The 126,264-nt window shown below is 40.0% G+C and overlaps 4 protein-coding genes across 8 annotated transcripts; 3 read left to right on the plus strand and 1 right to left on the minus strand.

Annotated features, from left to right (window-relative positions):
• The first annotated feature begins 27,930 nt into the window (after positions 1–27,930).
• On the plus strand, positions 27,931–34,029 carry atp5mc1 (ATP synthase membrane subunit c locus 1). The gene is made up of 5 exons (XM_054607010.1): positions 27,931–28,038; positions 29,518–29,565; positions 30,874–30,954; positions 31,925–32,103; positions 33,589–34,029. The coding sequence occupies exons 2-5, from the start codon at positions 29,527–29,529 to the stop codon at positions 33,701–33,703; spliced, it is 414 nt and encodes a 137-aa protein (XP_054462985.1). The 5' UTR covers positions 27,931–28,038; positions 29,518–29,526; the 3' UTR covers positions 33,704–34,029.
• Positions 34,030–36,277: 2,248 nt separating this feature from the next.
• Positions 36,278–49,862, plus strand: ube2z (ubiquitin-conjugating enzyme E2Z). Of its 2 annotated transcripts, XM_054608086.1 has the most exons (8): positions 36,278–36,617; positions 36,705–37,151; positions 37,874–37,946; positions 40,795–40,982; positions 41,160–41,271; positions 43,679–43,791; positions 43,956–44,046; positions 46,736–49,862. In XM_054608086.1, the coding sequence occupies exons 2-8, from the start codon at positions 36,715–36,717 to the stop codon at positions 46,916–46,918; spliced, it is 1,197 nt and encodes a 398-aa protein (XP_054464061.1). In that variant the 5' UTR covers positions 36,278–36,617; positions 36,705–36,714; the 3' UTR covers positions 46,919–49,862. The 2 variants fall into 2 exon arrangements, with proteins under 2 accessions (XP_054464061.1, XP_054464060.1); XM_054608085.1 differs by having other exon boundaries at positions 36,278–37,151.
• Positions 49,863–51,565: 1,703 nt separating this feature from the next.
• On the plus strand, positions 51,566–70,473 carry LOC129097961 (oxysterol-binding protein-related protein 7-like). 4 transcript variants are annotated; one of them, XM_054606879.1, is made up of 23 exons: positions 51,566–51,700; positions 58,433–58,656; positions 59,009–59,152; positions 59,341–59,394; positions 59,518–59,631; positions 59,903–60,070; positions 61,141–61,291; positions 61,437–61,555; positions 61,810–61,899; positions 61,999–62,155; positions 62,514–62,647; positions 64,169–64,261; positions 65,063–65,243; positions 65,329–65,403; positions 65,987–66,201; positions 66,285–66,422; positions 66,515–66,578; positions 66,670–66,748; positions 67,889–68,033; positions 68,175–68,325; positions 68,572–68,698; positions 68,817–68,939; positions 69,391–70,473. In XM_054606879.1, the coding sequence occupies exons 2-23, from the start codon at positions 58,489–58,491 to the stop codon at positions 69,497–69,499; spliced, it is 2,799 nt and encodes a 932-aa protein (XP_054462854.1). In that variant the 5' UTR covers positions 51,566–51,700; positions 58,433–58,488; the 3' UTR covers positions 69,500–70,473. The 4 variants fall into 4 exon arrangements, with proteins under 4 accessions (XP_054462854.1, XP_054462855.1, XP_054462856.1 ...); XM_054606880.1 differs by having other exon boundaries at positions 61,141–61,282; XM_054606881.1 differs by lacking the exon at positions 64,169–64,261.
• Positions 70,474–74,059: 3,586 nt separating this feature from the next.
• Positions 74,060–87,541, minus strand: LOC129099076 (TANK-binding kinase 1-binding protein 1-like). The gene is made up of 12 exons (XM_054608242.1): positions 87,308–87,541; positions 87,058–87,189; positions 85,033–85,137; positions 84,789–84,939; positions 83,014–83,207; positions 81,313–81,377; positions 81,123–81,229; positions 79,619–79,809; positions 79,251–79,526; positions 77,200–77,280; positions 76,883–77,110; positions 74,060–74,188 (listed from the first exon to the last, which is right to left on the minus strand). Exons 1-12 carry the CDS (start codon positions 87,539–87,541, stop codon positions 74,060–74,062), a joined length of 1,893 nt encoding a protein of 630 aa, XP_054464217.1.
• Between the last annotated feature and the right edge of the window lie 38,723 nt (positions 87,542–126,264).

Genomic DNA, 126,264 nt, shown 5'->3' on the forward strand with positions numbered 1-126,264 from the left:
ACAATAATTGTGGGGTGCTTTTGTTGCTGTTACCCATTACCTCCACACAATAATTCAGATACTGTAATACCGATGAAAAATACACGGTGTGCAATGTTTTATGAGCAAGAATGTGTCTTGTTTTTCACAGAACTGTTGCTGCTAAGAATATTATCAGACTTTGGACAAAGCAAGGCTAGCGGTCCCCCCCTCTTTCCAGTCTTTATGCTAAGCTAGGCTAACCACATCCCAATTCCAGCTACTTCTCATCTCGCCCTCTGAATGAACATTGATAAGCATATTTCCCCAAATGTTTTTACAATCTCTGGTTGTTGACTATAGACAACAACATGGAAGATGTTCTGCATTTGTATCTGTAATGTCTTTTACCTCTGTGTCATGCTCACTGTAAAATAATCCTGATATGTGACTGGTCATAAGAACAATTTTTAGAAATAATATGTCTGTTGTTTGCTGAGCTTTGCTCGGACACCAAAAACGGTTGATGTCATTTGGGGACTTGACCATAGAAATTGTACATGTATCACTTTTACATTTTTTATGAGTTCATCAACACAACTGAAATATGACTGAATTATCTAATATATTAAAAACTAATAAATGAAGTGCAAATAAAGCAATATAAATATTAATATGTGTGATATGTAAGCCTTTACACACACATTTTCACAGTTTTACTGTAATTGTATCATTATGAATATTAATTTAACACAGTTATTCTTGAATCCATGAGAGGGAAACAATACTCACAAAAAGGCAACAATTCATAACTCAAACAAAAGAGCAATAAAAAATGCACCTTTATTCTTTACAATTACAATTCCTCTTGTGTCACAAAGAGCCCACAAAGAAATAACTGATTAAGAGCAACATATAAATAGATTATTTTAGTTTTTTGTTACAATGCACATTGATCACAACGCTGTGAATATGTTTAATTTTCAATTGTCCATACAGGCAAGATGTTTAGTTCGTCATTATAACAGCAATCAAACACACAATATGTTAAACAAATAATGAGAAAATTACTTGTACGGATTGCTTATAAGCTAGTTATAAGACAGAAGATGGATTTAATATTGTTTAAGCTTCAGAATTCTTGCTTAAATATCTACCTACACGCCTACTATAATGTGTCATCCTGTGGATCGACCATTTGGGATTTTGTTTGGACTGGTTATCTAGATTTGCTTTGATTCGTGGTTGATTGGTCTGCACTGTGACAGAATTCACATCGGCCTACACTAACACAAAAAATAATAATAAAGTTTTTTTAATAACTAGACGTCATCTAACATACTGCCATCCGCTTTGTCACCTGTTCCCCTTTCAACACTCATCACTGTAGCCTGTACTCTTTGGTCAACTGTCATAACGCCATACCGCAGATTAATTCACTGGTATCAGTTCATCTATAAAACTATCATTGTTAAAACCCCCTAATATCGCCGCTGACTACTCATCATCTCCAACAGTAACCACAATTTACGCTCTAGTAATTTCATCAACATGGTTATTCCAAAATCCGCACTGCTTTCGGCTGTTCGTCATTCCAGCTTGTTGCTCCAAGTGACTGGAATGAGTTGCAAAATAAGCTAAAACTCCACACCCTCATTCTGTTATCCTCCTTTAATAACTCCTTACAAACGATAGTCTCTAATCAGCACCTGCTTCTGATTTTGCTTCTCAGGGAACTCTGGATTTTTATTTTTTTTATATTGTACATATTATGATGTTGTGTTTTTTGTATTAGATTGTCTGAGATTTGTTTCTATGCTTTATTTTTTGTAATGACTTGCCTCCTGTTACTGCCATTTTGGCCAGGTCGTCATTGTAAATGAGAACTGGTTCTCAATTGACTTATCTGGTTAAATAAAGGTAAAACGAAAAGCAGGTTACATGTGAAAGTTAAGTTGCCATTCGAGGTGGAGGCTCCTTGACATTTGAGGGGAATTTAACAATTAACTATCACCTCATTCACCTACACACATACGAAATACATAGTATAAGTTAACTTAAGCTCTTGATGTCAAAAGGCTTTCTGGAAAATGAAGGAAATCATTGACATGATGTGGTCTCTAGCTGTAGAAGATAAAAATATCCTGATACCACTTCTTCTGCTGCTGCTGTGGTTTGGCATGTGTTTATACTGGCCAGCTCGGTACTGTTGCTCTTCAGAATGCAACCAAGTTGCCAGAAAATGTTTAACCATTGTACATTTCTGCAAACCATGGGATACATTGAATGTCAGCACATCTGAACCAAAACTTTGTTTCAGTTCAGGCAACAGAACTACTTGGTTGGTTAGAAAAAAAGATCATGGTTTGAGTCAAAATAATTGAATAACAATCTTATGTAACAAGGTACCGTAACAATACAACGTAACAAGGTAACGTAGAAACATAGTATAATAGCTTAAAATTGTAACAACGTAGCGCAACAACGTATAGCGTAGCGCAAAAACGGAGCTACCCTAAATTAGGAACTTGAGTGAACACTAATTTATATTAACAGTAGGAAAGTTGCTACCAGACTTTAAATAAGACTGACACTGACTATTGTTCAAACAGCATTTCTAGTTTATTGATTCCACAGAGAGTTTAGATGTTTGTTTTTTCTGTATATATTTTCTAATTTTAAATGCAATGTTTTCTCAATGGGTATATACACATTAGCTCAAAGTTGGCCTCTAAAGAAAACAATACCTTGCAACTTTGCTAATTTTGTATCTTTTCTGTTTCCATTTACTTAAATGTATGGTAACATAATGTAATAATGCACTTCGATCGATATCTAGTTAAAGAGGCAGAATTAAACATACCTTTAAATGTCACTTTTATAACAAAACTGCCATGTTCACACAGTGAAATAAAATATCTTCTCTGACCTGATCCATATTAGTGTGATACCACTGATTAATTATAGTAGTTCTCTGTGGTCTGACGAAGTTTTACAGTCAAACACAACCTCCCACCCTCCCCATGCAATAAACTGATAAAAAAAATGAAATGTGTGTGTGTGTGAGTGTGTGAGTGAGTGTGTGTGTGTGTGTGTGTGTGGGGGGAAAGAAAGAAAGCGAAAATAGACAGAGGTGAGAAGTAAAAATGTGTGCATTCATGAATTTCTGTTTTAAGGACAAACAATATTGCGATAAATAATGATATTGCATATTATCATATATTTTATTTTCTCTGTGATATGAATTGTTAATTATTTTTTTAAATAAAGATTTCTACCCTCGCAGGGAATAAGGAAAATGTTGTTACACTTTCTCTTGCACTTTGAGAGTAAAATTAGGAGGCTATATAAACAATTTGTGATCTTGGAAACAATTTTGTGCTCTTTTAAACAATTTAATCATACACACTGATTGTATGGATGTGAATCATGGTGAAAAAAGGCATAGTAAACAAGACTGAGTTTGTGTGTCAAGACTGGTTGGATGGGTTGCGATTGTAGCTCTGAACAGAGTTTGGTCACCCCATGAATAACTGACAAAAAATTAGGTCAAGGAAGTAAAAGACTCCAATCAATAAAATGGCTACTGCCAGATTATATATCCTTGTTGTAAGCCCCCGCCAACCAGTCATGATGCGGTTTACAATATTCAAAAAAAGTCAAATATGTCGGTCCAAAATGTTGGTCCAAAATGTCATCATTTCATCATTTTATCCTATCAGACATTTGCATGAATTGTCATAATTAGCATTGGAATTCTTGAGTTATGGCCAAAAACATGTTTAGTGAGGTCACAGTGACCTTTGATCACCAAATTTGCATTTCTGAGATGTCACATTCACCAGTATGGGACAGACTTGAGGCCTCAGTGATCTCGACCTTTGACCTCTGACCTCTTACCACCAAGATGGAATCAGTTCATCCTTGAGTACAGGTGGATGTTTGTGCCAAAGTTGAAGAAATTCCCTCCAGGCGTCCCTGAGATATCGCATTCAGGATAATGCCATACCAATGTTTTTATGCTTCCAGCCACGACTGGGTTCAATCTAAAGGGCCTGCAGTGAAAGTCTGCCTGAGACTCAAACAAAATTGCATTTTTATTTCATTTTTTCCAATACTATTGTTTTTTGACCAAATCCCTAATGAAATTCCCACAGCCTGCAGCTTTCTTGTGATAATTAGCTAAACGTCAGCATGTTGGCATTGTCATTGTGAGCATGTTAGCATGCTGATGTTAGCATGTAGCTCAAATCAGGAGACTCTTAGTCTTTTCGATTGGGAGGGACTATTTTTATGTTTATTCTATTTATAGCAGAGTGTCCAATTTTAAATAATTTGCCATTGTATTATAGATGCATTAAAAATACGTTGTTTCTCATACACCTGCAGATTAAATGGCAACAAGAACAAGCCATTTTTCCACTGTGGTCTATCCTGGCTTGTTGTAAGATATAATCCAAAGCAAATAAAACAACACTTCAGTTTTCTAACAAATCAAATGCTTTACTATGCTGCTTGACAGCAGTGGATTGGATATACCGGGCCCATACCATATTTATTTTATAGTCTACAACTCAGCCCACAAAAACTGCATGAGAACACTGATGCACATTTCAAAGACGGACCTTAAAGTTTACGGTTGGAAAAGTCGTGGTATGAAACAAATAAGAATATGAATAATAAAACTGTGTTCATTGTGAGGGCTTTTACAGTGCATCAGTTATGCTTCACTGACAAATCAATACGAGGTTTACAGAATCAAAACAAAGCAGTAACCGAAGCATATGATCTCCTCCGAGGTTTTGTGAGGTAATCCATATCGTTTAGCAGAATGAATTCCAGATCAAGCTGGCGGTGGTGACACTGCTGTGAATACTGTTCAGACAATGTGGCAACCCTGTGCTTTCACGCTGATTCCAGGCCAGCAGACCTCAGACACGCTGTGCTGATTTCCCACTCACCTGGACAGGTGTTCAACACAACAGCCATACTTGAGAACCAGAAGCGGCTCTATGTGGGCTGTGTGTAATAATGTAGGACAATAAACAGAAGGGTTAATTACAGGTGAGCGCGTTTGAACAGAGATTAACATGGCGGGACACACTGAGGGTACTGCAAGGATAATAATGTGGTATAATCATATGAGGGCATAAGTAGAGGGGGAAGACAGGCTGGCCTGTCTGAACTGGCTCATGTGAGAGGTGGGGTGGTAAATACTGAATAAAGGGCTTTCATGTGACATAATATACTGCCTGTTGGCAATATTGGATGTCCTCAGCTCTACTTGCGTCCGTCTCAACAGAGTTGACGGGACTGTTTCTGTCTAAGAACTAAATAATGTCACTGCTAAATATCAATATCTTGTTGTTAAAGGAATAACAGTTGAGGAAATACATTATTTACTTGCTTGACGAGATGTGAAAATGGATGCCACTCTGATGTCTGCATGGGGAAAAAAACGTAGAACATCATTGGTACCCATATACAAAGCATTAGTGATATTAGTGAGGTGAGGTGCCTGCGCAGCTACAAAGGATAATGAAAGACCAAACCAACCACAAGATATACAGAAGTATCCACTGTAGCACCACCAGACTAGAGAGCAGTTTCTGCTGTAATACTTCTTAAATCAACCATTAATAAATAACACTTTCTGTTATGCTGGTTTTGTACAATACCACTTCTATCATTCCTTCTATAAACTGTGGTCCAGCTTTGTATATATCTAATAAGTAACTGTATATATTGTTTTGTTTTATTTCATTTTATTCTGCTCTTATTTAGATATGTGTACAAATGTTCAATGTGTGTTTCATTTTGCAACCCCTGTGTTGTGAAATTACAAATTAATGAACCGTGTAACCTTGTAATATGTTGCTTGAGCCAGTTAGCCCGTTTAAACCAGTTAGCTTAGGTTAGCACAACGACTAGGGAAATAGTCAGCACAGCTCTGTCCAAAGTTAAAAATAAATCGACCAGCACTAGAGGTGGGAATTGTTTTAAAAAATGATGATGCCATTACCAAAATCAGTACCCTTAAAATAAAAAAACGAGTACTTTATTCAATACTCATCAACTGACTAGCTAATCAGATTCGAGGAGTCGAGGAATTAACTGGTTCCAGTCTCTTTGTTAAGCCAAGCTAACACACAGCATGAAAATGAATAAGCATATTGCCAAAAATATCTATTTCTTTAACACACGCAACACATTTGCTAAAAGTGTTGCATGTATACAACACACATCAAGTTAAACTGGCTGAGCGCTGCGCTAGTTCTCTATAAAACAACAAGGAGCCACATTGGCCTTGCATGTAATTTTGTATAATTAACAGACTGGTACAAATAATCAGCCATGTAACATTTACCCTTGTGCATGTTCAGGGGTGGCTCTGCCATTAGCATAAATTAGCTGAGCAAATCAGTTTCTCCTTCAGTTTAATGAGCTTGTTAGATGTGAAACCAAACCAGCTTTACAGAGTGACGGAGGGGAATGTCAGAGAAGACCTGGTTACAGGTTAGTGATCCGCATCGGTCGCTCAGAGAAACACTGACTCAAGAATACCGCCAGCTGTCTACCAGGAGGTTTAATGATTTGATCCCGACAGCAGCCATAATTCACCAATCTATGAGCAACACATCATTTGAAGCTGATATCGTTTTTGTCATTTTGTCTCATTTCTTCATTCCGCCTGGCAATTAGCGGAATTTTTATCTTTTTTGCAGAGCGGTAGCTCCAATACTTTTGCAAAAGGGTAAGACTGGGCATGTTAGCATGCTGGTGTTAGCATTTAGCTTCAAGTCACTGCTGTGTCTAGTTCAGCCTCAAAGGGCAGCTAGCATTAATGCAAAAACGGAGGAGCCAAAACCATCAAATGAGTGTTTGATGCATTCATATTCCATTTCACCAGGAGAGATAAGACGAGAGGAAGTTAGCATAATGAAAAGCATAGAGTCTCATTTAAGAGAAAACATGTTGTACAAACTACTTCCTAGAATAACCAACCATTATCCGAAACCACATTGTAGGGTTGACATGCCCAACTGATTTGTAGTGCCTTCATGCCTCTACACGTGACTCCTCCAGATTTGTTGTTGCAGTTCTGCAATGCATTTGCATTCTTTCAGTAAACAGCCTCACATTGATCCATAATGTGGCCACTTGTGGTGTTAAACGCAAAATGTTAGGACATAGTTTCTTCTCAGATGATTTCATATTTGATTATTGACGGGAAAGATTGTAGACGACTGTCGGGAGTAAACAGGAGGTGAACAGCTCTCCAACATGTCACAGTCATGCACTTCTACTGAGGGCGATTTTTGAATTGTTGTTGTCATGTTTCTGGTAAGGACAGTGTCAATTAGGGAAACACTTCGATTTTTGTAATTAAAAGTGTATGTTGGCTCATCTTATAACCTGGATAAAAAATAGAATACTGCAGTAGGCCTCAACCAGGTAATGATTGACTCTATGAAATGGCCCAGACTAATCTTTCTGAAAAAATAAAACAAAGATATACTTTCTGAGTATGTTTTGTTTTTTCAAAAACACATTTAGGGTTTAGAGAGGATTGGCAGCTTGTATTTAGCATGCTTTATTGAGCCAGCGATGTGCGGTCAACACTCAATTACACACCAGATCTAACGGTTTAACTATCGCTGGGAGGAAAGAGAGGAAATATGTGGTTGAGCTCTTGAGGTTTTGACATTGTGGGGAATTCTGTCCAAAGTGCTACACTACAATAAAGTATACACTTCCAGGGGGTTTGGGGCAATTCCTAACCAACTCTGCTCTACTACCAAGAAACTGAACAATTAAAGTTTCAATAAATGTCACAAAATGTTGCTGAAGGAGCGGACAATAGTTAAAAGAACTGTTAAATGTGTTACATCTGGAGTCATAGAATATTTAAGATTTTGCAGACAGCAAGTAAATCCAAACCTGCCTTGTACACTTTATGGAAGTGTGGTTGTCCCCATGCAGGCAACAACCCTACTTTATAATAGCTCTAAGACAATAATTAGAGGAAGGCCCAAAAATGGTGCATTGCTTCCACAGTGGGGATCACATCAGCTGTTATGGCTGTAGGTGAACACATCTTTCCAATGGAAACCCCGTCAGTGACACTTTTTAGTCTAATACAACCTCATGCACAATATGTTTTCATGTGTGCCCCATGCATGCAGCTCAAGCTAGAAACCCTTGTATTTAAACAGCCGGGAAACAAATGGCCATGTGCGTTTCTGCAAACCACCGAAAAGTTGAATGTGGACGTTTAAGTACTCAGTCAGAGCAAGTGATGTAGTGTATAGAGCGAATGTTATTGAAAGTTATGTGGTATGAGTCAAACAAACACAGGACTATCACCCAGGAGGCCTTTATCTGTGTCCCGTATGAAACCAAAAGTAAACGTAGACTTTGTTGTTATGTTACATTGTTAGGTTATTTTTTAAACACAAACCGTTAACAAAACGTTGTTGCGCTTGTCACATAACGTTATGTACAAAAAAATTGTCTAAGAATGGTTGTTGCTTATTTATAGTAGTTATGTTGTTATGTTATTATTTTAACTCAGACCGTTAACAAAATGTTTTCTGCACTTGTTCCGTAACGTTACATACAAAAAGTCAGCTCAGGGTTGTTGTTATTTATCCAAGCTAGTTATATTATTATGTTACATTGTTACGTTATAAATTGAACACAAACCTTTAACAAAATATTGTTGCGTTGTTAGATAACGTTGAATACAAAAAGTCTGCTAAGGGCGTTTAGTATTTATTTGCGAAAGTAACAGGATTATTTTAACACCGTTTAACCTTGTGGCATTGTTCGTTTTTTCAAAGCTTGAAACAAGTTCAACAGTAGCACCTGATTTTCAGAAATGTACAATGAAAAGATTTTTTCTGCCGACTGGGTTGTTTCAAAAACAAGTGATATTACTGCCGCTGTGTGGGATCTGAAATAAATCCTGGGAGGAATAACCAGCTTCAATGCAAAGTCTTCATCCAGCCACTGATCAGTTAAGCTGACCGTACTGGTGGGGTTAACATCAGACGTCCATTGGTCGGTTGTAAAGCTGATGATTGTGATTTTGTAGTTAATGTTTTTGAAGAGGGATCCCTCCTCTGTTACTATCCCAGAATTTTGCATCTCAATTGAGAGTCTAAGGCAGAGGGTGTCGTATTCTGGATTTGCCCGTCTGCACCTTCTTCTTCACTTGTTTGTGCTAATGCTAACGGTTCATGTTCCTTAGATACACTGTCCGCAATGTAGTGTCATGCTGTACTGCTGTACAGATGATCTGCAGCAAATGTGAGGCTGTAACATGTGTCTGAATGAACTGCACCACTATGTACACTCATGATATGAGTACAGCCAAACTGCCCGCCAGACAACTAGAGCTCTGTCTCCATTGGAGCAGGACACATTGTGAGAGAAGTCCCTCATTCAACCAATGAGGACACTCCCTTTCATCCCCTGGCAACAAACATATGGCCTAATCCCAAACTCAACACTCACTGACTTTCAGTCTGTTAGGGTTTAGGGCTGTCCTAATGCCGAATCGTTGACCGTTCTTAATATTATTTGAGGGCTCTCTTGCAGACATTTTGAGCCAAGAATTATCCACAATTCATAGTAATGTGACGTTGAACTCGGGGTTAGCAGTCGAAGCCGGAATGTTAAAAAAAAGGGTAAACAAAGAGGACAGCACATGTTCAATTTACCCCGAAACATGAAGAAATAAAGATGGTATATTATAACACATGAAAGCAAAAGGTTGTTAGCAGAGACTATATTACACAGCTGGTTTAGTCATCAAATAATGGTAAATTGATTATTTGACAATTAATCTCTCATTTCGTGAGGCGAGAGCCTGGAGGATCTTCAAATCAGGGAGTAGAAAGTGTAAAAAAACAAAACACAATTGAACATAACGTGTTATGACATTGTCATGGTAACGTGATATGTTACAGCAAAGTGCCATTTGTATTTACACCATTTCAAGCCCATGCTGCCCCTCACACTCAAACATTTACTAGGTGATATCAGTTTAATCCCTGAGGTTTCAGGGTTTGAGGCTTTAGGGGGACTTTGGGATCGGCCTGTCCTCCCACATAGCCTACATACAAATTGCTGTGGGTTCCAACATATCTGTACTGCCACCGGTTGGTTGCTAGGCTGTACTGCACCCAGTCACTGCTCACTTTTCATGCTTTGACACTTTAAATGCATTCAATGACCACATCTTTCAAAATTCAAAACTGTTTTCTCACACAAATTCAACCAATTACACATTGCACATATAAACACACTATTTTAAAAACTATTACATTTATATTCAAGACAAAAAACTAAATGTCTGTACATGGTTTTATTAAAAATAAAAAATAAAAGTAAAAGCTATTCTAAAGTCACTTGTGATTAGAGAGTATGAACTATAGAGAATTGATAGTTACTGATTCTTTGAATGGAAATAATATTTTCTACATAGTGGTTGTATGGAAGCAAATAAAAATAAGTGTTTGAATTTGAACCACTGTATACTTCATTTTGACATTTAAACACTACTGAATTCATAGAATTGAAATATGTTACTTTATAAATAGTGTATCTGAATGTATTTGTTCTCATTTCAAAAAAGGAAAATGTAAATGTTCACAAAAAGTAAAAAATAAAGTGTCTCTTAGCAACATTCACTTTACCCAGGACAGGATAGGCAATCAAGCCTGAATGCAATCAGAAGCTAGTTTTGGCCTATCAAAAAATGATATTCAAAGTCAGCTTTTGAAATTGCAATTCAAAAAAGAGGGGAATTCTGAACAAATAAATTAAGATAAACAGTTTCCAAAGTGAAACGTCTACATCGTTTTCAAAATAAAATATTTCAATGCAATAAGAAAACACTGTATACCTAAAAATATTAAGTATACATTGGCTTATAAAAGCGGAATACTCCTGCCTCTAATTGGCCTCAATACATTGTTCTTGTTTTCTTTGAATTCTGTTGTTAATGAACTCTTATTGGACAGTCTTACACAAATTGTGATACCTTTGGTGGGAATGTATTCATAGTAGCTGCACAGCCTCGTCCGATGAACCTTGCTCACAGTCACACCCATTCTACACCCAGAAAACAAGATTTTTTACTTCCTTTAACTTTTGCACTGCAGTACAGCTTGATTTTAGAGAATGTGTCGGTGCTAATTGCTGAGCAATGAAGGTCAAATGAAGCAAGGAAGATAATTTTTTATAGGAACTGTAGCGTGATAGAGAATCGCTGCAAACCACGAAGCCACATGAAGGTCCTGTAAACACACACACACACACACACACACACACACACACACACACACACACACACACACACACACACACACACACACACACACACACATAAACCTCACACACAGCCGACACATAGCACATATGTTTGTTTTAACTAATAAAACCGCTTAATGAAAGATTAGAAGGATAAGTAAACAACAGGACTTGTGCTGAATGGAAATCCAGTTTAACATACACAACAGTATATGAAAAAGTGTACTGCTGTTGTGTATGGTGGAAAAAGCAGACAAAATAATAAATAAATAGAAAATAAAAGAGACACACAAATATTATTTTTGGTACATTTAATGGCATTTTAATGTATTTATCAAGTCACTTATTTATTCATCTTTAATTTGGCAGATTCCAACCTCCATTGTGGTGTTCCATGGTAAAGAATCATATCTCAAAAATCTGTTTTAGTGGATGCCACAAAGTTAATGTTAAAATATCCTTTTTTGTGATTCGGAAGAATTGACAAGGATAACAATATACAACATAACCGACCCGTTTCCTTTTGTAGATAGATATTGTAAAAGATTTACAGTGAATTAAACCATGATATGTAGCTTACATGTGAAGTAGTGCATTCACTGACTAGAATGTGCTTAAAAAGGAATTCTTACTGTCAATCATTTCATATACTTACTTCAATAGTAAGAGTCAGATTATTTGTATTACTTTTAAGGAAATGCCCATTATATACTAAATTTTATTATCGTTTGACATCACTATTGTCCAATGACTGTTCTATTTTTCAATGCAACAGTGATTACAGCTCAACGATGGACATGTGCAACGTTGTTATGCTCTGATAAACCTGACACATGATGCATTTTCTCCCAAAGTTTTCATTCTGCAAGAGATTTGAAGCCCTAAATTACGGGTGCAGTTTGTGTTATAAGCCACAATTATTGTAAAAAGAAAAATTAAGCAAAAGCAGTCTAAAATCATCTGAACATTACTGCCATTCTGACACAGTACTTTCAATTTAAAGTCTGCAATTTGGAAAATAATATAGTTCATATAGTGGCTAATGTGACTACTTTTCGTAAAATATATAATTCATTATTCAAATCTGTGATTCACTACTAAAAACTACTGAGAATTTAGAATATAGAATATACCTGCTCATCTTTAATGCGTTGTAGAGACATTTAAGGTTCACTTGAAATGTGTCTTGGAATACATTTTTTAGTGGCGGTGTGTCTTTTGGATATCTTCCGTTATGGTCTGATTCACTTTTGTGTCTTTTTTTCTCGTGCATGAGTGAACAAACCAGTTTATATCTGTCTGCAGCACTAATCTATCTCAGCACAGACAACGTTAAATAGAAAAATAACACTGCACATCCAACTATCAATTACACCTTTTAGGAAAAGGATGACAAATAATCCCTGAACAAGAGATAGTTTTAACTTGGAGACAATTGCTTCTATCTTAATTTGTACGTTGTCAGTTTTACTTTTTAACTTTCATGGTTTAGTTCACAGGACTTTCTCAGAATACGTCTCTTCACTTTACAACCAGAGTTGATGGAATTAGTCCTCAACCAATTATGTTGTTGACGCTTGTGTTTTGCAGAGGAATGCATTTATTTAACCTACAGAATGTGAGTTCTTCTCCCTGAATGGATAGTTACAGTGATTATTATTTGAGGGACTATGACGCTGACACTAGACTTTAGCTTTGGATAATCCACACTGCTTTTTCATGGGGGCTAATTCTCTGGTTGAAGGTAACCGTTAACAGTAAGGTCCAGGCTGTAACAAACCACTGCGTTAAAATTGACCCGGACGCAATAATGGGTTAACTTTAGCGGTGGGTAGAAAACCATCCAGGACAAGGGGTAGTTCTGATCCAATGATCCAACACTCTTTTAAATATAACATCATTGGTTTGTTGTACCAGTTTTGTGTTGGTGCCATATTAACCCCCACACTGTGACTTGTAGTTTGTAACAATTATTTTCATTATCACTAAACTGATGATTATTTTTTCTCTCCAAAAATACAAAAACAAATATCTCTCAGAGCCCGAGGACAGGTCTTCATACAACTTGATTAGTCCAAAACCAAATGATATACAATTTAAAATCATATGAGAAAAGCACAAAATATTTTTTTGTGTAATGGGTACTTCAGACAGTACAGCTAGGGTTGGTAATCTTGAGAAACTTGTAAGAGTGCTAATATAATCCAACTGAAAACCCCAGCTCAGTGTTGCTGACTCTTTTCCAATGAAAGTAGCTAGCAGGAAAGGAAGGAAGGAAGCTAGGTAGTGAGCAAGTCGCAAAGTCGGCAACACTGACCACCCGTCCCTTCAGGCCTCCCTCCAAAGCCACTCCCCGAAATAAACATTATGAACGTAAATATATTATAATGAACGTGAACAAGGACCATGGCTATTGTTAATACTCACAGCTGTTCAGATACCACATTTTTTTCTTTCTTTTTGCTGGTGATTTATTGATTTCTGTCAGGGTGACAATATCAACAAATAGAAAAAACAAAAAAGAAAATGTATTCATTGATTTTCAGAATTGTTCATGATTTTATTTTATCTTTATCAGAACAAATGTGATACTGTTTTCTTGAAAGACATGTAAAATTTTGTTTGTAATGACATGTTCCAGTGTTGTGAGAACCAAAAGTAAAATTCCACTCACCTCCAGAGTGAGATGGATGTCTCAATTTGTTGAAAAAAATCCCCCAAACTATCTGCCTTTCTTCACATCACAGGAGCTCAGACCCCATCTACAATTAAACTAATGTCTGTGTCTCCCCCTCCCCCCACCCACCCCACCCTCACTGCAGCTTCCCCATAAACTGAGCCGGAGAGAACTCAATACCAAACCACCCGGCCCGTATCATTCACATGGCGCTTATTGGAACGGTGTGTGTGTGTGTGTGTGTGTGTGTGTGTGTGTGTGTGTGTGTGTGTGTGTGTGTGTGTGTGTGTGTGTGTGTGTGTGTGTGTGTGTGTGTGTGTGTGTTCTGCTCCTTCTTCGCTGTGGTAGGGTAGTAAAAGTAGGTGTGCACCACACAAAGCAGTAAAGAGATTGCTTGTAAAGCTCCCTCACAGCCACCACACACACACACACACACACACACACACACACACACACACACATACACACACATACACGCACACATACAGAGGCAGTGTAATAAGCACCACATGAACACACACAATCATGTACACACACACAGACACAACCAGACACAGGCCCTAGCAATGTTAATGCGTTGTTACAGAAAGACTGGGTAGCTATGACAAGACCTCAAACCCTTTATTATTATTTTTATTTTTTTGCTACAGACCAAACAAATGAAATATTTTAGGATCAATCATCATCAATCCAATCACATCAACTGGTGTCTCTTGAAGGTGTATGTTCACAATGTTTTTCTTCTGTCTTAAAACAACAGTCAGGTGTCTTTGTGAGCATTGAAACATGCTTTACTTGCTGTAATCGTCCCTCCTCTTCATTCTGGTTGTTTAAAGATCCCTTCTTTCATAATGGAAGTGATGGGGGACAAAATCCTCATTCTTGGTGAAAATACACTCGAAAAATGCATCTGAAGCTATTCTTAATTAGTCTAGGTAAGACAGATCCAAGTAGATATCTTCCAAAGTGACACTGGTTTTAGTATGCAGTTCCCTTTTTCTGTAACTATCTCTGTGACTCCTCCTGAGCTGAAGAACTTCCTGGCATCTGATACGCTTTTTCCAACAAAATTTGTACATATATGCATATATATTTTTTTTTATTAAAAATAGGCGACCATTGCCAGTAGACGAGTCAGCTTTTTCCCTAGTGTGATACGTTCAACATCGCAAACACGCCGAACAAGAGGTTTTGGAAACAGTAAAAAGTAAATCTGTTACTTATTCTGCAACGTTTGATATTCATCGCAGTGGGTATCAATTAAACTGTGACATTGCGCTGTATAAAGTTGAATATTGGCCCCGGTATTGAAAACGATATCCAGCCTCAGGCAAAGCACATTAACATTTAATGTTGGCTCTGTTCCATTTGCATGCTCCACTAAGCCAACAGTGGAGTGTCTCACTGGGACTGTCTTGTTTCCTGCAAACAAAAACGTATTCCATCAAAGTAATTTGAAATCCTTGTCTGTAAGCGTGCCAGTACGCATTACATCACAACAGCAGCCAATCCCTTTCAGCCGTTGGATAGCTGAAAATGAATCTCAGACAGTCAGGGTTTGTGTGTCCGACACATAGATATATAAGAGGGGGACGTGGTCATCGTGACGTCACCCATTTGTTTGTGGACTGCTGTTATGAAGCCTTGAGTTCAGTGATTTATCCGTCACCATCTTGGATTATGGCCGACGCCAATTTTTCTTTGGCAACCAATGAACAGAAGTTACCATATTTGCAGTGGCGGGCCGTCAGGGCCAGCAGGGCCTTCTCTGCTGGCCTAAACATCAACAGAATATAAATTATATATTTTTTCCACAAATATGTATTAGATTATTCCCCATAGTCTATTCTCTTCATTTCATAGCTTTTCTTTTGGTTGCGCTGCTTCCAGCCTCAGGTCGAGATCGGAGGGCTGGCCTTTACGTTAGAGCTTTTATCCAATCATATTTCAGCCATCATGTGTTGCTAGGGTCCAATAAATCTGCCCTTAGGCCTTCAGAATCAACAGTGCGGGCGCCTGTAGCTTAAAGTGAACAAAAACGAAACTGTGGTGTTAACCAATCAGATTTCGAGTTGGCGACACCGGGGCCAGCATGCAGGCGTACAATGACGTCAGCACGGTCACGTCTTTTGATTGGATGCGCAATAGTGAGAGGCGGAGCTATGTAGAGCTAGCAGAGTGAACCTGAACGAGCTAATTCGTGTAGATCTACAAGCTGTTTTTTTTTTCAACCCACAATGTCTGATGGAGGAGAAGAGATCGATTTGGTCGCAGATATACTTACAACTCATACTTACAACTTATACTTACAACGCCATTTTCAAGACGGACTGTTCAAGAAAAGCTAGACATTGTGAGAAGAGGTCGGCCAACCCTGATGCTAGCGAGGATGCTAGGATGGATTTTGTGTTCAAATAAGCAGGTGTTTTGGGGAATAATCAGAGTTCAAAGCATTTATTTATTTTTTCAGTGAATAGTTTGTGTCTTTATCATCACGTTTCTTAAATGAAACAATGCGCTGTTTAGTGAACACACTTGTTAAAGCTCACATACTGTAAAACTTCTCAGACTAATCCCTTAAAAGCGCCTTTTGTTTTAACGTTTTGACAGTATCCAAGCGATCTTAAAGCTGGTAGTTTAACACTCCTTATTGTAAATGCAGATTTATTGATTTTAAATGCTTCGGAAATATTAATATAACTCTGTTGTACTCGACTATGTTAAGGTGATGCAACACCCAGTTATAATGCGTTTCTGTCTAAATGTATAGTTTATAGAGCCATGGCGTCATAATGATGGTATTAAGAGGTGGATTAATTCAGGTAGGACTGTGCAGGACATCACTGAAGGCCTAGGTGTGAAATGCACGGCCCCGCTACTGCATATTTGTAATGTGGAGGAGTGACGTAGAGACACGGTATACGTCTCTGGTAGCAGCAGCGACCTGTCAATCACAGTAAGCCTGCCCTAAAACATACCCTGCTTTATTTGACTCTAAATGGACCTTAATTTACTAAATGAACATCGTGCTGTATTGAAGAAAACTTGAAACTATAGATTGAGACCATAAACTCATGTTTACAATGTTTACTGCGGGAATAAATCAAGATAGAAGTAGAGTCATTTTCGCATAGACTTCTATACAACCAGAGGAGTCGCCCTCTGATGGACAGTAGAGAGAATGCAAGTTTTAGGAAACTTCTGTATTGGCTTCAATCAGCAGAGCCTAAGGTTGCCGCCTGGTCCTGATGTGACTAAAACCAGTCTCTCTGCTCCAGATCTTAATTACATCATGCTACCTCGTAAGTTTATCAGGAGATCAGAAGATTCCATTTACATGGCAATTTTTCATTCACAGGTTTCCCTATGAATTAATCCGATATATTGGATTAATAGGAATATTCAGAGTCCAGGGTTTCTGGCCTGGTGATGAGACCATTTGGGTGTGTCTTATTAGCTCTCTTTATTAGCCGCTGATGTTCTGTTTCGTAGCCTCTGGTGGCATCAGAGTCAGACAGCCACCCAACAAAGACTTTATTAGAACCCATCCCACTGTTCGCTACCCACATTACCCACACAGACACACACACACACACACACACACACACACACACACACACACACACACACACACACACACACACACACACACACACACACACACACACACACACACACACACACACACACACACACTGTAGAGAGAAGACATGCATGTATACGGATAGGGCTCCATGAACTTCTCATAGTTCATGGAGCCTTTAATGGAATGAAAGTAACTCTGCATTAAATACTTATACATTACCTGTTAAAAGTTCATTTTAAGGTTAACTCTTGTGAATCCCTTTTAAAAAAGTTGCTCCTTAGAGGAAAGAAATGTCTAACCCATCAAAAAACTGCCATTAAATTACATATTCCTATTTCATTTATGTCATTGTCATTTAGTAAACTGTTTTAACCAACTTTTGTCCTGATCATAATTACCAAATGTTCATTTAAATTATTTTCTGCATGCTTTCGATAGGGGGAATTTTTTTTTTAACATTCTGGGATATGTCATTGATTAGCCATAACATTGGTTTTGATGCATTATTTTCCAAAATGTCAAACTATTAAACTATGTAAAGTCAGTGAAAGGTTGTGGTCTTGGTTTAATCTTGTGACGTAAGCGTGAGGCCTGATGTATTTACTCTATTAACATCCAACAAAATCTGCGACCTTTCAATCAATTTTACCAAATTACATTTGTTGCCTAGAATCTAACCATACGGTGGCTCAGGAGGGACATTTTCACAGCTGGACACGGAAAAAACCTCCCTATATGATGCTTCAAGGAGTTACATTTCCTTCAAGACCTAGCTAAACAAATAAGTCTTACAGAAGAACTTATTAAGTCACATGGTTGGGTAGGACAGACAATAGTAGTTTCTGACTGTGACAAATAAGACTTTAGGTGACAATAGGGAACAAGTAAAAACATGCACATTGTATCCTTTAAAAAATGCACATTTTTCTCCAATCATGTAGTTCTCATATAGCCTTTGTAGCTATACCTATGAAAATGAATTCACTGTTATTTCATATACAGTGGGTAAAATAAGTATTGAACACGTCACCATTTTTCTCAGTAAATATATTTCTAAAGGTGCTATTGACATGAAATGTTCACCAGATGTCGGTAACAACCCAAGTAATCCATACATACAAAGAAAACAAAACAAATAAGTTCAGAAACTAAGTTATGTTTAATAAAATGGAATGACACAGGGAAAAAGTATTGAACACGCTTACTGAAATTTATTTAATACTTTGTACAAAAGCCTTTGTTGGTAATGACAGCTTCAAGACGCCTCCTGTATGGAGAAACTAGTCGCATGCATTGCTCAGGTGTGATTTTGGCCCATTCTTCCACACAAACAGTCTTCAAATCTTGAAGGTTCCTGGGCCTCTTCTATGAACTCTGATCTTTAGTTCTTTCCATAGATTCTCTATTGGATTCAAGTCAGGTGATTGGCTGGGCCATTCTAGCTGCTTTATTTTCTTTCTCTGAAACCAATTGAGAGTTTCCTTGGCTGTGTGTTTGGGATCATTGTCTTGCTGAAATGTCCACCCTCGTTTCATCTTCATCATCCTGGTAGATGGCAGCAGATTTTTATCAAGAATGTCTCGGTACATTTTTCCATTTATCCTTCCTTCAATTATATGAAGTTTGCCAGTGCCGTATGCTGAAAAACAACCCCACACCATGATGTTCCCACCTCCAAACTTCACTGTTGGTATGGTGTTTTTGGGGTGATGTGCAGTGCCATTTGACCTCCAAACATGGTGTGTATTATGGCATCCAAAGAGTTTGGTCTCATCTGACCAGACTATATTCTCCCAGTATTTCACAGGCTTGTCTAAATGTTGGGCAGCAAACTTTAAACGAGCTTCAACATGCTTTTTCTTCAAAAAAGGCAGTGGAGTCTTGCGTGGTGAGCGGGCATACAGGCCACGGCGGTTGAGTGCATTACTTATTGTTTTCTTTGAAACAATTGTACCTACTAATTCCAGGTTCTTCTGAAGCTCTCCACAAGTGGCCCTTGGCTCTTGGACAACTCTTCTGATAATTCTTTTCACTCCTCTGTCAGAAATCTTGCGAGGAGGACCTGGTCGTGGCCGGTTTATGGTGAAATTATGTTCTTTCCACCTCCGGATTATGGCCCCAACAGTGCTCACTGGAACATTTAGAAGTTTAGAAATCCTTCTGTAACCAATGCCATCAGTATGTTTTGCAACAATAAGGTTGCGAAGGTCTTGAGAGAGCTCTTTGCTTTTACCCATCATGAGATGTTTCTTGTGTGACACCTTGGTAATGAGACACCTTTTTATAGGCCATCAGTTGGGACTGAACCAGCTGATATTAATTTGCACTGACAAGGGGCAGGATTGCTTTCTAATTACTGATAGATTTCAGCTGGTGTCTTGGCTTTCCATGCCTTTTTGCACCTCCCTTTCTTCATGTGTTCAATATACTTTTTCCCTGTGTCATTCCATTTTATTACACATAACTTAATTTCTGAATTTATTTGTTTGATTTCCTTTGTATGTATGGATTACTTGGGTTGTTACTGAAATCTGGTGAAAATTTCATGTCAATAGCACCTTTAGAAATATATTTACTGAGAAAAATGGTGACGTGTTCAATACTTATTTTACCCGCTGTATATCCCACTGTATCAAGTATCCAGAGAATCATGAAACACGAGTTTAAAAACGCAGAAATGGTAACAAAAAATGTTCTTTCACCCAGGAGGCCGCTGTTTGAATCCCGTATGAAACGAGTTGATTTTCTTTGTCAAATATCTTCTAAACTTTAGTATGGTGATTTTGCCCTTGGAATACGGCCGTCTCCATGTTGTTTTTTTCGCAACCAATGAACAGAAGAAACTTTATTTGGAATGCGGAGGATCGATGTAGATATACCGTATACTGCTCTGGTATCGGCAGAGACCTGTCAATCACAGTAAGCCCGACATTTAGAAGAATTGAAACTGCTGGTCAGTAGAGAGAATGCAAGTTTTAAGGCACTTCTACCTCCGCTTCACTCAGCAGAACGGCCTGGAAAAAACCCACGAAAAATGAAGAGTACGTTTTCGTAAGCTATCATAAGAACCATTGATGATAGGTACCGACTTGCGATGACTATAATAAATCTAGCTTGAACCTCTCATGCCCATCCAAGCTGCAGAAGCACTGATCGTTGAAGCGCATTGTCTGTGAGAGAAAAGAACAGTGGGAATACATCTGCTGCCACTTCTAAACTCTACTGACAGGAGCAATCAGGGGTCTGTACTCTGTGGTGGAGTGAGACCGCTGAACACCTCTCTGTTTGGAGAGGTAGGGAGGGACGAGTCTGGCATTTCCTCACATGTCCTGTGTCTTCCACCTCCTGAGGACATGCAGCTTAGACGAACTAGACACTCTACAGTGACGACCATGTCCACACTCCAGAGTACCACATGCTTCTCAGCCATTGCATGCTGGGATATGCTCCAGAACCCCGTCACCATAAAAAGGAGAAGCGGTGCAATAGATCTTCCTCAAACACACACACACACACAGCTATCAGTCTTGTAAAAGCATTATTAATTGCAGTGTGGATGGAGCTATCCATCTCCCTGAGCTCAGACCAGACCAGCATGGTGAAGATCTGAATGTGTGTGTATGTGTGTGTGTGTGTGTGTGTGTGTGTGTGTGTGTGTGTGTGTGTGTGTGTGTGTGTGTGTGTGTGTGTGTGTGTGTGTGTGCGTGCGTGCGTGTGTGCGTGCGTGTGCGCTAACCAGGCTCATCTGTCTCCAGTCTATTGATCCCACTGAGGTTGGTCATTATTACTAGGCTACTGTGGAGTGGAATGCTGAGGTGTGTGTGTGTGTGTGTGTGTGTGTGTGTGTGTGTGTGTGTGTGTGTGTGTGTGTGTGTGTGTGTGTGTGTGTGTGTGTGTGTGTGTGTGTGTGTGTGTGTGTGTATACATGTCTGCTTCCCCTCTGCCTGCCAATAAATCCAGGGGCCACATTGGCACTCAGCACTAATGAAGATGGCAGTCTCTCTCTCTGTGTTTGTGTGTGTGTGTGTGGGTTTGTGTGTTTGATTTATTTTTGTGCAGTGACAGCGCATACATACATTAGTCTATGTAAGCCGTCGGTACTGGAATTTGATTGGTCTAATATCTGTGTGGGTGTGTGCTCAAAGGAGCTATCATTTCGGACTGACTCCCAGATGTAGCTTATTAAAGCTGCAGTTTATAACTTTTATGAAAAACTACTTTTTGTCATATCTGCTGAAACTGTCACTATATCCTTACAGTAGTACATGAGGCAGATGATCTGTGAAAAAATCTGGTTCCTTTGCCTCATTTTAGTGCTAAAATGATATTCAGCTTGATGATATTCACAGCTGGCAATCACTGCTGGTTAAGCTTGTGAACTCCAATCAAAACTTTCAAAATCAGCATTCAATCCATCTTGTGTTACTTGCGTGCCTTAAATTTTTCAGAAAAATATTCTAGTTACTGTTTAGCTGTAAAATGAGAAATTCAGCTCCAGCCAGTTGGCGGTGACGTTTTGTCTCCGCTGTTTTCAAAATGGCGACCGGGTCACAAACTTTCTCATTGCCGAAATAGAATTCAGTATCTCCTAATTCCCAGTAAGACTGAAGCTGCTGAATGACCTGGGCTATGCTGCCAGTTTTATTTGTTTTATTTGTTTAATACTGCCAAAATAAATTAAAAAGAAATAATACAATTTTGTCATTTTGCAAGTCAGTTGTGTTTTAGGTTGGTGGGCTTGGGAATAGGTCTACTGCATGTTTCATGAAATATTGTAATATATTGTAGTAATTATGCAGCTTTGGCCATCTGAAGGTGAGCACACTAGAAATGTATCAAACCCGTCATTGCACAGGAAAGCTGTTATCACGACTCATTTTGGTTAATTATTTTACTGTTCACCTTTGCTTTCTCTTCTGATACGTGTGACCATTCTATGGATTGGTTTTCTTTTCTTTCTTTTTTTTTTCCTTTTTTAAAAAAATGTATTATTATTTCAAAGAAAACTTAACAAATTTTAGTGTTGATAAGTGAAATTAAATGATGAATTATGTTCATATACTGTATGTTTCTGAATTCCCCCAACATTAAACAATCTCATAAAGAAATTATAATTATAAAAATGTATTTTTCCATACCGGGATCCCTCACTCAGTCCTTCATCAAAATAAATGCTCAAGGTCCATCCAGACTTTTTGTGTGTAAATACAATTTTAAAAAGCCTGCATTCAGGTGTTATCTGCCGAGCCCAGTGACTGTGGTGATAGTCAGCTCCAGTCCATGTTTAGGAGGACATCTGGTGGACGGCCAGAGGAGCGTTTGAAGGAGGCATGGGGGCAAAAGTCAGAGCCATCATGGACAAACCACATTATCCTGTCTGCAGATGGACTTTGATTAGACAATGATTAGAACATTTTTCAGTGGACAAGTAATCGCTTTCAATTCCTGGTCCGCTGTACAAAATAACTTTGAATAACTTTGAAATAACTGTTAATTAAAACACAAAAATGTTTGGTTGCTGTTTTTTTTTATTTTTTAAGCCCTTGTGTCATCTCGGATTTAGTAATTTGATTCATTCCAGATGTATTCTTAAAAAAAATTCTTTATGCCCCGATGCGTCACAAAATATTCTGTTATAATAGAAAACAGGAGCCGAGTTTGCATGATGACAGACTGATGGCCACTAGGAGGAGGGATCTCCTGTGTGGTTCAGGGCATGGCTTTGTGCTATCGATGAGTTATAGAAAGTTCCCCTGGTCCAGGAAGCCATGGAGTAGGTGGCAGGTGTAGTCCTTGATGCTGTGTGGCTTGATGAGTGTCCTCCGGTCTGACAAATACAAGAGAATCAAATCCCACCCATAGACTGTATATCAGAAGTCACTGGGATGTCACCCATTGGTTTGTGGACTGCAGATTTAAATTCTTGAGTTTGGCATTTTGGCCGTCGCCATTTTGTTTTTTGTTGCAGTCAATTAGTTTTTTTGTCGTCGGCATTCTAGGTTTTTGGCAGTCGCTATCTTGGTTTTTGGTTGTTGCCATTTGGTTTCTTGTCAGCACCATTTTGGTTTGTTGCCGTTGCCATCTTGGTTTTTTGTCATCGCCATTATAACTACAACCCAATGACAAAATATTTTTGGCCATCAAACGTTACAGTTAACTTTTCATGAACCAAAAACAAACTTTAAAGGGTTTAAGTTCTGAGAGGAAAACGTGCCATGGTAGCAACTTCTCAATCACAAGGTAGCCCCGCCCAATAGCATACCCTGCTTCATTGTCGATTTGACTCTAAATAGACCACCATTTATTTAATCATGCTGTATTGAAGAGGACCTGAAACTAGAGATTGAGACCATAAATTCATGTTTACAATGTTTACTGAGGTGATAAATCAAGTTAGAAGTAGGGTCAGTTTCTCATAGACTTCTATATAATCAGAGGAGTCGCCCCCTGCTGGTCAGTAGAGAGAATGCCGTTTTAAGACACTTCCATATTGTTTTCTCCTTTCAAATCCAAAGGTCGCCACCTGATTCCACCCAAGGACGGAGCCAAGCAGCTCTCTTCCGAATGACATCCAGCATAGAAAAGGACACTGGACAGTAGGACTGGATTGCACAAACAAGTATTACTTTATAAACCAGATTGAATCAAGGTTTTCCTTAAAATTTTACTCTAAACCTAGATTAGATCAAATTATGTTTCACCAAAACATTAAACTCCAATTTAAAATATAATCAAGTATTAACTTAAACTCACACTTGAGGAGGTTTACATTTTGAAATGTCTCGCTTTTTGAGATGAATTGAGCAAGATAAACTAGTTCTTTGAAGAAAGTTGAGTGACAGACTCAACCAAACTACTGAATTTCTCTCAAGATGTTGGTTGAGCATGGAAACTGTTATGGGGCTGAAAAGGAAAATTCTCTTGTTTTCTTACCGTGAAAACACGTTTTCGTGCTGTTGTCCGTTGCTTTATCTTCTATTATTTGCTCCACTAATTCCAGCAATAAATGTCTCCCCATCGAGGAGAAATTCAAGCTGCTCTTCTGAGCCATTTTGAGTAACTAACATACTTTTTTTTTATGTCTCCGGTGGCAGGCCACAGCTCATTTCATTATGTTTTAAACTTAGATTTATTAAACAGATATGAGTTTTTAAATCATGAAACAGGGGTTTTGCTTAATCTTAACTTTGTATATATTCATGTTAAACCCGGTTTTCTTAAACTCTGGTTAGAGCTAATCTTAGATTAGATGTATCTATCAGTGTAATAAGTCAGAATCAAAGAGAAAACCATGAGCACACTTTGTATAGGTCTACTTTTTCTTCACTGTACATGCTTTTAGTTTTTGTGCGACGCAGTTTCTACTTTTTTGAACTTTAGAGGTTGCACATGCAGCAGTCATGTGCTGTGATTTTGTCCTGTAGGTTACTTTGACATAAAACAAAATCATACGTTACGTCTTATCTTCTGGCACTATCTTCTGCTGTGGAGTGTTAATAAATGAGCACTATGTCTCACCTCTGTCCGTGTGTCTCTCACTGAGTCTCTATAGAGGAATCTATAATTCTTTAACAGGATTTAATGAATATTCATGAGCGGGACTTTCGTCTCGGATCAGCCAATCAGCTGGCAGCGCGTCAACATAAATCAGCTGACAGCTTGCCTCCTCTGTTCAGTGGTGGCAGTAAATGGCACTGAATTATTCACATTTACATTTTCAACATTTAGCTGACGTTTTCATCTGGAGGAAGTTAGAATGGGTGGAGTGAGCTGCTGTGTGTAGTCGGATAACATGGTGCAAGGGTCAGAGGTCACAGGGAGGGAGACTATGGAAGTATATGGCTGCCAATAATTAAATAAAATTGTTTGAGGATTCAAAGGGTAATTGGTCAAATAACATAATATCATGCGTAGTAAAATGCATTGAAGCACGAGCCAAAGGTTAATAATAATAATAATTGTTGTAAAAATAATGATAAACTATATTGGTATAGCACCTTTGTAGCACAAATAAACATGTAATGAACATTATAACAAGGCAAGAATGCCATAATTCATGTAAAATAAGATGAAACACAAAACTAAATTGATTAAAAAGAAGTAAGAAAATTTAGATGAAGAAAAACGCGGAACATATTGAAATGCAGCCCCCTCAATAGTAATGATAAAATAAATAAAAATATCAAGATCAGTACCCATATTTACGGCATGCACATATACATCAGCAAGCTGCACTCATCCAGCATTTGTAGCAATATCTACCAAAAACAATGCGCCTCAATTCGTAGATATCCCAGGATTTTTTTTGTATGTTATCCACATTAACGTGAAAGAGGACTTATAAAAAACGTAAAATCACACACCGGGTGGACAGAAGGGCAGGTACATGATTCCAACAAGCAGCCATCTTCAGCCAGGAGGCCGTTCGTTCCTCGTGGGAAATCAGAAGTCCACGTTGATTTATTTGTCACTGCTGTTGTCTTGTAACTTGTTCCCCAGTTATTTAAACCGAAACAACAATCTTTTCCTAAACCTAACCAAGCAGTTTTGTTGCATAAAGCTAACTGAGTTTCCTTTGAAGACAGAAGTTTATTTTGAACCATGTGCATGTTACAAGCGGAAATTGATGCATGTTGCTGAGTTTTGTAGGAAAACACACAAAAAATGAGGAGTAACCTTTCATAGGATATAATAGGATACGTTGACATCAGCAACATCAAAAGGTTTCCATTCTCCTCTGTTCTTATCTTTTCTACATAATCAGTGGAGATTTTATTTTTTATTTGTCGGTTGCGCTAAAGGATTAAAATTGAATTAGCAATGTGCAGGGGCATTGCAAAGTTTTCAATGAAGACAGTCAAGTTGAAATAAAATGTTCTGTTTGTGCCAGACAAAAAATTATATTTTTTGATTTCTTGTATTTCGGGTTTTATTTTAGCATAGGCTGCTCATATGAATAACGCTGCCATGGTGATGCAGGCAGTCTGCAGGCAAACAAAGGGCAGATGGACTTTTGCCTGTGAATTATGTTCTGGTGTCAGTTAATTTCTAATGAAATGGAAATTGCCTATTTAATGGCCCTTAAATGGTCAATTTCATGGTTGATCACGAAATATTTCCCAATATAAACCTGCTATTATGAAATTTTATTTATATACATTTTTCTAATTCAATATTAACATGATGTAATAAATGATGTGCACACAAATGTAAAATAAAATGTTAATTGAATTATTTCCTTTTAATGTTGTCAGCTGTAGACTTCCATAGAAGAGATAAGGGAAAGGACATATTTTTAAAGCATCCATATTAAACTTTTCTCCTTAAGACAGGAGGTATAGTGTGTCTTCCTCTAAGGCTGTCAACATGTTCAAGTTAAAGAAAAAGGTCAAACTTTATCAATCCCAGTTGTTAGAACATGAAGATACACCATATCAAATGTTAGTAAAAGTAAACATTTGTTTCACCTCTTAACAGAAGGTGCATGCTGGGTGACTCTCTGATGACAGCAGCAGTGGAAAGTTTTGAGGAACTTGTATTTTCATTGTCTGTTTATTTATAAATCTACCTCATTAAATCTCAGAAGAAATCTGAGATCTATCTCACCGAAATCGAACCCATCTTCCTTCTGGCCTACATCTGTCCCTCTGTCTCTGGGTTTACTGTAATCAGCCACCACTCACTGTAATGACATAACATTGCTATACATATTTATTACGTACCTTCATCCTTCCTTCCACAACCGTATCTTCATTATAACTATCTGCGGCAGGGGGATCATGTCACTGATCATGAATGACTGAGTGTGTGACTGAGTGAACACCTGTGTCTTTGTCTGTCTGGGTCTGTCACCTGTGTCCGCTAATCTCACATCCTGCTCTGTAATATTTTGGGTGCCCAGTTATGGCTGTGGATGTATAGGTTGGTTAAATACTATTTCTTACAACAAAATAATTTTAGAAACAAAACAATGTTTTATTAATGAGTTACATAACTGTGAAGATAGTGTCCAATACAAAACCATTTCTGACTTCAAGGAAACACTTTATGCGTATAACTTCTGACAATGTGAGGACCAAATAAAAAGGCAGGACTTCCCACTGACCAACCAATCCTTACATAGGACACTGGATGTGCTTTGAGAGGTCACTCCATGGTTGCTCTGTAGCTGCTCACCCCCTTGTAAACTCGTCATTCCCGGCAACACCGTCCAATAGAATTAATGAAAATGATTTTAGTCCCGCCCTTATGAATCTCCTGACCAATCAAAGGCATTGTTCTTAAATAACGCTCTATCCGGTTGGCTAGAGTGACGGACGACATATGGGGATAAGCCAATCATGTAAGAGGGAGGGTTGACTTTAACCAATGGGCGTTTAGGACGTAGCCACTGATCTTATAAAGTACAAGGTGACAGTTCTACCCATCCTACACTCATTGACTGCAGCTGTGTGCGAAAGCCGCTAATCCCGGACCCTCCGAAAGCCGTAACAAACCGGTAATATTTGCATTTCATATCTCCTACACTTCACACACACTCACTTCGGTCCGTGTTTTAAATGCTTTCCCGTCTCGCATTCGAACTTCACCGTGTGAGACATGCAGCAGTGAAGCTAGCTGTCATTGCTATCGTTTTGTAGCTAGCATGCTAGGTCGGCCATTCAATGAATTGGTTTCCCTTTGAATGACTTCTGAGTCCGTTAGTGTGTGAGCTCTTGGGTTTACCCATGCGAAAGGTAATGGAGCTGTAGTAACGCGAGGAGTGCCTCCAGGCCAGCCTGGTCGTTGTAGCGTTACTGCCGGTGCAGGCAGCGGGTCATGTACCGAGCACAGCGCGGCCGAGCTGCGTTGAGCAGACGCCTGAATGTAAAATGTCTGACACTGTGGGCCTACCGTGATCTGAACCAATCCACCGCTACAAGGACATCCACCGTGGGAAGCCCATGGTGACGTGTCGGCCCTTGTCATTGCACGACAGCACGGGTAAGGTTAACTGTAAAAGGGGAGTGCGCCGTGTCAGCTTTCCAGACTCAATGTGACCGTCTGTGGCTCTTTTTTTTTGACCTTCAAGTCTGCAGACTGGTTAGCTTAGCAGCTTAGCTTAGCTCCTGCGCTAGCCCCCGCCCTCTCCTAACGGGACTGTCAACCCAAACTCTCGTACGAAAAGGTGACCCACACATGCGAACTAGCCTTTAAAATGTTAGTGAATTGAATCTCATTGTCGTGTTCGAGAAATGCTGATGTTTGCTGACCCCCCCACATGTTGCACCACGACTTACCAGCAGAAATGCCCTCGAGGTTTCAGCTAATGGCGTCTTACATTTGTGGGAGTGTTAAAGCCATTCATTCTGCAGCATGTGTGGATATTTAGCGGTTTATCTACAGTTGATCCCTTTTCAGTAGTCGATGCGTTTGGATTAGCTGAGCTGACCAGGACCATCAGACCAGGATTGCTCCTCTCGATCTACTTGTTGCCAGACTTGACCTTTGCAAAGATATTTCCTCCAGTGATTGGGTTTTTTTATTTTATATCCTGCAGAGGATTTATTTCACATAGAAGACTTACATGCGTTGGTAAATAAACCATATGAGTGTGTGTGACCCTGAGCTAAGGTATCTTAAAGTGTCATAACTGCAGGTCAGTGAAGAGCAAACCATAGCACAGAGATGCAGCAGACTATTGCTAGGCTATTGCTAAATCCCGGGAAAGTCACCTGAGTTCTAGCAAACTACAAATCCCTATTATTGCTCACATCTTGACATTAAGATGACTCTTACCAAGAATGGTAGACTATCAATTCCAGCACCTAAGATGTCAATACAAATTGTCTGTCCCCTTACTGCTTGATGGCTTTCGGTGGCTCAGCATTTGCACGGTCCTGAAACTACCCTTTAACAAGTCTGTCTGAATCTGCTACTTGATCAACTGCACATTAGAACACTGACTCCTAATGTAAACTGTTCCTTCTCTCTCCAGCTCCCAGCCATGTATGCCTGCGCCAAGTTCGTCACTTCTCCTGCTGTGGTACGTCGGCTGTAATCCTTTTTTTGGCAGTAATATACTTAAATATATGTAAAAACACTGAGCATCGGCAATTGCAGCTACATATGGTTCTCTTGTAAAGGCACACTTCGTTTACATGACTGCAGATCACTATAGCACATTCAGTTCCACGGCTACAGGAGCTTTTGGCATCCTCGTTTTGTCTTCAAGGACACAATAGTTAGGAGTCGCAGTCATGTTTGGCCCATGCTCTTTATAACTGTCGCACAGTTGGTGGCATTTCAATGTCAGCTGACCCCTCCATGACTGAGATGTAGGTCATCTCAGTCATGGAGGTGTTGTGGAGGACAAAGTTCCACGTTTGCACACTGTTCAGCAGAACAGACAGATCCTCTACAGTGTGAGTTGAGTAGCCATAGTATAGTTTTAATGTTGAGCTAAGTGGATACTGAAATGCTTTCAGTCCGTCTGTCTCACTGCGTTGCACAGTTCCCTGCTACGAGCCAATTAAAACCAGAGAGATTAAAGGTGCCACGGTAGAAATGGTAAAATCTCCACAGATTGTCAGATCACTGTCCACTCTGTGTGTGTGAGTGTATATGTAGCTGCATTGCCCCGCTATACCAATATCTAAAGCTACCTGTGTGAAACTTAAAAAATGTGATATTGCAACGCTGAATATTTTACCATAATTTGAATTTTATTGATCATGTGTAATAGTTTTCTCACATTTTAAGTACCTTTTTTTTTTTTTATTCTGCTCTTCATCATTTTAACAGAATCCATTGTGTTAAAGCTCTTATGTGTCATACGTTTCCACTGAAATTATGCTGTTATTTTATTTTTAAATTTCTTAGTTTGTTACCCACCAATCCTAGTCCTAGGAAACAGTTCTCTTAATGCTTTTCACTCATATCAGTTGACATCTTATAATTCAAGGATCATTTTTTGTCATTATGCAACACAGGGATGCACAACAAACACATGACCAACAGAACAAACAGTAGTACATTCCTGTGGTGCATTTTTTGACTTCATCTTGTATTATTGACTGACGAAAGGCTGCAGTTCTGAATATGTTGACGCGTATCAGCAGAATTGCTATATATATATTTTTTTATTATTATTTTTTTAAGCCCATAACGTACCTTACATTGCAGCTGATCTTTTCCCGAAATTCCCATAATTGAATGCAATTCTACTAGTTTCAGTTAAAAGTGAAAAGCTAGATGGTTAGTATTGGTCTTTGTATTTTGGTCTTTGCAGCAGAAAATGTTTAATAGTAACACATTGTTGAAGCGGTGCTAATACGTTTTTGTCTGCCTGCAGCTGCGTGGGGGGTCCAGAGTCCTCGCCCGGCCAGTCTCCGTCTCCCTCTTCAACAGACCTGAAGCCACAGCGGAGCAGCAGGTCAGTCCTTTGACCTTCAATCACCCTGCACCCAATTTTTGAATGGCATTGGCCACCCTCTCATTACCTGACAAATACTGTGGTGTTTGTATGGATGGCTCATATTGATCATATCTGCTGTAGTTTATCACTTGTATTGAAATGTTGCTACAGTACTGTTTTTGGCCTCTTACATGGATAGCTACCTCAGTATATATTTATAGAGAAACACCTCACTGGATATTGTATAATCATTTCATCAATCTGAGATAACGTTGCACATAACAGATTCTGGCTCAACATCTGCAAAAATAGTACTACACAAGTGTGGTTCAACACTCATCTGACAGCATAACTGTGTGGGTATTGTAGTCCCATCTTCGCCCTTGTCCATTTGCCAGAAGATGCTACCAAAACATGCCTGTGGGCAGCACAGTCCTGCTAGATTAAATACTTGAGCTAACATTGACAGAGGTTACATTATGCTGCGTTCAAGCTCTATTCAGTTAAAATGAGTATTACGCGAAGGTACATTTATAACCTGTTCAAATGTAATTTTTAAAAATCTAGTTTTTGTGAGAAACTTGAATCCAGTTTTTTAAAGGTGATGATTTCACAGCAATATAAAATGGATATTCGATAGGAAGTATTGACCCATTTAACTTCCTAACACTAGCTCGAAACAGCTTATAGTGAATATTATAATTATTTAAAGACAAATGCAATGATTTATTTCCTAATCATTTGAATATTGCCACCATAGATGATAATGACAAAGTAAAAAGATGAGATTTGCAATTTGACGGTTGACTTTGGGATGGTCGAAATTTGGTTTAAATTCATGTCTATCGCTTTTCAGTGACCAGCTACTTTAACAAAAAGACAAAAAATGATCATTATTGGCCGATCTGGCTCATTAGCAAACTGTATCGCTGCAAAAATGTTATTGTGGCATTGACCGTAGCTGTTTGTCCTCTCCCGTCTCTCCCAGGCCCTGCTGCCAGTCAGCCAGTCTGCAGTCCTGAGCCGGTCCTTCCAGACCAGCGCCGTCTCCCGAGACATCGACACCGCTGCCAAGTTCATCGGCGCCGGTGCTGCCACAGTGGGTGTGGCCGGCTCAGGAGCCGGAATCGGAACAGTGTTCGGCAGCCTCATCATCGGCTATGCCAGGTAAAGTTGTAACCCATTAGCCATGTGGGTGGTTTTATCCACAGCACCCTGAAATGTTGCTCGGTGGTTACAGCTGTGGTAATCTTTTGTCACTGTCATTTATGTTCAGAACGGTTGTTTTAGAGGCACTCCCTGACGGATACTTTATTTTTTATTTTTTTTTATTTTTTTTAAAATCAACGTAGAAGTAAACATACCAAATTTTCCAAAGATTCCTTTAAGCCATACAGATGAGAACTGTTTTGTTTTTAAATCCACCTGAAAATGCTGGCTGTGAAAACTGTCTCCAAAACTAAAACCACATTTTTAAAATAAATTTTGATGCAGCATCCATCACGAATGTGTAACTTGTTTTGAGGAAAAATGGAAAATGCATGGTTAGATTCAAATGTCACACTATAAACGCTTGTCTCAACTAGATACTGAAAACAATGTCATTGGTTTCGTTGCTGAAACAACTTGACAATCTAGAGTTTAAATATACCGGTGCAGAAGTCATGTGCTTGAAACACTGTTGGACCAGAAACGCATGCACAGAGTGTTGTTACAGCGGCTCTGCTAACGTGCTAACACATGGACGGTTCACTCGCTGTTGCTGCTCTTCAAAGTTTAAGAAATATAACTAATCCTTCACCAGTAAATGCTCCAGAATGTGACTAACGGATGCAGGTTTGATTCCTCCAGAATCTCAGGCCCTCTCACGCAGGCTGTTAACGGCATGTTATCCCCACTCATGTAGACAGCATACAGACTGGAAACTGCTAGCCTGGCTCTATCCAAATGTGGAGAAATCAGCCTACCAAGACCTCTAAAGGTCACTTAACTAACATTTATCTTGGCTGAACAATGTTTATGTGAAGCTAACATAACTGGCTGCCGGCTCTAGACACACATTTACCTTACAGATAAGATCTTATCAAACTGTAAACATGAGAGGGACAAGAAAGCAATATTGTATGTGTTCCCCTAGAAAGTCAAACGGTTCCTATCATTTTAAATAAGATGTTTCAGGCCACTTTGTTCAGAAACAAAACCAAAAAAATCGATATTTCAGTTTAAATTCCTATCGGGATCTGATCCAAGAGCAGACGCACAGAAAACCTGAATGTATAAAAATCCAAAATGGAGAGAATGCCAACACTGATGTGGCCACAGTTGAAAACTGGTGCAATGCGTGACCTTTTCCCTGCATGTCACAGTTCACCTGCCATCTTGCCTCAAGACGCATTAATGTGTCAATGCCTGTGTATTAATCCCATGGTTAACTTTGAGTTCCAGCATAAGACATCTAAAACACCTAGAGTGATTTCACTGAGCTTTCAGTGCATACAAACCTCTCACTCTGACATTTTTGGGGATAATTTTGTGTCCTACCCTGCAAGACTGTTTTATAGATGCCTGTTTTTTTTGTGGTGGGGGGGGGGTTATTGTAGTGAAGTTGGCCTTTTAATCAGTTGCATGTCTGACCGTGCACCTCCTCCACAGGAACCCCTCCCTGAAGCAGCAGCTCTTCTCCTACGCCATCCTGGGTTTCGCTCTGTCTGAGGCCATGGGTCTCTTCTGTCTGATGGTGGCGTTCCTCATCCTCTTCGCCATGTAAAACCCGGAAAACACACCGACAGTTAACTTACCCCCTTCCTCCATGTCTCCTTTCCTTCTCCCTGCCTCTCTTCCTCCCATCTGGAGAAGTGAGGGGGGGGTTCCAGAATGGTAACTCGGAATGAGCTGATGGGCCATTCCAAAAGGAAATATATATAAATGGAACAAATATTCACATCTGAGGTTAACAAACCTGCAATTGTACGTTTTTATGTTCCTACGCTTATTTTTGTTTTTCAAAAGTTTTATGTAAGACCTCACTTCGGTTGAAATCTGTCCAAAATAAATGGTTGGGATAACTAAAACAAAACAAAAAAAAGTCTGCAGTGTTTTTAATCTTTTTCATTGCTAAGAAAATGAACTGTTCCTTGTCTTGTAAATGTATTATGATCTAAAAGAATATAGGCCTATCCTGAATGAATTGAACATTACTTTAGAACTGATATTTACATGTGAGTATTATCGAAACCGTCAAGAGGACTGAGAGCAGGTGGGTTTAAAAGGAACATCTGTGAATTTGGGGTTAAAACATTATTTTATTTAACTACACATGTATGAAATTTAACTCAACACATACAGAATTACAAATTTGCCTATGAAATCTATAAATGGTGCACTAAAATACAGATGACACTAAATGGCTTCACTCCTTTACATCCACACCACACTTTTTTTATTTTATTTAGCTAGCATAGATAAGCATACACTAATTGTCTAACAATATAACATAAACTATACAAACCGGTGAACTATCAACTTTTATCATGTGTTTTCATTCCAATGGACCATACTATGCAACTATTGATAATACAGGTGGTCTGATTAACACTATTTTAAATTAAAGTAATGTGGAAGCATCTATAACAATTAAACTTCAATGTTAACACTTGAGTATACCATAAACCGTAATTGTATCTTCTGGAAATAAACTCATGTTTTTTGCAATTTATTTTGAGATCAGCAGGCGTACATCACTCATGTGCTTCGATAACTCAATATTGACAAATTGTATTGACTAACTTATGTTACAAGCTGCTTCATTGGAAGAAAAGTCACAGCAAAAACGATCATTTAGGTTTTTGTTTTTATATAAATCTGAAGTGGTACCTGGGCTTATGTTATACATTGGCTTAACAACACTGAAACAGTTGAGCGTTTCACATGAGCGCAGCGCTGGAAGACCAGTCATCTAAATGTAAATCAAATCAACAGTCTGGTTCGGAATGTACTTTTGTCTTTACCTGTGGTCATTTTGAAAGGCCCCACTTGTGTTTTAAAAAACGAATTACAGTTGGGTTAAGCTTTCCTTTCCTTCCGTATGCCATGAAAAAAACATTTGTGGAGTCATGAAAATTGACTGGCACTTAAGGGTTTTAACTATATACACTACTAGGCCAATCAAACTACAGTAATGGTGGGTTTAACATATTCTGTCTCATTAATTTAGGACTTAATATTTTGCAGGTCTTTATTGTGACTGTGAATAAGTTATTGGTCTGGATGTCACATCACACTAGATTCATTTTTGTATTAAAGATCACTGGTTTTGACCCCTCACGGCCTAAATAAGAAATACAGAAAAAGGTTCTTAGGCCTGCTGATAAACAAAGTTACCACACAGTGCAGCAACTAACGCATAAGAAAACTGGTCTGGCATCAGCTGGACTGGGGCTTAGTTTGTTGATCTCAGCTCAGCCTTCAACACCATCTCCCCCATGAAACTGATTGGTAAATTTAGCACTCTGCACTTGAGTACCTCACTCTGTAACTGGCTAATAGACTTCCTCACAAGCAGACCCCAGCACCTCCTCCACTCTAGTGTTAAATACCGAAGCCCCTCAGGTCTGTGTACTCAGCCCCCTCCTGTTCACGCTGTCCCCTCACGTCTACTACCCCAAACATGAAGAACTCTGTTGTGAGGTTTACAGTAGACGCTGCCGCCATTGGCAGGATTACAAACAACAATGATACTTCATATAGAGAGGAAATCAACAACCTCCAGAGTGGTGCTCGGAGAACAACCTGCTGCTCAACTTCAGTAGCTGATGGTTGTATTTTAGAAAAAGGAGGCGAAGACACACAACCATGTCTACATAAATTGGTGAGAAGAGGAGCCTGCGTTAAGCTAAGACAATATTAAAGGACAAAACCCACCCCAGCCCAAACCTGTTCACCCTGCTGCCCTTTAGAAAGAGGAGAAACAGATACAGCGTTATCAGCTGCAGAACCACCAGACCTAAAAAAAGCTTTTTTCCTCTGGCTATGAAAATCCTTAATTCAACGTACACCCTCCATATATAATATAGTTTTTTTGTTTTGTTTTGTTTCCTATGTAGCAAATTGGGACTACATTCTAAATGTGTTGTGCCACCCTGTTTTAAAATGACAAATAAAAACCTTGTAACCTTGTGGAATTAATTGTATAAAATATAATTTTGATTGATTCAAAGTTTTTTCACCTATAAATACTTTGGTTTAATAACTAAATGCTTAATTGTCACTATCCACTTTCAAAAGCGTAGAGGACTTTTACTTTGAAGGTCCCACCGGATGTCCCGTTTTGTGTCATGTTTGCGCAGCTTAACTGGTGAGAAACCAGATCCTGAAGTTGCGTTGTGGTAATGGAGTGGTGGGGATGCGGTTCAAAACCCAAATAATCTGACACCGTATTCATTTAAACCGATAACAACCGGACAGTGAGTACGCTTTATAAGCCGTAGGAAGGTGGACCAGGTCATTTTACCGACGACTTCATACTTTTTGGAGGCCTCGGGGAAAACGCACAACGTTAAGCTAACGATAAGTAGCCATCATGTCGTGGGAAGAAATGCCTTGTTTTCTGGCCTCGGCTCTGAGCTCGCCTCAACCCCGCGCGTCCGTTCTCTGATCCCGCTGGTCGACAACAACAAGCAGAGGTAACTTCGCACTCAATTGCCCAATGCAGCTAACAGCTAGCATTATAAATTAGTCAGCACCGACGGTTTTCACTCTACGCTTGTTAGCTTGCGAGCCATGGCGGACAGCTTCGGAGAGCAGTCCAGCGGCAGTGCCCATGGCATAGGCGGTACCGGACAGGGCAGCGGAGCTTCGCTGCTGCCGACTTTGGCCAACTCTCTACCGGTGGGACACACCAGCTCCAACCCGACCTCCCCTCCTCCTGCCGCGGCCGCGCAGAGTGGCCTAAGCGCTCTGGTGGCCCCCATGTCCGCTGTCACCGCGACCACAGCCGGCTTTGGCAACACGTTCACCCCGGGCTCCTCGCCACCGGTCGTGGCCGTGTCTCCGTCCCTACACGCCTCCTCGCATCTCCCCGGTGTCGGGCTGGGGCTTGGCGGGGTGGCAGGAGCGGACCTTCTGTCACACATCCACGCCACATCCTGGGACCCGACCCTGAGTACGGACTGGGACAACGAGAAGGCTTCCCAGCAGTGCATTCTGAGGATAAAGAGGTGGGCCTCATCAGAGCATGTATTGTCACAGTAGTAGGTTCCCAGTAGTAAAATCGAAAGTGAAAGTTTTGCACAAAGTTTCTGCCATCACTGGAAACATTTTGTGTCCAAACAAGTGACGGGAAACTAAAGTAACTGTAATTAAGAGAATAATATACAGAACACCTGATTGAGAAAGATGTCAGGATCATCACTTGAGTTTGGTGAACAGTAGGAACACATTTTAATATTTTTATTTAACATTTTTCAAAGTTGCAATATTCCTGTTACCCCTTGTGGTGTTAAGTCAAGTAAATAGTTTGGAGTTTCCCTGGTACAAAAGATAATACTCTGAGTTCATTGGAACTACTTGTTTTGAGGACCACCAAACAGTTAAAGTGAAAAGTAACTGCAGAATGTCCTCTCAGCAGAGTCAGAAACAAGAAGAAAGTCCCCATAAAAAATATTTATAGCAAGGTTGTTTGTTGTCTGCTATTTTCTCGATTTTATTTTTAAAATTGCACCTTGTTCTTTTCTTTATAATTTCATCATTACTTGACACTTTGGCAATACTGTCCTTATAACGACCCAAACGTGCTTTATTCATGCCAATAAAGCATATTGAATTGAATTGAATTATCTCTACTGTATGTACGATTCTCTCCGTCTCTAGAGTCCTTTCGGGAACCTCATCTGTCTCCCTCTGTCTGTCTGTCTGTCTGTCTGTCTGTCTGTCTCTGCAGGGATATTATGTCCATCTACAAGGAACCTCCACCAGGGATGTTTGTCGTCCCCGATCCTCAAGACATGACCAAGGTAAAAAAAGGCCAGGTTCCCTGTGACAAGGCTGTGACCACGTTTACACTTGTAGTTTCAATTGTCTCGTATCTGGATTAAAATCTAGATGAGATTTAACACACTGAGCCACATACAGACGTCCCTGTGGACGAAATCTGATTAGTTTTCCTTTCATATAAATTAGAGTCTGCTCTACTTCAGTCCAGAAGGTGCTAATGTACTAGAAGCTGTTTGGTATCAGCCATAGACTGTATATAAGAAATGGACGTAGTCCTCGTGACGTCACCATTGGTTTGTGGACTGTTGTTTTGAAGCCTCAAGTTCGGATATTTTCCCATCCCCATTTTGGATTTTTTTTTTTTGCAACTGAAAGAGTCACCCCTTGATGGTCAGTAGAGAGAATCAAATTTCTAAGACACTTCAGAATCGACTTCACTCGGTTGAACCAGAGGTTAACGCCTGGTAACAGCCAAAAAAAAGACACCAGAAGAAGAATAACTTATAATAACTTTGCTACAACATGTAGCGATGAAGTAACTCAAACGCATGGATGACTATGCAAGGCAAACATTTTCCATCGCCTTCGCAGGCTCTCGTTCAAGCGGCTCCCTCATTCATTTAGTGGTTGATCTGATCAGAGATGAGATGAACACTACAACAGCTCGGTAAGCCTCTGTCACTTTCTACCTGTTGATTAGTGAGGCACTTCTATCTATTTGTACAGCCCAAAAATCACCAAGTTGTCTCAGAAAGCTTCATGATCCGTACAGTAAACGACATCCTCTGTCCTTTGACCCTCAAAAAAAAGAAAGGAGAAAACCTCAGGGAGAGCAACCGAGGAGGGAACCCTCTCCTAAAATGGACAGGGTTTGCAATTTGTCATCTTGGACGCATTTACACGTAGCTTTTTTTCATTATCTTATGGCTGTCCTATCTGTGCGGAGATGATCATTTGATTAACATATCGTTCTATTGGACGATTCAATTCTAAGGAGCCTGATTGGACTACGAATCTCACAGTCGAAATGTCGCAGTGGTGGAATAATGTGGTTATGAAACAAAGGATCATTCCATTTGGGCTACATGGGGTTTGCTGAAAGTCTGATTTAACACATTACATTACATTACATTACAGTCATTTAGCAGATGCTTTTATCCAAAGCGACTTACAGGAAGTGTATTCAACATAGGTATTCAAGAGAACTACTAGTCACCAGAAGTCATAAGTGCATCTCCTTTCTTAAACAAGCATCAGAGCAAAAAGCATAAACCAGACAATAAAAAGTATAGTGCAGAAGCAAATTACTACGAAAACAATAATTGCAACAGACTAATACGAATATAATAAGTGCTACAAACTAATACGAATAGGATAAGTGCAACGAACTGATACGAATACAATAAGTGCAACAAACTAATACGAATGCAATAAATGCTATGAGGAATGCTCAGGGTAGTAACACAGAATTTCTTGTTTTGTTTCTCAAATAAATAATGATTTATTGCCTAGTTTGGTTTAAATATCAGCCTATTAATAATACTGTTAATACAATTTGAAATCATATAAATCTCCATGCAGACTTATTTGCACGTTGACCATCGGAGCGTTGCTACCGTTTCTAAATCGAAGAACACATTTATAAATCGGAGCACTAATTATTTTAGAAATTTATGAAAGATTAAATCCCGACTCCATTTCAGTACTCTGGATAGCACCACACTGGAAACACATACACAACAGAGAGAACAAACACAGCGGTCAATTATTCTGAAACAACAGCTAAGTGAATCATTGTGTTGTCTTTACTATTTTCTATTCAAAGCTTAAACAGAGGATCAGTCAGAACAAAAGAAAAAAAAATCTGATTGGATAAAGGCTAAACCAATCATATTCGACTTTGTAAATTCTTAGCTGCCGATACCCACGCTTTTTTCCACGGGCTCCACTCTGCATCTGCAAAGGTACATTCAGAGAGTTTTATATTTTTATTTCTAAAAAATATTTGCGTCAATATTTCAGTCATATTTTTAATTGCATCTCAGAAAGGACACACATCTCTTTAAGTGAACATCATAAACTACAAATAAAATAAAAATGGCAACATTATGTAAGTCTGTTCTCCTGATAATTCCTGTATGCCTATTTTTTAAAATCTGGATCTATTTTTCACTTCTCATATGATAGCGAGCTAGACAGCTTTTTCTATTCACTTTTTATGATATTCACAATTATCCCGATAATGGAAATTCACCCCAATCAACTTATTGAGAGTTATTCTTTTTTATCGGAATCGGGAAATAGAATCCTATAAACTATCATTCTGGTTTATTACATCTAAGGTTAGGGTTGGGCATGGTCTGTTTATCTAAGACTTGAATTGGGAAAAAGACGCGTGTAACTCAGATGATTATTTATTTTTTGTTGAATCAACTCTCTACAAACAAATGAGTAGCCTTTATTTAAATCATTAGGGTCCTAAAAGTTGTTTTATGAAAGCTTAGTTGTCACAGTTAGAGTCTGTGACAACTCTAACTGCCATGTGACGTTTGACACCAGCAAGAAGAACAGATGGAGTGTCTTGTTCAGACTGCCAGCTCAAATTCATTTTTTGAGCATATTCAGATCATAGACTGTATATAAGAAGTGGACTGAGTCATCGTAAGCGGACAGCGACTTTGAAGCCTCAAGTTCGGCATTTTGGTCGTCGCCATCTTGGTTCTTGGTCCATATTTTGTGACCATATTTGGACAGCGAAGGATTGACGCCATAAAATGTACATGAATTATAATGGCCCAAACAAGGTTGAGACCCCCTGCTCTAAACTGTCTCCTCAACTGTCTCCTTTTGTCCTCATTTCCTGCACAGATCCACGCCCTGATTACGGGGCCGTTCGACACGCCGTACGAGGGCGGCTTCTTCCTCTTCCTGTTCCGCTGCCCCCCCGACTACCCCATCCACCCGCCGCGGGTCAAGCTCATCACCACCGGACACAACACCGTCCGCTTCAACCCCAACTTCTACCGCAACGGCAAAGTCTGCCTTAGCATCCTGGGGTGAGTGGGGGTCACGCCTCTAGTGGTTTGTATTCGTCTACACAGGGATCTGTTTATGAAGGGTCAGGGTGGGAGACGGTTAGTGTGTTAGTTGTGTGTTCTGTCTTAGAACGTGGAGTTATAAACTACTATATGGTGCTATAACCTGTGTGTGTGTGTGTGTGTGTGTGTGTGTAGGACATGGACAGGCCCAGCATGGAGCCCAGCCCAGAGTATTTCATCTGTCCTCATCTCCATCCAGTCTCTGATGACGGAGAACCCCTATCACAATGAACCTGGATTTGAACAGGTACCAAGTCTTTCGGTGTACTTGTACTTGTTTTACTCAGACAGTTAATGAACCAAAGTACTTTTCATGTCGGCTCAATGAGAAGAAATCTACAGTGTTTGTATTGATTCATTTATTTTATTTCCCATGTAGTGAGGGATGGGAATCTGAGCTCGCAATCACTGTAAATATGGTCAATAAGTACAAAACACATATATACAGTGGGATATATTTGTGTCTATGCGGATTACACTTTACCAAACGTAACAGAAATATACTTGAAGCATAAAAAAGGCTGTGGCTCTCAGTCAGACCCTTATCAGTGCGGATTGATACGTTTAATATAAGCTTTCAGTTTGGATTGGATAATGTTCAGGTAAGGTTTAGGCATTTAGTTGGGATGGTTAATACTCTGCTCTTGCTTTGTACTTGTAAGCAGGTAAGAAACATTAAAAAGATGGCCTTACAAACTGCCCATATACATATACATGAATATAAAATCATAATTTGGCATATCGCCATCATGCAATAAAAATAAAAACTAGCCATTATCATGAGGTTTTGCCTGAATAGGTAGGGTCTAAGCTAATTTTAACATTGATCTTAATTGAGAAATGCTAATTGCGATTAGCATCTATAACGGCACAATTGTTCAACTAAAACAGCAAATATACATAAATACTTACAGATTTGGACATTCAAATACCACCAAACAGTTAAAGTGAAAAGTAACTGCAGAATGTCCTCTCAGCAGAGTCAGAAACAAAGAGGAACTAACTACGGTAAGAGAAGAGGGATAAATATAAGAACAACAATTCAGTTACGTTCTACACCACTAGGTGTCTCCTATGTAAGATGTAAAAATGTGGGGCAGAACAGTTACAGACAGGGTAACTGGCCAGGGCATGCATTACATTTGTATCCTCACAAAGATAGAAGCACAAGATTGTGTGTAGTTTGGCCGAGTACTGACGGGGACGGTACAGAGAAAGCAGCCTCAAAAGACCTTTTAATGTATATCTACACTCGCAGACACACAGAGGGCACTTCAAACCCCCCTCCCTTCACCACCGCCGGTCACAGCCCGAGTCTCTTCACCATAGCAGCTACAGGGTAGATCACACAGGAGAGGGTGAACAAGTGTCACAGGGCTGTTACAGTTTATTGTGAAAGGCCTGCACCCATTCTCAACAGTGGAGTCAAAGGGATTTAGATAACAAGTCAGTGTGTATGGAGTTGTTGGTGGAGTGATGTGTTATTTGCTCTAGCTAACACTGGAAACGGCTGCTTATGGGATGAGATAAGATAAAATAGAACTTTATTAATCTCAAAGGAAATTCTTGTGCCAGAGTTTCATTAACGATTACAAAAAAGAATAGCAAAGAACCATAGAATAAAATTATAAACAAATAGGATCAATAGAATAACAATTATTAAGTGTGAAATAAATATTACTGAAACCATTGCAAAGTAAAATACAGTAGCAATAAGAGTGTGGTAAATAAATAAAGTTTAAAAAAACCCAACTAAAATAGAAAAATTTAAATATGATTAAATATAGTACAAAGTGTATAATTGATACTAACAGCAGTGCCTAATGTAAACTAAAATAGAAAAGTAATATTAAGATAAGGATGGATGTCCTGGGGGACACTTTGACTTGATCTGTCTATCCACAGCCAACAAAAAACCACACAAATTCCCTCACATGGAAACACTTGAACTGCGTTTTATGAAAGCTTAGTAGAGTCTGTGACAACTCTAACTGCCATGTGACGTTTGACACCAGCAAGAAGAACAGATGGAGCGTCTTGTTCAGACTGCCAGCTCAAATTCATTTATTTTTAACATATTCAGATCATAGACTGTATATAAGAAGTGGACTCAGTCATCATTAGCGGACAGCGGCTTTGAAGCCTCATGTTCGGCATTTTGGACGTCGCCATCTTGGTTCTTGGTCCATATTTTGTGACCATATTTGGACAGCGAAGGATTGACACCATAAGAGGGACACTGTATATGGTCCCTTTTACTCTGAATGGACCGTGATTTACTAAATGAACATCATGCTGTATTAAAGAAAACTTGATACCATGCACGTTTTTAGAGACTTCCACATTGGCTTCACTTGGCCGAACCAGGGGTTGCTGCCTGGTCTGGACATAATATGATCACTTACAGTCCCGACAGTCTGTCTTGAAGATCTGATTTGAGAAACATATTGGATTTGCCTTCATTCTGAACGTAGCCTCTGTCACACATGGTTTGCACTGATTTAAATGAAGTAATTTAATTCAGATGATTTCAGTTGATTAATGTCAATAATGAAGTCCTTTTGATCTTTGTGTTGTTTTTAAATACACTGTATTAAATAGTTTCAATATAAAGCTGTGGTCTGTGTGTTTGTGTGTGTGTGTGTGTCTTTCAGGAGCGCCACCCAGGGGACAGTAAGAACTACAACGAGTGCATCCGCCATGAGACCATGAGGGTGGCTGTGTGCGACATGCTGGAGGGTAAAGTCCCCTGTCCTGAAGCTCTTTGGTGAGACCCAACGTAGCTGCGGAACTGAGCCTTGTATTTCTTTCTCCATCTGTCTGACATCTTTTCCTCTCTGCGTTCTGATCCTGTCCTCTTCATTCTCTCTTCTCTACTGTCTGCACATCAGCTGATTGGTGTGTGTGGGGGGTGTGTGTGTGTGTTTTCAGGAGTGTGATGGAAAAGTCCTTCCTAGAGTACTACGATTTCTACGAGGGAGTCTGCAAGGAGAGACTGCATCTACAGGGACAGAACATGCAGGTGACTATATATCTTATTATTTCATATTTAATCCATGCACATCTACATTTTTAATATCCAATTGTCAGGATATTTTTTGTGACAATGGAAGGAAATTCTTCTCGAGAACCGTTCATACAACACTAACTAACCATGGATTTATTATAATGTTATGGTATAAAAACTTTTGAATTATTTACTATTCTAACTCATTATACTTCAAAATAACTTATAAAAGGCCTTTGAAGCCGTAAATATGCAACTCAGCTGTAAACTACTTACTGTGTACTTCTACTCCCGAGGACAACGTTGCATTAATACATTTACCTGACGGAGAAATATTACTGGTTATGTTGCAGATTTAGTATTGTTATTCACTATCCAGCATTATAAATTGAAAGTTCCAACCTGTTTTGACATTAAGTACATTTATGTACATTCTGATGATGATGATGCTTCTCTTTCACTCTTTACTTGAAGTAAAAAATTGAATGCAGGACTTTCACTGTGTGGTAAAAGCACATTTTTCTCTCCGTGGCCTTGATGTTCACTGCAATATATACGTCCAGCTTTTTGCAGTATAACACAGGTACTATGCCATAAATCTTAAAATGGAAAAAAAAAAACGGAAGTTGAATTTCTTTGATATTTTGTTTTACAAAAATGTCTTCAAGGACCAACCAAAAGATGACAATCTAACAATTATCACAGTTTTTACAGCTTTGCCTATGATAAACAGAGTAGTTTTGGCGTTTGTTTAAAGAAACATTTTCCATCCTGCCGGAGGAATTTGGGGTTCCAGAGGTTAATATGTCACTTAATTAAGTTTCAATGCAAGAAAGTAACCGTTTGAATTCTCAATATGTGGTGAGTTTATCAAAGCAACGTTTTGTTGTTTGGATGAGATAAACCGGACTGATGAGATACTGAAACCTGTTGGCACCTTGGTGACTGGACCGTATACAGGAAACGGACAACCTCACTTAGGGACTGTCTCGAAAGTGCTTGCAAAATGAGTTTTGTCAGTACCTTTTTAATAGACATTTCATCAGACCTCCTATTATTGCATGCTAAACCTGATTTATTTAAATTATGCCCAGTTAGCAAGTAATAGCCTTTTATTTTTTTACTTTTACATTTATGTTGGCCTCCTACAGCTTTTATTTTGAGTTGGGGTTCAAATACAAATACAGCAGAAATAGCTTGTATAGAATCACGTCTGTCAAAGTCAAATCGATCACTATAAGTAAATGAGTATTGTAACCGAATTCTTTTTCTTTATTTGTCATGCAGGTTACCATTTAATTGACATAACTGTTTTGATTACATGAATAGAGACTCTTTTATTTCCTTCCTGTCACGAGGCACCAGCCTCAGGTAGCCAGACGGAGAGTTAAAATCATCATGAGGCAAAGTATCTAGGGAGATTAACACAAATGTAATTAATGTTAACCTACCATAGTTTTAACATGTTTTTCCATATTTTGTCTGTATGAAAAGACCCAAAATGAACACTGATGGTGGATTACTCTCTCACGCTAGGGGAACTATGTAAACAGCCTTGGTTTGATGATTCTGTTCCAAGCTCTTTGATCACTATAAGTGGTTGATCACTGTAATTTTAGTACTTGATTCATTTAAATGCATGGTTCAATGCCTTTTAATTTCATAAGGCGAATACCACATTCCCACAGTGCACTGGTTCAGTTCCATCTTGGGTCTTTAGGGTTACTCCCTCTGTCCTATTATTCCTTTTCTGTCTCCATTCTGTCCAATAATGGCACAATTGCCAGAAAGGTCTCTTCAATAAAAAACAAAGATGATTAAAAATGTTATAGTTCCGTGGGTGAAATGTGTAAAAAAAAAAATGTATTCTGTGGGCAACATGTATTGCAGTATAAGGCCCTGTCATGGGTACAGATATTATTTTTAAACAGATATTTTCCTCTTCGTTTTGGTCCCTCGACGACTAAAACAGAACTTTAGGTCACTCAACGGATATTTTTGAAAACGCCTTATATGGTGTAGATTTTTTTAAAACTGGGGTTTCTTTTTTATCTGTGTGTACATTTAAAGGGAGCCAGTGAGGATCAGTCAAAGCGACCTGAATTAATCCCAGTTGTTCCTTCACCACCGCTCACGGAGCTCAAAGCAGAGCAACACCACTCTGCTGTGTCCACTACGGTTTTGAGCTTGAGAAAACGCACTGCACCTTCTCAGAGTCTTCCTTGTCAGGAATCTGTTCCTGAAGGAATACTGCGACATCTAAATATTTAGTATAACAGGACTCCCAATCAACCTTTTCTTGGGCTTTTCTTCTGTTTTATTTTGTAAAGTGACGCTAAGCAGCAACTCGTTGTCCGTGCACATATGAGCCAAATAAAGTTTTTGCCATAGCACCAAATATCAAGCCATACCGCCAAAAGGAAAAGGCGTTTTAGTGTGGACAGAGATATTTTGTTAAACAAAGTTGGTGTGGACAGAATTTTAGTTTCAAATGTTGAGGAACATATCTGTTTAAAGTAATACCTGCACGCCTATAAAACAGCTCAATACAGATATAGATATGAATCTTATCCTGACACCCTCTACTGTAGCCAACTCATCAGTAAACAGTAAACATTCCTTTTAAAGCTCTGTCTCTGAGCCATACACATGCCCAGGCTCAGCTCACCTCTCTTGGTTATCTACTCTTTCCTCCTCTGCTCAGGACCCATTCGGCGAGAAGCGCGGCCGCTTCGACTACCAGGGCCTGCTGGCCCGCCTCAGCGCCACCCACAGGCGGGTACGCGAGAAGAGCCTGGCCGAGGACGAGCGCAACGAAGAGGATTCAGACTCTGACACCAGCTCCACGGGGACCGACCCCGACAGCCAGGGCAGCTCCCAGCCATGACTCCCCCACGGACAGTACCGGACTCAGAGCCGGGGCCAAGAATTTAAGGACAAAGGGACCTTTTTTTCTTTACTTTAGTTTTGTGTGCAGTGGAGGAGCAAAAATCACAGAGGAGAAGTTTAGCGGGTGGGAATCAAGCTTCTGTTGTATGGACGAGAGAGAGAGAAGAATATGTAGTCCTCTCTTGACTATGAAAATTAAATCATCTGCTAGTGAAATGCTCGGTGAATCTGGCCTGGAGCAGCGTATTTGGGCTATTTCTGTAGCTAACCAGCTGTAATGTCCATGTCCTGTTTGATTCTTAAAAATGCCTGATAGATGTTGAGATTAACCGGCCATCGTGCATATAAAAGGTTAGTTTCGTGGCTCAAGCCGATTATTGCAGTCAGTTTTCTTTTATACTCCATACTTGGTAAAGACTGTCTGATGGGGTTAGGGGTGGAGCCAGGTTCGGGGCCAGAGGAAGGGACCATATACTGGGAAAGTAGCCCCGTCTTCTTTGAATTCAAAGAAGGACCTTTTAACAAGCAGAATGTAGTTGGACAAAGTGCAGAGGACTCCTTAATCAGGCCACTTTTAAAAACATCAGCAGCTTGCGAGTTCCCTGTGTATTATACAAAAAGTTCTGCTCAGCTTTCAGTTCTAATTGTGCTGTTGAGTCGACAGTAAATCAGTTTACCAGATATGAAGGCGTTGGAGAGAAATGTCACCTCTCATTGACATCCACCTTTATACCCTCTTTGTTATGCTGTTTTCTCATTGTTGTGCTGAAACTAATGCTTCATTTTTGCAGTGTGTAGGGTGCGTTGTTTATTTGGAAAACCCTGCTGTTCTTTGGGTCGCTGGCTCTTGTGATTCCGGACCATCCCTGCACTTCAGCTGTGTCCACTCCGGGGCTCGGGGGAGAGCTCATGGAGGCAAACAAAAGGAACTTCCCATGTGGTCACACTGCAAGTCGCACTGTCCCAATGAGGGTCCATTCTAAGGATTTGTACACGTATACACAAAAGGCCAATCAAGCCTTTTTAGTATCGGTTTCTACATCATCTAATTTAATACTTTGAGATTTTGTTCAAAAGAAACCTGATACTCCAGTAATTTGTATACCTACAGAGAGCTGCAGGAATGACTTATTAAAACCCAGAAATGAATCAGCATTTCTCCACTTCCTGTTCCCTCCTCTCAAAGTCTAAATAAGGCCTGTGAGATTTTTATAAAATACATCAGTAACCCCCCCAACACCCTTTTCACGTTTCATGTATCAAAAATCCTTGTTCCTTGTTCCTTGTTCATTTTGTCCCCGAAAAAAATGTGTAAGCAACATAAACATATGTTTGCCTCTGAACTTATTTTCTGCATTTATCCAGATCCAATGGAAAAATCCATATTTTTTTTTGTCGAGCAAACAAGCACAATAGCTAACTTCCCATTCTACAAATATACTTTAATCACTGTTTTGCATTCTATATTAATTTGTCATTTCGCAGTGCGTGCTTTTTCATTGCTAACAGTTTGCTAGCGGCCCAGCACATGCCAGCGAGAGAACAGCTTTGTTTGCAGTGTGATCACAGAGGGAGCAGAGTTCGTAGGGCTTCCTGAGCGGAGAGGAGAAAACACTCCAAAGAAATGGGTTTTATGATAAATTTCCATCCAAGTACATCTTGATAGACTAGGCTCATGCCTTATGTGCGTTGAATGTGTTATTGGTTGTTGTAATTATTCCACCTGTTCACACTGGCTGTGAAAAGACCCATTTCTAGCATGACTCAGTGGAAAGAATAAATATGTACTAAATAGACGAAACCTACTCGGACTGCTGGAGCCTCATATAGGCTTTGCAAATATTTTTGCACTGAACATAAAGAAGACGTGTGCTGACGGCCAGTACGAACAGGAGGAACTATATACCCAGTAACCAGCAGCAGTAACTCTTCTAAAGCACATACAGGACAAAGCATATTATTGAGATAGAATTGGGGGAAAAAATCAAAACCGATTCTTCAAAGGAATGGTTCAACATTTTGGAAAAAATACGCTTATTCACTTTCTTGCCAAGAGTTGGATAAGATTGATACCACTCCTTCTGTCTGAAGGGTTAGCTTAGCATAAAGACTGTAAACCGTGGGGGGAGGGGGTACCGATGGCCTCTCTCCATAACAACAACAAAGTGTTAACATTACATTTGACAGGGGATTATGCACCGGAAAAATTGCCAATATACAACCCACTGATGGATATCACACCATCAGCATTAGAGGTGCTGTGAGAAGGACATTGTTACCTTTTAGACAGTGTCAGGCTAAGCTAGCCGATGTGTGAGCGCTATCAATCTTAATGCTAAACTCTGCACGAGAAACGGGAATAGAAATATTTCCAAAAATGTTGAACTTAGTCCGAATGCAGACTCTTTAACTTCCACATAACACCATTCTTGTACGTTTTTGGACCAGCTTCTCAACAAGGGGGTCGGACAAATATTGTCTTGTGTTGTTGTATTTGCCATTTGCTTTCTGCTTTCCATTGTCCTCCAGTGTCTGCCTTCAGCTCTCCACAGAGCTCCATGTTGATGGAGAGAGGAGCGGTTTGCTTCAGCTGTCAAACCTCGGTCCGCCTGGCAGAGGTTTACGTTCTAATGGGATTAACTAATGTAGGGGCATTCCTTTTTATTTGTTTTATTATGTTTCTAGAATGGTTATACAGAGAAGCAGCTCCCAGCAGAATATATGTGATTGCCAAAACCTCAATTTGCAACAAACTTCCCCGACGTGGAAGGGAAGAGATCATATCCCTGTTTTGGTTTGTGTTGTGTTTGTGCTTAAAGCAGGGTTCTTCTGTGGCTTTATAAAAAGCCTGGGTTACTGACAGAAGTGATCAATTCCAGGTCTTCAAAAAATGTTGGTATTGTACAGACGATCTGGAAAAGTACAGAATAAAATGTTGTTCAGTCCTGATACATGTGACGAATTCTTTTGTTCTTGAATATGTACAATCTCTGTCAATCCAGATATAATTTAGCCGGCACTAGCTTTTAGTATTTTTCCACAGTTCATTTTAATTCTCATCTTTAAAAGCTGAAGCAGGATAGTGGGGATCTAACATCAGTGAGACTCCCTCCTTGAGTTCGTGGGAGCCCACAGTGGAACACTGGTCAGTGTGCCGGCATGTGGAAGAAATGGATGTGGTATCAGGCGGCAACCTGCTGTTCTGAAAAGTGCAGCCAATGTAGAAGTGCCTTAAAGGAACAGTTCATCCCAAATGTACTCTTACCTGTAGTTTGAGCTACGTGTGTATTTAAAGATTAGAGTTGTACAAAGGTATGTAACTGTAAGTAATGTCCTGAGGATGTAAGTGTCCGAGTCAATGGCGGTCCCAGGCTCGGGTGGGGCCATATGGTATTCCTGCTGTGGTGCTTGAAGCGCCAAAAGATAAAACCATATGAAAAACGTAACAGCAATGTCTCTACAGAAACCATAACCCGGTTACTCAAGATAATCCAAGGACCTAGTGTGAGCACCTTCATGTAGGAAAAATGTTCTTTCAAACATGGTTCCTTTATATATAATAATGTAAAAAATCTAATAACATAAATATATATATTTATTTGTATGTATTTATGTACATTTATTTATTTGTATTCTATATTTGTATAAATATATATTTAAATGTACTAGCGCAACTAAACTAAACAATAAATATGTAACTGATGTATACTACAATGTATAGCAACATTGCAAATAATAATGCAGAACATTGCATCTATGAGAGAGCAGTAAAAATGCAAGAAAAGTATGAAAAAAATGTATTACTTTAAATGTACAGAATTAAATAATATATATATATTCTGAAGATGAATTATTGAACAAAATTGTTGTCCTGTGAAGTCAGTATTGCAATGTTGAAACTATAAATGATGGGGTAATAGCTGATGATGGAGAAATGTATATGTATATATATACATAAATATATATATGGCCACTGAGTTTATAAGTATTTGCTTACACACCCTAATAGTGTTTGCATAAAGCAATAAATAACAAAAGTCAAAAGCATGGTGTTCAGTGATTATAATGGGCTACTTGTCCTTACAGCTATACAGGAAGGCCTTGTCTGCACATTAAATGGCCTATGCCATGCAAATTCAATCCAACAGCCTTTATTTACTTTACATGGCATTGTCACAGATCTTTAACCAACGTAGCACATTTCTTTGGGACCAAAAGTATTGAAATTGTGGATAACTTTGTTTATTAGCTTTCCGATAATCAGAGCAATGATAAGTATATTTTTGAAGATAGGCCCATGTGTCTTTAGAAGATGAAGATGGGTCAGTTTTTTAATGGTTGGTCATTCTGGTTTGTCATCATTTTAACACTCTCATATGGGTCAACGTGGTTAACATGTAGGACCAAGGGAAGAGCTTTCTGTGAGGTCAGAAGGTGAAATATATCTGATGGAATGCAAATTAATATAGACAGAATGTCAAAATATAATTCTCAGCCTGATTTCAGCTTATTTTAACCGGCAGAAAGTGTTTTCTTTTCGACAGTGCGATAGTTCCCCGGTTGTAAATGTACATTCAAAAATGTTGTGTTAAAGGGACGAAGATACGAAGAAGAAAAAGAAAAAAGTGTTCCCATGATGCACCTGTCCCACCGGTGAGCCCGTGGATGTAGGGTGTGTGCCACGAGCACTCAGAGCTAGCGAGAAGGAGTCGAGGGCGGCTGCAACAGAAGTCTGAAGACGGGCCCTCATCAGCTCAGCCGGTGGTTTCCAGTCGAGCAGGTGAGTCCAGGAAAAAAAAAAAACCCGAACTATTGTATCGTCTCACACTTGACTCTAAAACGAAATGTTTGATACAGTTTTAGTTTTTTAAATTGGAAGCAAACTGTTGAGAAATAATTTTGTGGTTCGTTTGGTAAGGGGCCCTTCGCGTCGTAACGGTGCGTTTCGTATGCAAGGTGAATTAAGATGGCGAATGTTTTTTAACTTTCTGCTTTCATCTCTTTTAAAATATATATATTATTATTAATTGTGCCAAAGAACGAGTTTTGGCGTGTAACGTTATATATTTGTTTTCTCCCGTGTGAAACAAGCCAAATACTAAAAATACTAGAAAAATCTAAAGCTTCCTTGTCAAACGTATGAGATGTGTCACATAAGTGTTTCTCAAGCTGTTCCTATGGCGGTGGTTGGGGTGTTCACTTGAAACAAACCTGTTTATTAAGCCTCCCTCCTACCACACACACACACACACACACACACACACACACACACACACACACACACACACACACACACACACACACACACACACACACAGAGATAGAGAGACCTCCTCACACACCCTCCCTCACAGGGTGACTGATCACAACAGAAGCCAGTTGGGTGTGTTTACTTGTTTGGTAAATTTCCATATTGCTGTTTGCTGCAAATGCAGTTTTTATTGTGGTTAAAAACACTTTTCACTGATGTGGAGAGATTTTCAGAAACCTAAAAGTCTCTTCCAATCACTTGGCCTAAAAAAAAAGTCTGTCTGTTGCATGTAAATAAATAATTTTAACTAGTTTTCTGATCTGTGTTTCCTAATCCAAGGTGGATAGAAAATTAAACACTTTTACAATTTTTTCAAATTACAAAGTATTTAGGCTACATGTTGTTTTTGTATGATTTTATTTTTTGTTATCTTGGCTAGAAACCTAAATATATCAATACAACTGTGTTCACGTTGCACAAATTGGGTAAGTAGGGTGTGGACTTTATGGCTGCCATCTTTGTTTCGATTAGGTAAGAGAGGTAAGAAAAGGGTCAAAAATTGTCTTCACAGGGTGACTGATGGAATTTTTTTTTTTTTTTTCTTTTAAATCATGTTGGATATTTTTGTGTTTTGGACTGTTGGTCAGACAAAACAAGGCATTTGAACACATCACCATGGGCTCTCTTGTCATGAGCACTTTTACTAAACCATAATTCACTCATTGAAAAAATAGCTGTGAGATTGATTGATAATGGTAATAATAGTACCCAAAAGTTTTTATCGCTTAGACTTGTGTCAGTCTGTACCAAAACAGATCCTAAATTGAGGTTTGAAACCACACTCTAATGGCTGCCAATTGATAAAGTAAAACTATGAATCAGACTTTTTGTTTTCATTTCATGGCATTTAATTAAAGCCATGGTGTGGTATTGGAAGCATTTCGCTAAGAGGAAACTTGGCTTAATAAATTAACTTAATTTACAGTAGCTTAGACCAACCCGTAATTTACCTCAGACAGACTGCTAGATGTTGCTTTTGGTCAATAGATCCCTGTAATATTTGGAAGCTAATATTAAACATTTTCCTGTCGTTAACCAGGCACACCCCCTGTATGTAAAGGCATTTAGAATGCCTTAAGAACTTGACTTATCCTTATGTTCAATATATTGGGGCCCAAACTGCACCCACAAATGCAGCATTTGGTTGTGAACACTGTTGTTAACCTAAAAGAAGAGCTCCCATCAGTCACATATGGCCAAACAGCCTTGAACGTTGCTCTGGCACATTCCTGGAAAGAGGGAGGGAGTGAGAGATGGAGGATGGAGTGGAGCGAGAGAACCAGTCTGGGCAGGTCTCGGCTCGGTCTGTGGTGACATTGCATAGACATGAATGTGAAAGTACAGATTGTTCCGGACAGCACTTCCCCTAAAAAACACAACGATACAGTATGCACCTGTTTAAAAATTTGGCTAGACATCGTATCTTATGACTGCAGTGCCACGTGGCAGCTGAAGGGCAGAGCTCCGTTGTCAAAACCATCACTTCAGCACGAGAATGCATCAGATCACTATACGCCATTTTAACACCCATTAAATTACATTAAAACCCTGAACTGAAGTCACTCATACATAAACCAGTGCGGACATGTGATGATAGTTACTAAAAATGGACTGAAATCAGTTGACTCCTGGAAGGTTGGTAAAACATATTTCAATATTGCAGTAGCACTTCTGTGATTTGGGAATTGGTGTCAGTCATCAAAGTTATTTGCGATATGAAAAAAATAAATAAAATAAGCTACCTTAATTTTGGTAATGTATCAATCTGATGCACTTTAAGCAACATTATGTGGATAGATAACTTTGTGCCCTTGTAAACATCATAAACGCATTCGTTGTAAACCCTGGATTAGTCATGAAAAATTAAATCTGTGCGTTTTCCTTTGTTTCAAGCTAGTATTACGAATGTGCCTACAATGTTGCTAATGTAACTATATATATCAGCCTTACTTAAAACTCGATCTTTGCTCGAACTGGCGAGCTTGTTTGTGACAGCACCATGGAACCTGCAGTGAGCTACGGGTTCAGATAATTCAAACACCAAACTACTGACACATGGCCTCATTTCCTGCTCCAGGCAGGTCTAGAGTTGTTACAGTTTAACATCTCCTCTGAGGGCTGTTCCTCAGCCCCTGCTTTCTCTCCGGTTTACTGGTCAGACTGCATACCTCTCATGGTTGTTCTAAACGTCTTAGATAACGACTCAACATTTTACTGTCATACCTGGGCTGTGACATCAGATGAAGGACAGCTGGAATGAAATGGGCACCCGTCAGAAACAGGGTAAAGGTCGTCTATTGCAGGTACAAGTTTCAGGTCACCTGCCACCATCCGATATTACATTATTATAATAAACAAAAATCCTTGTCTTTATGGATTATAGTGTACATGATGCATACCATATTTATATTGTCTGGTACCTCCTACTTAGTGTTTACAAAACAGAAGCTGTCTACATTGATTTCAGAAGGGTCAGACAAAAAAAAGGCCTGGAGGACAGTTGGGGGGGCCTTGTATACAAGTGACAGCCTGGTGGAAGAAGTTGTTACTTAACCTTAATGTGTGAGAGAGGTTGTTTCTGAGTCTATTGCCAAATAGCAGGAGACTACAGCAGTCATTCTTTGGGACATTTTTATTTCTAGACAACAGCCGTGGGGATATCACTAAATTGCTTTTGCATTGTCGTATTTATTTCTTAACATCATTAGATGTAAAACTTCCTGCCCACTTCAAGCGCAACCAATAACACTTCTCATTTTTAATTGAAATGTTTGTCACTGTTAACGGCCGTCACCCCTTCCTGCCCTCCTAAAATAAATAAAATAGCATGAGTTGGGGCCTCTGTCCACAAAGTGTCTTTTTCTGGCAGAAAAGGGCGTTTCTATGACAACAATATCTCACATGTCCCCATTTTAACCACCGTTGTATGAAAGACTTGCATCGCTCCTTTGCTTTTTGTTTATTTTGGCTACTATCTATATATTTAGTGTAGTTTGACCTCGTACTTTGAATGGCTGAACTTCTTGTCACCGCTCAATCCGACAGCCATAACATAAGAGCCATGAGTACGATCCTATTGGAGAGGAGGCGTGCAGCGGTAAAAGTATAACAATTACCAGCAACATTCAGTGTCCGCCCAGCCGATCTGATCCCACTAATGGACTTTTTGGTTATGAAAGTGTGTTGTCTGATAGATAAAGCTCAGGATAGACTAACGCGGCCAAAACAAGCTTCTCCATTTTCTACGGTGACGTCACCAGCACTTTTCTGTAAATTCAGAGATTTTCAACCTTAAGCACTCGAGAGGCTGCTTACCAAAAAGTTGGAGGCCTCATTTAAAAAAAAAAGAGGCTGGGTTCAGCACTTTTTTTATAAGCATTATTGGTATTATTAAACTTTGATGAATAACGACAGAGACAGGACTGTACAAAAGCCTGTTTGCAAGTTCCCAAATTAGAGGTGTGAACGCAAAGTGAGAAAATCTAGGAGCGAATGGAGGCACACTTTTTAAAGGAAAACATCTTTTAAACTATTTATCAGGAAAAACACCAGCGCTGATGTGCATTTATACATGGCCTCACAGATTTTACAGTAAGCAAATTTTGGATTGCACTGGTCTGGTCTTGGAGTTAAATTGTTCTCAACCCTTCAAAGTCTTGGTCTTGTCTAAATATACTTTGATGTTGGTCCTGGATCCTTGGAGATACCTTTAATAGCCTATCCTAACCTCTCCTCAATGCTCTGTGCTCAGCAGCCTACAGTTCATTCGAAGTTTGACAGACTTTTTGTCACGTGACTGTTGGTCTCGGACGAATCAATCATGGCTTCCTAGTTGCGCTGAGAGCGCATCATTTTAATGTTTTTCACAGTATCTGGTTAAAGCAGAAAGACTTATCACAATTTTGAGCTTCATTTTGGTTGCTTTTGCCGACAAGCGTGTGTGTGTGTGATGTTAAATTCCTTTTAAAAAATAGTACCTTATATGGGTGTACCAGGACAATACCAGAACACTTGTCACTCTGTGTTTGGAACGTTCTATACCGTGAGTCTGTAACCAACCAAGATGTAATCGCACGATGATGTGTAGTGCAAAGAATGCAGGGAATGTTTTGGCCCTCGCTCTTTCTGGTCCTTCTCGTTCTTCTTTGGTTCCAACAGGATGGAAAACTTCCAAGAACCAAACAATATACTGCATGTTTTGCTACTAAGAAGTTATTGCTAGGTGGTGCTGCTTCTTGTACTGGGGGGGGGGGGATACAACTATATCAAGCAAGCAAACTATGACTTAAAGCTGCACCACCAGACTTAACCTTTTGTTCTTTGGATGCAACGTCCTTAAGAAAAGCAGCTAGCCCCGCCCCCTTCCTTTCTTGACATTTGACTTGCGACAAATAAACAAACATTGAAGTGTGCATATTGGGTCTACATTTCATAAATCAGCCTGGTTGTCTTTAGATTGAGAACTGGATTATAATTAGTAAAAAAATGAATAGTTTAAATAAAATTCTGTGAACTAATTTTTCTAAAGCAGCAACAGCAAAGTCACAATATATTATCTCACCGGAAACAAAATCTATCAATCTTTATCAAATCGCTGCCCGTTTAAAACATGGCGTAGGAGGATTAAAGACTGTGAACAGAGCAAATTGTTATATCGCTCTTCATTAACCCAGATCATTATTCTTGGAACAAAGTCTATTGATTATACTTATTAGTAATGTCTAATAATTCTGATAAATTTCATGCTCGTTTTGCATGCACAACAATAACGAGGAATAAATAGGTTTTTTTATTCCTCCTTATTGTTATCCTATGACGTCAAAATCATGGGGCGTGATTGCATTTTGATTTGTCTAAGGCTGCTGTGTTTAGGCCATTATCTCAGGCATACAGTATATGGTATTTATTGCAAAATAATGAGCGTCTGCCTGAATTTTGAGCTCTTATGTTTCTAGTGTCGACTACATCTGCTGACTGCAAATCTGTTGCAGATCTTGTGATGACAGAGCCGGCAGGCCTGTTCAGTCAGGTCGAGAGTGTGTCGCTCTTGCTTTCAGCCCCGCCCAGATACCTATCAGCTTTGATATGCACCAGTCGGACGAGCGCGCCACCAGTCAGGTGTGACCATGCTCTAGTATAACACAGTTGTTCAGAGGATTTTGATGCTGGAGGATTGTTCCTTGGAACATTGCTTTCTTTTGGTGTGGTTTTTCAGGAACTTTTTAGGGGAATTCTTACCGCTCTACAATTAATCTCGAGGGGAAAGTTAAAGGAATTTCCTCTGGACTATTTGGGGAGCAGGCCAACACAGGTGTGTTTTATTTGTTATTATGTCACCAAGGCTTTTCTGACTTTAACTGTTGTGTTGCATCGCCTCATTATGTTTTTGTTTTGATTTGCCACCTTGTCATCAGTAATACCACTAACTGTAGTTGTGCAGGTTTTCATTTAGAGTGCGGGGGGAGAAGAAATTATCTGATTTTCTTTGAACACACCATCATGTGATAATGGCTGCCAGCCATCAGCAGCAAGCTGCCACCAAGATCTGGTCAGGCTTCTAGAAACATTCGACCGCACTTCCTCTTCCTGGCTGTTTTCACCTGCTGAATGTGAAAAGGGGAAGTGTGAGTGTGTGCGCATACGTGTGTGCGCATGCGTGTGTGTGCGCGTGTGTGTGTGTGCGCGCGTGTGTTTGGTTTTATTCTTCCAGAGGATCTGGAAGAGCTTCTGAATATTCAATGGGCCATCTATTGACTGTGGTTTCAACCTAATTATGCATTTCATTGTGTGTTTGACCTAATGATCTGGTGACTTATAAGATTTCCTACATCACCACTCATATCAGATGAAGGTAGTTTTAAATGCTCTTGTATAAATGTGTGTACTGCTCATATGTGAAGGGTCCATCCTGATGTTATTAAACATCAACATAACTGGCCTTCCTGTTTAATGTCCCTTTGTATTCATTTTATAAGCTAATACAAGACAACCCAGGTTTATAAATATAGTTTACTTAATGAACACCTTCACATATAGTGAGTCCATCTATCAAGGCATCTTATATAGGAGTTGAGAAGACCAATACTTTTTGAATAGCTGGTATTTACATCTTACTTTGATTACTGTACAATTACATTTCTTGACGTCTTTTATGAGTGTTTTGTCACCATGCGATTTACATTTTTTCGTTGATCTCCTCAGTGTCGAGCACTCTGTCATGAGACACAGTTTGTCTTGAAGGCCCGCCCTTTCGCTCCATGCAACGCTTTCCTCACCACATCGCATCGATGGACCCCCAGGTGTGTCCCCTGCCTCTGAACAGCAGCCAGTCGGTGATCAGCGGCCTGGACAAATCCCCGGCCTCCACATTCAAACCGGGCCACTCACGGAACAGCAGCACCGGCTCCTCCAAACACTCAAAGCAGGTAACAAGACCCACGGGTAGGAGTGGAAGTTATAGAAAGTACACCAGTATGGATTAGACTGTACCGCGCAGTAGAGTCTATATATGCACCGAGTGATCTGCTGCCAGAAACCAGCCGGATTTCAGCTGATCGGTTTCAGATTTTTATGTTTATATTTATGTATACAAAAGGCTTACAATTCTGTTAAACAATATGTTTTGATGATACATTTTATTTATTTTCTTTTTTTACACTTTTCAAACCAGTTTTTCATATTTGGGAGATTAAATTCTATCTCCACCAAACGACCTAACATCTTATTTAAGTCTTTTGGTTTATTTTGTAATGATGAACATGTTTTGTCTCTTGTCAGTCTCGTCACTGGGAGGTGATGGACGACTTGCAGCAACGGGATATGTACTCGGTCCCCGGCTCCTCTGGGGACCTCAGCATCCCTGGGATCTGTGAGGGCTACTTGATGAAGAGGAGGAAGTACCCGCTCAAAGGCTGGCACAAGGTAAACACTGATTGTGCAGCTGATCTTTTCCGCTCGGTTTAACCCCGGTTTCCAACATCATTGCATTAAATCATTGTCATGATGGTTTGACCCGCTTTACCAGTCAGCATAATGCATGAGTAGTAAAGAGGTGCTCCTTGGATCGGGTTTGTTTTCTTACAAACACTTCACTGTGATTGCTTTTTCAGAGATACTTCTTGTTGGAGAAAGGAATTCTCAAGTACTCAAAGACACAGCAAGATGTAAGTCATGAAGAAAAAATGCAGCTGTTTCACAATACACTGTCAGTCACACAGAGCTTCACTCTGTTGACTACCGTGTGCTCCTAACGCCTCTGTTTTATCAATTTCAATTTTGTGTCTTAGATTCAGAGAGGGAAGCTCCACGGCTCTCTGGACGTCAGCCTTGCTGTCATGTCCGTCAACAAGAAGACCAAAGGCTTAGACCTGGACGCTGGGGACAACATCTACCACCTCAAGGTAACCCACACAGCAGAGTTCAGAGAGCTTCCAGGAATCCTTATTGACAAACATCATTGCCTTCTGAGAAAACTTACCTCCAGGAGAAAATAGTAACTCATAAGTCAAATCTAAAGGGTTAAAATTAAGTTTACAAACAGACCTGTGGATATTCTTTAGCCTGCAGTGACCTAAACATGTTTTTTTTTTTCTCTCTCTCTCTCTCTCTCTCTCTCTCTCTCTCTCTCTCTCTCTCTCTCTCTCCTCTCCTCTCCTCTCCTCTCCTTGTTAGGCAAAGAGCCATGACATCTTCTACATCTGGCTGACCAAACTGTGTGCCCATCGTGTGTTCAGGAAAAACGAGGCTATGAGTGTCCATCATGGCGTCCTTCACGCTCTCTCCTTGAGCCCAGGCACCCTGCCAGGCGTGGCCAATATGGCCCAGAGCAGCAGAGCAACGGTAAGTAGTGAGAATCCGTCTGATGTTAATGTCACACATTTCATAACAGGCCGCGGTCACACTCGTCTTCACTCTTCAGTGTGTCATCCGATCGTGACAGGATGCATTGACTATCTACTCTGTACGCTCAGACAGACTTGCTCTCACTGTGGTCCGATCACTCAGACCTCATGCTGAGGTGGTCCGGCTCACGTTGAGTTCTGAACTCAGTGAGGTGTGGACACAATCTCTACAAATGTAGGTCTCCTGTTAAGTTACTGCTGATAGAAAAACCCAACATTACATAATTTGGCTGCTACAAATAAAAGCTTTATTGTGAAAAAAATATATAGGAACATGTGTTTATTACTGAATTAGCGGAGCTATCTTAACTGCTATTATTCAATACAAAATTTTACTAATACTGTAGGGGGAGGAAAGTTTATGGGAAATAAAATTTGCTGTTCCACCGTTTTACTTACCCTTCTTTGACCACTGCATCCAATCTCTTTACACCAAAGTTCAATTGAAGGACAAGTGTAATCATAAAGTTGTTTAAAACGACAACACACATGCCACTCCTCCACTGACTGGGCTGGTTTCAGAGAATGTTCCCTGACTGGCTTATATTGTTGTGGTAACAACCACAAAGCACAAATCACTGTGTGATCCGCCTGATTGTGTCATGGCATCCGCTCTATACTAAATCTTTGTTTGTACATTGTATGCTTACCCATACAACCAAAGTATTCACACTAACCCTCTACATACGAAGCTCTTATCCGTATGAGCAACTTGTAAATGGCTTTTATGCGTAGAATTCACAAGAAATCAGTTAGGCTTTTAAATAGCTGGTCCTTTTTTTAATTGTTTATCAACTCAATTATGACTTCTGATTCTGATGTAGTCGTTTGGTATTTTTTAATTATTGTCAAAATTGTCATTGATTAATTTTATGTCGCTTGATTGACAAACCATTTCAGTATTGACCACAGCGGCAGATGTTTCAAAGAAAAACAGAAGGAAATGAGTCATTTTTTTTCTCATTTGTTTCAATTCTGACTTTAACTGTGATGTGTCTGATGATCCAGCCCGCTCACTATGCCAGCTTAGCGTCAGTGTACCATCAAGAGATGGAAAGCCCCGCCCCCGCCGTCTCCTCTCACCCAGGGGTGACCAGCAAGGTGTCAGCGTGGCTGCAGCAGACCCACGACATCGACGGGACCTCCAGCGGTGAGAGAGGTCTTGATCCTATTTTAACATACAAAAAAATAAACGTGTTAACTTGAAAGTGATATTTTTAACAGTCTTGATAGGAACGGTCGCAAAACCTTTTCGTGTGTTCTCTTAATCAACTAAATTGACCTCTTGACCCCCTGTTTGTCAGACCTGGCTCGCTGTCAGGCGGAGCTGGCGGAACTGGCCCAGCTCATCCAGCGTCTCCATTGGCTGGAGGGAGGCCTGCCCATCACTAACACAGACCTGGAGATGCGAATCAGCATGCAGGTGAGCACTCCTGTAACAACTGTGAACGTGTGTGATCCTTCAAATCACAATCGACCAATCGACGGGAAAATCTCTTTTATTTATGAGACAACTGACATAACTTAGGGGCCGATCAAAGACGGATGCATTCTTTATTTTTAATACCTATAGAAAATATTAAATCAAATATCATTCTACAAATACTGTTGGAAATTTGTATGAAATTTTTTTTGCGAGAGAGAGAAAAACTATAACCCTGTTGGTCTCTGTTCTAGAATCTGTCCCTGGAGAAACCCAAGAGGAAGCCGGGGAAAGGATTCGGTCACGCCCGGACTTTGTCCCGCGTTGAAGCCATGGGGGGAATGGTAGGACTGACATATGCGTTGTATAGTTATTGGTTGCGTCCTCCGAAAAACAAGTTGAATCTCGCAGCTTGATATTATACCGTGTCTCTTCTCCTCCAGTTCACTTCCAGCCACCTGAGCACCAACAGCAGTTCTGGTGTGGGGTCGTCCGTTAAGTCCATCCCCGACTACGTCTACTCTCAGCTGTCCAACCCTCAGGTCACCTCGCCGGAGGCCAAGAAGCTCCACCAGGACATCTACACTTCTTCTCAGAGGGGTGCGGCCCTCCCACCTAATAGCTGTGTTTCTGTGAATGGGTTTTAATGGAGCTGATTTTAAATGTCAGCTGTCATTTTTCAGACAGGACTGATGGTGATAAAATAAAAAAAATCCTCATCGTGGCTTTAATGAATTATAGCTTTGATTGTTTGAAAAAAAAAAAGAGCTATTTCACGTTTTTAGGTTTTAATAAAAATAACTTTCTGAGATTTTATAAACCAGAATTAATTTGAAAGTTTAAATCCCTAACATAACACCCAGTACTCTCTGCTGCATGTGTCTTTATTACAGATCATCACATATTCATGAACTTTTTCTTTGTAATTCCTAAAGTTTCTGCGCGCTGTGTTTTACAGTTCATGCGTCTCTCAAGTCCATTCATGAGGTTTTGACCTTGGAGAGAGAGCGACTGAGGCAGGCCTGGACCGGCCCGGACCTGAGGCACAACACGTCCCAGCAGCTCGCTACGCTCTGCAACACAATGACTGAGGTAACACGCGCACCCTTGCGCATGCTTTTTCACACACTAGGAGCAAAGCTTGGCTATGCAGAAACAAAACCCAAAACGATCCTCATTCTTCCTGAAGCCGACAATCGGACGACAACAAAGCCTGTGACTGACATGAGTTTACTAGTATTATCATCCCTCTTTAACCCCTCCACACACACACACACACACACACACACACCCTTTGCCACCATAGTCCCAGATTTAAAACACAGATTGTTGATTGGCCCAAAATATTAGTTTCATGCTGTACAAAGACAATAGAGGCCTAGCCCTCACAGCCTGTTGGTGAGGTCCTGTGTGAAACTCTGAAGCAGGTTTGGGCTGTTTCTAGGCAGGACAGTTACAAGTGATCACAGGGAACACACCTCAAGTATTTTCTCTCCCCATTTCCGCACACTCAAAGACACACTGAAACCAAACAGTCTCGTCAGTCGAGTAGCTCGTTAATTCCTGCTGTCAAACCGACAGCGCTCAGAAAAGCCTTTTTCCGTTTGGTGTTGCATGAGGTTTCTTCTTAACCACCTGCTTGTTTTCTGTCCATGGTGCATGTGACCGGGGCTATATGTTGTTGGTTGCCTGGCAGTTGGGTTGTCCCTCTACGTTCTCGCTGTGAGCAACACACACAATAGTCATTAAGTCAGTTAATTCCGGATAATTACTCCTGTAATGAAAAGAGGGTAGGGATCAAAATCTCTGGTATGATAATGATAACTATGGAACCTGTTGATAGGATTTATTATAAAGAGGAACTCAGATCAGTTTGCTGCTCATGATCAGCACTACTCAGCTTGTATTCTATGGCTCTATGTCTGAGGAAGTGACCCTGATGATGTCAGCGGCTGTGGTGTAGTGGAGAGCAAGGTAGTTCTCCAATCAGAGGGTCGGTGGTTCGATACCCGGCTTTGGCAGTCGATGTGTCCTTGGGCAAGACACTTAACCCCAAGTTGCTCCCGAAGGCTTGCCATCGGTGTGGACTGGATGTTGCATGAATGTTAGTTAGAGTCTGATGGTGGCACCTTGCATGGTAGCCTGTCATCAGTGTCTGAATGGGTGAATGATATGTAATATACTACTGACTGTAAGTCGCTTTGGATAAAAGCGTCTGCTAAATGACATGTAATGTAATGTCATCATGGTTATGTCTGCCTTGGCTCGAAGACGACAAATGTATAACAGAAAGCCTGAATTAAAATATTGGAAAGCAGAGTTTAAAAGATTCAGATGATATAATAATTATTGTGATAGGCCTGCACATTTTGATCCCCTAATATCTGTTGATAACAATACTTTTTCCTCTGGCCTTGCCAACAGTTGAACAATAGAGCGACACATTGATTAACACCACAGTCTGCATGACTTATTTTTTGACCATCTATTTTTCTGCTCTGTTTTTCCACTTCTTGTGTCTTGCATGGCGTGTGTGTGTGTGCGTGTGTGTGTGTGTGTCTGTGTGTATATATTTATTTATGAATGTGTGCACGTTCATGCATGTGTGTTCAGCTTGACATACAGTCTCGTCTGACCAAAGTCCATTCGCTTTCCCTGTCCTCTGACTCTTCTGAGGAATCCTTCTGCACCGTCCGTCCTGACCAGGTGTGTACCGTTTGTAATCCGTTTAGCGTTCGTTATTTGGTTGCTCAGTTTCAAAACCAACTCGGAGGAACAGAAAACTGTCCCTGCCCCCCACCCCAAGGTGATCCTCCCCCCAGGCAGGTTGTTCAGCCGCATACAACCTGTTGAGAAGTGTAAAAATATTGTAGGTTCAGATTGAGGCTGAAGTGACCCCATGCATTCTAACTGCAGTATCTGTCCATGTCCCAACCCAAGCTGTGTTCTGCTTCCCTTTTATTTCTGGTCAATGAGAAAACAAACCACGGCTTCTTGTTTTATCAATTTTTTTTATTTTATTTATACATTTTTCTATGTTTTTTTTAACTAAATATGGCTCAGTTTCTTTTGTTTTTACGATTTGTTTTTGAAATGGAAAATCCAAAGAACTATCAATACACGGATTGTTTGTGTGTGTGAAGAAGTCAATTCCATTATGGCGCTGTCGCTCATTAGTATTCATTTTCATCTTGCATTTGGAATTTGTTAGAAATCGCAGAGAAAATGTTGACATAACTCCCACCTGAGGCTACCATAACATCTCTGCTAGATCCGACAAAAAAATCCAAATGAATGACCGCGTTGTAATGACGTTAATGTGGCTCAGGTCGGTCACTTCATGCTGTTCAGACAGAGCAGAAAAAAGGGTGTAGACATTTTGTGTGGTTGGGTGAGAGTTGCATGTTTCTTGCAATACGTCCGACACTCCACACGCACGCTTGACAGCGGCCTAGCTCCAACTCTTTTAATCCAATCTGTTCATTTCTTCTCCGTCATCTCTCACAGAGGACACCCTCCATGGGCCGTCCGTGTCAACGTGCGCCCTCCGTGGCGGAATCCATGGTAGAGTATTTTGACGCTAGCGAGGTGATTGTGTGCGAGAGCTCGTCGGAGGCCGAGGCGTCTGACGAGTCGGGCCTGAGCGACATCACCACCACCAGCAACTCTGAGCCGGAGGAGGGACACGGTGAGTGTGTACTAAGATTTACAGGCCACACGGCTCCAACCGCCCACTCCTTAGATGAACTGACATTCTCCTCTCTCCTCCTCAGCCACTGCCACCCTCAACTATCGCGCCAGTCTGAACAACGTTCCTGACAAAGCCAGCCCAGTGCCCCCCAATACTGGTAACGCCACCATTGTGTTGTCTCATTTATACTGTTAGAGTGCAGTGAGGTTTACCGTGTACTGCTGGGTCATCAGTCTAGGCTCTACTGATTTTAGACCAGAGATACAAGACGCTGCCTCCTGAGGGCTCAGTGAGAGGACCGGCTCAGCAGTGAAAGCTTTTCCTCACAGAGCAAATCTAACAGTCAGCCATACTAACAGAAACATTTCGACCCCTTAGCTATGTTTTGTTTTAGGCTGACTTTGCTTTAAATTATTGTAATACGATCTTTGTAATGCAAATGCTCACATAGAAAGCCCACTAGAAACCAGGTTGAACCAGACGGCTACCCCCCGGGTTCTACCAAGTGAAGCCAATGTGGAAGTGTCTTAAAGCTTGCATTCTCCTTACTGACCAGCAGGGGGCGACTCCTCCGGTCGTAAAGAAGTCTATGAGAAAATGACTCTACTAATCTCTTGATTTATTACCTCAGTAAACATTATGAACATGGTCTCAGTCACTAGTTTCAAGTCTTCTTCAATGATGTTGATTTAGTAAATGATGGTCCATCAGAGGCATTGATTTGTGTCGCTGTGTTCCAGGTCGTCGCACTGTCCTCCCCGCCTCCGGAACAGACAACAGCCACATTGGTATTATGTCCATCCTGTACAACAACATCGGCAAGGACCTGTCCAGAATCTCCATGCCGGTCGCTCTCAACGAGCCACTGTCTCTGCTGCAGAGACTCAGCGAAGAGCTGGAGTACTCAGAGCTGCTAGACATCGCTAACCGCACCGACGATCCATACGAGAGAATGGTGAGTTTGGTTTGCTGAGACACAGTTGAGTTCAGGTGCAAGTCCTTTGATTTAAAAAAACAAAACAATATGCATGTTTCCAGGTTTACGTGGCGGCGTTCTCCATCTCTGGATATGCCTGGGCGTCCTGGAGGAATCGCTACAAACCCTTCAACCCTGTTCTGGGAGAAACATACGAGAGTCACAGAGAAGACCGAGGCTTCCACTACATCAGCGAGCAGGTAACCAGCAGAGAAGGATTTAGAAACGCGCTGAAATCTGCATATGAGTTTTCGATCATACTGTAATGCTGCGTCATGTGCTTTGCATTCAGGTCAGCCATCACCCACCCGTCTCTGCCTGCCACGCAGAATCCGAAAACTTCACTTTCTGGCAAGGTAGGAGCTGCATGCTTAGAAATGAGTACTGGATCCACCTGTACTGTATAAGAGGACTTAAACCTAATGCTCCTTTGTCTGTCTGTCTCAGATCAGAGATGGAAGAACAAGTTCTGGGGGAAGTCTATGGAGATGCTCTCTTCTGGACTGGTCAACGTTGCACTTCCCAAGTGAGCCACTGCTTCATTTACCACCAGTTGCACAATGTAGACGATAACAGCTAGATGTACAACGGTCGTATAAACTACAAACTTCTAGTTGAATTGAGTCATACGGTAGTACAACTACTCTTACAATACAGAAACAAGCAGCAACTTCCAGGTCTGAAAAATGAAGCCAAAGGAAGTGCCAGAATCTGCAATTCCCCAAATGTCAATTTAAGGTTGGCTCCTAAAAGACAGTCAATCCACATAAAGTCCCCATGTTAACATGAACAGTTTTAAAGCTAAAATAAACATGTTTACAGTCTGGTACAAAAAAAACGTTTTGTTTCACGTTCGTGACAACTGTACAGGGGGTGAATTTTGATATAACTCACCAGTTAAAATAAAAAATAAGGCTTAAAGTAAAGCTATTTCTTTTTTTTTAGCCATTTAAAAAAAAAAAAAAATAGCATCCCAATCAAAATCACAGTTAACCCGAATGACGGATGTACCTCGCTAACCTAGCTAGCACAAGCGTCAGAACTTTGATATCTTTCAGTACTCTTCTTTTGGAAGAATTACCACAGAACAAATCTGTTCCTTGGGGCAGTTCTTGCATGAGGCCCATTGTTGAATTGTTTTCATAGATCATTGGTCTGTGGACTGCCGTTATGAAGCCTTAAGTTCTGCGTTTTAGCCGTTAGGGACTATATTGGTACTGTGGGAGCGTGGCGTAGAGACACGTATGCTGCTGTGGAAGCGAACTGTAGCCTCGCCCCAAAGCATACCCTGCGTTATGGTCTATTTTCCTCTAAAAGGACCATCATTTCTGAAATGAGTCATTTTTTTTCATAAACTTCTTTTACAATCTGACTTCTACCAGAGGAGTCGCCCCCTGCTGATCAGTAGACAGAATGCAGGTTTTAAGACACTTCTGCATCAGCTTCACATAACTGGAGTTAGCTGCCTGGTTGTTTTGGACAGGTTTTTGTAATCCACTATGGCCATCTGCTGGAGATGTTCAGTACTGCGTTCATCAACCCACAGCCTGGTGCCCACACTGTAGACATGTAGAGGGAGAGATGAGCTCAGCTCTGAACTTATTACAACTTAAATAACAAGTCTGGAAACAGGCAGAAATGCACAAACTAAACTTTTTGTGTGTAGGTACGGTGACCACTATGAGTGGAACAAGGCAGTGACATGTATCCACAACGTGCTGAGTCAGGAGCGCTGGTTGGAGCACTACGGTGAGGTGGTCATCAAAAACACAAAGAGCGACGACTGCACCTGCAAGATCACCTTTGTCAAGGTCATTACACATGTACACACACACACATTCACTCACTCATGTCCCCATGTAACCAGTCTGAAAAGTTAGAAAAAAATGCACATAGGCCTTTTCTTGTCCCGTTCAACCACACTGACCTATTCCTCCCCCCACCTATTCCAGTCCCGCTACTGGAGCTCAGACAGCAGTAAGAACGAGGTGCAGGGTGTGGTCCTGGACCGGGCCGGAGAGGTGGTTCATCGTTTCGGAGGCCTCTGGCATGAGGGCATTTTCTGTGATACCCTGTCCACACCAAAGTGCATCTGGAAGCCCAGTGAGTAGCATCCTTTCCAGTCTGAGACCCCAAAAGGGCCTCATCTATGGTGTCATATTGTGAGTAAATGAACACTGATTTTCCGCCTGAGCCAGCACTGACAGCACGTAGCATTTATAAATGTAGTTGACTTTCAATTCCGAAATACACGACATGCAAATGGGAAAGTCGTCTAAGAGGAATCCCAGTTTTTCCAATTGGCCAAATTTCTCAGTCTTGATATGCATGATGTCATTTCCTGTTTAGACGTGCAGCCTGATGACTACGTCCAGTTCTACGGCTTCTCACAATACGCCAGAGAACTAAACGAGCTGACTCCAGAACTGAAGCCTCTCTTCCCGCTTACAGACACTCGCTTCAGACCAGACCAGAGGTACCAACCTGATTTTAAACTGAAGCATTTCATCAAATCTTTATTTATTTTTTTCCCACTCTAGTTGTAGCACCATCTTCCATGATGATCAGTTGTTTAATCCCTTTCTCTCCGTCAGGCTCCTGGAGGAGGGGAAGGTAGCAGAAGCAGATAAAAAGAAAGACGAGGTGGAGGAGAAACAGAGGGAGAGGAGGAAGGAGATGGCCAAGACAGGGGAGGAGCACATGCCCAGGTTCTTCAGGTGAGGAAGATTTAAAAACGCACATTTATACACAACCACATCCCCTTATTGTGCTTGACACACGTTTGTAAATTCTTGAGTGCATTTAAAGAAATAATAAATAATCAACTAGCTTTGTAAATTACCAAAAATTATATTTAATTTAATGGTTAAGAATAGTTTGCTTAAATGAGATATAATTGATTTTGTTACCTTTTTGATCAGAGCCATGCTAGCTGGTTCCTGCCTTTTATGCAAAGTTAACCGGCTGGTGGTGGTGAATGTTTTATAGTTAGCATTACAGACATGAGAGTGGTATCCATCTGCTAATCTAACTCTCAGCAAATAAGTCTTTATTTCAAAATGTCAAACTTTGATGTCGCAAATTTTAATTTAAAAATATTGGTAATAGAAACAACATTTTTCAGATGATTGCTTGGCAGCAATAGTTTTCTCTTGTTCATTAATTTAGGAAATCTTTGGATGAGGCTGGTAGAGAGGTGTGGCTGAGCAACAGAACCTACTGGAAGCTCCGCAAAGACCCGGGCTTCTCCAAGACTGAAAACCTGGACCTGTGGTAGAACACAGCATTATGCGGAACGGAACTAGCCAAGCGCTATAAACATTGTAATATAATGAAGAGGAATAATACGCCCCTCAAATAGTAAACATTATTAATTGTTCTCATGTTAGTCCAGTAACTTATGCCTGAATATGCTGTCGTGACTTATCAACAAAGGTCTGCTGCTACCGTCAGGCACAGATGAACCTCTCATTGGGTCTTTGTGCCACGTCGAGGTGAGGTGCCACTATGGAACAAATGAAGACTGATTAAGATGAAGCCGGATGTCCTTCCAGCCTTTGGCTGTACTATGATGGAGACCTTAAATATGATCAATCATCATTCAAAAGCAAATCTCAACTAAACGCAGTCTTTGACGCGGCCCTCGAGAAAATCGTCTGTCAGGATTCAGTCCCCTCTGAATGTAAAGTGTTCTGTATCATATTGGTGGGTTTCAGATAATGTTATACTTTTTGTTAGTTTAAAACATGTCAATATTACTATTTTTTTTGTAAGGTTCATTTTTATGAAATCAGAAACGAATCTAGTTTCAGAAGCTTGCTTCCTGCAGAGGGATCCAGAGCACAGAGGGCTAATCCGGGCCTCGAGGGGTCAAGTCCAGGTGAACCGGTGCTGTCCTGCTTTCTTTGTCAGCGGGTCCTAGTGTGTAAGCTTGTGCTCATTTGTAAAATGGATGCGTGTTTTTATGATCTGCATTTAATATGGACACATTGGTGATGCATTGTTTTTTTATATGGCTAGCAGTACTGTTAGCCTAGCCTTCTTGCTCCCTCACCCGTGTGATTTTTGGTAAATGAGCCCGTGGACGAGGATTGCTCCTCTCGAACCTCTGCGCTCTCAGTCGATGCAGTGAAGTATAGTTATTGATGTTTTTTAACAATGGATTTTAATAAGGAAAAGAGACTACTGTTAAATCCCAGTGAAATGTGTTTTCTTTATGGTTTTGTTTCAAATAAAAGGTTCCATAATCAACACTGTGTTCGGCTTCTTTAAAACACAATGACTATTTCCTCAAAAAGTTGTTTGTATATAACTTTATTTTAAAAAAGTATCTGTAAATGACATTAAATTATTTTATTTTTAGTCGTATAAACCTGTAGTTTTACGAGCATTTTAAATTTATTTTTTAACCTCATTAAAGTGACTAATACTGGTTGAGGGCAGTAGATTATACATTTTTTCTCTAATAGTTAGAATCTTATCATTAAAGAAGTTCATGAAGTCACTACTACTGAGGTTTATAGGAATACACGGCTCAACAGAGCTGTGACTCTCTGTCAGCCTGGCTACAGTGCTGAAGAGAACCCTGGGGTTGTTCTTATTTTTCTCTATTAATGCTGAATAATAGGCTGCTCTAGCATTACGGAGTGCCTTCTTATATATTTTAAGACTGTCTCGCCAGACTAACCGCGCTTCATCCACATTGGTGGAACGCCATATCCATAATGACACGAGGGATGTATCTCGTGGTTTAACTGTCCTTTTAGTGCCATAGGAAACCTGTGGAGCGATATCAAATACATAAACTCATGGGTGTGGAATGTTTCAGCAGCTGTAAAATGTAATGTCACAAGTCATCAATAATTGCTCATGAAATAAGAAAACTAATAATTGTGACTTCCCACCTCTAACCATGCAATACAATGTAAATATACTTAGTTTTTCATAATTATTGCTTAGTAGGGTATAATTATGAGATGCCAAGTCATCATTATGAGATATGCCATACATTGTTATGTTAAAAAATCTTGTAAATATTTATTTGAAAATGAGACTCAACAACTATGAGAAATGTTACCATAATTATGATAATACATCAGAAGTATGAGATATTAAATTAGAATTATGAGAGAGTTATCTATGTATAAAGTATAATCTTTCTTTTGTATGTCATAATTGCTCTCATAACTATGGTATGCTTAGTGATTACTATAAGATACTACATCACAATTATCAGATATTATCACAAAGATAACAGTCATTATTACTGGATAAGACATAAATTACATTAAAAGTTAATCATTTCCCATAATCATGAGATGCTCATGATTATGAATTCTAAGTCTACCTTTATTAGAATTAAAGCTACTATCTCATAATTATAAGAGTGAACGATAGTTTATCCTAATAATGTCATACCTTCGCATAATTATTATTATGTGATACTTTTGCATAATTATTATCCAGAAAAGTATCATATTTTCTCACATTAGTAGTCATAATTCACATGATTATGAGGGTGGAAAAACAATTGAAAATGGCAATTATAAAAATCTTGATAATAAATGGATATGAAATATCACAATTTACAAATATTGCCATAATAATATATAATAAGTCATAATCATAAAAAAAGTTACAATTATGTGGAAAAGAACATCTCATAATAAAACAGGTATATTGTTATTTTCAACTTTCCATAGATCTCTGCCTTTTCAAATTAAAAGGTTGTGGTTTAACCAAGGCACTTTCATTAACACACCAAAATATGGCAGTAGGTGCTTTTTTGCTGAAGTTCTTATTTTTTCATTAAAGCTACTATGAGGAACTTTTATTTTGTGTCGATTTGGCGGTCCCTGTGGACAAAAGCCGTACTGTGTGCCAGCACCACTCTGCAGTTATTCTGCTGCATCAGGGTCTGACAGTCTGCCCCATGCAGTCCTGGTTCTGGTTGTCCCATGCCCCGCTTCCCTTTAGCCGGCCCAACAATACGGCTTGGACCTCCAGCAGCGTGGTGTCGGCTCCCAGGGGAGCTGTGTGGTGGATCTCTGCTCCTGGTCGGAGCCACGTTAGTGAATGCAAGGTCAAAGGTGGCAGCGAAGCTGGATCTGGGCCTTCCACGGTGGGCTCGTCGCTGCCCAAAGCTGGAGTTTCTGGTGAACCTGCATGATTTCACTGACATCTGACCCACTGGCACCGATGACAAGCATTAAAAATAACTAAAGAAATGTTCTCACCGATGTTCTTGTATAATTACCTAGGTCATATAGAGGCATCAGTTCTACACATAGGCAACCTCCAGTTCAGAAAAGCTGATGCGGAAGTGTCTTAAAACTTGCATTGTTTTTGCTGACCAGCAGGGGGCGACTCCTCTGGTTGCAGAAAGAACTTCAATTGTATAGAAGTCTATGAGAAAATAACTCTACTTCTCTCTTGATTTATTCCCTCAGTAAACATTGTAAACATGAAATTATGATCTCAATCTCTAGTTTCAAGTCTTCTTCAATACAGCATGATGTTCATTTAGTAAATTATGGTCCATTTAGAGTCAGACAGACCATAAAGCTGAGTATGCTTTAGGGCGGGGCAACTGTGATTGACAGGTCGCTGCCGCTACCAGAGCCGTATACGTCGTCTCTGAGTCACTCCTCCTTGGTCCAAATATGGTAACTTCCGTTCATTGGTTGTAATAAACAAAGATGGCGACGACCAAAACGCAGGACTCAAGGCTTCGTAATGGCAGTCCACAAACCGATGGATGATGGCACGATGATTACTTCCACTTCTTACATACAGTCCATGGTTTTAATTTGAGACTGTTTCATAATCAGTTAAAAGTTCCCCATAGTAACTTTACTTTACTTATTCGGAGCATTTCACACTCCTGAGTTTACAAATTGTTTGTTTTAGAAGTCCTCTATCTTGTAGATTTGCCTCTTCCCTCTTATCATTGTCTTGACTTGTTTGCTGTATCCTTTCAACTCTCCTTGTTTTATAGCCCATGTCATATATTTGGAAACTTGCTATTAAACCTCTAGATTATATAGTGTTCATTTTGTAATCACATATATACAAGAGTGTGTTACGAACTAAATTACTTCCGCAGACTAATTTTTTAACCATTTTATCTCACAATAGTTTATTGCAGGTCCACAAATCTTTTGAAAATAATCATTTTGATTCCCCACAAACCAACACGAGAGCAGTGACAATCGGGTGCTCCTAACACTGCATGTGCCAGATGTTTTCAATCAGCAACTTCTGACGTCCACGACTGCTCTCAGACCAGCACACGTGACGTTAACAATGTACCTTCAGCAGCTTCTGTCTCTCTGTCGGCGTATCCAGGAGATTCAGAACTATTGTTTTTTTCTACATCTGCTCTTTCTTTAGCACACTGGTCTATGTACAAATGATGTACCTGTTTGAGTGAGATTGGTTGCGAAAAAGAAACAAAAAAACAGCATATAATATATAGAATAGTTGATAGTTGAGGAAATGTACGTATGTCCTTGGTGAAAATAATAAAGAGATTTATAACTTGGAAATAATATGTAATCAACTCTCGACCGTGGAAGGTAGAAAAAAAACTTGTTCTGTCACGGACGGAGGGTCGCTGGTTAGATTCCACATCTGGATGAAAGGGCAGAGGGAGGTGCCCCTTAAACAAGGCATGTATCCTCTGTACCAGGAGACTGTGACTATACTGGGCGAGTTCCATAGAAAGAAGCATGCAGGCTCATCGAACCATTCCTGGATAAAACATCAACATTGGCCTGGTGTCCATCTCAGGGGACAATGGGTGTAAAATGTTTGAAAAAAAAAAAAAAAAAAGAAGTCAGATCTTGCTGTTCTCCAGGTGGGAGTCGATGTGTTTGATGAGGGCGTCGTCAGGGTAACCAGTCGGGAAGGTCAGCTGACACAGAGGACAGCTCCGAACAGCACTCTCTTCTGACTCCATCCATAACTACAGACACAGAGAGACACAGGCTTCAAATTAATTAAACTCAAATGATATGCAAAATCACAGAATCCAATTTGAGTTTTCATCTCAAATTACAGAGCTTTGTATCCATCAGGGGATTACAAGTTGTTCAAAGTTGATAAGAAGGGATTTTTTAGAAAAGCATTATTAACCAGTTTGTTTGTTTTTTTACTTTCCTTTTGGAGGAAGTGTTTCCTGGGCTTGCCAAATCACAAATCAGCTGAAGAAACGTTGAGAATCGGTCAATCCGTTTGGCCGAAGAGTTAGTTTTTCTTATCATACTATATATATATCTAGACTGGGCACATGGTTCCACGAACCAAAGTTATTCAGTCCAATCAGCGTCCTGTGAGGAGCTACTGACATGCCACTATTGTTAAAGCTAACCGATTAAGCTATTTTAAAGCTAACGCTTGATAATGCTAATTTAAAGCTAACGCTTGATAAAATCTTGCATCTGATAAAGCTATTTTAAAGCTAAAGCTTGATAAGAAATAATGCCTCTGATGAAGCTATTTTAAAGCTTAAATTTTGTGTCATGTCCTTCATTTTAAGTGTTTCCTTTTTCATTTTGATACTTGTCCCCTCTTTTGTCGCAGAAAACTTCACTTCCTGCCTTTGTGGGTATTCCCGCCTGTGTGATTATCTGCCACGCCCTAAATGGGTTCACCTGTCCCTCATTATCACCCTCCTTCACTTGTCTATTTAGTCTCTGTTCTCTCTTCTCCTTGTGCCAGTTTGTCATTGTTCTTTGAGGGTTCCAGCCTTTGGTTTTTCCAGTGAGTTGTACTTCTTGTTTCTTAATCTGTTACCAGAGTTTGGACTAACCTGTTGTCTACCTGCCAGACCTTCTGTTTTCAAATGTGAGTCCATTTTTTTTTTTTACAATAAATCCTTAAGCTTATCCTGCTGCCTCCTCTTCAGTTCAACTGGTTTAAAACCTCTAACCTCTGATGTTACAGCTGTATCCAAAATGTCCATTTATTTCTTTTTCGGAATTGTTGTAAAAGAGTAGAAAAGAACTCAAGGAATACATTTTGTTTTTTTAAATAAAATGCTGGAAATAGTAACATTTTGATTTTCTTTATTTTTTATCCAATTAATAGATTAATCAAAGTAATAATTGACAGATTAATATATTATCAAAATAGTTGTCATTTGCAGCCCACATTCACATTTAGCCACTAAAGAGCCAGGTTTTTTCCCTCAATATTTGGTGGAGACCAAACCAGAGGTAAAAGGGGACTGAATATTGTTAAGTTTACGCACATAGCAACTGTAGCTACAATGCTGCTGATTGGACGCGGTGACGGCAAGAACTGTAATTGATCTGCTTGGACGGCTTTTGTTTTCTCCTACAAGTTTGCAATGCTGGGGCAAATTGTTGATGACGGAATCAACACTATCCTTTTGAATGAAAACATGTAAACACAATTAGTTTTTCTATTAATTGAGCGATAGTAGTCTCCTATTCCTAGCGCTATATCTATTCTGTGGTAAGATTTCTTGTCGGTAATTAAGTGATTTTGTTATGCTCTAACCAATCACTGGCGAGTGATCTATCTAACTCACCAACGTGGACTTGCGTCTACAAGGACAGCTGCTTTATAATCATCTACGCTTGTCGCCAGTTTTACATTTTTTGCTAAATGGGATTGGGATGTTCCCATTCTGAATCCTTCTCATCAAACTCTGATGTTTGGATTGGAAGATTTTCTTTTGGGGACATTCCTAATTTCTCTACACATATTCAATCTGCTGAACTCTTTCATTGTCAAGATCATTGAAGACAACCATTAATGAATAATTCCTACTGGAAAAAAAACTTGATATAATTTACATTTATATAGGGGGCGGCTGTGGCTCAGTGGAGAGCAGGGTCGTCCCCCAATCAGAGGATCGGCGGTTCGATCCCTGGCTCTGGCAGTCCATGTCGATGTGTCCTTGGGCAAGACACTTAACCCCAAATTGCTCCCGCAGGCTGTTCCTGCGGTGTATGTATGTGTATGAATGTTAGTTAGGGTCCTGATGGTCAGGTGGCACCTTGCATGGTAGCTCCTGTCATCAGTGTATGAATGGGTGTGAATGGGTGAATGATTAGTAATGTAAAAGCGCTTTGAGTGGTCGGAAGACTAGAAAAGCGTTATACAAGTACAGTCCATTTACCATTTACCATTTACATTTTAATTGGTGACTGCATGAGCGCTGCCAGAACAGTGTTTTTAAATAAAAATGGTTATAAACTATAACAAAGTCAAAATTGCTACAAAGCCTAATAGAAAATCTATGTTTCTTTGGCCAACCAGGTACAATTACAATCAATAAATGGAAATTGATTTTTAAAGAAACGTATTTGCTGTTATGTTTCACGCAAAGTAGCCTTTGTAGTCCACTGAAACAGTATTTTGTTTTTGTGCTCTTCTTTGTTGTGTTGTAGCCCGTTATAAATACATATAAGGTGATATTATGTCAGTGTTTTGTGTAGAGATTGATTGGCCAAAAAGTCCCATCATGCAGCTTTAAAAAAAAAAAAAAAAAAAAAGTATTAAGCCTCTGATATAGAAATGTATTGGTTGCTGAAACTGTGAATAATTGTTTTTTGCTCGTCTCCCTGGAAGTTCTGCAGGGAATCTATTAGTTTCTAGTATGTGAACCTCATAATTGTTTTCTACTCACGTTAATTGAGGGCCACGACTGAGCGTGCTCCGTGTTCATGTAGTGAGGCAGATGGCAGGAAAGGGTGGCAGGGCCTTCAGGGGAAGAGAATGAGGGATGGTGGGGCTGTTTCCTCGGAGACGAAAACGAGGGGTGCAGGGGCTGTTCCCTAGGCAACGACGAGCCAATCCCAATCGCGCCGAGCGTCCGAGGCGGGCTGGCAGCCGGCGACAGATATGTACATATGTCCTGTAAATTTACACAACACAGAAAGATGAGTAAACCCAGATTTTAAAAGCCACAAGAAGAGTCACGCACATCGTTATCATCTTCGTCACCTCTTCATCATCAGAGGACTGCGGCGGTGTCACCAGCGGGGCGGGCTCAGGCGGGTTTTCAAGACGACGGAAGTGATGTAGCTGAATGAGAGGAGGAGCAGGAGGATTACTACTGCAGTCTACAGGACTTAGAACATAGTCTAACATGCTGAACACAAACTGTTTCTGCAGACGATGGGTTAGTTGTATCACTACAATGACAATTAAAAACCTCTTTATCTTTATCTTTATTATGTTGCATGCAACACTGTGTTTCCTCAGCTGTTTTAGCAACATGTTTTATACATCCGTTGCAGAAACGGTATAAAAATCTGGTTTGGTATCCTGACAGCTCCTGAAATGGATTACAGATAACAGGTCTGTTCTGTTATTGTGTCATGTGACTTGAAAACAACAGTGGAACAATGAGGGATAGTTGGAGAGAGAAGGAGTGCCGGTGTTGAAGAGTTTGTTATGTTGGAGAGTAACAAATAACGAACGCACCGGATCAAGTGAAAGGTAAAGGAAAAGGGTTTGATCATTGATAATCTGAGCCAGTCGTTGGCAAAAACAAGCAATTTGAATATTACATTGCAGCCTGTTTATTTGCTGCCGGCTACAGCATTCTTCATCAATACCGGACCAGTTCAAGAAATTGTTTTCACCATTAGTCACCGTGTCAGTGGACACAAAATATGCAAAATAGGGTTAAAAAAAATACAAAAGTAACCCTTTAAGAATGGCAAGATTTTTATTTTTTTAATCAATAATAGAGCCATATAATTTTCATTAACAAACATTTGTAGTGGAATGAGTGTGATTGTAGACCTCAATGACTTTTGACATGGCACCGTCACAAGATGCCATCTTTCCGCAAGGGCAGTTCATGTGTGAGCAGTTGCTAAGAGGTTTAAGTCGAATGTCTAGGAGCAACATATAAAATTGAAATATGCCAGGTTGGCATATAAAATTGTATGTCAATGTCAAGCATTTTCATGTGGTGGTGAGAAGCACTCCATCATTTGACTGTGGAGCGGTGTAAACATGTTGTATGGAGAGATGGATTATGTTTCACTATCTGGCAGATTGATGGAAGAATCTGGGTTTGGGGGACATCAGGAGGAATGCTACATACCAGAATGCACTGTACTATCTAACATTCTGAGGAAGAATGATCTACAGTTGTTGTTTTTTTCCTGGTTTGTTCACTGCCCGTTAATATCAATGACAGGAAATCTTAAAGGAGTCATATCATGTATTTTGGGTTTGTACAAAGAAATGCTTTATTGTTCAAAAAACACTTTTATTTTCTCATACTGTCTGAATATACCTGTATATAGACAGTATGAAGGGGGGAGGGACATCTTATTGTAGAATCAGTGTTTTCTGATCCAGGCAGCTTACCAAAAACAACTTGGTTATTTCGTAAATGTTTTGCATAAATGTAATAACTTTTACCTCTTTATACCTGACCCTCTGAATCCTAGGCAGTTTTTGGGCTTTTATTGCTCCTGCCACATTTTTTTCTCTGTGGCTTTGTATTTTACTGCAATATATAAGTCTTGTACCTTTATGGAAACAGAACAATCATGACTAGAGTAGAGAGAACACAGGTACCATGCCATAAAAAACGCATGTTGAATTTGATAATTTGGAAAAAATGGAATCTATTTAGAATTAAATGTTTTTGATGAAATATTACAATTTTAGGCTTTGTTTTGGTTGCTTTCGCATCGCAAATGTGTTCGAGAACAGTCAGAAAGATGAAAGTCTGACGATAATAACGGTTGTCATAGCTTCCGGCTATGATAAACAGTGTAGTTTTGGCGATTGCTTAAAAAAAACGTAGTTTGCAATCCCGCCGGCAGGTTTTGGGGCTCATTTCATTAACTGCACTGCTCACAATCTCTTTTAGTTCTTTTTATTTATCCACAGGAAGTTAAATTTATAGTTAAAGATTAACAACATGCAGATTCTAATTTTGGATTGGTTGAGGCTAGGTTGAATTTCAGTCTTTGGTTGACTGCAGCCACAGAAGTCACCAACTTGATAAAATAAATGAAAACTCTCACCTCAGAAGCCCGAGGGAAGCCCAGGTCCAGGGCACAGTGATGTGGACTGCTGCTCAGACTGCTACCCCCGCCCCGCTCTCCTCCACCTCCTCTGTCCCCTCCGGCCCCGTGAGCAGAGGCCGGTCTGACCAGGCCCACCAAAGAGGTGCGGAGCTGAGCTTTTATTTGGCCGTAACCTTGCTTCTCCCCAAGGAGGGACCTAGGCTTTGGCAGTGTGGACACCGGATCCCTCATCAGCCACGCTGGGGGCCTGTGAATACCGGACGGGTCAGTCACCTGGGGAAAAAAGAAGGTCGAAAAGGTCAAAGGACTGTAGTTTCACTTCAAGATGACACAAAATCAATGACGCGTCGAAAAATACACCTTACCTCCGAGTAACTACGGCGACCCTGGAACTTCGCTCGCAGGCGGCTGCAGGTTGGCTGATGGGAGTAGGAGGCGGGGCCGCCGCTCGGGGATAGAGGGGGAGAGGGGTTGGGGAGGAGCCTGTCTGGGGAGAGTGAGGGGCGCTGGGGAGAGGTGGGGGAAAGGCGCTGAGGAGCAGGGGTCGAAGGAGAGGCTGGGGGAGGGAGAGGGAGAGAGAATCGTAAGAGGATTGTAACTGAAATCATCACCAAGAGCCTCCTGGAAATGAGGACATTCCTCAACAAAGCATGGCAATTACTGATCAGGAGGTCATCAGGACACTGGCATGTGAACACAGACATTTCGCTGTGATTATTTCCATCTAAAATCCGATGAAGCTGGTGTTTTTCGGGCGGGAGCTGCAGTCTCTAGTTGTGACCAGGCGGCTTCCTCCGTTTCTGCCAAGTGAAGCCAGAAGAGCCTTAAACTTGCATTCTCTCTACTGACCATCAGGGGGCGACTCCTCTGGTTGTATAGAAGTCTATGAGAAAATGACTCTACTTCTCTCTTGATTTATTCCCTCAGTAAACATTGTAAACGTGAGTTTATGGTCTTAATCTATAGTTTCAAGTTTTCTTCAATACAGCATGATGTTCATTTAGTAAATGATGGTCCATTTAGGGTCAAATAGACCATAAAGCAGAGTATGTCTGTCACCATGTTACAGAGGCTGTGACACAGAGTGTACACTTAACGCGGTTGTTACATTTTGGTCAAAATGCGTTGTAGTCAACTAAACTCAATATAGCAATCTAAGCCTATCAAGCTATATTGTGTTCAAATGAATCTGAATTGTAATGATTGCAATTGCTGAGAATTGTAGGAGAGCTGCACACAGCAACAAATCATCTTAAGGCAGGATTTCTTCAACATGTTAATCTTTTTTCACACCACCGGAGTGGGTGGGTGAAATAATCCATCAATAATGAGGAAAATATTAATCACATTAGTTTTTTGAAGGTTATTAAAAACCTGCAGCTGAAACGATAAGTGCGTCTATATAATTAGCTTTTTTTTTTTTTTTGTATTTTGAAAAATGGCATGTAGAGTAGCTGTAGTCATTATTCATGACACAGCTGTCATTGCATCCTGTCACTGCACCCAAAGGCAAGTGAGTGACTGCGGCCCTCCTTTTATAAATACGTTTCAGGATTTTTTTCAGGATTTTTTCAGGATTTCAGTCTCTGAATCATTTTGACAGTGACTGCCTGGGTCTATCGGCACTGATCTTTGAGACTCATGCCACATTTCTGCATATTACCTCGTTTAGATACGTGCAAATAGCACAGCAGTAACAAAATAAAGGTGCATTTCGCCCTTTGGGAATTAAACCCACTCCTGTTGTCTCATTTGTGCAGGTTTAACGGCCACAAAAGCAACACAATCCTTTTGTTGTATACATGCAATAAAAATGAGAAACGCAAATTGTTGTTTGTGAGAACAAGTCTTGGTAGCATGAAGTCCTACCGGGCTCCTGGGAGACGAGTCGCAGAAGGTCACTCTGTTTCACCGCCAGGTTGCGAACACGGCCCAGCTCCTCCGTTAGCTCGGTGTAGGCTAACGCTAGGTTCACCCTGCAACGCAAAGAGGGCGACTGAATAAATAAATAAATAAATAAATGACAAAAACTATAGACTTCTTTCAGAATAAGACTCACTGCTCGTCCCCGGCTTTCTTTATCCACTCCACGTCACAGTGCTCACAGTGTTGGGAGTCCTGTGACTGACAGACACACAGCGTTGGTTAGAGCAGCAGCACTCGTCTAAAACATTTCTATTGATTAGTTCGTCTACATGTGGTCTATAAAGTCCAGCACAACAACTATATTAACCTATTGATTTTTTTTTTTTTAATCTATGTATAGCATCAAACCATCCTTCAACCTCTGCTCATGCTTAAACTGTATGGAAAGCCAAAGTTGCCATTAAACAGCTCTATCTTTACACGATTTTTGTTAAAAATGCTGCTTATTGCGCCGTTTTTATCCCAAATAGTGCAAATTACTGTTTAGTATTTTATTCTCTGAATACAAAGACATCACAGATCACATCAAAACAAACAGTTGCAGCACTTGCATTGCTTTGGTCTGGATAGGATTGGTTACAGAAACGTTGTGCTGACCGGCTGTGCAAAATAGAAGGACGGGCTCATTACCATGAGGGGAAATGCCACGGCGTAAAAAGCGGTGTTTTTAAAGTCTATATATGCAATATTTTTTTATATAAATCACGTGAAAATAGAGGCATTTAATGGGACTGTTGGTTTTCCATAAAGTCTGATGTTGGAGCTACTGAGGGAAAGTCTGTTGGGGCCCAAACTGGACATTAAGTATGTTTTAGCCAACTGACAATCAAGCAGCAGATTCATCTCCATGACATTTTAAAATGGTCTGTATCCACATAAAAGAAAGTGTTAAAACTTGCCCAACCTCCAGTATGGGCCCTAAAGGACTTCCCAATGTTTGAGTCGGTTGTAGTTTTATCTATATATATTAGAGCTCCAACATTCAACTAAAAATAACTCAGTCAAAGTACAACTTCCAAGGTCAATAATGAACTTCCATCAACATACACTTTTAGATTTGCAGCCACTGGCATCTTTTATTTTAAGTGATTTGCAGGACTGTGGAACTTGGGGAAATGTAAAATCATGTACAACATTTGAATTTAATGAAACTTTGACCAGTGGCTATTCTCTTCTTGGTGCTTTACTGGAAGCGGCTCTTAGAAGCTGATGTAAAGCCTTGTGTTGACGAGCCACGGTGTAGTAATATTAAACCCTGAAAGAACAAAACTGGTCATATTCAAATTTTTCTTTGTTTTTGTTTGTCAGCGAATTAAAGATAATAAGATAGCAGTGTTGTTTTGACTGGCATTCATAGTTTCATTAGTTTGGTGGAATAAAGCGTATTCTTGCCCTGCTTTTAGTAAGTAGTTGGCTTTTCTTTTTAAATATAGCTGATGACTGTAAATGTAGATTGTAAGGAAGGTGAAATGTGAGCAGAAGTGGCTTTGTTGGAGTTTTCAGTCTGTGCTATAACTGCATCATCCGACTAAGGTTAACCTGTCTGATGCAAAACATAACGGCAACTGTTACAAACACAACATCTGAGAGACATAGTTTGGTGTTTCTTTTTTTGTAATTAATTCTATAGTTCCCTTTCAGTTTGTTGCCAAATTTCTAACCAATCTTTGAATAAAACATAATAATTTCACTTCCATTGCATTTTGTGTTGAAATGCACTTAATGCACATCATTTTAAGTCCCTAACAATATGACAGAACGGCCAGAGTCTGGTGGGCGGAGTTGAGATTTAATAGTATCATGTAAACATCCAGTCTTTAAGCAGCAGGCCTACCTGTCTCTGTGCTCCCCGTAGCTGGGCCATCTCGTGCTGCAGCCTCTTGAAATTGGCCCTCAGCTCCTTCTCCTTCTGACAGGCGCCGTCGGCCTGGCGCCGGGCCCCCTCCAGCTCGGCCTCCAGCCGCTGCAGCTTCAGGTCGGACAGGGCGTCCAGACTGCGGGAGCTCTGCAGGGTCGGCCCGCGGCCCTCTGAGGACAAGCAGAAAACAAAATCACTCTGGTTGTAGTCTTTTTCACAGTTAGGCTACTAGTAATGTTGTTGTTGTAGTAATGTTGCTAAGCAAACAATTGCCATATTTCTTTTCTAATGCAAATTAATGAATAGAATGTCAAGTTGATAGAACCTTTGAAACTATATGTCTTTAATTGACTATTTGTTAAACCCCTCCCCTGAACAGCAATTGATGAGTCGTAACTTAGCATCCACAACAAGGCGCAGCGGGCACGCTGTTAAAGTAGTTTGCATGTAGTTGTACCTAAGATGGTGTTTTCCTTTAATATACTGGCTCCAAAAAAACTAAAATTCAAAAGCAAAGTGTCAAAACGTTACTTCCAAGGCCAGGAGCATTACACTCTACAGTATTTTTAAGTTATGTTACCAAAGCCCCATTCACAACTAGCACAGACACTGTGTAGTATTTACGCTCGCTACCCGACATAGCCTTATGTTTGTTGTAACTTTAAAAATTGAAACATATCAAATCTAATCACTGTGTGCACTATAGCAAAGCAGCTAGACAGGTTAATGTTGCAATCAAACAAGAGTGTGATCTTATAGTCTTCCTTATCATACTTACTACTACATAACATTTTCTAATGGTCATCAGGGGGCGACTCTGGTTGCAGAAAGAAGTCTGATTTTTTTATAGATGTGTATAAATACTCTTCAGGAAACATTGTAAACATGAGTTTATGGTCTCAATCTCTAGTTTCAAGTCTTCTTCAATAAGTATGATGTTCATTTAGTAAATTATGGTCCATTTAGAGACAAAGAGACAATAAAGCAGGGTATGTTTTAGGGCGGGGCTTCCGTGAGTGACAGGCCACTACCACGCCGTTGTCCAGTCTGGGAGTTGTCCGTGTTTTGGTCTTACAAATTTAAGTCTTTCATGTACGTTAATTAATAACATTTGCAAGCTAGAAATTAAAATCTGCTTCTAGCTACAACTAAAAATTACTACAAATTCCAATGGTTAATCTGACATGTTCATCTGAGAAGCCTTCAGTGCAAAGTGTTTGGAAAAGTGCACTTTCAAAAAATCATCAATCCGTTAATCAAACTCGTACCGAAGCAACTCGGTAAAAGAGAGAAAAGCCCTCAGTGCTGTTCTTTTCTCTTCTGTCAAAGAAGAAATACTCTTAAATTCTGATATAACAGATGCTATTGCATCATCTTTGATAACCTCTTTAGGAGCCGTCATTGTTGTCTCTCTAAGTTGTCTTGCACACACACACCCAAGCTATGCCTCTAGGTGCCAGTAGCTCCCCACAGGATTTTGATTGATCTGTACTCTGGTGGATTATATAGTTTGTGTTTTTACATTTCTAACTGAAACTGAGTCTTGTAGTAGGAAGAGATTAGGGGGTCCATTCAGGTGACCCGGCACTGAAAGCAAGTGGTATTATCTGCTGGTAAATGGCTGATAACACTAAGTAGTAGTACTACTATTATTATGAGTAGTACTGATTTCTGCTCCTCCTACTTTTTATTAATTTTATTATTGCCACTATAATCTAACAGTTCCTACTGTTAATCTGAACAGAACCCACCTCTGGGTACGTTCAGGCTGGCCTGGAGCTGAGACTGATGTGTGTCTTTGCCGCGGAGTTGAGCGCTGAGCTTCTGGAGGGAGGATTCTCTCTGTCTGAGGGCCGACTCCAGACTGCAGATCTGCTCCACGTGCTGCTCAGCTAGAGTCGTCTGACACAAACACACACGTGTGCAAATTAAATATATATATATATATATATATAGCGCGTGTGTGCTTGTGCATGTGTGTGCGTGCGCATTTACCATTTTGTCCAGGTCTCTCTGGACATTGCTTTTCTCCGAGTGAATCTTCTCATAAGCCTGGATGACTTCCTCCAACCTCTCCTCTCTCTCCTTACTCTTCTGGAGCTGAGACAGGAGAAAGGTTATGGCTAGAAGGATCCGTCTTATGTAAATATGACGTCATGGTGGTGTAACAGAGCCAACAAGCTCGGTTGATACGTCGTTAATGAGCTGGATCGGTTATCGGTGACAATTGGGCCGATCTATTCAGTTCGATATTTATTTACTATATACATGATGTACTGGAACTTTAATTCCTGTTTAAAGTTTTGACCAATTTGTTGCTCTATTAAAAAAGTTTACGTTTGCAATTGAAATACTGTTCTCTTTTTTTTAAGTTGTCTGTGTACAATTTATCATTTTAATAATACATAACAATTCAGTGATTTTAAATCTATGTATTTATTTGTCACATTTTGTTCCCCAAAGTTAGGAGAGCAATGTGTAAATCCGGCCTGATGTCGCCTTAGACATAAAAGAATGATCCCATTCACTTCCACTCAGTGAGGCTTACAGCTTATTCATTTAACACCAATAACAGATGGGTACGCGGTATCAGGTGATATCCAAAGCCAAGGTATGGGGACTGAAAACGTTAGATCGGTGCATTCCTACTTTGAATGGCGATGCCTTCAATCACATTCAGTTGCCAGTGACTACATATCTCTGAACTGAACTGCACAAAGTGAATCGAATCAGCACTGTGATTGGTGAATTCCACCTCTTTCTCCTTGGCCAGATCACAAGTCTGATTGCAATCAGTCCTGCTTTTCTTGGGCTGAATGTGTAACATCCTCTGTAGAGTGTTTAGTAGGATTGTCAGAAAATACCGAGACACTTGAGTATGGCAATCGCATCAAACAATACCGCGATATATCCCAAAATATATTGAACCGTAACCCTGTATCGTATCGCCAGATTCTTGCCAATACACAGCCCTAGCATATACTGTGTGATTCAACATGTCATAAAGGTTTATGGTAGGTCAAAAGGCTCAAGGTTCCCTATCAGTAGGTAACTGCAGCTAGTAGGTATGTAACTTTGCCAGATGTTGAGATATGCCCTAAATTAGTTACTCCAAACTCCATGAAAATTATACCTATGAACATGTTGTGTTGTGCCTTATTTAAATGCTAATAAGAAGCACAATGAGTGAATATGGTGTATTTTTATTTATATATACAAAATTCAAGTGTGCCAGTGTTTTTTTCTTTTTTCACTATTTCTGAAGTTACTTGTTACTCAAGTAAGTTTTTTCAGAAATAGTCTTGTCTTACTCAATTAGTTATTTTGATGACTAATATTACTTCTACCTGAGTAGTTTTTTTTGAGTAGCGAAACTCTTTTAAGAGTCTTAAAATAACTTTTAAGGCCCTCCATCCTCCTGCCTACTTCTCCAACCAAAATCTGTTGGCCATACCATGTGACAAACATCTAAAAACACACCTCTTTAAGTTGTATTTTCTATAAATTCAATAAATGTTCAAGCTGAAGGGTTGATCTTTGTTAAAACTGGTTGCTGTATGCTCTCTGTGTTCTTAAGGGTGTTGCGTTTGTATGTATTTTTTATTAGTTTTTTCTTGGACGCGCATAGGGCTTGATATTTGTGTTTTCTGTACCGATGTTACAGTTAAGTACTTTGTTAGTTTCACTTACTATGAGTGAGTGTAAAGTTGCATTGTCTTCACTCAGCTGCTCCCTCACCAACACAAATCATTTAGTGTTTGAACTGACCAGGGATCAGATGAACGTTACAACAGCTCCGTTCTGTACAGTCGTACGTGTTGAAATCACCGGAACCCATTCCCTCACCAACACAAATCATTTAGTGTTTGAACTGACCAGGGATCAGATGAACGTTACAGCCCGTTCTGTACAATCGTACGTGCTTCATTTTCAACTCCTGTCCTCCCGACTACGGCTCAGAAATACTTCCATGACTACGGCTCAGAAATACTTCCATGTAACTCCATTTCTGCCCCGTACCTCTTGTGTGAGAGAGTTGATCCTCTGTTGCAGGTTGGTGGTCTCTGATTGGATTACACTGGTGTCCTTGATGATGGGCTCACAGGAACAGCACAGTATCCTCTCCTCGCCAAACTCACTGACCATAGGAAACTGCAGGAGAGAAGAGAGACTTTACAGAAAAGAATGCATTTACACATCATGAAAGACTTATCATATCTAATCCTATTGTATTTTTTACATGCACATGTGTGTGTGTGCTGCTCTCCACCTTGACCTCGTAGTGCTTGAGCTTCCTCTTGATGCTGCTGTTCTCCCTCTCCAGACTCGCCAGCCGGGTCTTGATGTCATGATAGGCGGCGGCCAGGGCCAACCCTGACGCCGGGTACATGTCCTCTGGCAGCCGATTGGCCGGCCAGCTGATCCCGGGTATGCCCACGTCATCCCTCAGCCCCTCTCCTCCTCCCAGCAGCCCCAGCTCTCCTCTGCGGAATAGATCCATCATCAGATAGCTGCAGGAGAGGTGGAGAAACGGTATTGTTAGTCTCTGGGAAACGTAGTGCAGGAAACACTTTGGGCAGACTGACAGACGGGCTCGTGGCCATGTCGGCTCAGTAAGTCAGTTTGCACCCTCCACCTCACACAGCGGGGGCAATAATGGCAAATCTGTCAAGCCCCACGTCCTGGAAGACGTGATAGCAGCAGAGCGAGTGTGTGTGTGTGTTTTCAAACTGCTGCCAAGGGCCCACTGAGCCTGCAAGCCAAAGCTTTGCTGTTTCCCATCTGCTGCCGTAAAGTCTCTCACTGGCTGTTTCCACGGTTACGGCGGAAAACTGATCCTGACTGCAAAAAAAGGAAGAATTTACCTAAAAACTGTACCTGCAAAAGACAGGATCAATAAGGATGATTGGTTCTATTTTACTTTTGGATATCACTGTATATATATATACCCATGTATGTATGTGTATGTATGTATGTATGTATATGTATATATGTGTATGCAGCGGGTAAAATAAGTATTGAACACGTCACCATTTTTCTCAGTAAATATATTTCTAAAGGTGCTATTGACATGACATTTTCACCAGATGTCGGTAACAACCCAAGTAATCCATACATACAAAGAAAACAAAACAAATAAGTTCAGAAATTAAGTTATGTGTAATAAAATGGAATGACACAGGGAAAAAGTATTGAACACATGAAGAAAGGGAGGTGCAAAAAGGCATGGAAAGCCAAGACACCAGCTGAAATCTATCAGTCATTAGAAAGCAATCCTGCCCCTTGTCAGTGAAAATTAATATCAGCTGGTAGAGTCCCAACTGATGGCCTATAAAAAGGTGTCTCATTACCAAGGTGTCACACAAGAAACATCTCATGATGGGTAAAAGCAGAGAGCTCTCTCAAGACCTTTGCAACCTTATTGTTGCAAAACATACTGATGGCATTGGTTACAGAAGGATTTCTAAACTTCTAAATGTTCCAGTGAGCACTGTTGGGGCCATAATCCGGAGGTGGAAAGAACATAATTTCACCATAAACCGGCCACGACCAGGTGCTCCTCGCAAGATTTCTGACAGAGGAGTGAAAATAATTATCAGAAGAGTTGTCCAAGAGCCAAGGACCACTTGTGGAGAGCTTCAGAAATACCTGGAATTAGCAGGTCCAATTGTTTCAAAGAAAACAATAAGTAATGCACTCAACCGCCGTGGCCTGTATGCACGCTCACCACGCAAGACTCGATTGTTTTTTATTATCTATATTGATGAGACAGAGGTCTGACAATAAGATCACAACTGTATTTAACCCATCTGCAAGACCTCATGTCTTCAGAGCTGAGCTGGATATCTGAGCGGGATGGAACGTGCAGCTCTGCAGTACATTAATATTTCAAACAGCATGGGTTCACAACAGCCATACCACTTCCTTTAAAACATTTTACAGTATGCAGTGTTTCATAATCATGTAATGATGCATATTTTTCATAAAACTGAATACATTTATTTGAAGTGAGAGCACTGTGTGGTGTTGTTGTGTGTCACAAAACCTCTTAAGTTGCCTTCAGGCTGAATGTGAAGTGAGTTTTAGAGGCAGTACCAGTGCACGCAATGCAAAGACGCGTGTTGACTCAACTAGTTTTACATTTTTGCGCCACTCTGTGCAAACTGAGGTGCAGACATGTCCACATGAGTTTAAAACATTTTCAGTTGAGCAAAAGATTATGACTCTACTATATAAACACACTAAGACAAGAGGAGAAGAAGAGGGTCTGAAGGAACATTTGAGAGAACCGGGGTTCCTCCAGGGTGACGAGATGTGTCACAGGCTGAGCTGTAACACAAACATGCACTTCACTGTTCATGGTTGGTGCGTATGTTGAATAGCTACAGCTAACAGACAGTGAGATAAACCGGCAAATAAACAGACTGCGAAGATAGTCCAATGATACAATTTACCTGGTGTTATTTATGGCTTTAAACTAACTGTCATATTTAATGATGCACAGAATTGTACGGTGTGAAAGTTGAAAATGTTTATGTAATTGGGCAGAAATCCGTACGGAAGCTCTGTAGTGATTTTGCCAAAAAAGAAACGGAGAAAGAAATGTAGATGTAATGGTTGGAAAGGAAGGTTCTCTTTACCAGCTGTATAAGTATCTGATAAGGATCACTGTTGTAGTTTCTGGGATCTGACTCTGTTCTGTCTCGTGCCTCAAAAAATGCAGGTACAATTAGAAACAAAGTGTAATCTGGCACAACATCATGTTAATTGTTGTGTAACGTCTTAAACTGCTTACTAGTATACTTGCTAGCTTTTGAAAGTTGACAGCAATGACAAGCAATGTGGTGGAGGAGGAGTTACTTACTAACTTGAAAATGTTCATATAGGGCATTCTGGTAGTGGTAACAGCACATTGTATACTCGAGGGATAGCCAAACTTTTTTGATTGTGGGCCAAGTACGGAAAAATATACAATAGTCACGGGTCCAACATTAGTAGTCCTAAATGCGTAATTTTTAACCGGTTACACTGGAAGAAAGTCAGTGTTTATGGAAATTTTTCGTCACTCATGTTTTCATGGACTAGTAATCAATGTAAGTCAAGTAGTTGTCATCTAACGTTTCGCGTTTAAACTACAAAGTGCAACGTACAGTGCAATTTATATTAGAAAATTAACCATACTCCAGTTTATTTTCAGACATTTACCACGGGCTGTAGTTCCGCTGCCATTTCCAACAACCACTTGATCGACAGTGAATACTAGTCAATGAAAGCGTTTATCCTTAGTTCATAACTTCATGGCAGAGCCTAAAGGACTGAAGCGAGCAAGGAACTGCTAAAAGGAATTTAAGTGACATCCGGTTGTAAATTTGGCAAAAAGTTAAAATATCTACTTTCATCCACTGACATGATATCTGGTTTTACCCTCAGCCTGATTCCATATGAAAGCAGCATTGTGTTTTGGGTAAAAAATAAGCTGCATACAAACTGACCTATTAAACTGTATTTTTGAATGTTTTTCAGCAGGTTACCTCATTTCTTAATATTGAAAATGTGCATAATAAAAAAAAAAAGACATTGTTTTCTCTCCCAATGCTGTGACTTGGTTAAAGGCAACAGCATAGTAGAACAGAAGAATCACACTGACACTGTAGTGATCATGTCGACTGAAGCGACACACAAAACTAAACTCCTTCAATTTTACATTACCAATACAATACACCATTACTCCAATCCTCAGTGTGTGTGTGTGTGTGTGTGTGTGTGTGTGTGTGTGTGTGTGTGTGTGTGTGTGTGTGTGTGTGTGTGTGTGTGTGTGTGTGTGTGTGTGTGTGTGTGTGTGTGCACGCGCAAAGTGTAGCCAAAAGGCAGCTGCAGTAGCAGAGAGGGAGAGAGGTCAAAGCATCTCTCTGTAGATAACTCCCACTCTTACAGCCCACAGACTCTCACTCTCACTCACACACACACACACACACACACACACACACACACACACACACACACACACACACATTCAGCCCACACACTGCTTGTGTCTATCGTCTATTTATCCACCTCTTTCACTGTATCTCCCTCTCAGTTCTGTTGACTTTTTATTGCAGGAACGCGCACACACACACACACACACACACACACACACACACACACACACACACACACACACACACACACACACACACACACACACACACACACACACACACACACAGCTCCAGCCGAGGGCAGATCAGAACAGGGCCATATGTCTTCATCACATGGTGGTTTCATATATTAATGGACTAGCGGTCCGCTTTACCCACAAACCCCGGCGGTCAAACTCAAAAGGCGGTGGACCGCCTCAACATCACATCGAGAGCAGCAAATGGCATCCATGTTGACCACCTAGCTAGTTATGATGCTGAAATCAGTGTTTAATTTAATTTGACATCAAAGATGTTTTTTTATTTATTTTTTTATTCAGAAACGATGCAATGCAAAATTAAGAAAATACACTCTATTAAACATGAGTAAGTCATGTTTTAAGGGTTAAATGGAGCAGTGGTAAGACCTCGGAACTATCCAGAGAGGTAGAGAGATTAAAGGGACAGAGAAGTAGGAGCTTAACAACATTAGGGATTGGCCATTTTATTTTTATTGTCCAATTTTCAGTGCGTCTCATGTCCTTATTCTGTTTGGCTGTTAGCTGGGTTTCTGAAAGACAATCAACTTAATTTTGGTCAAATTCGGTGAGAAGTAAGCGCCCAGGGGTTAAAGAAGAATTGTTGTAGCTAGCAACGCCATGTGACCTTTTATGAATCACATTTACATTAGCTCATCGTCCTGAACTATGTGGCAAAAAAGCTCTACTTCTTTGGAACATTGCAAGCAGCCATGTAGCTATTGGTGGGACTTCTGGGCCAAGCCCAATCCACTTTCTTGCCTTTGGCCTGTGCAATCAAATAGCTGCTTTTTTGTAATGTGAAAATAAATTAAACTGAAAGATAAAATAATAGAAAATTAATAAATTCACAACTTTAACCTCTTGGTACTTTGGCCGTAGTGGAGCCAAGGGTCCTGACCAAGTATCAGATGTAACAATGAACCAAATTAAATGTAGTATTATTAACACAATGAGCAACCTCTAATCATCCATGGTCTCTGGTCTATTGAACATCTATTATGGAGGTCCTTGGCATGAAAAAGTGCTCGATTTTGTCCTTGCTTCCATTTATGCCCATTGCAGAGTTCTGCTGCTGCACGCTGATTGTTGCAATGGAAAGACCAATTACTTTTCACTCCTTATCAATACAAGTTCTTTGCAAGAGCTGTGTGATTTGAAAAAAAACTAGCCATTTAGACACGGAGGGTCAGGAAGCAATCTCCAGTTCTTCCAAGTGACACAATTTAGAAGTGTCTTAAAACTTGCATTCCCTTTACTGGCCAGCAGGGGGCGACTCCTCTGGTTGCCGTACAGTTTATCGGTTGCAAAAAATAATGGTGACGGCTGTAATCCAACATGCCGACCGCGAGGCTTCAAAACGAACCAATGTGTGACGTCACAATGCCTACGTCCACTTCTTATTTACAGTCTATGATTAAAATAATGTATCCTGTTTCATTATAGGAATTATTGGAGGTTGACACATCTCAGCCTCTGCTGCTTAATTTTTCCAATTGTTTTTGGCTGAACCACTGCAAACTCACAATTTGTAACTCTACCTGCAAAGCTCGACCCAGACAGCCTCACTCTCTCTACTGTTACTTAATTTGAATATTGATTTTGTGTACAAAAATTTACAGAACATAACCTACCTTATCAAATATCTCTGTCCAAAATCAAAGCAAAACTGCATTAAGTGGCCATAGTTGATTGATGCCTCCCACTGCCTCTCCAAGAAATCAGTCTTTTGTGTGTCTTCATAGTACAAAAAAACCAAAACTTTTAAACGATCTATTAAAAACTTTATTTTAAGCATACTGAGGCCTTCGGTCCATGTCCTGATAAATTGACTCTTTATTTAGCAGTTCTTTAGGCTACAAAATCTGTGCAGCCAAATCTAGCCTTTGCTGTTGGAACAAAGTACCATTGCAACTGCATACAAAAAGGGTTGAGGGGACAAAGGCAAATGTAATATACAGTATGTGATAGTATGTGTGATAACCTAATAATGTGAAGGACAGACTTCAGTGTTTACACCAAAGCTCAACTGATTGTAGCCTCAATAAGCTTCAGTTCCAACTGCTGCAGTAACATGAAATTAATTTGCACTAGTTACTCATTTGTGGGTAATACTTCATTTTTTTCACAAATGAAATAGTTCAAGTCTACAAATGGATTAATTTGAGTGCACAAATTACAAATTTGTTGAGCCACCCGTTAGAACATCTCATCTCTGGATAATTTAGTCATTAAATTCATGGCATTTGTTGCTTTGTGTTAATGTTAGATTTTCCATTGCTTTTCATTTTTCAAAACATTTTTGCATCACATTTGTTCAAAACTCCCCAAATACAAAAGTTTTTTTTTTATTGCTTGCCGAATTCTTTTTGATGTGGCCTACATAAACTGCTATGATTATTAAGACAATTTCATCAAGGAATGTCAGGATACCAGTAATTTAGTAGCTGATGGAATTCCATGATTCTTGATAACCCACTCGTTACCACGATTCCATGTAGTTCAGAAGATACTCCTTATTAAATGTTTGCATACTATCTTTTGCAAATGTATTATTTATAACTTATGATACGCATCAAGTTTCTCGCCAAAAACTAAATTACATTAAAACACATTAAATGTTAACGTAATGGTTTTCGTCCGCCCATTACCTTTTTGAATAGAGCCAGAGCACTTCATAACGTATATCAATGCTACCTCTGTTAGCGTTATCTGTTATCTCTGTTATTAAGCCAAGCAGGACTGTGCTTTCTCAAACACCATGGCCAGCAGCAGCAAATCAGCATTTTGTCTATCACAGTATGTTCCTCCAGGGAGTGCTTTGTCTTAATAACTGATGCAAAAGCTTTGAACTCAAATTTTTGCTGTTGAAGACACAAGCTGCAGGTGAACATTGACATAGTATTTAACTTTTGAATCCAACTGCAGCTCCATCATTAATGTTTAGGAGGACAAAGCTTTTGACCTTTTTGTTATGAAAATAAACTCATTGCTTAGCATCGAGAAAGAAAGAATCTCCAACATGATAAAGGCGACGCAAAGATGAGGGAGAGAGTGAGACAGAGAGTCTTGAGGACATGGCGCCATATCTGAGCACAGCTGAAGGCTAATTCATGGAGGGGGGGGTCAGCCATATAGCAGAGTGAGGCAAAGGGAGAGTTAAAATGAGAGAGATGAGAGCGGGAATTAGAATAACTGAGGAGGACAGAATGTGACATGAAGTGAGAGAGAGAGAGAAAAGGGTGAGGGAGGTAATGAAAATGATGTCTTATTTTCTGTCCTACTACTGTAGTCATGTGACTTATGTAAGACATGATGACAGAATTTATTTCCCTAAGCCTTAAAAATAAAAATCCTTCAAAAACATTAAAACTGTGTCAAGTAGGTCTCCCATTTGGCTTTGCATTGGCCGTTTTAAGAATACTGAAGTGTGAGTTTATCCTTCTCGTGGAACCAATGCAAGCAAATTAGGGTCCTGCTACTATTTAGTCGTTTGGGTCTTATGGCACTTTCACAAGCCATAATCCCTTGTGCTAGTCCGAATCAGAGTGAAATTGATACTCTTGATTTGTTTTCTATTCTGTTACACAGTGCCCAAATTAAAGAAAATAAATGATTTGCTATGGGGTGTGTACAAAGGAGCTAATTAATCTTTTTCGAGAGCTTCCACTCTTATGCAGGGAATTGCAGACTTTGAAATACTGCTGTCAAACTCTTTCCACTTTGACTCGGCACTGATCTGCTGTGCGAGCAAATAAATTTTCCCTCAGTTTTCCTCGATTTACTTTATGAACGTCGCTGTTTTTTGTGGACTTTATCGAGCATATTCTGTACGTTCTCTTCGGCCACAGATGTCGAGCAAACAAACTTCAGCAGAAATCCAAGTCAAGCCAATCCCACTCATGTTAACCTGTCCTTTACCTGTGTCCGTCTCTATGAATGCCCACGCAGACAGCCCGTAATCCACTGCCGCTTTGGTTCACTTTCTGCAAATAAATCAGATTATGTTTTTACTGCAATCGAACTGCACTGGGGCTCAATTTGAAACAGTCTGAGGACTGGCTCTTGCAGTCAGGGACCGGTGGTTTCGGTCCACACCGGAGTAGACTTACTGAAATCAAAACTGTGGAACCGCACCAGTATCCAGTCAAAAAGGACTACATTTTGGCTTATAAAAGTGCCTTTAATATACCCTTAATAATCATGATGGAAAGAATAACGTCTAAAGTTAAGAAAGTTGATTAAATACTTTCACTCCTCTACCAAAAGTAGGGGGCAAAAGTACTCATAGTACTGCAAAATGTTCTCAAAGAGTAAAGACTGATTTTTTTAATATTCTACTTTACTGTATGTACTACTTTGTAGGGTTGTAGCTGATCCCTGCCTTCTCCCCCCACTCGTGTACACGCATACCAATTTAAAACATGCTCTCCAACCCTCTTTATCTCCCTCTACCTTCCTGAACAAACTGTTCTGCTCTTCCAGCCAACCACATGTAAAGCAAAAGCTCTCTGCTACTCTTGGCCCTCTTGGACTTTATCCAGCTGCTGCACCGGAGAACGATTGAGCAGACCACCCACCTTCGGCTAGGTTTAGTTTTTCAGATGGAGAGGAGAGTGTAGTGAGGAGAAATGACGGGCAAGTTTCAGTCAGCCTCTTTGAAACCAAGATTAATTTGGTGGCAAAGAGAAAGCCAAAGAGTCAGATCAGTTGTGCTAGTTATGATTCTTTTAGACAATTTAACCAAGCTTTTTAATATAAATTTTAGTTATCAAGTGATGCATTACATTTTTTTTTAAAGACTACTTTTGCACCTAAGCTGTGCAGTTGCAATACAAATTATAAAAATACCTTATTGTGCACACAAAGGTCCCTTGAACTGTGGTCCAGTTAACTGGGACATCATATATCAAGCAGCTCGGGTGTGATTTCCGTTTAATGAATCATGTTAATATTAACATGTGACTACTAGCCATTGCTAACAGTTATATCGCTGCTAGAGTTGTGCAAGGGCCTAAAGCGACCCCAAGTCAACCTGACTGAACCCGACTGGTACTGCCAAATTCAAGACCCAAACTCCACACAAAACTCAAAGCTGCTATATATATTTTGCCCAATTTTACGCAATTTATGATTGACTTAGTCATAAAAAAATCTGAGGAGAGAAATTTCTTATAATATATAAAAAACCAAAAAACCTAAACTCAACCAGAGCCTTGAGGTCAGTATTGTTTAAAAAAATTACAATACCGGTACCCTTAACGTGAACCCGATATCAAAAGAGTACTTTTTTGATGTTTTTTTCTGTTCCATTCAATTACCCATCATGTGAATGAAAGTTGGGTAATGTGCTATCACCACTATTTATTTTTTATCAGACGCCATAGGCGTGTAGTATAGCTTTACTCTAATCTCTTGGTGGCATCTCGGCAGGCTGAACTGCCAACTCCCTTGAATGCAACGCACTGGACTTTGCCACGCCACAGATTGTATGGGTTGTAGCTGCTGCGGTAACGGGCCGATTAGCTGCGAGCAAAACCGTAAAAATGGCAGACCTGCCACCCCTGGACGGATTTTCTGAGTACCACTCCAGCGATGTAGATGCGTCAAACTCACAAATCTGCTGTACGCATGCTCAATTACTGTACATAATTTGAATACATAAGTGTTTCCCACAGGATTTTGTGAGACTATAGTGGATGGACTTTGGGCCTTTTTAGGGGAGCTGGGGTCATGGTCCCCTGGAAGAACATTATGTACATCTTAAAGTTAAATGCATCAGTCCAGTGCACTTTGAGAGCAAAATTAAGAGGCTAGATCTATGAATAATTTTGTGCTCTTGTAAACAATGTTTTGCTCTAGCAGTGGTGCTTAGTTATGGGGACTAGACGTCCTGGTTTCAAGCTGGATGTCCCGGGTCTAGACAAATATCACTAAAACACTAAAATGTCCCGGTTTTCAACATTCTCTACCAAATTGTCCCAAATTCACCAGAATACAAAAAATAAAAATAATAATAATGATGACTCATTCTGATGATGAACCCAATACAAAGACGTAAACAATGCTCCACATGTCTGCATTCAACACTGGTTTGTTTGTATGTGTGTCGATCAATGTGTCGTTGTCAAGGCTGTTGTTATGACGCTTGCAGCTCTTCCTTATGGAAGCTGTCGGTACAAAAGCAGTTCTCAGTTCAGCCCAAAAAACATAACCTAAAGAGCTGCTCAATGAGCCATTGATTTCCAAAGTGGCTTCCATTGGGGACACCGGTGAGGTTACACCAGGTGAATCATGGAGCATTTCAGAATGGTCTTAAATAGCTGAGAACTGGCTTGGTCAGCTGAATCGATAGCATCTTTCTCAGCCGTTAAGAGAAACTAACAGACATCCCATAAATCAACCTCTGTCCACTAATCCTTCCTGTGCACAAATGTATGAGCAGCATGGTTATGAGGCCATCTGACTCCCATCTAGTCACACTAATCACTGAAGTGGACAGACAGCAGGCAGACCAGGTCCCTGATGGAGCAGAAAGGGATAAAGATAGCGTATTAAGGTCTGCTGTCCAGTGCGTCCAGGCTAACGCTCAGTTTAATCAGAATCATATCTGATCTAGTCTGGTACTGTGCAAGTTCTTTCATTGCAGATTTAGTTAATAAATACAACACTAGTAGTCTATATCATTGTCCTGGAGTCTAACAACATAGCGGTCCTAGTATGCATTCAATTCTTAGTAATGGGGATTATAATGATTTTAAAATCAACAATTCCTGTTACAAAATATTTCAGCTCAGCAGCTTTATTCTAAAATGCACAATGGCAAATTCATTGAATGTTTTGGCTAAAAAAATTGAATGATACATAACACAAACACATTTTAAATCTAGAAAAGCGGAATGTATGATGAATCTGGCTACTGTGCTTTCCATTATAATGGTGGTATTACAAGAAATAAATGAACTGATGTTCAGTTCTTGCATATTTTTAGGAAAATAATAACTGCAATTAAAAACAGGCCTGAAGATTAAGTTCTCTGTTTTTTGACCCAAAACACATGCAGAGGCGGAGAAGAAGTCTTTTCAGCTCTGAGTGGTGTCTGCAGGTCTTTCCATCAGTCAGCATAAGGCCCCTACAACCTGAGAGCCTGTTTGTAGCCTGTAATGTGAAGCCCACTGACGGCAGATAGATTTTAGTAAGAACATCCACCTGAACAATAGAAGGGATGAGGAATAAAACAAGATTTTGAAAAGTTAGAAGGACTTGTCTCCCCCCGCATCCCAAATATTAAGTGCTGAAAATGAATGTTGGAGATGAAATTCCACAGAACGACGAATAACTTTGTAGCATTGAATGGGAACCCAGCCAGCCAAGAACATAAGATAGTCTTTTAGGAACAAAACCTCTCCATTAGTTGGATTATGCTGCTTGGTTTATAAATGTAAATAATTGTCAGACTATTTTATTTCTGTAATTGTGTTTAAGTGGCATTTGAAGAGAAATGCAAATAAATCTTGTGCATGATTTGCAATCACTACAGATAAGACTGAAATAGATATGGGCACACATTGACACAAACGGTACCGTTAAAGGTTATAACTGCCCTGGAAGATCGTTGGAGAATAATGTTAGATTAAGAGTTGCTATTTTTCAAAAATACCTGAAAAGCTTGAAAAACGCATAAAGGGGTTTAACAACACTTTCTACTGTTCTGAAGCCATTTCCAGAATCCTTAACGACTCTAACCATATGGATGAAAAAGTATTCTCGTCTGCTGCAGGATGGCAACATTTTATATATAATACAATTAATATATTAAAGCATCCTTGCTGCTGTTTGAACTGTTACGATAGCGCGGTTAGCTGTTAGCCTCTGGAACAGCCGTCTCCATGTTGAGAGCTGAGTGGAGGCAATCCCTCATTCATAGATAATTTGGCATTTAGCACCTTTGGTGACCTGCAGTGTCATTTAAAAACAGTGACTGCTCACTGCTTTCTAACCATCTAGTTAGCACCATTTTAGATCGCTAAGTGATACATTTTTTTTAATTGATTCGGTTTCCAGAGCAAAACAAAGATGGCCCCTCGCCAGCTACCTGGATAGAGTGAAGCACCCCCTCGGAAACTTTAAGTGTTGTTGTTGTTGTTAGAGAATATTCTGGGTCTTTCAAGCATTGCCCGTTACTTTATCTTTTAGAGAAACCAACAGACCAGAACATATGCTTATAGCCTACAACGAGAAGCACAAACTGGCTACTGAAATGTATGCTAACTCTGCTTCTATAGCATGTATCTGTACCAAAGGGAGGTCACATTGGAAGCATGCCTTTCCTCTCATTCCAAGTTGCATGGCGTTAAAAAAAAAAAAAATCCTTTCCGCATTATAGATGCGTAGATGTGGTCCAGAAAAAAACGACAACACCTGAACGCGACACGGGCATCCCTGAGTCTACATGAGCTTTTTCAAAGCCCCGCTACTGAATGTAAAGGGTCCTGTGTTACAGTCAGGACCGCTATGGTGATGCAAAGAGCCTGAAGCCACGGTGCACATTGAACTAGAATGTTCTCCATGGAACCGAGGAGGGTTTCCATCAACCTCCCCGAGCTGTGGTGATGCGTTCTCTAGATATTAATCTGTCTGGTATCCTTCTAATATTCATTACAGCGTCGCTGCTTAGACCTTTTTTTTTCTATTCCCCCGGACAGCATCCGCCGCTGCGCAACCAAAACACCCAGCCTGACCCGCTCGGGAACAGAGAAATTTCCTCTTTTTTTTTTTTTTTTTTTTACCGGTTTAACGACACTTTAAACGGAGAGAATCGTAGATATCAGACACGGAAGAATGGGAAGTTGCACGCGACGGTGGAGCCGGGTTTTTGTACTTACGTCTCTGTAGAAAAGCCATAAAGATGATGGTGCTGATGGTGCTGAGGAGGGTCGACATGACTGGAGTCTGACATCAGCAGTGTGTGTGTGTGTGTGTGTGTGTGTGTGTGTGTGTGTGTGTACCTCCCCCTCCCCCCTCTGACCGACCAACGAGAAAAAGGGAGGGTGGGACTTTCATCAGATTTTTATTTTCTATTTACTGAAGCTCTGTTTGAAGAATTTATTCATTGGGTAATATAAGATATCTTTTTTCGAATCAGTCGGCATTGTATTGGCAAATACAATTTATTGCGACAAAAAGATTACATAAAGAGGTCTGACTGTGACACAGATCAGAGTGACATCTACACATTTTAATCATATCCTCCCCTGCATTAACATAATTATCTAGATATATCTATGGATCCCTTTCTTGTCTTTATCTTGGTCAGTCTGAAAAGTGACAATTAAGGGTACAAATCCACTATTCGTCCCATGAATTTAGTTGATTTAGAATTTAAATGACTTTATATTAATAAGGGGTAGATAATTATTAAATAGGTTTGATATAATGAGAATGATGCCTAAATGGCTTTATCTTTCAGACTATTCCTCTGCCCCTTCACTTACTTATGAGAAATAGTGTCTTTAATGTTAGTTTTAGGTTGCCTCCTCGGGTTGAAGGGAAGGGAATTATAGCTTAAGAAAAAATTGAAAACTGAAATGAATTTATGTTTATTTTATTATTTATTTATTAACCAGTATTTTAAGTTTTTCTAGATGTCAGGATTGGTAATCTTCCTCAAAAAAAACTTTTTTAAACATATTTTTGTTGAAATTCTCTTTACCTTATGACAGCAATCAATTAGCCAAATGCTCCGACATAACAGATATATAAAAAAACTCCAGTATCTGTGGCTGTTGCAGAACTGTAATCACAATCTACAAGTACTAACAACAGCCATGTTTGTTGTTTACGTTCATGATGATTAGTTTAGGGGATTGGCTTTTTGAGGGAGGCCTGAAGGGGCGGGCTCTTAGCGATGCTGACTTGGCAACTTTCGTAGCTAGATTTAGAAACTTTCGCAGCTAGTGCTTCTAGCTACTTTCATTGCAAAAAAGTTGGCATCACTGGGCTGTTTTTTCAGTTGGATCATTTTACTCTTGCTGGTTCCTCAATATAAACAGACCTGCCCTTAAAGGAACAGTTTGTGAGATTTAGTGACATCTAGTGGTGAGTTTCAGATCACAACCAACTACAAGTCAGAATACTACAGTGAAATCAGATAGGGAGAGGTATCTTTAGGAATGTATTACTAGTAGGAGCTACTCTTATGTGTACTCTGTTCTTCATCATGACTAAATAATTGATTTAAAATATATATATATAATAAAAAATAAAAAAATACATTTGGAACAGGATAAGAATGTATTTGGTAATTTAGATACATAATATTGTTGCTAGAGCACAGCAAACTCCCTATATATAATAATTCATATCTCACTGGGAACCATTATAAAACGTAAATAAAAAAATGAGATTTCTGAGGGAAGTTTATAAAGAATGAAGAACACAGACGTCAGTCAGAATCAGTCATTCCTGCTGTCCTTTGTCCTCCTCCCTCTGCTGATTCACTACCTGTAGGAGGGAATGCTTTGTCTCAGCCAGCAGAGAAGTTTCAAGCACAACCTAAGCTAAAGAGACCACATACAGACAGCTTTTGTTTGAGCTTGTTTGTTAAAAAAATGATGTTGTCACATGTGTGGTAATGCATTTAGTTTCATGTGTAACCAACGTGTTTTTATAGCATGCACACTTGTACAGTCTAATAATAGTCTCAGCCTGTGACCAGCAGGGGGCAATGTGGCGCTTTACTTTGCTTTGGAACCCGGTTTTATGACGGGAGAGTTTATTTACGGCCTTAACGTCACGATGCCGCTGTTTTCCTCTTTTCTGCTGAGCGAGGAGTGAAGTTTCCTTGTGTCATTTATTTGCCGGTGGGTGAAGAAGTAATTCGAGTAAAATTAGTCTGGCTAAATGGCCATATTGTCCTGTACCAGTATCGAGCAAAATGCTCACTTCAGCTTTAATAAATTGCACCAAAACATTAAAAATGACTGATTAAAAAACAATAGCAATGTTGGGGCTTATCAAATCCACGGTCTTTAATAATTTAGAACCGCAGGCTGTTTAAATGTTTCGGTGCCCATTCCTACCTTTAGGTGATATAAAAACACAAAAAGGTCTCTAGAGCCAGTGTTTGGTTTGTCCATTCTGGGCTGCTGAAGAAACATGGCGGTGCCGGTGCTCTTGTTTGTCCTAACTATGCAGTTTTGGTCTAAAAACATTTATTGTCACAACCTGTCAATCACATTTGCCAACCACAAATGCTTTCATGAGCTCTAAACACTGTGAAAGGGAGGAAGTTCTAAGACTCAAAGACTGGCAAACGGCGTGCTAGCAACCTGTCAATCACTGTGTAGCCTCGCCCTAAAGCATACTCTGCTTTATGGTCTATTTGACTCTAAATGGACCATAATTCACTAAATAAACTTCATGCTGTATTGAAGAACACTTGAAAGTAGAGATTGAGACCATAAACTCATGTTTACAATGTTTACTGAGGTAATAAATCAAGAGAGAAGTAGTCATTTTCACATATACTTCTATACAACCAGAGGAGTCGCCCCCTGATGGCCAGAAGGAAAAATGCAAGTTTAAGCCACTACTTTAGTGTCTTTTTTAGAACTGGAGGCTTAAATTGCAGATTAACGCTTTGACACATCTGCAGGATTTTGTGACATTGATCCACTAGTTCAGAAGCCAATCATCTACCACTATACAACTTCCCCAAGTATGATGTGGAAACTTGGGACCTTCCAGTGCAGGAGTCCTACACTGAGATTGGACTTTCTTGTGAAGTAGAAGACGTCAAGCTCGAGTTTTAAAATAAACTGCATTTGCATATATTCATAGATTGACATGATGGAAAAACTGAGAAAGACATGTACTGCATCCTGCTGTTTGCAAGCAGTTCCACATGGCTCTGACAGTACTACCTCAGCCGAACACTAGATGTCTCTGTTGCCAAGAAAACTACCAGAGCAGCTTGTGTCAGGCTGATATCAGGTTTGAGCTTCAGCCTACCCACTCTGCACCTCTGTTCACTTAACAACGGAGCTGTAGGATGTGTCGTTGCTTAAAGAACCATCTTGCAGGTGCACTTTATATACTTAATGTTACTGAAAATGACCTTTTTGAAAAGTGAATGCAGGATTTGCTTTGGTTTTTTTAAAGGACATGATGGTAGAAATGCAGTGGAAAGTTTAAATAGTTTAGGGGAAAAGGACCAGAGCTATAGCTTTCTTGTCTGGGTGTATTTTGTGCAGGTGATGAGCCGGGGCTTCACTGCTGCACCTGTAATGTGCAAGGCTTATTTTGTATTTAGCCATTGCTGTTGTACTGTAGGGGCAAACTGGTTCTGTGAGATATAGTTGGCTCAACTATAGATCAACAAAGGGCCCAACATAAAAGGGTGCAGTGGTGTAGTGGTTAGCACTGTCGCCTCACAGCAAGAGGGGCCCGGGTTCAATTCCCGGGCTGGACAACCTTCTGTGTGGAGTTTGCATGTTCTCCCTGTGTCAGCATGGGTTCTCTCCGGGTTCTCCGGCTTCCTCCCACAGTCCAAAGACATGCAGCTTAGGTTAATTGATGACTCTGAAATTGCCCGTAGGTGTGAATGTGAGTGTGAATGGTTGTCTGTCTATATATGTCAGCCCTGTGATAGGCTGGCGACCTGTCCAGGGTGTACCCTGCCTTCGCCCATTGACAGCTGGGATCGGCTCCAGCACCCCCGCGACCCTTAACTGGATAAGCGATGGATGGATGGATGGATGGATGTTGTACTGTACACAAAGAGTGTTGAGTGGATGAAGGCAAATGTAAAATACAGTATGTGATCATTTGTGTGATGACCTGACAACAATAATGTGAAGGAAAGAATTCAGTGTTTACACCAAAGCTTAATTGATTGTAGCCTCATACAGCTTCAGTTCCAACTGCTGCAGTAACATGAAATTAGTTTGCACATGAGTAACTCATTTTTGGGTTATACTTACTTGTGTGCACAAATAAGGTAGTTCAAGACAAGTCAGTTTAATACATAGAAAATTATTTTTTAAAAAGCTTTCTGTTGCATATTTTATTTTTAAATGCATCCATTATTTTACTTGAAGTGAGAGAAGAATATCTATTTGTTATTAGAGAATTAATTATGAATAACTCATCCAGGTAAATTTGAAAACTGACAATAAATATTGCTTAGGTCTTTTTCAATTAAACTTTCTTTATTTGGTCAGTTGTTGACTACATACATAGCTCGATACAACTACTAGGCTTCTTTTATATTTCTTTTATATTTCTTACTAAATCATAGCACAAGTTAGACATTATTGTGATGTTCTGGACCTTTGCAAGAGGAAATTCTCTCTAACTGGACATTGCTGACTGGACATTGCTGACTTTTAATTGAATACCCCTGATTTAGGCTATAATGTCTGGAGGTTGGCAGTCATAACTTTATATTTTCTGAGGAAACAGAGACAGTTGGTCAAAGATTAACATAATTTAAAGACACACATAAAAAAAACCCGTAAATAACAGCACATCTCAGATTTACGACATTCAGAATCATCAAACATCCAAAGCAACACGATATACCTTCTCTAGGGCTCCATCTCTGCGGTTACTGAAATTATCAACGAAGTGGATGTAGTCATCGTGACGTCACCTATTGGTTTGTGGACTGACGTTTTGAAGTTTGAGTTCGGCGTCTTGGATTACGCCCGTCGTCATGTTTTCTCTGCATCCGATAAACAGAAGTTACCATATATTAGCCATATATATTGGAATGCGGAGGGGTGACGTAGAGACGCCGTATACGGTCAATCACAGTAAGCCCACCCTAAAGCATACATCTCTTTATGGTCTATTTTAGCCTTTAATAAGCCATAATTCACTAAATAAACTTCATGCTGTATTGAATAAGACTTAAAACTAGAGATTGATACCATAAACTCATGTTCACAATGTTTACTGAGGTAATAAATCAAGTGAGAAGTAGAGTCATTTTCTCATAGACTTCTATTCAATCTGACTTTTTTTACCACCCAATGTAAGAACTGTGATAGAATGACCCTTCCTCTTTTTTATTGGTTCCTTATGTCGTGTTCACACCAAAAGCGAAGCGAATATTCGCAACGCGTCTTCGCGTCAGTTTACTCGCAGGTCCGTTTGAGTTTATTCGCTTCATTTGCGCTAGACGCGCCGCAGAGGGGGAGGGGCTTATCTCCTTGGAAACCGTTGTCAACTCATCCATTTATTTCCGCCATCAACCATTCATAAATAACTAGAAATAACTACTATATCTGCTTTATACTCGTTGTGGCAGTCCCAGATATCCCGGAAACTAAACGCAGTCTTGTCTCGGTTTACTACAGCTGTATGGACCGAAAATAAACCATTTTACTGTGATTTAATTATAATAAATGTACAAAAAGGGACGCCGAAATAACAACTCAATGATGGTTGTTTGTAAAAAGTCCGAATTCATGTTTTGTTAGTTCTCTCTGCAGGACGACAAGGAAATCACTTTATAAATGCCTGTTTTCTGAACGGAGCTCGGATCGATGACAGAGTGACAGGAGGAGAAGCTCAACGCTGATTGGCTGTCGCAACACAGCGTCACGCGAATTTTGAAATATTTCAACTCGAATGAAGCGATGATGCGAATTTCGCAATTTCGCCTCATTCGCGACGCAAGGCTCGAGTTCGCGTCTACTCGCGTATATTCGCGTCTGTGCATTGACTTTACATGTAAACTGAACGCACGAAAAATTCGCTTCGCTTTTGGTGTGAACGCAGCATTATTGCAGCATATGTAAATGACATCAGCTGACAGGAAGGAAACATTGATCCAATCGGTTGCCAAGCAACACAATTCTGTTACTTTAAATCATATACATGTATGAGTTCAAACCACAAATACAAGAATTAACCTTGAAACGATGATGTCTACTCTAAAACAATAAAGAATCAACCAACATAATTAAAAGTGTGGATTTGTTACTTTTTTGACGTTATGCCAAATACAACTTTCTAAAGCAACCGTTAGACATAGGTTAGACCAAGTGTCCCCTCAGCTCTCTGAGACTCCCAGCCCTGGGCTGGAACGCCAGTCGCTGGGGCCGCTGACTGGGTGTCCTTCTCTCAGAGCTGCCGAGTGCCGAATGCTCTCCTCCCGGTGAGGAGGAGGCAAAGTTGCTAGTCTTTTTCAATCCATTTTGGATTTTATTCAATAAACAAACATAGATTAACCGAACAGCCCTCAGTTGGTGGCGACCAATCAGACCGTCTCTGAGTTTCAGCAGTTTAGTTGAATTTTCCATATTCTTGCCCTTCTGTCAGTTAGTAGTTTTCTTTTTCTAAATAACTTAGTAGTAGAGATGAAAGGCTGCCAGGTACTACACCTTTAAATGTAAGGGGACCAAATTAAGTAAATTTCTACGTTTCCTTGTCCAGCGTGACAAGCCCAGAATAAAAGCCCAGAATAAAAAGCTACAACAGCATAGTGGTTATACCTTAACGACCCAATTCTCAGCGTTTTCTCTTTGATTCCCTCAGAAAATACTCCACTTTAAAATACAAGGGTGTCTCTCTAGATAGAACTTAAAATTAAAGGATGGCAGCAAGTTCACAATAGATTCACTAATTATTACTGGTGAAGCGGTAAAAAAATGACCCACATATGCTCTCGGGAAAGGATTGAAATTACTGTCCAGGGTATGTAAACTCCCCAACTCCCGCAGATAAATATATCCACTCTAAAGGGGTTTTCGTCTCCATCACAATGCAAGATTATTGGGTTATCCAGTTATGTTTGTGTTAACCCAGGTTTTCTGGTATCACAAAACTGGCTTACATGAAAACAGGGTGGATCACCATGGTAACCTACGCTGCACCACTAACCTGCTCTCAGGGATCAGATCAAGACCTGCAGACAGCCACTTATGGAAAGTAACTTATTACAATTATACTGTAGTAAGGTACTTGAGTATTACATGTTATGCTACTTAAACATTTTGGATTCAAAACACGTTCACAATCTGTTAAATCATTGTATGGCCTTAAATAAGTAATTTTAAGTCAATTCAAATATGATGTATTAATAACCTGATGTAGTTTTGTAATTGTGGACAAATGTGACCTACCCAGTTTTGATATGTAATTAGAGTGAAGTTACTCAGATGAATGATTGAAACTAATGGTTTTTTTCCTGACCACGCCTACTGTGCATGTTAGTAAGAGACTGTGAGGTCTTTAACCTTCTGGAAACATTTTCATTACGGGTCGTTTTGATTTGGTGAGTATTTCAGATGTTTTCTTACAGTACCAGTATCATTTTTTTACTCAGCTACAGTTATATTAGCCAGTATTTTCCCATTGCTATACTCTACGGTGAAAAATGTTTCTTTTTAATTGGAAGTGCAGATACTTTTCATATTAGTTAACCACAACCCTTAGCTTTAAGTTTGAGACATTTTATGATTGTCAACAACGTCGGTATTTAAGAAGACCAATAGAACTTTAGTGTCCTCGTTAAAAGCTAATGGTAACTTCAAGTTTAAGCTAACGTAACGTCAGTTGGCTAACTCTGCGAGCAAACTAAAGCAAGTAAATGTTCGTTAACAGTTTTCCAGGGATGGAAGCTGCGGAGCTTCTGCATCTTAGTCTACTTAGAACTCTATGACAGGGAGAAAGTGTTAAAAAACTGGTCATAAAAATTAGATGTTGAATCTTTTGTGAATAACTTTCTTCGCTAAATTTTGATTTGAATGTAACGTTAACACTTAACATGGGTTGTTTTGGTCAGCAAGAGTGAAAGACAGCTGAGAAACTGACCGCCATATTGATTATAATTTATTTTCTGTTGTATTAAGGTGCTCTGTATTGTTTAATGACTGTGTGGGAACCAAAGGACCCGCGTAACCCTTTTTCAAGTTAACAAATTAAGTACAGATGCCATTACAGTATAATAGCTTTTTTAAATGAGGTATGTTGTGTTTAAGCAAATCTTAAATATGTGTCAAAATGCGAGAAAAAAAACGCTAGTTTCTATATTTTCTATGGATGTCCTGTCACATTTTCTTATCCTTGTGCCTGAACATAGGAGTGACTGCCTCATATATATATCCAGTCACATGCTATAATGCACTTTCATTTAAGTCAGTTCTGCTATTAATATACAGTCTCTTTATTTAAACATCTTACCTTTTTTAAAAAGTGCATCACCAAGGGTCAAAGGCCATTGGAGTGAACAGAAATGAAGCAACTCTCATTATACAGTTCTGGTTACATGAGCACAATCTCTTTCCTAAGGGGGTGTTCCCTTTTAAGCATTTAAGCAAGTCCCATAAGTCTGTGATTCAATACAGCCTCGTTTGTGAAGTGCTTTTAAATGGAAGTCCATACATAATTTAGTATTGTTTATATTTTCTTTTATTTTTAATTTGTTTTATTGTTTTAGTTTTTGGGGGGATTATATTTTTTTTGGTCTGTGGGAGGAAACCGGAGTACCCGGAGGAAACCCAAATATATGGAGAACATGAACACAACACAGCCAGGTTTTGCAACACAGCAAGGTCTAGCCTTAACCAAAACTGGGCTGTGTTGTGTTATTGTTTGATTTTTATTGTAAACCCTATCTGTGGGGGAAACCGGAGTACCCGGAGGAAACCCACAAATAGGGAGAACATGAACCCCACACAGCAAGGTCTGGCCTTAACCAAAACCTTGCTGTGAGGCATCAGTGCTAATCACCAATGGTGTCCTAAAAAAGGGAAATAGAGGAATGGGAAGACATTTAAAAGAGAGGACAGAGGGAAAGAGATAGATTAAGAGGGAATGTAGTGTGAGGTGTGGGACAGGAGTGTAGATTGGCCATTTAAGGCCTCCTGGGAAGCAGCTTGTTGCGTTCCTGGCAGCGTTTGATGGACTTGGTTTCAGCTGTGGCATATCTTGGTAAAGATTCACCCGTGCCAGTCAAATAGTATCGGGGCCTCTCCACACGCCTTGGGGGACAGGGTTGTCCTGGTGCTTTTGAGGAAACGGATGGAAAGCGGGACGGCAGGAGATCAACCTTTCTGTTCTCTATGTAATTGAGCTGCAGCTTGTTGCGTTCTAGGTTCAGCTTGGTTAACCGGGTTTCAGCTGTGCTGTATTTGGGTAGTGTTTCTCCCGTAAATTGAGCACAGTAGTGGGACCCCTCCAGCCCAGCAGGGACAGAGCATTTTCCTGCAGGTGCTTCCTTTGTGGAAATGGATGGGAAGCGGGTTGGCAGGAGATCAACCTTGCTGTTCTCTTTGTAAGTAAGCTGCAGCTTGTTGGTTTCCATCTTCTTCCTGGTTAACCTGGTTTGAGCTGTGCTGTACCTGGGTAGTGCATCTCCTGTGAATTGAGAACAGTAGTTGGATCTCTCCACCCCAGCAGGGACAGAGCATTTTCCTGCAGGTGCTTCCTTTGTGGAAATGGATGGGAAGCGGGTTGGCAGGAGATCAACCTTGCTGTTCTCTTTGCAAGTAAGCTGCAGCTTGTTGCTTTCCATCTTCTTCCTGGTTAACCGGGTTTGAGCTGTGCTGTATTTGGGTAGTGAATCTCCTGTGAATTGAGAACAGTAGCTAGACCCCTCCACCCCATCAGGGACAAGGCCTCGTACGCCATATGCAGTTCTAGCAGTGCTTTGTCTGTGCAGTGATTTCCCTGAATCTGTAGCACGGTAGCTGGACCCCTCCACCGCAACAGGGGGACTAGTGCTGAATCTTGATCTTGATCTGTAGCTGGAACTCTCAGAATCAGCAGTGGAATTTCGGCCTGCTGCTGCTAAAGCGTCTTTTAGCTTGGTTACTCTGGAAAGTGGTGGCAGACAGTCAATGTTCTTATTAACCATGTTGGGTTGAAGGCTGTTGCGTTCCAGATGCCGTTTCATAAAACGGGTCTGGTCAGTGGCTAAACTGGGCATTGGTTGATCCGTTTTCCTACAAAAGTACTCTGGATCCTTTGCATCATAAATGACAGGATGCCCTCCTGTGATGTCTGCAGCCTTGAGAAGTTCACGCTGAACATACTGCTGGAGTTGAGTGTCCTTCTCAGCAATCTGTTTAACGCGTTTCTTTTCAGCTTCCTGTTCTTCCTTTTGCAGTCGATCAAGCCGGGCACGCTTTTCAGCCACTAGTCTGAGATTGAAGTCTCGACATTCTATTATCTTGTCGAGTTTCATTTTAGCCTTTAGTTTTATTTCTTTCACTAACAACCTGTCAGACTCTTTCTGGGCCTGAAGCCATTCCCGGTCATTTTGTTGCTCTGCCTTCTCCTTCTGCTCATTCTGCTGTTTCTTCATCTCTCTGTGAGCAGAAATATTTTTAAGAGCAGCATCCCTTTTCTCCTTCTTGTCCCTCTGCTGCTTTGCAAATAAGGCATCTTGCTCAGCCACTTCCCTGGAAAGTTTTGTATCCTCCCTCAGGTTTGTCGTGGCAGCCTGCTCCTTTTTGCTGTCGGCCAATTTTCTTCCCAAAATGTCCTTTTTGACCTGGCACTTTCTTACCTTTGCTGCCCTGTCATCCTGCCTTTGCTGCAGCGTAGCTTTTATTTCCATCTCAACACGTTTTCTGTCTCTCTCCTCCATAATCGGTTTCCGTGCTTCTGTTTCTCTCAGGCGGTTTCTACTTGAGATCTCCTCGAGCCGATCTTTCAAGTTCCTTTTCTTTGACTCCCCTATTTTGAGTTTCTCTTGTCTTAACTCCTGTGCCTGCAATTGATCAAGGCCCCAGAGTCTGTCTCTCTCTTCCTTCTCCTGTTGTCTCTGTTCCTCTCTCAGCTGCTTCTTCTCTTTCATCTGCTGAAGGTGATAGTCTGTCAAAGACTTCTGGGTAAGCTTTCTCTGATGAGCCTTTTGCTGCTCTCGTCTTGAAGCTTCTTCCAGTTCACGCCTCATCTCCTCTTCGTCCTGCCTTTTTTGTTCTTCGGCAGCTCTCTGTTTTTCCTGCTTGAGTTTAATCAGTAACTGATTCTCCCTGTGCACATTTGCAGTACAGAGTGCACTGTTAAATTTCCTCACGCGGCTATCCTGGAGAAACCTTTTTAAATTGGTTTCATCAACAACTTTCTGCCGGTCTTGTCTCTTTGCGTCAGCCTCTTCTGCAGCAAACATATTCAAATATTTCTCCCTTTCCTGCTTCTCAAGTGTTCTTTTTTTCCGCTGCTTTTCTGCTCCTTCTTCCAGGCGTCTATCTTCTACTCTGGAGAACTGCTTCAGATTAAGCTCCACCAATTCCTGCCTGGTTAGCTTTTTGACCTTGGGCTGGTTTATGGTGGACTGGATCCTTTCCCAGTCAGCCCTAGGCAAAATGACTGCTTTTGGTGGTCCAGTTTGATTCGCTACAACTCCGGACTTTCTGTCAACCTGGTGCGGTCTCCCATTAAAACCTTCCACCTGGTGGAACCCTCGTCCACGCAAAGAGATTTCCGGGAGCTTTGGGTATTTGTTTAAGTACGACATTTCTTATGGTTTAACTAATGTTAAATTAACTTATTTACCTTGGTCAGTGCGTTAAACGATCTGTCTCTCTCCTTGGCTGAAGAACAATGAAAGAATAACATTAGTATCCGAAGATATATAACATAATATCAAAGACAGCTTGTGACATCACAGCGTTCTTTGTGACATCACTGCCTCTGATATCTTTGAGGCACATAGTCCATACACAAACATTCTAGAGGCATTATTTGAATCCCTTGGCAACCAGCCCCGCCCCACCCCACCCGGTTACTGCGGTAACTGTTGCTAGGCACTTCAAACCTTCCAAAATCATTCCTATTCAATTAAATAACATTTAATTCAACGTTTATTGGCATATTAGTTTCATAAAATATCAACACATCATGATGACAACATTAAGATTGTTATATAATAACAATCACTGTCTAGGGAGTTCTATATAGAGGACTATGTATATATTGATCTTATTCCAAACGTTCCAGATCAACATTGGCTGGTGGACCATATCGATTTTTGTGACTGAATAAATAGAAATGAATGCTATTTTGTCGAGTTGGCTCTTAGCAAAATGCTCTCAGTGAATTTCAGTTTACCTTGGCAACTATGAAGGTTTATTTTCAAATGTAAAAACTGAAGGAAGGATAGCGATATGCACTGCTGTTGTGGATGTTGGGGCAATAAGCATATAACTAATAAACACAGAAAGTACATAGAGTCAAGTAAAAGTTGCAGGTTTAAACGTGTTGGCTGCAGCAATCAATTTAAGGAGAATTAAATTAACAAATATCCTAAATAATGAACATTGAATAAAGTCATATTTTTTCCACTTTCCCACTACTGATGGTGAATAAATCTTACCAATATATTAATAATACCTAATAATAGATAACAATTCAGTTTGAAATAAAGTTTTAAGATGGGAAGGAGCTGATTAGCTGTCTTAAATCCATGTAACCATTATGCAAACATGCAGCAGGCACAGGTAGAAGAGAAAGAGTTTTTGATGGATTATCCGCTGGCCTGTACAAAAAAAATTCCAACGCTACATACAGAGTACAATCACATCAACTCTTGCCACCACACAAGAATCATAGAGATGTTCATACATGTTATTATATAGCGTTTTGAATACATACCCATGTGTAATCTGCTGACAACATGTTTCTGTATTACAATTTCATTGATAATAGTAATAAGAAATATAAATATTTTCACTCTTCAAATTGCTTTACATTTAAGAAATTACAGACTTTTTCTAACTGGGCCTGCTGCCCGTTTGCATTATCGTAACATGGATTTCAGGCCAGCCAATCAGATCATTCCCGTCTTTAAACTTTAAGGATTTTGTTAAAAAATATTATTTTAGCAGTGATTTGGACCAAACAATAATACATTTAATATTTGAAATGTATTTGTCACTTTGTCACACTCACACACAACATACACCATACAACCGAAAACACTGATATTGAACTGTAAGTGTATCTGTAGTGTAAGATAAGATAAGATAAGATAAGATAATCCTTTATTAGTCCCGCAGCGGGGAAATTTGTAACTGTAGTGAACTGTGGTGAATGTATAAAATGAATAAAGAAAAGAAAAGAAAACTAATTAAATAAAATCATATGGGTACAGCGCAAATTGCCATCTCAGTGCATACATGCCTCACAGATGACAATCACATGTTTGTGCTCCTTGCACACAGGGCTGGTGCACTTGGAACACCAGCTGCTGGCTTTTCGGTCTTTGGCAGCTGGGCAGATCTTGCACCTCTTCCTCTTCACTTGGCCCTCCTGTCGGATGTCCTCCTGTGGCTAGGTGGTGGCTGCATTTAGTTTTTTTATCCCACATCTTCCCATTGCCTCTGTAATATGCTTTTGGAGGTGGGGCGTGCCCTCCATGTGCCTCTTCATATGTGGCATGACAAGCTCTTTGCCCAGCTCCTTGATGAATAGCCACCGTGCATTGGTCACACCACCCATGTAATCAGGGTGTTGTGCAGTGAAGTTGGTGTAGGCATTGAGGGTGGCAACATCCAGCACATTGTGCCAGAGCACCATGGGCCACCTCCGTGTTCTCCGCTTACATGTGTAGGTGCGAACCATCTGATCCATTGTGTCCACTCCTGATTTTGTTTGGTTATAGTACAGGATCACTTCTGGTTTCTTCTTCACACTGTTGTCATCCACTGCTCTGTCGTCATGCATGGTGCTCAGGAGGACTACAGCCTTCCCCTTTTTCGGCACATAGCTCACCATGGTCATGTTGCCACTGAATCCAAATTCTGAGCTATGCTTCTCCCTCGATTTGGATGGCTTCATGACAGGCTGTATGTCTGGCTTGTTCTGGCGAAGAGTCCCCACAATAGTCAGGTTCTTCTCAAGGAGCTTCTCAGCCAGAGGGATACTGGTGAAGAAGTTGTCCATTGTGATGTTGCGACCTATGAACAAAACAAAATTTGAATGGTCAATTTACTCAACATGGAATTCTCTAAATTCTAACACTAAAATAAACTTAATGCATTATCTATTGTATTGCATTGTATTTTACTCCATTCTACTCTTTTGCTTATAAATAAATCAATTTCTCACAATGGTAATAAAAACTTAAATACACACTATGAAAGATTGGAAAAGTGATCTAGGTATTGCGCTAGAACTTCAAGAGTATATTCACTTCTATATTCTATATTCACCTGTCTGTCTGATTGGACGATATCCTCTCCAAGGTTCCTCTGAACCTCCTCTCCTGGCTGTCTCCCTGTGTAGATCATTCCATCTATCGCATAAGGGACCCTCGCATCGCACATCCAGAAGATTTTTATTCCATATTTTGCAGGCTTGCTGGGCATGTATTGCAAGAACTTGCACCTGCCCCAGAATGGCACAAGCTGCTCATCTATGGTGACACAGTCACTGGGGATGAACACTCTTTTGCAATTGGCCAGGAAACAGTCCCACACATACCTGAATGCCGCCATGTGGTCTGTTTCCAGTCGAAGAGCCCTGGTCCTCTTGTCATCAAACCGTATGAGGCGGCGGATATCCTCATATCTATGGAACCCCATGGTGGCCTTGTACTTTTGCTGCTGCTACTCTCCGTCCCTCTAAGTTGGTGCATTTCAGAACCTCCTCAATGATGTTTTCACTGATAAACAAATCCCAGGCATCTTTCGGTGAAACGGTTGTTGAACCAGATGCAGGTCCTGGGCAGCTCCTCAGGATGTTGTGGCTTCTTGCTCTGCCCTGAGTGGGGGGATGCTCATTCCAGTAAGACCCCTTTTTACTCAGTCTATTGGCCTGGGTCTGAGTTTCCTCTTCAGAGGACTCATCAGGCGAGTCTTCCATCTCATCAAAGGAGTCTTCTTCATCTAGGAGAGCTGGATTCCTAGACACGCCCACAACTCCAGCTTGACCCTGTGGCACATAGTCTAGGTCATCAGCATCAGAGATGTCAGACTCAGAATCAGGATCAAGAATTGCTTCATCTTCCTCATCCTGTTCTTCATGTAGCATCTCTATGACCATTTCAGCCGTGAATCCGGAATGACTGCGACGAGCCATACTAACACTGTGGATAAAGAAAATCAAAGTTGATCAAGTATACAGTATACTGTTCTATTTCAAGTTTTATTTTGAACTTGCACTTCTACTAGTACTTAACTTGCACTTACAGCACATTCCTGCACTTTTTTTCTATTTCTTATGTAAAATAGTATTTATTGTTACACTAGGTCTCTATTGCTCGTAGCTTGCTTGTTCTCTCCCTTGTACGTCACTTTGGATAAAAGCATCTGCTAAATTACTTAATGTAAATGTAAATTGTATTGACCTAGCTAACAGCTAGCTAGAATAGAATGTCATGTTGACCTAGCTAAGGTTAGCTAGAATTGACCTAGCTAACATAAGCTAACATTAGCTAGCTAGACTAGAATCTAGCTAGCTAATAATATTGGACATATTTCTCTTTCTCACCAGTAATGGATGCCAAGGTCAAGTAATGTTCAAAAATTATGTGCAGTTATCTTTCACAAGATATCAAATGTTTTCTTAGGTAAAACAATTGTAAAATAAGACCTACATGAATCAGATGTGCAAAAGCAGCCAGTTTAGTTGTGACAAGTGTGGCATGTGAAAAGTTGTCCACAGTAAACATGTTCCTAACTGCAAACATTCACAAATCAAAGGTTCCTATCAAATTCACACTTGCATACATGGGTCATCACACTTGCATACATGGGTCATGTTTGACCCATGTGTGTAAACTTGATGTAGTAATACAAAAACTATTTTTGTTCAAAAACTAAGACAGAAAGGGGTAGAGGCCGGTGGTGGATCCATCAGTTGTATCCTCCGAATCTGGGAAAAGTAGGCTGCATTTGTCGGCTGCATTAGAGGAGTCTTCGAAATGGGACAGCCTCGTCGCAGCTGCTGTCGCAATCGGTCTACAAATGCAGCCCCCGAAGGACGCTGCCGCTGGATTGGGACACAGCTTTAGTAACTTGATCAACGTTAGTGTCCTCGATATGATCCCGGTGTCAAGTTAAAGCTAACTGTAACATCAAGTCCAAGCTAAAGTAATGTCAGTTAGCTAACTTAACTAGCGAATTAAAGTAAGTTAACGTTAGCCATTGGAGGAGCAGTTTTCCAGGGATGGAAGCTTTGGAGCTTCTGCGTCTTAGTCCGATTCTGTGACTGAAAGAGTGTGTTTAAAGACTGGTCACAGAAAATGATGTCTTCTGTTAGTCTGCTGGCATAAGGAGCGCATGAGCACACCTTTACTTCCGAAACACAAACAGTGCCTGTGAACTGCTCAACTGCTGACGATAAATTCAGTTGTGATTTTCTTCTAATTTTAAACTAAAATTATTAGAATTATGAAATCCACATTCCCAAATTATTCTGTGGCACTTACACCATTTAACACTAATCCTACCAACATATTTAACATACAAGGAGAACACTCAAAAGATTATTCTGGTCATTTGTTGGATGACCAAGAATAAGTCATTATTAAATTGAAATATCATACATTTATAACCAGATGTAGTTTTATAATTTTGTAAGCTTTTTTTGACTGAAGTCAATCAGATTAATGGTTGAAACTAATCTGTGTTTGTTCCTGACCACGTCTACTGCGCATGTCGGTAAGAGGAGAAACGTCTCGCTCACGCTGTGACTGCGAGGTCCTAAACTTTCTGAAAACTATTTAATTTGGGTCATTCTTATTTGGTGAGTATTTCAGACGTTTTTTAATAATTACAGTATCAAATTTTTTACTCAGTTACAGTGAAAATAACCAGCATTTTTCCTCTTGGTACTTGAAGCTATATTCTACACTAAGGAACTGCTTCTTTGTAATTTGAAGTGCTGACTTTTTTAACCAAATTAGGTTAACGTTAAATTTCGCATTAGTTAACCACTACCATTAACTTAAGGTGTGGGACATTTTGAAATTTCCAGCAATGTTGTTATCTTACATGTGCTATAGAACTACAAAGACTGACTTCTTAGAAATTTCAGTAAGGTAAGTATCTTCGTTGCGTTACAGGTGTCAGGTTAAAGCTAACGGTAACGTCAAGTTTAAACTAACATTATGTCAGTTAGCTAATTTAACTGGCAAAATAAAGTAAGTTAACGTTTGAGGAATAATGGAGGAACCGTTTTCTAGGGATGGAAGCTGTGGAGCTTCTGCATCTTAGTCTTATGATAAGTCTGTGACTGAAAGAAAGTTTTTAATGCTTGGTCAATGGTCATGAATGCTGAAGCTTCTGAGAATTACTTTTCTCGCTAATTTTTATTTGTATATAGCGTTATTACCTAATATGGGTTTAATATTGATTATAAGTTCTATTCTGTGTTGTTAATGCGCCACACGGTGCTCCATATTGTTCAATGACTGTGGGAATAAAAAATCTAGAGAAACTGATTAAGTAGCCTAATGCTAGGTGCATTTAATAATTTATTAAAAATCATGAAAATGAATATAAAGAGCACACCTTTACTTCCGAAACACATGCAGTGCCTGCCTACGTCTGACTACGTTTTTTTCAGATTTTAAAAGTAAATATTCACAAATGATTCTGTTGCACTTACACCATTTAAAACTCATCCTACCGATATATTTAACATACAAGTACACACAAAAAAATGCTTCTCTCCATTCATTGGATGACCATGAATTAGTCATTTTATGTAAATTTTTATATTATTATTGAAATCGTCAGTAATGTCAGTATTTTAAAAATCCTATAGCACAACAAAGACTGACTTTTAGTAACTTGATCAATGTTAGTGTCCTCAAAGTAGTCGCCGTGTCAAGTTAAAGCCCACAGTAACATCGAGCTAAAGCTAACGTATCTTCAGTTAGCTAACTTAACTAGCGAATTAAAGTAAGTTAACTTTAGCTAATGGAGGAACAGTTTTCCATGGATGAAAGCTTTGGAGCTTCTGCATCTGAGTCTGACTCTGTGACTGAAATAGAGTGTTTCAAGACTGGTCATAGATAATTATTTCTTCTGTAATTCTGCTGGCAAAAGGGAGCACATGAGCACACCTTTACTTCGGAAACACACACAGTGCCTGTCAACTGCATGATGATGAATCAGTTGTGATTTTCTTCAAATTTTAAACTAAAATTATTATGATTATGTTGTCAACATGCACACATGAATCTGTGGCACTTACAACATTTTACCCTCACCCCACCGACATATTTAACATACAAGAAGTACACACAAAAAAATGCTTCTGTCCATTCATTGGATGACCACTAATGAATCATTTTAAGTCAATTCAAATATTATTATTGAAATATTAGCACGTATTTTACAAGCGCTATAGCGCTACAAAGACCTTTTGGAAACTTGGGTAAGGTTAGTGTCCTCAATATGATCCCTGTGTCAAGTTACAGCAAACGGTATCATCAAGTTTAAGCTAATGTCATGTCAGTTAGCTAACTTAGCTAGCGAATTAAAGTAAGTTAACGTTAGCTAATGGAGGAACAGTTTTCCAGGGATGGAAGTTTTGGAGCTTTTGCATCTTAGTCTAACCTTGTGTTTAAAGACTGATCATAGAAAACAATGTTTTCTGTTAACTCTGCTGGCATTGGGGAGCACATAAGCACACCTGTACTTAGGAAACAGGTCAACTGCTGACAATGAATTCAGTTGTGATTTTCTTTTCATTTTAAACTAAAGTTATAAGATTATAAAAGTCAACATCTACACATTTGTTGGATGACCACTAATGAGTCCTTATAATTCAATTCTAATTTCATACATTTATAACCAGATTTTTTTTTTTAAATTTTGGAAAAATGTGACCTACCCAGCTTGAATATGTAATTAGAGTGAAGTTACTCAGATTAATGATTTAAACTAATGTGTTTGTTCCTGACCATGCCTAGTGCGCATGTCAGTAAGAGGGGAAACATCTCGCTCACGTGTGACTGCGACTGTGAGGTCTTTAACGTTCTAGAAACATTTTAAATTTGAAATGAGGTTTTCTAATAATAACAGTATTTTTTTTTACTCAGTCACAGTGATAATTAACCAGCATTTTTCCTCTTGATATGTGAAGCTATATTCTACTGTGAAAAACTGCTTTTATGGGATTAGAAGTGCTGACTTTTTTAACCAAAATAAGGTTAACGTTACATTTCATATTAGTTAATCACCACCATTAGCTTTAGGTTTGGGACATTGTGAAATTGCCAGCAATGTTGGTATTTTACAAGTGCTATAGCACTACAAAGACTGACTTCTTAGAAATTTCAGTAAGGCAAGTATCGTTCGTTGCATTAAAGGTGTCAGGTTTAAGCTAACGTTATGTCAATTAACTAATTTAACTGACAAAAAAATTAAGTTAACATCCGCTTAACAGTTTTCTAGTGATGGAAGCTGCGGAGCTTCTGCATCTTAGTCTAACTAAATGTTGAAGCTTTGTAAATTACTTTACTCGTTTTTTTTAATTTATATGTAGCGTTATTACCTAACTTGGGTTATAACATGAGACAGACGGCCGAGAGGCTAAGTGTGGGAGACAGCCATATTGATTATAAGTTTGAGGTGCTCCATTATGTTCAATGACGGTCAGAGAATCAAAAACCTTGAGAAACTGATTAAGTAGCCTAATGCTAGGTGAATTAAATTATTTTAAAAAATAAAGAAAATTAATATGATAAAATAAAACCAAAAATCTGAAGCACAATAGTTCAATTACTAACTTGACAGTTGGCTGACTTAACATGAACGTCACTTTTATACTATATATAATAACCTATGTTGATGAGCATGTTGATGCTGCTCCTGGACAGCAGGCAATAATCCATTATTCGTTCGTGATCGAATCGATTTAGTTTCTTCTGGGGAAAACGACTTGTTTGTGGGTAGTTTATATGTTGTATATGTTCTTTTTCTTGTTCTGGCTAATTTAAATTTCACTGCATGGCTGTAAATAATTGTATATAACTTTTAAATATAGGACCTTGTGATTCTTTTCCTTTTGTTGTAAATATATACAATACACTATTACCTTCAAGAATGAATTGCCTGGGTTGAAACTGAACAATATTTATTTACAATTAAAATAACACATTTAAATCAAAACTTATTCACAAGATTCTCGAACAGATTAAGATATCACTCTGCTCGAGCTGCTGCCTCCCTTTCACTCTTCTCCTCTCTCTCTACGGCCTTTCTCTCCCTCTCCTCTTCCTTCTCTGCCTGCTCTCTCAAGAACTCCAGGAGGTTGTTCCTGGGCCTCTTTGTTGGAGGCTGGCCTGCTTCCTCTGCAGAAGAGGTAGAGGCCGTTGGTGTGAGTGGCAGTCAGGTTTGCTGCAACTACCAGGGGCGGACTTATGTAGTGCTGCCCCCGGAGTGCAGCATCCATATCACTGTACCACTGCCAGGTGGCAGCAGTCACACCACCGGCCTCTACCCCTTTGCCTGTGGGGGGATCCCTAAGGTCCTGAAAATAGGGTATTAATCACTACACTGTGAAACTGAAGGCTCTCTCAGTAATACAAAGCAGAGCAACAGGCAGCTTACCTTGTATTTATCCTTTAGGTTGTTCCACTTCTTTTTGGCCTGTTTGGCTGTTATTACCAGGCCAGAAGTGGTACCAAAGTCACTGGAAAAAACATAAACAAAGAGTGACACACTGCCTCTTCAATAAGATATGAATCATTATGGATGGAGACAGCACAAATCTGTCTCCATCCCTTACCCAGTCATACAGGCAATGATACAAGCACTCAGAATCAATACTCACTCCCATCCATTTTTGGAGGAATTCCTCCTGCCTGTAAATAGGCTCTCGTTGGCCGCCCGCCAGGCAATGAGGGCCCGGGTTTCCTCAGTTGTCCCTTGAATAAAATATTGCAAAAAATCGGTCAAAAGTACAAAGGCAGGGCTCTAACTTGGTGTAAAGTTAAATATGTGAAAAATATGTGTATATATATATGTAAAGTGATGAAACCAATTTGCACGGGAACTAATAATAGATGTAAACTCAGAGAGCAAAATTTGCTCGTTAGATATCCCCCAAAACGAGTTATATCTCATGTTTAACCACTACAGAGACACCGGAGCCAGCGGCACATTTGGAAAGGCCTTGCTGAGATAAGGCTGTTGTCAGCGGGATACATGAGCATCACCACCTGGTCTCCTCTCTGGAACTCTCATATCTCCGAAAAATGTCGGAGCTATTTTCAAACAGGCTCTATCTTGATAAATTGACCGCATATTTTTAGTCTTAACAACTACATTCTCGCTTAAAAAAATGTTAAAACTAAATTCCGTTACACAACAACAGCAGTATTTCGAAAATTATAACTTACAGTTGTGAGTTTTCTCGATTGTCCCCGCCATTTCTTTTCAGCAGTTTTTTTCAGCAGTTGGTGCGAAATGCATTCTGGGATACTTGGTTGTCCAAATTTAACACAAGTAGCACTGCCCTCTGCAGCCCCTCTCCATGCCCTCACGTCCCCAGGAACCAGGTTTTCATGGAGTCCTCAGGCCGAGGAGGCCTTCCGGTCTCTTAAGCAGTGGTTCTCTTCTGCACCCATCCTTACCTTGCCTGACCCGAAGCGTCAGTTTATCATTGAGGTCGACGCCTCTGGGGCGGGGGCAGTCCTCTCCCAACGCTGCCCCAAGGATAACAAGGTTCACCCCTGTGCTTTCTTTTCCAGGAAACTTTATATAATAATAAATAATAATAAAATAATAATAAAAAAAACAAGTATTATAAATAAGCAATAAGAAACAGTAGAAAAACAACAATAACTGAAATATTATATTTACAGACAGAAAAAACTATTTTAACTATTATTGCACAGTGTAATGTGTTTTTATTGTCATGTGTCATGTGGTCTGCTGGGAGCAGAGTTGGTTGTGCAGCCTGACAGCAGCTGGAAGGAAGGACCTGCGGTACCTCTCCTTCACACACCGGGGGTGAAGCAGCCGGTGGCTGAAGGAGCTGCACAGAGCTGCCAGAGTGTCCCGCATGGGGTGAGAGGTGTTGTTCATCAGGGATGATAGCTTGGCCATCATCCTTCTGTCTCCCACCACCTCCACCGTATCCAGTGGACACCCCAGCACACTGCTGGCCTTCCTGACAAGCTTGTTGAGTCTCTTCTTGTCGGCTGCTGAGATGCTGCTGCTCCAGCAGACCACTGCATAAAAAATGGCTGATGCCACCACAGAGTTGAAAAAGGTCCTCAGGAGTGCTCCCTGCACTCCAAAGGACCTCAGTCTCCTCAGCAGATAGAGTCTGCTCTGACCCTTTTTATAAAGTGCATTTGTGTGATTAGTCCAGTCCAGTTTATTGTTCAAGTGAACACCCAGGTACTTATAAGATTGCACAATCTCAATGTCCTTGTAGTGTGAGGTGTCGGACAGGAGTGTAGATTTGCCATTTAAGGCCTCCTGGGCAGTAGCTTGTTGCGTTCCTGGCACAGTTTGATGTACTTGGTTTCATCCGTGGCATATCTGGGTAGAGATGAAATAAAAACAAGGGTCTGTCATAAAGTATTGGGGCCTCTCCACACAGAGGGAAGGTGGGGCTGAGGTGTGGGGAGGTTGTAGATTGGCCATTTAAGGCCTCCACAGCAGCTCGTTGGGTTACTGGCGCTGAAACCATGCTGGGTTGCAGACTGTTGCGTTTCATAAAAGCCGTCTGGTCAGCCTGACTGGAACTCCAACTTGAAATGGTGTGAGGTTTGCCTCCCTCCACGATACAACCTTCACCTCTGCTTATCTTACAATGATAAAACACGCTGCATGAGCGATGCCTACTTCCTACTAAAAAGTGATTGAGGCACACACTTTAATTATTTTTACAGTCAGATTAATTAATATTTTACTTGTCTGACTGGAGAAAAAGGAAATTCTGAGTATCTAAAACAGTATGTATGAAATTCAGTATTTTATCAAAGTGACAGCTGAGCTTGATATTTAAAAGAAACATATCCATTCCCTACCTTTTTAATCGAGGCAATCCTCAGTGGGATTGGCGGTCCCCGTTCACCCTGTTTTCGCTGTATTGGGTCAAGCTAAATGGGACGGAGGGAGGACATTCTGTTTGTTAAATGGTAAAGCATCTCTCTGGGGTAGTCTACAATGCAAATATATATATTTTCCTTCAGCGACCTGGTTTGCCAGGTTTTCAACCATTATAAATGTAAAAAAAAAAAAAAAAATACATCTTTATCACAGTCATGTTATCATAGTAGTTTCAATTGTGACAGCAGCCACTGAATTTGTCTGGCTTGATAAGGCCGTTAGCCCCCCAATACGAAAAGACCAGTGACGCTACATAGGAAGTGCCACTGCTCTGGCTAATAGCATTCCCATAATTACATTTGTTTAATTAAATTAAAAAACAGATTTTACTGTGAGTGGTCAATTACTTTTGCTGGAGAGTGAGATCAGTTGATATCAGTTAACGTTAGCTAAGTGTAGCTAGCATCAACATAACACTACTTGCTTAGCTAACGTTAATGTTGTGGAGTGTGTGCTTGTAATGTTTTACCACGCTAACTTAAATCTACTGTGGCAGCTTTAAGGCCTAACAGAACGTTACTTATAATTTTGAAAGCTACAAGTTAACTGAAAATTCAGTCTGTGTGCGAAGTGACTTGGGTGGACATGAACGTTAGCAGACATTTTACGCCGTTAGCGTTAACAGCTATTTCCGTCAGATATTAATTTTCTTGCAAAAATCAGACAGTATAGAAGATGTTTGTACAAAACACTAACATTCACCTATTTCTGTACAAAAATAAAAGTTATATATTACATCTCATTACAGGCCAGTATAACTTATAGGACTAAAAACACAACCTCCGGTTTTTGCCTCAAATCTATCATTAAAACCAAAGGAGATAAAGGCAGGCTGCTGGACAGACCTGGTAAATCCTAGCGTGTGGTGAGGGTAAACTGGGAACAGCTGGCTGAGGACCCTGTCCGTGAGGTCTTCAACTCCCACCTCTGCACAAATTTCTCGTGCATCCCGGGTGAGGCTGGGGAAATGGAATCCGAGTGGGCCATGTTCAAATATTATAGATAAATATAAAAATAAATATTCACTAGTATAGTCACTTACCTGTACCATTCTGTTATTAGATCTTTTACTAGCATGTTTGGTCAATTTATTTCTGCTAATCCCACTTTTGCCAGCAGAGGGCGCTCTATGCATTACACTGAGCATCAGTAGCTAACGTCAGTAGAGTAGAAGAAAGCCGTCAGTACTAATGAGTGAGTTCAAGTATAAACGGGACAGAGAGCGCTTCTGTCATAACCTGTATTTTCATATTTCAACAGGTAAACTGACTATAAACGGAATCCTTGTTATAGAAAATATGTCTTCACTTGAGTAAAGCCATAGTAACTGTACATGCAGAGACATTGAATTTGAATGAGTTTTGACGATATTTCTGTTAAAATTGCGGCGCTGATTCCAATAATGCTGACTAAGCTAACAACCGTCCGGTTCTGCGTGGACTAAAGTCAGTTATATGTTTTAGACATGTTTGGCTATGACGAAGTATGGCTGAATTGGGGGAATGTTTATAGCAATGTTGCTTAGGAGAGAGCCAGTGTCAAGCAGGCTGGAGCGCTAATAATTACAAGTGGAGCTATGTTGATGCTAATCGCTGCTAGCATGCTAACGTTATAGCTTAGTTATTACTGTCTGTATGCTATCCCTCCGAAGTCACTGGGTAAGATGAAAATGTTTTAAGGTATGACGTTTTCAAAATTAGAACTCATTTAGTATTGACTGTTCATGTTTCTTTATTTTTCATTTATTTGCGTAAAAGAGAATGACATTGAGTGATGCTGTGGGAATGAATACTGTTAAATTAGACGGTGTTAGATTATGAGCGGAATTCATACAGGTTTAAAAGTAGTAATAAGACAAGTCAAAACTAGTCAACATACTAGAACAATGTTAACTTAAAATTTACTTACCTTGTGTTTTCATGTAAATTAAGTTGGTCCATTACCTCTAACCTAGTAAAGGCAAGGTTAATTGGGAATAAAGGTAAGAGACAAAACCTGTGAAAAGAGAATTCAGATTGGTATGGAAAGTAATGTATGTTTATGGCATGTTGTATTAGTTATATTTTGTTATTGTGTTAATGAATAAGGTTGTAAGTCTGACACAACCTGTACTTTCATATTTCAATAGAAATTAAATGTGTTACACGCGTGAAAAAATGGTCAGATGTTGTTAAATTTGGATTAACGCTTGGTGGCTCATCAGCCGCTTTCAATTCAATCCAGTTTATTTTGTATAGCCCAAAATAATAATCGAAGTAGCAGTGGGTGTCAGCAGGGCCACAGCAGGAGGCACGACCACAGTACAGGTACATCCACGATTTATGGAAACCTGCGAGGCGAGCACAAAGGGAAGAAGCAAAGTCAGTAATGTGCATAAATAAGAGATTAATACATAAAGATGGAGGGAGAGAAGAGGAGAGAGGAGCTCAGTGTATCCTAGGTAGTCCCCTGGCAGTCTAGGCCTAGACCAGCATATCTAGGGGCTGGACCAAGGCAAACCTGAACCAGCCCTAACTATAAGCGCTATCAAAAAGGAAGGTCTTAAGCCTACTCTTAAAAGTGGTGAATGTGTCTGCCCCCCAAGACTGAAACTGGAACCTGGTTCCACAGAAGAGGAGCCTGATGACTGAAGGCTCTGACTCCCATCCTACTTTTATATTGTCTAGGAACCACAAGTAACCCTGCATTGATGGAGCGCAGCTCTCTAGTTGGGTAATATGGAACTATAAGTTCCTTAAGATAAGACGGCGCCTGGCCAGTTAGAGTTTTGTAGGTGAGTAGAAGAATTTTAAATTCTATTCTTGGTTTAATAGGGAGCCAGTGCAGAGAAGCTAATACGAGAGTAATATGATCTATTTTCTTGCTGCAGCATTCTGGATCAACTGTGGAGATTTAATAGACTTATTAGAGCAGCCTGATAATAACAAATTGCAGTAATATAGTCTAGAGGTAACAAATGCATGAACAATTTTTTCTGCATCGCTTTGAGACAGGATTTGCCTGATTTTCGAAATGTTACGTAAATGAAAA

The sequence above is a fragment of the Anoplopoma fimbria genome, chromosome 11 (assembly GCF_027596085.1).
Source record: "Anoplopoma fimbria isolate UVic2021 breed Golden Eagle Sablefish chromosome 11, Afim_UVic_2022, whole genome shotgun sequence".
Lineage (NCBI taxonomy): Eukaryota > Metazoa > Chordata > Actinopteri > Perciformes > Anoplopomatidae > Anoplopoma > Anoplopoma fimbria.

What these genes read in the sequence shown, in the direction of transcription:
- atp5mc1 (XM_054607010.1), top strand. Translation starts at nt 29,527, where the DNA reads ATGTATGCCTGCGCCAAGTTCGTCACTTCTCCTGCTGTG. An exon ending in AAGCCACAGCGGAGCAGCAG is followed by an intron (nt 30,955 to 31,924) that starts GTCAGTCCTTTG and finishes CGTCTCTCCCAG; the next exon opens with GCCCTGCTGCCAGTCAGCCA. An exon ending in CTCATCATCGGCTATGCCAG is followed by an intron (nt 32,104 to 33,588) that starts GTAAAGTTGTAA and finishes CCTCCTCCACAG; the next exon opens with GAACCCCTCCCTGAAGCAGC.
- ube2z (XM_054608085.1), top strand. Translation starts at nt 36,715, where the DNA reads ATGGCGGACAGCTTCGGAGAGCAGTCCAGCGGCAGTGCCCATGGCATA. An exon ending in GTCTGCCTTAGCATCCTGGG is followed by an intron (nt 40,983 to 41,159) that starts GTGAGTGGGGGT and finishes GTGTGTGTGTAG; the next exon opens with GACATGGACAGGCCCAGCAT. An exon ending in TACAGGGACAGAACATGCAG is followed by an intron (nt 44,047 to 46,735) that starts GTGACTATATAT and finishes TCCTCTGCTCAG; the next exon opens with GACCCATTCGGCGAGAAGCG.
- LOC129097961 (XM_054606879.1), top strand. Translation starts at nt 58,489, where the DNA reads ATGCAACGCTTTCCTCACCACATCGCATCGATGGACCCCCAGGTGTGT. An exon ending in CCTCCAAACACTCAAAGCAG is followed by an intron (nt 58,657 to 59,008) that starts GTAACAAGACCC and finishes GTCTCTTGTCAG; the next exon opens with TCTCGTCACTGGGAGGTGAT. An exon ending in TCCACTACATCAGCGAGCAG is followed by an intron (nt 66,423 to 66,514) that starts GTAACCAGCAGA and finishes CTTTGCATTCAG; the next exon opens with GTCAGCCATCACCCACCCGT.
- LOC129099076 (XM_054608242.1), bottom strand. Translation starts at nt 87,541, where the DNA reads ATGATGGATCTATTCCGCAGAGGAGAGCTGGGGCTGCTGGGAGGAGGA. An exon ending in AAGAAAGCCGGGGACGAGCA is followed by an intron (nt 81,230 to 81,312) that starts GTGAGTCTTATT and finishes TTTGCGTTGCAG; the next exon opens with GGTGAACCTAGCGTTAGCCT. An exon ending in GTCGCCGTAGTTACTCGGAG is followed by an intron (nt 79,527 to 79,618) that starts GTAAGGTGTATT and finishes TTTTTTCCCCAG; the next exon opens with GTGACTGACCCGTCCGGTAT.